Genomic DNA, 126,071 nt, shown 5'->3' with positions numbered 1-126,071 from the left:
CAATCCAGTGAGTCTCTTTCTCCAAAACAAGGCACCTTACTAAAGAAAACATTAGAAGCAGTTATAAATCATAAATTATGTTTTAAGTTGCAACACATATCAAATACATCATAATTATTCTGGTGTTTCGACTGAACAGTAAAAATGAATGTGTTTATTTTCAATAAAGCCCAGAGTATTATTATACAATACATTGGTCAATGTTTAATTACTGCAAGTTGCACACTGAAAATTAAACCATAAATTGTAGGTCCTTATTTACACCAATCCTATCTGAAAAGCCAGTGTGTTCACTTGCCTTAAGCAGAAAGGAGGAAAATGCAGATTCCATCATATTCAACAGGAGATAATGAGGGGGGGGGGGGGGGGGCAGTACAATCCAGGTGATCCAGTAACATATGGAGCAGCTACTGCTAGTCCCCAGAAATGGCCTGCACTAACCATGCTGACCAGGGTGAAGTCCTGAACCAATCAGTGCTGAGCAGCTGCATTGTTTGTCCTGGTTGGCTAAACACCTGCGCTCCCCAACAGACTCTCTACGCTGAGGCTATTTATTGCTGTTTAAGTTCCTGCTGCAAATTGATTTTTGCAGTTACAAAATTTTTAAATATCATATTTAGACTCCCTCCAATCCTGCTCTCTGCAAATCTGTGTAAATGCATACATGATAAAAATTAAATTTATAATTTCAAGTAATGGAACTTGTTACTTTTTTTTCCAGAGCAGGCTGTAAATGAAATCCTGTGTGCAGATAAGAAAAAAAAGACATGCATTTCTCCAGCATCCTTCACACTCTTTCCTGTATGCTCAAAGACGTTTCCAGCTTAAAAATTTTTTTTTTTAAGTGGAGTCACTGTTGGAGGAAACACAGCAGCTGACAGGAACCCAGGTGCCCTCATCCAGCAATGAATAAGAACTGCTTTCAGGGAAATAGGTTCTATTCTTCTGTAAGAAGCTCCAATTGTTATATATGGTAACCTGATGCAACCAGGTTCCCCTTTCTCCACCTAATGCTCGTTCTCTCCCTCTTCACTCACTTCCACCCATCTCCTACTTTACCCCTGATGAAGGGCTCAAGCCCAAAACATTGATTATGCATCTTTGCAATATAAATTACACCATTTGAGCAGCTGAGTTTCTCCAGCTTTGTGCTTTTACTTCAACTGCAGACTTCAGTATTTTACTTTTCCTACTTTACACCTCCGTTTCACCTCTTTATACTGGCCATCTCCCCTCACCACCTGAATCAACATCTAGCCCGTTGCCTCCACAGATCCTGCTTGACCTCAAGTGATTGGACTTTAAAAAGTCACTGTAAATGTGTGGAAAAGAAAAAGTGTATATCATGACTATTGTGATTTATGGTGTGAAAAATAAAAAATTTAAAAAAAAAGTGATTGGACTTTTATTCCAGATTCCAGCATTTGCAGTCTCTTATGCCTCCACAAACTCTGGAATGGTTTCCCTAAACCAGTGGTTCCCAACCTTTTTTATGTCCTGCACCCCTAAAAAAAATTATATGTTCTCACACCCCTTAAAGTAATAATTTATTTAAGAATAAAGGTGAAAGTGACCAAAACAAATTTGTATAATCAATTTTTAAAAATATAAACAAAAATGAAACATATGGAAAAGAAAAAATATTACAACAAATTAAAATTTGCATAAACCCTACAAAAAAATTAAATTTTCATCCATGCATAAAATTTCTTTAAAAAAAATCAAAGAATTAAATGTTCAAATGTTCATAAGCCAATTTAAATTTAATGACTCCTTTGTTCCTGTTTATTGCTTAAGAGTTTTTCAAAACGTGGCATTTTGTGGCTGCTAGCGACCCGTATGTCTGTCTGCCTGTGCACCCAAGCGACTTCTAGATTTTGTCTTGATTGACAAAAGGGCACTAAATCCAGACTCGCACAAGTTTGTCGTCGAGAATGTTTGGGCTTTTTCACAAAGTCTTGGAAACATGTCCATTGCCGAACACCAATATTGTTCCAAAATTTGCTTTCAAACTGCATGATTTGTGCGCAGTTCAATAAGATCTTCCTTCAGCTCTTCATCATCCGACATATTATCCAAGTTGAAGGAGTATGGATTTATTAAAAAAACTGAAATGTTATCTCACACCCCCAAGAGGTGCGAGCACCCCTGGTTGGGAAACCCTGCCCTAAACATTTATTTATTTCGACCTTTAAGGAAACCATTAAACTCGAACTCTTTGGTGAAGGTGAGCTTCCTCAATACCTTTTGATGTGGTTGGGGGTAAACAATAAAATCTGCAGATGCTGGTGTATTGTAGAATACACAAAAGTGCTGGAGAACTCAGCAGGTCATGCAGCATCCATATAAAAAAAAAGGCAGCCAACGTTTTGGGCCTGAGGCCTTCATTGAGAATGTGGAGAAACAGAGAGAAACAAATAAAAAGATGTGGGGAGGAGGAGAGGAAATGGGGAGAGGCATGGGCTAACAGGAAAGAGGGTTGAAGAGAAGCCCAGAAGGCCAGGAAGGGTAGTTGATGGGAGAAAGAAGGGGTGGGGAACTGGAGGAAAAGCAGCAGAGGGTTAGGTAAAGAGACTCGGAGAGGGAGTTAATGGAAATTGGGGGGTTGATGTTAATGGTGTCTGGTTGGAGACTGCTGAAGCAGAATACAAGGTGTTGCTTATGTAGGAGTTGGCCAGTATTTTTTATTTTTTCTTTCTTTATGGCTCTCCTTAGAAGAGTTGGCTGAAGGGGGGGGGGGGCACTCTTTTCTTTCGATTTGTAAAAAAATAACATTCATGTTTATGGTTAATTGTTGTATATGTCATATATTATTTGTTTTTTGAACGAATAAATAAAGTTTTTTAAAAAAATGTAGGAGTTGGCTTTGGCTTCCCAATTAATCATAAGATTCAGTCGTGCATTGCAGGAAGAAGATATCAATTTTGGTGACTTATTTTTGTTTATACACAAAATATAGGAGCACAGAGATTTGTGTTGAAGGTGAATTAATTCATCATCTTGAAGGAGCACTGGGGATTCACAAAGCAAACAAGATCTGGTGCAGGTGAACAGCAGCAAGAGCTCTATGAAAGCAGTTCTGCTGCGGCAAAAGTCAACAAATAAGTTACCACTGAGCATCTAGCTGTCTAAAGAAAGATGGTATTCATGACACAAGTAATTGCTGAACGCACTGGGCTACTTGGCAAACAGCTTCAAAAATATTTCAGATATTATGGTTGTATCTTTCACCTGGCAGTATGAAGCACATGATTGCTTTTACAGCTAAGCATTTTCCAAAGACAAGTGTTGATTTTGAAGATCAAAACCTCAGACCTGGAACAGCAGACAGCAGTGATAACTGCCCTATGTGCTGCTCAGACTCAAAGGATGTGAAGTGGGGAACACAAGGCACTGGAACAATACCATCCATGCTGCCTCCACGAAAATCTCCAAATTAGCTGAATGGATAAGAGACTAATGTTAATGCAACCCCCCCACCCCCACCCCCCCAAGCCACTGAGGCCCTAGCTACACCCAATTACATTTGTTGGTCAGCCCATGCTATTGTATGCATGCCCCTCGCCAGACTTTAAATTTTTAGACATACAACACAGTAACAGGCCCTTCTGGCCCACAATCCCATGCTGCCCAAATACCCCAATTAACTCATAATTTGAAACAAAGACTCTATTCTGACTTTGTCACAGGCAGATTACCAAACAGATGGAACAAAGGATTCAAGGTGTGCTCTAGGGGAACAAAAATGCTATGTCCCCATTGATTCTTGGAAATCTCTGGCCCTTGATTACTTGATTGAAGGAGGAATGTTCAAGATAATCTTGTAGCAGCTCTTCGGAGGCTTAATCGGACTGGCTTTGGAGGTTCCGAGTGACGTCATTTGGAATGCGCAGAGTTTTAAAAGGCTGCGCATGAATGTTTGAGTAAAAGTCTTTTTTCTGAACTTTGACTCGACTATATCTGATCATTTTCTCGTTCTTCATTTCACACTGCAACAGTTGCGATATTGGTGACCACAATGGGACACAAACGGATTATGGATCCATCATGGTCAACATAGCAGTTTCACTCAAACTGCCTGTCTTTTGAGCCACTCCATCTGTGTTCAGGCAGGCTGAGGCACAGTTCCATATTCACAAGATAGAAGTGGACGCCACTAAGTACCATCATGTGGTAAGCGCCCTCAGCCAGGACACGGCCAGTGAAGTAGTGGATTTCCTTCGGGATCCACCACCTCGCGGCAAGTACAAAGCCCTAATGCCCTCCTTCTCTGGATTTACAGTCTCTTATGGTGGACTCCTCCATATCGATGGCCTGGGGGACCGTGCCCCTTCAGAGTTAATGAACGACATGTTGGCACTGGCAGACGGCCATAAGCCTTGCTTGGTCTTTGAGCAGTTGTTTTTAAGAGCACATGCCAGAAGACACACAACCTCATGTTGACTGATGAGAACTTTGATAAAACCTCGAACAGTGGCCGCCTGTGCAGACATTCTGTGGTGTGCAAAACTGCAAGATGCAAGACCCACAGAAATTAATGCTGCATTACCTCCAAAGGCCCAGGCTCCACAAGTACTAATGATGAAGGCACACTTTGCCAAGGACACGCTGGGGTTCTGCAGCTTGCCGCTGTCGACCCCCTTTCACTTTTCTGGAAAAACGCCATGGCCAGTTTTCACTAATGGCTACAGTGGCTGGCCACCATAACAGCCAAACTCTCCCAGCACAAATTTCTTGTCGGCAAGTGTGCTGAGATTAGTGTCCTTCCTCCTTTGGGCTTTGACATCCATACCAGGTCTGGCACTTACTGCAATGAATAATAGTTCGATTTGTGCATACAACATGGACTATACCCCTGAAATTCAGCATCATTAAGTTCACATGGAAGTTCATTCTTGTTGCTGTGTCCCAGCTGTTACTGTGTGCCAACTTCCTCAGAGCCCACTCACTAATGATGGGCTGAAAAGGGTGCTGATAGTGAACACTGCAATGTTCCTGACTCTGTCTTGGAAAAACCAAACTACCCACACCACACCTAGATGCCATGGAGTACTCAAACAATGAATTTGCCAAACTTCTTGTGGAGTTTTCAGACTGTCACTCCCAGTTCTCCACTGCCACACCCAAACATGGTGCCACACACATCCTCACCCTAGAACCTCCTCTACACACCAGAGCCCAAAGCCTGCTGCCTGACAAGTTGAGGCTTGCAAAATAAGAGTTCCAAAAAATATGGAGGAACTTGGAATCATACGCAGGTCTGATATAGCTCATGGGCTTCCCCAGTACATATGGTGTCCAAAGCCACAAGAGGCTGGGGACCTTGTGGGGATTACAGGCATTTCAATAATGCTACCACTGCAGACCGCTACCCTGTACTGGACTTTACAACTAATCTTCATGGGGCCAGGATATTTTCTAAAATTCACTTGGTGCACGAGTACCACCAAATACCTGTAAACCCTGAGGATGTGCCAATTATAACACCATTCGGCCTCTTCGAATTTTTGAGAATGCCTTTTGGGCTCAAATATTTCAGTGACTAATGGACACTGTGGGGTGTGATATGGACTTCCTTTTTGCATATGTGGACGACATATTCATCACTGGCCACTCCGTCAAAGAGCACCTGCAGCATCGGCATTTACTCTGCCGCCACCTACAGGAGTTCGGGCTAACTGCAAACTCTGCCAAGTGCAAATTCGGGCAGTCCTCTATCGAGTTCTTGGGACATCTGATCAGTAGCCAGGGTATCGTTCCATCGCCTAGCAAGGTGGAAGCCATCCTCAAATTCATGAGGCCCGATACCATCAAAGGACTCCAGGAATTTGTGGGGATGGTCAATTTCTATCGTTGCTTTCTACTCTCTGCAACTCATATTATGAAACCCCTCCGACCTCAAGTCCAGTGGTGCTAAAGAACTCAAGTGGACAAATGAGATGATAGTAGGATTCCAGCAGACCAAAGACGCCCCAGCGAAGGCAATATTACAGCCCCACTCACAAATGGATGCCTTGACAATCGTCGTTTCCGATGCGGCAGTAGGTGGGGACTGGGAACAGTATACCAACGGATAATGGAAGGCTCTAGTGTTTTTTAGTAGATGCCTCTAGCATTTTTTAGTAGGCACCTCCACCCTCCAGAAACATAATACAGCACATTCGATAGGGAACTGCTGGCACTGTACCTAGCGGTCAGACACGCACTTTTTTTTGGAAGGCAGGGACTTCAGTTTTTAATGACTACAAAATATTAATGTTCACCTTCGCGAAGGCATCAGATCCCTGGTCAATGCACCAGTAACACTACCTATCTCACTGCAATGGAGGATTTAGACCAGCTTATGCAAGAATGTATACATGTGAATCCAAAGATAATCTAAATTCCACCATGGGGCCCAGAGATGCATATGAATCAGAAGACATATCCAATTTACACCATGTGGCCCAGAGATGCAGTTATCCTTTGTTGGTCGCAGACTGACAGGAGACCTTGAAGATAAGTAAACCATTTATGCAGGGTGATGGGCTATGAATAAGCAGTTTTTGGGTAATATAAGCCATGGTCCCACTGCTGAAGTTTGAGACTCTGAGGGGTGGAAACGTCTCTCAGCAAGAAGAACTTCTAGAGTCCAACCAACATCCCGGTCAGGGGAGGTGGAGAAGCTGCAACCGGCACCCAGACAACTGACTACAAGCGTGCGGTCGTTGCCTCTCTTCGGCAGTTGAGACCAGTCCAGGCATTGATAAGTAGAATTGGGAAGGGCTTGCATATTGTAGTTTGAAATCAGCTTTAGATTAGTAATAAAGATTTGTATAAACTGAAGTGCTCTCGGTATGTGTCTCTGTTTTCTTTCGGTAGCTCAAATACTGTGACCAATCTAAAACGAACAAAGTGAGAGGTACAAGTTTACCCAGGACAATTGGCGTAGTCGGCAGGATTGGTTTCACCGAAAGAAAGAGGTGAGCCCTGAGCAATTCTTGATTCCGGGATGGACTTCCAAAGACAATGGTTTGGCATGTTGGCCAATACCCTGTCTTTGTTGGGACCACCCATTAGTTGGGATGAGAAGTTAGATCCATCAAGTGAACTTCTGGGAGAGCGGGTTGCCACTCTACTTTGAGAAAGTAAATTTCCTGTTAAAAAGGGGACGCTGACGGTCAGTTTTTGGCTGTTGGCCGCAGTTTTACGCCATGCCGTTCAGCGTGAAGCAGAATTTGTTCAGCAAGAAGTAGAATCCCAGCACGAGAGAGAGCAAATAGAGGAGACAGAAGCCATGCGACAACGCTGTTCCATGATGAGCGAGATTGTTCGCACCAGTCAGGACTGAGCCAAAGAATGGGACGATAAGCATGTCCAAACGATCTGCCGTAATATTAAACTCCGACAGCAGCTCTGTGCAGATAAGGAAAGGCAAGGGGTAGAACCCGATCCACATCGTATTGGTGCCATGATAAGGAATGGCGACGATTCTGATGTAATTGATGATTGGGACGGGAATATCTGGAATGATGACCATGGTAATAATGCAGATACTCCTCAGCATGTGCCTGACATACTCCCCTCTCCACCCACTGTTCACGCCCGCCCCGTAAGGCAGTGGACCTTCCAAACAGATGAAGACGGAAAGGGGGATGATGTAATTGAAGAGATTGAAGAGATAGATGCCCCGGCCTCCCAAGCGGACTCAGGGGAAGGTACCTGAATCCCTGCTTATTCTCAATGGCCCCTCCCCTCTACGGGATGGCCTGGGCATCCTCCTGTCCACTGGGTAGAGAACCCTGTGAGCCAAAGTTGGGACAGGGGTCGGGAGCAGTCAACGATACGTGACTTCTCTATAAAAGAGCTGGCCGCCATTGGAGATCGATTTAGACAAAAGATGGGAGAAACTCTGGTGGCCTGGCTCCTGCTTGTTTGGGAACAAGGAGTGGGTAATGTATATTTTACCCCTGAGGAATTGTTGGGATTAGGAACATTGACTACTGATATCCAGGTCACTGCTGAGCTACATGGTAGAAAGAGAGAGGTGGATTACCTACTTGCCACTCTAGGGGATGCCCTATTACGAGTATACCTATCACCAGTAGATTGGGATTTACATTTTCAGAACAACTGGGGCACCCCAGAGGAGGGTATAGCAGTAATTCGTCAACAGGCCCTGGTCTCTGCCTGTATGCAGGGCGTTTGAGGCTGTGGGTACGTGGGGGGAGTCCTGACAAAGAGATGTTCCCGATTGGTTCGTTCTGCCCAACGCACTGTACGGGGACTGGTCCTCTCCGTAACTAGTCCGCTCATTGGGCAGCCTGTGTCTGAGGCAGTGCACGCCTTATCTGGGCTTTGAGAATTAGAGTTGGGAGGTAAAATCCACTCACGTACAACCCAGGTTACATCAGACAAGCAGGATGAAGGGAGAGGGCCTGCTGCTAATAACGGACCGACAAGAAAGGACCTTTTTCTGACCTTGTTAAAGTTAGGCGTACCTAAAAGTGATATTGATGGGAAACCTACTGCGGTCCTTTATAAGAGGAATGCAGGGAACATCATCTCCAGCTGCCGAGTCCTCCTAGCCCAGCTGTGCCTTCTGCTCCCACTGCTGCTCCTATCGAGCCAGCATCTCTTGCTCCAGTTATCCATGATGAGATACAACAATTGGTTAAAAAGGCTCTTATGGATAATAGTAGCATGTAGTCCTAGAAGCCGCCAAACCCTACTAAGGCATGAGGGTACGGGCGGGATTCCCATGTCTACTCCATTGAGATATGGCGGATACACGGGGACCCATGGCTCTACATACTGTTAACAATCCATTGGGGTGGGGGTAATGACCGCCAATATTTGGCCTTGGTCGATACCGGTGCGGACACTCGGTGATTCCTGGTAAGCCCGACCTCTGGACTGGACCGACATTTCAAATAGAGGGGATGGGAGGAGCGATCACCCTGGCGAAGGAAATAAAAGCCCACGCCACAATGGGTGATGGCCCTTCCCCTGTATGGTTACATGCCCTGGTGGCTTCCGCTGATGAGTATATCCTGGGTATCAATATTTTGCCAGTATGGCCCTTAATACTAGCCAAGGGGGATTTGCATTTAGAATTCGGACTATTACTAAAAAACTAGTGGTGGGTCAGGCTAAGTGGGATCCTGTGATGGTGCCTCCCCCCCTGAAACCAGTATGCATTCCACAATATCACCTCCCTGGAGGGCAGGAAGAGATTACTGCCACCATCGATGCTTTGCAAGAAGAAGGGGTAGTGAGGTCCGCAACGTCACCCTTTAATAGCCCTGTTTGGCCGGTCCAGAAGCTGGATGGCTCCTGGAGAATGACAGTTGATTATCGTTTTTTGAACAAACATGCCCCACCACTTGCTTTGGCAGTTCCGGATGAAAATATTGCTACTGGGAACTCAGGAACATGGTATGCTGTCATTGATCTCACTAATACCTTCTTCAGTATTCTTATAGCTGAGGTCTCACATGATCAGCTCGCCTTTACCTGGAAGGGGTGCCAGTATACCTTCACCTGCCTTCCTCAGGGCTATGTACACTCTCCCACTATTTGTCACTAACAGCCGGGCCGATACTGTCCCCTTGGCTCAATGGGCACATGAACAGAGTGGCCATTTGGGGGAGAAGGGATCAGCTATGTGAGCCCAGTTAGATTACTAATATTGTGTTACAATTAACGGGGTGGGGGGGGGTTATTTTATGTAGTTTTCCGATGTAATATTGTAATCATACCATTTTAATTTTTAAAAATTTTTCTTTAAATGTAATTCTCTATTGTATTCATGTTATAAAATTTTAAATAAAGTCTTCAAAAAAAAAGCTATGTGAGCCCGTACACATGCCTTACCTCTCCATCAGGATGGTGTCCGCATGGAGGTACATGCCCAGCATGCCAGCTTGTGAAGTCCCGCACCATTCCTCCTGGTCCACATGGTCGAATAAGACGGGGAGCTCGCTCGGCTGTGGTCTGGCAAATTGATTACATGGGCCCCATGCCAGACTGTATGGGTAAAAGTTATGTCCTAGTAATGGTTGACACCTTTTCGGGCCTAGTTTTTGCTCTTCCCACCAAGACGGCTGACCAAGCTAGCACTATCCAAGGACTAAACCATTTAGTTTCTCGTTATGATGTACCAGAGGAAATTCAGTCTGATAATGGCTCGCACTTCTCCGGGAAGGCAATCTGTGATTGGGCAACTGACAACAGTATTTTATGGGTCCACCATATTCCTTATTACCCGCAGGCTGCCATGTTAGTTGAATGAATGAACGGCTTACTGAAGGAACAAATTTGTTTATTAACACCACTGGGGACCTTGAAGGGGTGATGCCATGTGCTGCAGCAGGCAGTCGACAATTTGAATCATCACTCTTTGAAGGGAGGAACACTTTTCCACCGACCTCTTCGTGCTTCTGAACTACAGCCTATTCCAGAGGAAAAACAGGCATTGTCCCCCATTCCCGAGCTAGAGAATGCTGGACAAAAAGTATGGATGGCATCATCAGGTAGTGGCCCTCCTGTAAAAGGGGAAATAGTGACACCTGCCCAGGGTAACACTCAGTGGGTAGCTATTGAGGGACAGGATGATTTAGTTTGTTTAAATACTGAACGCTTACAGTATCGTGAGTGACATATGTCAGGCTTTCCTATTCCATCTTGCGCTCCTGCCAATCTGGCTTAACAGCTGCTTTGGTGCCAGAAATTGGATTTGTAATGTCAATGACATTCCGAGGGAGTTGCCAGTGGGGGACACGGCCCGATGCTTTACACCAAGGAAGTCCTCGGTCACCCGCCTCGAGTGCAGCTTATATAAATATGTTATTGCCGGTCTCGGTTCTTATATTTTGTTTGTGGATGGACCAACTGATGAAGTCGGCCCCTTCTTCTGTGATGGTCATTTTTGTACCCGCTTTTTATCTTGTGATAACTCTGCAGCGCCTGTCGCTAAGTAGTGGGAGGATTCTGGTTCTGTGGAGGGTTGGTTACCTACTTCACCATCAAACATTCCTTCAGATTTATCCGACAATTCCTTTCTCCATGTTTCCTATGCGTACGCTCACCGAATTAATGTTTCTGATTGTTGGATTTGTACCATAGGCCTTTTGCATAGGCATTCCCATGATCCCCATTCCTGTCACCCGAAAGGAGGTGGCTGCCTGGAAATATTTGGATCCCTCCAAAGGCAGGCTTCACATTGATGTTAATAAGCCTGTGCTTGAGGAGGCCCAGTTCTTTAGTCTACATGATATTTTGGGTATTTTTCGAGGATGGCATATTCCTACCCCCCCTTATAATATAACACCCCCATATTTTATTGTTTCTCAACACGTGAAGGGCTCTGTCTGCTTTTGTAAGTTACCCGACAGGCCTGCCGATGCACTGGGATACAGTGATGTTCCGGCATAGCCCCCTTTTATTTCCAAGCGCCCCCTTTTATTTCCAAGCGCCCCCTTTTATTTCCAAGCGCCCCCTTTTATTTCCAAGCGCCCCCTTTTATTTCCAAGCGCCCCCTTTTATTTCCAAGCGCCCCCTTTTATTTCCAAGCGCCCCCTTTTATTTCCAAGCGCCCCCTTTTATTTCCAAGCGCCCCCTTTTATTTCCAAGCGCCCCCTTTTATTTCCAAGCGCCCCCTTTTATTTCCAAGCGCCCCCTTTTATTTCCAAGCGCCCCCTTTTATTTCCAAGCGCCCCCTTTTATTTCCAAGCGCCCCCTTTTATTTCCAAGCGCCCCCTTTTATTTCCAAGCGCCCCCTTTTATTTCCAAGCGCCCCCTTTTATTTCCAAGCGCCCCCTTTTATTTCCAAGCGCCCCCTTTTATTTCCAAGCGCCCCCTTTTATTTCCAAGCGCCCCCTTTTATTTCCAAGCGCCCCCTTTTATTTCCAAGCGCCCCCTTTTATTTCCAAGCGCCCCCTTTTATTTCCAAGCGCCCCCTTTTATTTCCAAGCGCCCCCTTTTATTTCCAAGCGCCCCCTTTTATTTCCAAGCGCCCCCTTTTATTTCCAAGCGCCCCCTTTTATTTCCAAGCGCCCCCTTTTATTTCCAAGCGCCCCCTTTTATTTCCAAGCGCCCCCTTTTATTTCCAAGCGCCCCCTTTTATTTCCAAGCGCCCCCTTTTATTTCCAAGCGCCCCCTTTTATTTCCAAGCGCCCCCTTTTATTTCCAAGCGCCCCCTTTTATTTCCAAGCGCCCCCTTTTATTTCCAAGCGCCCCCTTTTATTTCCAAGCGCCCCCTTTTATTTCCAAGCGCCCCCTTTTATTTCCAAGCGCCCCCTTTTATTTCCAAGCGCCCCCTTTTATTTCCAAGCGCCCCCTTTTATTTCCAAGCGCCCCCTTTTATTTCCAAGCGCACCCTATCAATGGGACCTATTGGGTTTGTGGGTCTCGTGCCTTTGCATGGCTATCCCTTACCTGGGGTGGTTGCTGCTATTTGGCATACACTGTTCCCTACCTGCATCATATTTCCCGTTTACAGGATCATCCCTCGCTTATGCACATGTCCCCTGTCCTTTAACATAGACATGCCCTCTCAGGTGCCGAGAATTTCTTTGGTGCCTTGATCCCAGGTTATGGCGTTATTCACATTTCCCAAGAGGTTCACAAATTATATGATCTAATGAGCTCTATTGCCAATGAGACATCCTTCACCCTTTTGTCTGTCAGTCAGGGCCTTAATGACCTTAATCATGAACTCTCTGCTGTCAGGACAGTGGCTTTACAGAATCGTATGGCCCTGGATTTTCTTCTAGCAAAACAGGGTGGCAAATGTGCCATTGTCAGTTCTGAATGTTGCTCGTATGTTCCCGATGTATCCACTAATATATGTGATATTGTTCAGCATGTTTCAAAATCTGTTCATGAGCTTCAGCATCTGGGTATTGTGGCCAGATAATGGAAGGCTCTGGCGTTTTTTAGTAGATGCCCCTAACATTTTTTAGTAGGCACCTCCACCCTCCAGAAACATAATACAGCACATTCGATAGGGAACTGCTGGCACTGTACCTAACGGTCAGACATGCACTTTATTTTGGAAGGCAGGGACGTCACAGTTTTTAATGACTACAAAACATTAATGTTCACCTTCGCGTAGGCATCAGATCCCTGGTCAATACACCAGTAACACTACCTATCTCATATATCCCAGTTTTCAACCAGGATTAAACACATCTCCAGTAAGAGTAATGTGATGGCTAATGGCCTGACCCGCTCCTTCGATCAAGCAGTATGTGCCCTCTTTCCAGGTGTAGACTACATGGTGCTCACCAAAGCTCAGCGCCAGGACGATGAATTCCCAGCTTATAGAACTGCTGTCATGAGCCTGCAACTCGAGGGTGTGGCTACAAGGTATCACTCTCCTGTGCGATGTTTCTGCAGGTCAGCTTCACCCGATTGTCCCTGCTGTGTGGAGATTTTCGATGCCATTCACAGACTGTCCGCCTGATAGCTGACAAGTTTATATGGCATGGACTCAAAAAGCAGGTCACAAACAGGGCAAAGACGTGCATGGATGGCCAATATGCAAAAGTACAAAGGCACCCGAAGGCGCCACTTCAGCCTTTCCAGCCTCTGCAACGCAGATTTGACCACTTGCATGTCGACATTGTCAGCCCGTTTCTGGTGGCACGAGGGTCTAGGTACTTGTTAATGGTCATCGATAGATTCACCAGGCAGCCAGAGGCAGTTCCTGTGACAGACTCATTGACTGATTCATGCGCCAGAGCTTTTATTTCTGCCTGGGTATCTCAGTTTGGCCTACCCACACACATCACCTCCGCCAGAAGCCCACAGTTAACCTCCACACTCTGGGACATTTTGTCATGACTGCTGGGAATGCAGCTCCACCACAGTCTAATGGCCTGGTGGAGCGGTTCCATTGGCATATGAAGGCTGTGCTGATGGACTGTCTCCAGGGACCTGATTGGGTGGATGAGCTGCCCTGGATCCTCCTGGGAATAAGAACAGCACCTAAAGAGGATCTCAACTTGTCATCGGCTGAATTGGTTTATGGAGCCCTGCTCATTGTACCTATGGAGTTTGTGACCTTAGCACGCAGACAGGAGATGCCGCCAACTGAAGTCTTCAGCAGACTGCAGGAGCAGTTTGGAAAACTGGTCCAAGTTCCCACATCAAGGCATGGAACGACACCCTTCATGCCCAAGGAACTCTGGGATTGTGAGTATGTGTTTGTGCATAGAAGTACACACAGGCCACCCTTACAGAGGCCATATGAGGGCCCCTTCAGAGAGTTATGAAACAATCATACAGCATGTGTACTGAACATTGGGGGGCATCCAGAGACATTTACAATTGACCAATTAAAGCCCACTCATCTTGACCTTGATCGGCCCTTGCCATGACTCCCAATGCAAAGGCATGGACGATTGCCCAGGAGCGGTGGACAGTAATGGGGAAATGAGTAGATCACCTCACAAACTATCCACAGAAACCACCTACCACTGCTGTGGAAGAGCTTGCAGTTGTCATGTTGGCCTCAGCAGTCACTTCAAAACCTCAACGCTGAGGATCCGCTTAAGGAAAGAACAGTTGCCAAAGCCAGCACAACTGCTCATTCATATAACAACGCCTCACATACATATTGAATATGCTGATTTTCGCAGCTATTGCTTCTGTTTTGGATCGACTGGGAAAGCAAAGGGAAGGGGGCTTCAACAAAATCAATGATTCGCCAGAGTTTGGTAGAAAAGTTGCACTGATGCAAGCTGTGCAAAAGGTGACACCATCCTTCTGGGTAACCAAGCCGCTGACCAAGGTATCCCAGCAGCTCACAAGTGAGCTGTGGAGCCAAGCTCTCAATTCTGTGACCACACAAAATAAAAACTTGCATCTTTCCATTTCTTTCTCCTGGAGCAAAACACAGAATGCAGGAGGAACCCAGCATCAGTGGGAGAGAAAGAATGGTGCATGGTTCGGGCTGGAACCCCTTTCCTTTCCTTCGCTCTGAGGATACCAGAATCTTTAGACATTTGCTTCCTCCACAATAACAGTGACAGAATTGGTTTGCTCCGACCTATTAATCCCATTCAAGATGTTATGCACATTTGTTTACAATTTTGTGATGGCAATCTTTACATTTAAAATTTCTTATCATTTTGTATGTGGGATGCAATTAGAAAAAAAAGAAACATTCATTCAGGAAACACTCGGTTTATCGACAGGATTTCGGTTCGCCTGGAAGTAACATTCACAGCAGCAACTCGTCGATTGGAGAATTCCGACCCAAGTAACCACATCGGCAACCTGCCTGGTTCCAGGAAATGTTAGCGGCCACTTATTCCGACCATGGACTGCGCCGCCTCTCAACGTCGAGGTGCACCGTTCAAAAACAAGGAAGTTAGATCCCGGAGTTTCCATGTATTTCTTTAGATAGGTGTAGGCAGAGGCCGTCAAAACATGACAGGTTTTTATACTTGTGACTAGGGGGATCAGGGGGTATGGAGAGAGGGGGGGGGGAGAGAGGGAGAGGAGAGAGAGGAGAGAGAGAGAGAGAGAGAGAGAGAGGAGAGAGAGGAGAGAGAGGAGAGAGAGAGGAGAGAGAGAGGAGAGAGAGGAGAGAGAGGAGAGAGAGGAGAGAGAGGAGAGAGAGAGGAGAGAGAGAGGAGAGAGAGAGGAGAGAGAGGAGAGAGAGAGGAGAGAGAGAGGAGAGAGAGGAAAGAGAGGAGAGAGAGGAAAGAGAGAGAAGAGAGAGAAGAGAGAGAAGAGAGAGAAGAGAGAGAAGAGAGAGAAGAGAGAGAAGAGAGAGAAGAGAGAGAAGAGAGAGAAGAGAGAGAAGAGAGAGAAGAGAGAGAAGAGAGAGAAAGAGAGAGAGAGGAGAGAGAGAGGAGAGAGAGAGGAAGAGAGAGAGGAGAGAGAGAGGAGAGAGAGAGAGGAGAGAGGGAAGAGAGAGAGAAGAGAGAGAGAAGAGAGGGAAGAGAGGGAAGAGAGGGAAGAGAGGGAAGAGAGGGAAAGAGGGAAGAGAGAGAGAAGAGAGAGAGAAGAGAGAGAGAAGAGAGAGAGAAGAGAGAGAGAGAGAGAGAGAGAGAGAAGAGAGAGAAGAGAGAGAGAAGAGAGAGAGAAGAGAGAGAGAAGAGAGAGAGGAGAGAGAGAGAGAGAGAGAGAGAGAGAGAGAGAGAGAAGAGAGAGAGAAGAGAGAGAGAAGAGAGAGAGAAGAGAGAGAGAAGAGAGAGAGAAGAGAGAGAGAAGAGAGAGAGAAGAGAGAGAGAAGAGAGAGAGAAGAGAGAGAGGAGAGAGAGAGAAGAGAGAGAGAAGAGAGAGAGAAGAGAGAGAGAAGAGAGAGAGGAGAGAGAGAGGAGAGAGAGAGGAGAGAGAGGAGAGAGAGAGGAGAGAGAGAGGAGAGAGGTGTAAGCTTGAAGGGCCAAATGGCCTACTCCTATACCTATTTTCTATATTTTAAAAACCCGCAACGTCGCGAAATACCAGAGATTCTGTATTTGGTGGGCAAATTCGTTCCCGAGTGACCGACCCCGACACTCGCCCCATCCAAGACCAAGCGAGTCCGTCAATGACTCTTGTCTGAATGTTGGGCGAAAGCCATGAACAAAGAAGAAACTGACGCACCTCGGTCACTGGCGAAGCGCACCACTGCTTGCTTGGAGGCAGGGTCGTCGTAGTCCACGGTGCACTCACCGCCCTGAGATTGCTTCTTGCTTTGGAAATAAATCTGCAGTTTGTTCTTCCAAACTCTAGCGCTGCTCAGATCCCACTCTCCTCAACGATGAGAGGGTACGGGTAACGATCCTCTGTCCCCATCTTCCACAAGCGACTGGAAACTTAGCCCCGCACACTTTCGTTTTCGTTTTCTGTGGGAGAGGGTTTGACGCTGTTGTTTCCTTCGTTCGCTTTTGAACCTCTCCCCCAAAAAGTGTCCCCCCGGTGCCTTGGACTCACTTTCAAATGCGTGTGCAACAAATGATCTTCTTGGGGAAACTGATTTCACTTTAGGGTTTAAAACAACATGTGACCCTGTAAATACATTGAATTAATTCGGACCAATCAATGTGCAGAGAATAAATAATTTTAGCAACAAACGGCACGAGGCGAGGTGATTGCCTGTATCCAACAAGAACAATCGACTTGCCTGTAAATAGCTCCACATCCCTGTCAGCAATTCCACCCCCAACCTGGGCACTTGCCCTCCGAACCCCAGGCCAGGGAAAACTTAATGGCCACTGTTTAAATTGAAACTAACTTTGTCATAACCTAACCAGTGGGGAAATGCTGGGAGGACTCGAAACTGAAGCTCAAAACAAAACGATACTGCTTTGCCACTACGCATTACTGCTTGCTTCGAGTGAAAAACTGCGTTTGACCATTGCAGAAAGAGGGGTTTCAATAGGCTTCATAAATGACACCATTATTGTATTCCCTGTGCTGGGGAGAAGCATGTCCACTGAACAGAGTTAAACGTTCATAACTTCAGAAATGCATCTGCTGCAGTGCCCTTCTGCCTTTCCAGGATTCATTATTCAGGAAGTTTTGAAATATTAGTCTTCAATTTCTCTCTTTTGAAGCAGACCCAAGGCTGAAATGTTCTCTTTTTCCTTCTCTCCACTTTTGAGTTAATGAAACAAATGTATCCTAATTGGGCTTCAGAGTGAAATGTCTTAGAACATTACAATCCAGTCCAGGCCCTGCAGCCAGGGGTGTAGCCAGGTTCTAAAGTTAAGGAGAGCGAGCACATGAAAAAAAAAGGCACCTCAACTCATACCAGATGGCGAGTCAGTGGTTAAATGGCTTGGATGCTCTGATTTTTCAGTGGTGTTGGGCTGGGGCACGTTAATCCAGAGCAGGGAGAAAGGGAAAGTGCCTCTTTTGTGCTCAGTTGGAGTGGTTGCTCCCCCTGCAACCTCCAACCCCACCCCAGTTATGCCACTGCCTACAGCCCACGATGTGGAGCCAACCTATATAAATCTATTCAACCTCTTATATTAGTTAGGATCATGTGAACTATTTTGTAATCGCATAAGAATACACCCTTCTCACTGTAGTAACTGTAGTGTTCCACTGTGGTGGATGTATATGTATAGAGTGCGTGTGAACAGCTTCCTGAGATGGTGGAAGATATCAGTAACTAAGATCTCTTCAGTTATTTGAATCATGCAATTTAAGCAGCCTCCCAAGTATGTAGCAGTTCTCAGGTGGAATTGCCTGAAGAATGTGGCTCCAGAGCAGCTGCAGATGTCTGCGAAGGGACAATAGACAATAGGAGCTGGAGTAGGCCCTTCGGCCCGTCGAGCCAGCACCGCCATTTTTCAGATCATGGCTGATCACTACCATCAGTACCCCTTTCCAGCCTTATCCCCATAACCCTTAACTCCTTTGCCCACTAGAGTCTTATCTAACTCTCTTTTGAACATAATCAGCGAATCTGCCTCTACCACCCTCTGTGGCAGAGCATTCCACAGATTCACACTTCTCTGGGTAAAAAAATGTTTTCTCATCTCCGTCCTAATGGGTCTACCCTGTATTCTTAAATTATGCCCTCTAGTCCTCGTCTCTCCCATCATTGGGAACAAGTAATCCGACTTCACCCTGTCTATCCCCCTGATGATTTTGTATACCTCAATCATGTCCCCCCTCATCCTTCTAAACTTCAGCGGATACAAGTCCAGTTTTTCTAGCCTTTCAGCATATGTCAACCCCGCCATCCCTGGAACTAACCTTGTAAATCTGCGCTGCACACCCTCTATAGCTAGTATGTCCTTCCTCAAAACTGGAGACCAGAACTGGACGCAATACTCCAGGTGGGGTCTCACCAGGGCCCTGTACAACTGCAGAAGGGCGTCTCTGTTCCTATACTCCAATCCCCTCTTTATGAAAGCCAACATGCTATTAGCCTTCTTCACAGCTTTCTGAACCTGCATGCTAGTCTTCAGTGACCGGTGAACAAGTACTCCCAGATCCATTTGCTCCTCCCCACTCCCTAGCTTGTCTCCATTTAAATAATACTCAGCTTTCCTATTATTGCCCCCAAAATGGATAACCTCACATTTGCTCACATTGAACGTCATCTTCCATTCAGCAGCCCACACCCCCAACCTGTCCAAGTCCCTCTGCATTTTCCTGACATCCTCCTCACACCCCACACCGCCACCCAGTTTCGTGTCATCTGCAAATTTGCTCAAATTATTAATAATCCCCTCATCCAAATCATTTACATAAATTACAAACAACTGGGGACCCAATACCGATCCCTGCGGCATTCCACTCGTCACATCCTGCCATCCTGAAAAAGACCCGCTTACCCCAACCCTTTGTTTCCTATTTCTTAACCAATTTCCTATCCATGTCAGCACCTTACCTCCAATACCATGCTCCCTGATCTTGCCCACTAGTCTCCCGTGCGGTACCTTATCAAAGGCCTTCTGGAAGTCCAAATACACCACATCCACTGGCTCTCCCGAGTCCACCCTCTTTGTCACGTTCAGGTGGCAGCACTAAAGGCAGTGTTCTGCCACCTGAAAGGTCTGAAGCGAAGAGGGGCCACAGAGCAAACGCCGGCTCCTGAGTCCGGGCAGGGGCAGCCGTCTGACAGCTTGTCTCCCGCTGCCCGAAAACCCCCTCCTCGCTGCCTGACAGCCCCTCCCCAGCGCAGGACTACGGGGCTGGATTGGCTAGCATGGGACTACGGGGCTGGACAGCCGCTCCACTCCTGTAGTCCCCCACTGGCCGCCCAGCCCCGTAGTCCCGCACCAGTCCCTCCAGCCAGTGGTCCCGCGCCGGGGGACTGTCAGGCAGTAGGGAGTTGGGTTGCCAGCTGACTGTCATCAACCTGCCCCCTACTTGGCACCTGAAAGCTACTGGCAGTTTTGCCTGGTGTTGCTTTCAGGTGCAACGGGGGATTCTCCAAGCAGAATGCTGAGTTGAAGGCGGTCACTTTACCACTAGACCCCCATGATCACCCTCTTCACTTGTTTACTGATTCCTGGGCTGTGGTTAATGAATTAGTGGTATGGATGCCTGACTGGCAAAAGAATGACTGGCTGGTACATGACCTCCCAGTATGGGGCAAACAGTTGTGGTAGCTGTTGTGGGATGCTTCCCATCATCATGAGATAACTGTATATCAAGTTGACACCCATACCAATGCAATGACGAACATGACACAACATAATGCAGTAGCAGATCAGCTTGCCACTATCAGCCGCGACGATACCGTCCCCCTGGCTCGATGGGCACATGAACAGAGTGGCCATTTGGGGAAGAAGGGATCAGCTATGTGGGCCCATACACATGCCTTACCCATCCATCAGGACGATGTCCGCATGGTCGTGCGTACATGCCCAGCATGCCAGCTTGTGAAGTCCCGCACCGTTCCTCCTGGTCCGCATGGACGAATAAGACGGGGAGCTCTTCTGGCAAATTGATTACATAGGCCCTATGCCAGACTGTATGGGTAAGTGTTACGTCCTAGTAAAGGTTGACACATTTTTGGGCCTGGCTTTTGCTTTTCCCACCAAGACGGCTGACCAAGCTAGCACTATCCAAGGACTAGACCATTTAATTTCTCGTTATGATGTACCAGAGGAAATTCAGTCTGATAATGGCTCACACTTCTCTGGGAAGGCAATCTGTGATTGGGCAGCTGACAACAGTATTTTATGGGTTGTCGGACTCTGGCTTTACCCTCCCCTCAATTTGGTCTATGTGTCGTCTGAGTCCAGCGTGCTCGTTGAATGAAGTGATAGGAGAAGGTATTCGGTTTCACAATCAGTTTATTACATAGTACAAGAATAAAGCTTAACAGAGCTCTGGTTCAGTCGTTAGTTCATAGGTCACCTGCTCAGTGAGCTATTCCCCAAGACTGACTCCTACTGTCCAGTCTCTTCTGTTTATATAGATCAACATTGTTACATTGACCACGAGTTGGTTTTCTTTGATAAACTCCTTGCATAAAGTTTATCTCCAGCAACTTCCTGCTCTGCAATTATCGATGGTGTAGACCTCCTATCTTAATCCCCAAGGCCAGAACATCCTGTTGTTTTGATCAGAAGTCAATTCATACCCCAGATATTTCTAATTATTTCTTTGTTCTCATCTGGCCATAGTCTTCTGTTCTACTCAACACCTCCCGTGTATCCTTATGACTTAATTATTTCTACTAAATTGGTTTATCCATTTTGTTTGTCTCTGACATTCTCAGTCATGGTACCCTTGTCACTTATCTTCCTGTCATTGGCCTGTTTCAGAATAAATCACTGTCCCTATGGTTCCTCCAACCTCATCCTGTCTGGTTTATTCATTTTGTTTTTGGAGGCAGCAAATTCTACACATACTATAATCAGCCAACTTTTCTACATACTGTGGCTGTTACTTAATTGCATTAATATTTCCCTTAAACAGTATAATTGAAGTAAATAGTAAATTGTTACATAGTAATGGGTTAATGAATACATAATGAATAGTACATAGGCATATTTTCCATGATTACTTAACCCACACATGTCAAACTCTGGCCCGCGGGCCAAATTTGGCCCACGATATAATTATATTTGGCCCGCAAGATCATTTCAAAAATGTATTAGAGGTGGCCCGCCCTGCAGCGAGAGCCGATGCTGTTTTTTGGTAATGTCACCCCCACCATCCTCCCCCTTCATTGCACATCCTTCCCCATTGTAACACGAGAAATTGTAACACGAGAAGTCTGTCGATGTCATCAGCCGGCAAGCCAGTTGGAAGGCTCCTCGCACAACCAGTCACTTCTCCCACCTGTCGAGCGGTGTGGCGGATGGGCGAGCGCCTGTGATTGCCTGTCGGCACGACGGACATGGCAGGCTGCGCACGGCCCTTCCACAGCGCGAGCGCACTTCTCCCGGTCGCCACGGCCTTCAGCGCTTGCACCCGCGCGGACCCCAGGGACGGCTGGTTCGGCCCTGCACGTGAAGAGAGAGATGGTGGCTGTCCGCAAAGGTTGATCGGCAGCGCGCTGGGCCTGAGTGGGTGGGTAAGCAGGGGTGGGCAGAGGGTGTAGGTGAGGAGTAATGGGCAGGGGAAGTTATGGAGGTGCGAGGGGCAGTTAGAGGGAGGGGTGGATAGGGAAGAGGTAAAAGGGGAGGGGCGCGAGTAGGGGAGGGGTGATTAGAGGGTGAGAGACGGGTAGAGGGAGGAACAGGTTGAGGGGAGAGGCAGTAGAGGGGCGTGTATAGGATGGGGTGGGTAGAGGCAGAGCGAGTGGAGTGAGGGGTGAGGAGAGGTTGGGTAAAGGACTGGTAGAGGGATGATGGGTCGAGGGTGAATAGAGGCCTAGAGCCTGAGGAGTGAGCAGGAAATGCTGAGTCCTGATGCAGGCCAAAATGGACACAGCCTGTGAATGCTGACTACATCTCCACAGGGACCAAATAGGTTTCCCTCAGGTCAAGCAAAGGGTGAACTTGAGCTACCTACTCCTGACCTGTAACATTATCCTCCTAAAGTTATATCCTAAAGTTTAACATTACATATGTTGAAAGAAGAGAAAACATGCAGATGTTGTTGAAAACTTTCAATAAATATTTAGTTCGGCCCTCGACTTAGTCCAAGTTTTTAATTTTGGCCCTCCGTGAATATGAGTTTGACACCCCTGACTTAACCCCTTGGTTCCAACAGGGTCCATCATATTCCTTATTACCTGCAGGCTGGCGGGTTAGTTGAACGAATGAATGGCTGACTGAAGGAACAAATTCGTTTGTTAACACCACTGGGGATCCTGAAAGGGTGGTGCCATGTGCTGCAGCAGGCAATCAACAATTTGAATCATCACCCTTTAAAGGGAGGTACACCTTTCCACCGACTTCTTCACGCTTCTGAACTACAGCCTTTTCCAGAGGAAAAACAGTCATTGCTCCCCATTCCCGAGCTGGAGAATGCCGGACAAAAGGTATGGGTGGTACCATCAGGTAGTGGCCCTCCTGTAAAAGGGGAAATAGTGACACCTGCCCAGGTTAACACTCGATGTGTAGCTATTGAGGGATAGGATGATTTAGTTTGTTTAAATACTGAATGCTTACGACATCGTGAGTGACATATGTCAGGCTTCCTTGTTCCAGGTCCTCGTCTTGCACTCCTGATGATCTGGCTTAACAGCTGCTTTGATGCCAGCAATTGAATTTGTAATGTCGAGGACGTTCCCAGGGAGTTGCCTGTGGGGGACATGGCCCGATTTATCCACTAATATATCTGATATTGTTAAGCATGTTTCAAAATCTGTTCGTGAGCTTCAGTGTCTGGGTATTGTGGCCCACAATTATAGTTTGAACCTTGATTGGAATCCTTTTTCATGGTTAGCTGGTACATTTGGGGGTTTGGGCCACAATATTCTCCGTTGGTTGCTCGCATTATTGCTTATTTTTGTGATTATTATAGTTTTAGTTTCTCTTTTTCGTTCCTTCTGTACTCAAATGCTTGTAAGGTCTCGTAAGTGACAGGCTGCGACCAAGGGGTGGAATGTAATGGAAGATTTAAACCGTGTTTCTTACTTTTGCACCCTTTGCTTCTGCAAGGTGAGAACCTGCTTGTTTTTTAGAATCAACAGACATAATCTAATTTACACTATGGGGCCCAGGGATGGATATGAATTAGTAGATACACCTAAATTCCATCATGGGGCCCAGGATGCAGTTGAATCAGAAGACATAATCTAATTTACACTAAGAGGCCCAGGGAGTGCATATGACACATCCAACTTCCACCATGAGGCCCAGAGATGCAGTTGTCTTTTGTTGGTCGCAGACTGTCAGGAGACCTTGAAGATAATTAAATCATTTGTTCAAAGAGATAAGCTATGAAGTAAACAACTTTTGGGTAATATAAGCCATGGTCCCACTGCTGAAGTTAGAGACTCTCTGAGAGGTGGCAACATCTCTCAGCAAGAAGAAGAACTTCAAGATTCCAACCAACGTCCCGGTCGGGGGAGGTGGAGAAGCTGCTACCGGCGCCCAGACTACCTACTACAAATGTGCAGTCGTTGCCTTGCTTTGGCAGTTGGGACCAGTCCAGGCATTGATACTATAATGGGGAAGGGCTTGCATATTGTAGTTTGAATTCAGCTTTAGATTTAGTAATAAAGACTTGTATAAATTGAACTGCTCTTGGTGTGTGTGTCTATTTTCTTTCAGTAGCTCAAACACTGTGACCAATCTAAAACAAACAAAATGAGAGGTACAAGTTTACCCAGGACATAACCCAACTTAACCCCCTTCTAATTCTAAGCGGACATGTATGTAATGTGTGGGTAAGTTCAGAAAAGTTCCTTGATTCACAGTCCAATCTCACTTTTCACTCCTCCAAGTTCACTGGAGGAAATTCATATACTGTGTACAGAATTTAACATTTATGAATTTCACCAGGCTTTGGTTACTGCTCAGGAAGGTTCTCGTCGGCTTTCAGAGAGAGATTTGTTGCTCGTTGGACACCCACAACTGATTCCATCTGATCAGCCACTTCAGTTTCTTGCCAAAGAAATGTGCCCCCTCAGCGTTTTCCAGATAATAAACCCTTTCTTTCAGGTCATCACAGAGTTCCATTTTGTTTCCCTTATTTCTAAATGTTATGCAGCCAGTCCTCTCCTCTGTGTGCACCACAGGGGCTTTCTTTAACCAGGCTGAACTAACAACTCACAACCTGTCTTCAAAATGGGGTTTTTCCACAAGCCTGCCAGCTTGTCCTGTTCCTGTCCCAGCTGCTGCTGCTGAACTGTAGAACTGAATTCTCTCTCTCTCTCACTTACTCAGAAAAAAAAACCACATGACCCTCTTAGAACAGCACTCTGCGCTCAGACAAACTGCGGCACTGGACCTAATCTTCTCAGTTCGTTTCTCTGTTACTTTCCAAAACAATAATCCATTACTCCACAGCCTGTCCAATTAACACCTACTTGTGAAGTCCTTATAGGCATCCTTCAAAGTTTTGCAAAAGCTTGGACTGTTTGGCTTGAGCAGAGCTCTGACATTTTAAATGAGACCTATGTTGAAGTGTTTGTATCTGTGTGTGACCTAACTAAAAACCTGACACAATTTATCTCCTTTATAACATATCTATATATAATATAAAATATAACATTATCTGTCACACTACATACCATAAACCTTCTTAACCATCCTATCAACCTGTGTGGGTAACTTTGAGAGATCCATGGATTTGGATATCAAGGTCCCTCTGTTCTTCCACATTGTTAAGAATCCTGCCATGCGTTCCACCTTCAAGTATGACCTTTCAAAATGCATCACTTCATTCTTATCTGGATTGATCTCCATCTGCCACTTTTCCATTCCAACTCTGCATCCTATCTATATCCTGATGTAACCTACAACAACCTTCTACACTATCCACAGCACTTCCTACTTAAGGCTGATCTGCAAACTTACTGACCCATTCACTATTTCGACCAGGTTATTTATAAAATCACAACGAGCAGGGGTCCTTGAACAGAACCGTGCAGAACTCCACGAAGGAAGCAGACCTCTTGAGAAGTCGCCTGAGGTCCGACTCGAATGGCTGGTGCTGGCTGCAGATAGCTCGGTATAGCCTGGTGGTCACGGATGAACCCTCTATGTCGGGTGCGGCGGTGTAGTGAGTGGAGTCAGTGGTGAAGACTGGAGTTGGCAGTACCTCAAGGCTGAAGTAATCAGGGCAGGAGCTGACAGCCTCAAGGTGGGGTGCAGTTGTGAGGGCCTTCTATGTTGCTGGTGGCAGTACTGTGTCGGGCTGGAAGAATGGCGAAGAGTCGAGGAGGTAGGCTGTGGGTCTGGAGTGGTGAGCTGTGTGCTGACTTGGGCACCCACAGCGGGTGTGTTGGCTGGGAGGAACTGTAGACTGAAAAATAGGCTGGAGGTCTCTTGCTACCATCTGTGGCCTTGTAGTGGTCAGAAACCTCAGACATCAATGAGGTGCAAGGCTGCAGCAGCCTTTGGATGGGGGAACGGCAGCTGCTGAGCCAGGAATGACTTTATGCTGAAAGGGACATTGGTGTCCTGTCTTAGTGAGCCTACGGACTGTTCTTGGTCTATAACCATGTTCCATTCACTGTTATTTTGTACATTCTGCTGAGTTGTTTGATTTAAAGTTAAATGTAATGTAATGCTGTTAATTTGTAAGGGATAAAATTGTAATTTGGAGGTAGGTATAAAGATGGCGGCCGTGGTTTGAGATGGCTGCGCGGCAGTTGCTCGCAGCGGCCTCTTGCTACGGTGTCATTTTGCCCGCTTTTATGCTTGGTCTTATGTATAGTATTTTGTTATTAAATAACACCTTGTCCTGGAGAAATGCAATCTCTTTTTTTATGGCTGTTTTACGGTTTTAAAAATGACAATAAATTCTGACTGACTGACTGGCCTCCAGGCAGAATATTTTCCATCTACTACTCTCCTTTTGTTTCTGCAGGCAAGCGAATTCTGAATTCATATAGCCAAGTTCCATGGATCCCACACCTCATGACTTTCTCAATGAGTCTACCATGGTGGGGGGGGGGGGGGGCCTTGTCAAATGCTTTACAAAAAAAAAAATCCATATACACCACATCTACTGTCCTACCTTCATTAATTTCTTTTGACACTTACTCAAAACATTCCATTAGGCTCATGAGACATACAATTGCACCTCACAAAACCTTGCTGACCATAAATCCTGTCCCGACGAATCCTTTTGAATAGTTTGCCCAGCCCTGACATAAAACTCACTGACCCAGGATTCTCCCTATGATACATTTGCCAACATCCTGGTGAATCTTCGCTGCACCCTCACCATTACAATCACGTCCTTCCTTTTGTCTGGCCAATGTGACCACACACAATGCTCCTGGTGTGACCTATTCATCAAGCTGCAAATTGTACTACTGGCCTATTTTCTATGTCTAATGCTATTGCTCCAAACTATCCCCAGAGTGGATTTGACTTTGGGCAAACCCAACATCCTGAGAAATGTTTCAGAAAGAAGTGGCCAGTTTTCCTATCTGACTTGCTCTGGCAGAAGATAATGATGGAATTAATTTGATTCCATGGGATTTTTTTCTCCTTCCATTGGAGAGAAAGACTTTGTGAGTGAGAACAGGATGCAGTTTGTTGGTATTTGTGCTTCTTCAGCAGGAAAACCGGCCAAGTTTTGATGATGTTGCTGGCTCCCTGAACCACAGCCTTTTCATCCCAGGCACTGAAGCATGAGGAATTTGCTTCACTTTCCCCACGTAATAATCGCACGCTGTTGGCGTGTGATTCAGTAAACAGACACGTGTGTCGGGTGTTTCTGTCGACAGGAGCAGACCCGCAATCGCAGCAGCAACCAGCCATCCAAGGTAACGGTAGCGCTCTGCGTGTGGGGCAATGACCATCTCGCCTCGCCACTGTTGCCAGTTGCAATGGAGTGACTGAGACAGGGAGCAGCAGTGCTCATTCTCATTACATAATGTCCTGCACCCTCGCTTAAACTGGTGATCACTGTAAATCTGAAATAAAATGAGAAATGCTGCCAGAAGATTTCTGAAAATACAGCATAAAGATCAGATCTTGAAGGAGGGAGGGGGTAACGGGGAGAAAATGACACTGTATATTCAAGAGGGAAATGTTTGTGTGTATTTTGGTCAGTATGGTTCATAGTGTGAAAAATAAAATAATTTTTTAAAAAAAGATCAGATCTAAAGTCATAGAAGCTTATATCTAAAATAATTGGGGGTTGTGGATTTCGGGTTTACAGATTTCACACAGCACCCTGGTCCTTTGACCTGGCTCTCCCAGAATCTGGCAGATGCTTTTTTTGCTCCAGATTCCAGAATCTGCAGTCTTTTGTGTATCTAAATAAATCTTTTTTGAAATTAAAAAAATATATATTTTATTTATAATAAGCACATGCATACAGTTTTCATATATCAAGATATTATATAAAAGAAATGATTAAATACATGTTAAATTTATATATAGAAAGAAATAAAAAAAACTAGAAAAGAAAAAAAAGATGAACTAAAACACCCTCCCACCTCCCAACCCCCACAATCCCTCTCTGTTTTTTTTTAGAATTTGGATTCTTTATATATGACAGGGATTTACGAGATTAATTTTTTTCTCTCGTTCCATTACTTTTTTATAATTAAATTAACCTATCTGCAATGGAATGAAATATTCAAACAAAATAAATAGCTTTTTCTGGTGATCATATATTAACAAAACAGTAAAGGATTTATTACAGTTGTTGCAAGTCATAACCCAGAAAGAGAGCATCTGGTTTTGCTGACAATTTTGTAAAAAAAATTAATACTAATTTCATATTATAATGAATTTTATCCTCTGTTTAGTGTTAAGAATTATCACTGTGAACAAAAGTATTCCATACAAAAATGAAGAAATTAAACTTCATTTCAAAATCCCATCTGAAGATTCAAAGAGTTTGGTTGAAAAAACAAGAAAGATAATACCTATTATGGAACAAAATTATTTTATAATTTTGAAACATTTTTATTGAAAAAAATTGCTTGAAGTTAAATCAGTCAGGTCAATGAGAGGTGTTCAGAGCCTATGGAGAGTTGAAGGAAAGTATGCACCCACTGACCCTAAAAGAGGTGTAGCATTCTAAATGTAGTCACCCTTTCCCAACAACCATTGTCTGTTGACAAGTGTTCAGCAGCAAAATCATTTCAAAAAGGGAAAATTATGTCAGCTAATCAGACTTAAATATTGTAGAAACAAAGAGAAATGAAGAACTTGACAATTGAAAGGAAATTAGGAAAAGATAGGTCATGACAAAAAATATTGACATGTAAAATCAGAGAATTCCCATAACATTTAATAAGAACATAAAAGACAAGCAGATAACAAAAGAAAAAAAAAGCCCTTTCGAGCACAAAGGGGTATCCTGTTTGTGGAGCTGGAAAGCAAGAACATTTTCCTAAATTGACACTTGGTACAGATCTTGTCAAAAGAGTTAAAACTTGATGGTGGATAAATATTAATTTTGACAAAGGAGAAGAGGATATACAGTAGTAAGAAAATGGCCATGCGTAGCTCATGTTCTCAGAGTTGTGTGGAGAAATGGCAGATGTACTTTAAAGGTCAAACTTGAAGGTGGAGTATGTGATTAATGGCAGGATTTTTACCAGCATAGAGGAACAGAAGGATCTTGTGGTCAAGGGTGGCACGCAAGTTGATAGGCTGTTCAAGAAGGCTGGCTTTCATTAATCAGGGGAATTGAATTCAAGACCCATGAGGTAATGTTGCAGCTCTATAAAAGTCTGGTTAGATCACACTTAAAGTATTTTGTTCAGTTCTCGTTGTTTTATTATAGGAAGCATGTGGAGGTTTTGAGAAAGCGCAGAGGAGATTTATCAGGATGTTGCCTGCACTGAGGAATGTATCTCATGAAGATAGGAATGCTAAGCTAGGACTTTACTTTTTAGAGCAACAGAAAATTAGAGACAACCTAATAGAGGTGTATATTAGCTGTGGATGAGTGTGACTCCACCAAATTGTTCAGTGTTTTCCCCAACCCGAAGCCCTGGATGAACAATTAAATCCAAAACCTGCTGAGAGCCAGATCACAAACAATTAAGTCTGGAGATTCAGATCAATGCAGAAAGAGCATGTATGACCTGCGAAGAGCTATCTCTGACAATAAATCTGAAATCTAACATTGAGAGGCACAGATAGGGTAGACGGACAACATCTTCCCAGGGTGGCAATACCAATACCGAAGGACAGTGAAAGGTGAGTGGAGGAACATTTAGGGAGATGCCAGAGTTAATTTATTTGTGTTTTGTTTTTACATGGTGGGTGCCTGCAATTCATTGCTAGGGTGGTGAAGGAACTTGATACAAGGAATATTTAGATGAATTAATTATTTTTTAAAAACGTAACTTTGAGCAATATTTGTACCTTTAATGCTGCCGCAAAGCTACGAATTTCGTAACGTTCATGACAATAAAGTCTGATTTTGGTTCATGTAGATGTCCTGGGTAAACTTGTACCTCTCACTTTGTTCGTTTTAGATTGGTCACAGTGTTTGAGCTACCGAAAGAAAATAGACACACACGCCGAGAGCACCTCAGTTTATACAAATCTTTATTATAAGTTCTAAAGCTGATATCAAACTACAATATGCAAGCCCTTCCCAATTATACTTATCAACACCTGGACTGGTCCCAACTGCCGAAGCGGGGCAACAACCGCACACTTGTAGTAGGTTGTTGGGGCGCCGGTAGCAGGATCTCCACCTCCCCCGACTGAGACGTTGGCTGGACTCTAGAAGTTCTTCTTCTTGCTGAGAGATGTTTCCACCTCTTGGAGAGTCTCAGACTTCAGCAGCGGGACCATGGCTTATATTACCCAAAAACTGCTTACCCAAGCACCTATTCCCAGCACAGTAAGAAAGATAAGCGAGCAAGCTAGCATGCCTAGGTTTCTATCGAATAACGTTATTTTCAGCTTATCACTTTGAATACAATGGTTTATTTTGCATCAAGGCTAGGCCTCTGACAGTCTGTGACCAAAGCAAGCAGGAAGATTAAATGTTCTTGGTACACAGATGTCCTTTTGTCAGATAACTGCATCTCTGGCCCCTCAGTGGAACTTAGCTTATGTCTGCTGATTCTAAAAAAACAAGCAGGTTCTCAGCCTTGCAGAAGCAAAGGCTGCAAAAGTAAAAAAACACGGTTAGAATCTTCCATTACAGTAGATATGATCCCCAACTTGGTAAAAATATATTTGGAATGGATATAGGGTAAGCATTCAATGTCTCTGCTAGTGACTGCTTCATTATCAAGATCTAAATAGAGAATATTGATAACTATCCTTAGTAATTTTTGTTGAAATTATTATATTTTATTGGTATTTATTACTCATAATGTTTCTTATTCTAATTTTTATTGTCAGGTTCCTGTTAATCATGACGGAGAGAATACTTGTAAGTAATTCCCTGCTTCAAGAGAATTTAGAAATACTCTTTTGCCTTCTAATTCTGAAGGTCCTACCACGAAGTGGAATGGTGGGTTAAAATGATAGGCACACGACGTTCAGGGTCACCTTTGTGGTCTGAAAGTGAGTGTGATGCAAAGCAATCTTCCAATCTGAGTTGGGGTTCTCCAAGGTAGAGGAGACCATGTTCTGTTCATCAAATTTCTCATGATGAGGGTAGAGAAGGGGTGAAAATGGTGCCACTTTGCATACTTTTATTTCAGGAGATAAATAGACTCCAAAAGCAGCCAGGATTTTCGGAAATTATAGCAGTGCCCTTCTTCATATTTGTTGGGGGCCTCTCTCAGTGGCCAAGATTCCAGCAGCAGAGTTAAATCTGGAATCTTTAAAGATAGTCTCAATGCCAATCTCAATGACATGAGTCATCTTTCAAGTTGGTTCTCTTTCCTTCCTGGTGAGAGTGGAAGAGGGTGAAGATGATAATCCCTGGCCAGGATGCTCAGTTGATGATCACAATTGGTTAGTGCCTGCCCCAATCATGTAATTAACTCTTTAGGGATATAGAGTCCCACTACTTGACACAATGGTATTCATCCTGATCTGACCTTTTAGAGCTTCATTTATGGCTGGACATTGCACAGGGTATGGTGTTTTCTTTCCTGACTATGGACAACCATGCATTTTCTGTGTGATCACTGTGGAAGACCTGGCATTCACAATTCTCATGCTTAAGTTATTTTGCTCATTTGCGAGTTACGATATGGCTTCCTGTGGACTATAAGAACATTGGTGCATAGCTATGGGGCCACAGTTCTCGGGAACTCCATTTTTTTTCAAGAGTTTCTCTTCAAATATTCAAATACTCTTTTGGTAAGAGATCAAGATATTATTGTTCAATTAAAGACATGCATTTTATTTTTTCATGCCTCCAGAAGAATGAAGCTTTTTCAAGTGCATAAGTCTGGATAAGTTTAAAGATGTAGAGGATGGAGAGGCCCTTCAGCCCACCAAAAGAGATATATAGTATGGAAAGAGGCCCTTCAGCCCACCAAGTCCATACTATCAACCACTCATTACACTCATCTTGCATAAATACCATTAAAAAAATCCCTACATTCTCAGCAACTTTCCTTTGATTCCATCCTCATTCTCCCATGATGGGGTAATTAATCCATCTGCATGTCTTTGGGATGTGAGGGGAACCCAAAGGAAACTTACGTGGCTACAAGCAGAGGATGTAAACTCCACACTGATGCCACTCAAGTCAGGATTGAACTTGAGGCTCTGCACTGTGAGGCAGTGACTCTGCAAGCTGTGCCACTGTGCTGCCTGGTAAATTCTCTAGAGATGCAAACAAAGTTACCTCCCAAAATATTTGAAGAATAATTAATGATAAATTGTTGATTCCATTTGTTGGATATTTAATCCTGCATATTAACATAAATACTAATATATTTCCTCATTGGGATGGCATGATTGGTATGGCGGTTAGCGCAACACCTTCACAGCGATCGGGACTGGACTGTGGTTCGAATCCTGCATTGTCTGTAAGGAGCTTGCATGTTCTCCCAATGTCTGCATGGGTTTTCTCTGGAGGGTCCGGTTACCACCAAAAGCATACCAGGGGTGTAGGTTAATTGGGCACTACAGAATTGTGGGCTGAAATGGGCTGTTACAATGCTGTATGTCTAAATTTACATTTAAAAAAAAATTTGTAGTAATTTTTATGATCATTTCTGCATTGGATGATCATTGTAAATTAAGTTCACCGTGCTTTGAGAGGTTGGTTATGAAGCAAATCAACTCCTGCTTTAGGAAAGATCTAGACACACTTCATTTTCTCGAGCATCCCGACAATTCTGACAGCAAATGCCATCTTGCTGGCCCTCCGCTTTGCATTTGATCACCTGGACCACAAGAACACCAATATCAGGCCGCTGTTCGTTGACTACTGGTCAGCATTTAACACCATCATAGCAACAAAACAAAGTGTCAAACTCAAGGATCTGGAACTCTGTTCCTCCCTTTGCAACTGGATCCTTAACTTCCTCATCAGAGATCCCCAATCAGTGCAGGTTGGCAACATAAGCTCCTCCTCACTGACCATCAACACAGAGGCACTTCAAGGCAGCATCTTTGTTCCCTGCTTTGGTTCTTCTATACCCACAAGTGTGCAGCCGCATTCATTTCCAATGTAATCTATAAATTTACTGATGACATCATTATTGTTGTCTGAACAATGGATAATGACGAGTCCGAGTATTGATGGGGATCAGGAATCTGGGCTACATGACATCAGACAAGGTGCTAATTATGGACTTTAGGAAGGGCAGATCGCGGGACCAGCAACTGTCTTCATTTGTGGGATGGTGGTGGAGAGAGCTTTTTGGAGTCTACATATAGGAGAACCTCTCCTGGAGCTAATACATCGAGCCAACTGTGAAGATCAAACACTAATGCCTCTACAGGGAATTTGAGGAGATCCAGCTCAATACTTTATCGAACTTCCATAAGTGTACCGTAGAAGGTATATTCAAAGCCTGGTTTGGAAACTTGAGTAGCAGGAACACAGGAGGCTGTGCAGAAAATAACTAATGTAGTGAAGTTCTTCACTGGCATTCTCCAATTCATCAAAGATATATATGTGAGATGCTGCCTCAAGAAAGAACCAACATCGTGAAGAATCCCCATCAGCCTGGCCACGTTCTCTTTTCACCACTATCTTTAGGCAGAAGGTACGGAAGTCCAGAACCTCTCGATTCAAGAACAGTTTTTTTCCCCTCCAACAGCTATCAAGCTCTTGAACCTCTCCATTCTACAACTAACCATAACATCAATCCAGGTCCATCAAAGATCTGTCTTCACTTTTGTAACATCATATTTGCTGCATTAACTGCATCTGTGAATATTTATCTATCATTGTATATGTATTTTTTCTCTTGTGTGGTGATATAATTTATACTTATATACTAGTGTATTTTATATACCTGTATAGCCGTAGCATGCTAGAATTTCAGTGGATTTGTATGTTGCACTTGTGTGTACGACACTAACTCTTGTCTCATCGTTATTTTTTTTAATATTTTTTTCTCATGAGGTGATGACAATGAATGTGATAAGTTCTTGGAAGTGGAGCAGAGATTAGACAATGAGGAAATGGATGAATTAGGAACTCAGCACTCAAAATATGAAGGTAAGGTTACTATTTCAGCTCAACTGGCTCTTGCTTTGAATCCAAAAAACTGTTTTGTAATATTATTAAATATTTTGCACACTTCCCTATAAATTAAGAAATGTTATAACTAATTGTTGATCTCAATTATTTTATTCTGGAATAAAGAATTCAATTTGGAACCCGTATGTTAGTGTAGTGTAGTGATACTTATAGTAATAAAACAAAATGAACAGTGTCATTCCTGTGGTCACTCACTGGATAAAAAAGTGGGAAGAAAGATTAATAATTTTCACTTTCTATTAACCTTTAAATGTTGATGGCAAAGAAAATCAATAATATCAAAGTTAAAAAAAATGTTAAAAAGTTCTAAACCTTAAAATAGATTGGGCTCTGATCACAACTGTCTGAGGAATCTTGAAAAATTGGGACGTGTCTGAATGAACATGCCAGGGTCAGCGCCAGAATGAAATGTTAGCGTATTAGAGGGGGGCTCATTCAGCGGGGTTGGGGCTGCTATTGGATGCTGAGACCTACTTGATGGGGTGGGGGGTGCTCTTGGGTGTCAGGACCTAGCTGTCATTAACATCATCCGCCCCTCTGACATAGGATACGAGGACGCTCCTTTTATTGCGTTAGGCGTCACTACATCACTGGACACTACTGAAGCTTGATGCACACTAGTAACACGGCCGGGGATGGGTGGAGAGTTGCTAGCGTGCATCAAGCTAGACACTAGTGACGTGGGAGGGACCCAGCCAGTGATGGCTGCTACTATGAGGGGGGCGGCACAGTACCTTGTTTGTGGGGGCAATGCCCGCGGATGCCCCACCTTGGCGCCAACCCTGCATCTTGCTTTCATGACTAATCCTTCAGATGGAAAGATGGTCACATGGTTCCAATGTTCACAGTACAGGGACTTAGTTTGCTTTTAGATGTAGAAAAGAACTCAAATTGGTCAGAAAGTTAAAGAAGGATAGGACATGTTCATCATGTTCAGTGATTATGTTCATCAGAGAGCGCTTGGGGTATGAGTACTTAGTTCCCTGAAAATGGGAACATAGGTAGACAGAGTGATTGAGAAGGTATATAGCATACACACCTTTTTGGCCAAGGTATTAACTATATGAGATACATGAGCGACTGCCACAGCTAGTATCTGGAGCCGGGCCTAAATTAACCGTTAAGCAAAATAAGCACATGCTTAGGACACCTTGGACAGCAAGACCCTGCAGAGAATAGTGAAGTCAGTGGAAAAGACCATTGGGAAGGACATCTACTATACTAGATGGAGGCAGAAGGCAATTAACATTGTGAAAGACTCCACACAACCCGCATGTAAACTGTTCTCCCTTCTAGCATTAGGCAGGAGGTACCATAGCACTTGGGCCCTTAAGACTAGAGTGGGAAACAGCTTTTTCCCCCAAGCCATCAGGCTCTTAAACTCCCAGTACAGATGTGGATAGTGTACCATGGACTTTCAGTGTATACATCTTAGTACCCTAATATTTGAATGTGTTTACTACTTTCCTAACTTACATCTATGTAAATATGCTCCGTGGTCCTGGAGAAATATTATCTCTTCCTACCTTGCAAAGATAAAGAAAGTTGACTTGACTGTTTGTTTACTTGGTTTAATTGAAAGGTATCTTCTGTAATTTGTATTAAAAAAGGAGGGATGATTCTAAGCAAAAGCAAAACAGTTGCTTTCTGTGAATGAATTGCACTTGATTTCTTTAGGTAACGTCTGATAAAATGATATATGGTACCTTTGCCTTCCTTTTGAACAAATTTTTTAAAACAAAAATAGCTTTTAACAGTTGGTTGCCCTGAACATTGAAAATTAATGAGAAAGGGTGGGTTTCCTTTTGATAATTTTAATATGTCAAATACATAACAAAATAATTTAAAATACATTGAATTGAAATTAATTGGAAGAAAATAATCTTTTCTGTAAATAACCCTATGAAAATAAAACAAAGCAGAAGACGTCATCTAAGTTAATTCTATGATTGTTTATAATTATTGTTTTCTAAGTTGGTAAATACAGGATTGAAGACCTGCACCAGGAAGAAATGTGTATAGAGATTCCACTTGAAAATCATTTTGCCAAATCTGTTGAGGATAATCGTACCCTGTTGCATAAAATCATTCAAATGAAATTTGACTGTGATGCTACAATCTGCATAAATGAAAATCTACAGCCAGTTGCTGCAAATCAATCAGTTGCTACTCTTTCACTTCCTGTTCATGAATCATTGTCTGCAATGACTGCTCTGCCGACTGGAGTCAGATATGTGAAGGCCCTACCAGAAGGGTTTTGTATTTTTGTCTGTTTTGATGATCTGACAAAACATGAAGCAAATGTAATTGTGAATAGTGCCAATGAATATTTGAAACATGATCATGGACTTGCTCGCGCTTTAGCAAGGCAAGCTGGCCATGAATTTGAAGTTGAAAGTAACAACATTGTACAAATTCATGGTGCAGTTCTAGTTGGTACCGCAGTTGTCACAGGAGTTGGACACCTTCCATGTAAAATGGTCATTCATGCCGTTGGACCTATATGGGATAAATATCCAAATTCTGAAAGTGATCATCTACTTATTTATTCCATCAGAAATAGCCTTGTGTTAGCAAATGAGTTAGAAATGACTTCAATTGCCATTCCTGCCGTGAGTTATGAAAATGGTTTCCCATTACAAAGATGTATTGATTTAATAGTAAATGCAGTTAAATCTTTTTATTCAATGAGGCAGAGTACAGATTCTTTGAAACAGATCTATTTTGTCAACTCCAGTGAGACAGTGACTCTTGCAATAGAAAATACATGCAACAATATTTTTGGACCAACAGACCAAAAAAGTATGAATTTTGTACCAAATTGCATACGTGACATACTTGAATTCCAGTCTTGCAAATGGTAAATCTTGCACATTAGACCAGCTTGATAGAAATGGGCTTATTAAACAATTCCTGTCATGTTCAGATTTGAACGAATGAATGAATTAATTAATTAGCCCTACCAAAACTTGCAGTGGGGAAAACTTACACTGGTAACTGATTTCATTAGCTCACTGGTCTCTGAAAATGGAGGAAGAGAAAGAATGAAATCTCAAGCATTTAGCTTCCCGACCATCTAAAGAAGGGGAGATGTTTCAGTGGAAAGTGTCAGATGTAATGGCACTAAACTTTCCTGCTAAGTGGAATGCTTGTCCAATTTTAGAGTTTTCTAAGGCAAATTTAATTCAGAATCAAAGCTTCTTTTCTGCAAAGAACAGAATATAGATCTGAATTCAGTGAAATATAGCAGTCTGCAGATGCTGTGGGAAAAACCCAGAAATGCTAGAGGAATTCAGCAGGTCTCACAGTTTAGATAGGAGGTAAAGATATATAACCAATGTTTCAAGCCTGAGCTCTTCTTCAAGGTATGTGTAAGAAGCAGGCAGGCACCTGAATCAAAAGGCTGGGGAGAAGGACATCAAGGCCATGGGGAGGATCACAGACGAAGGGTAATAATTGGACATGGACAGGAGAGGAAAGGTGAGAGTTGATCAGGGGAAGAAGTAGCTGCAGAGAATGCAGAGCTGGAGGAAAGGAGAAATAAGGCTACATGGTGGGGGTTGGGGTGGGCCAACAGAAACTGGAGAAATCAATGTTAATGCCATCTGGTTGGAGGGTGCCCAGTTGGAAATTGAGGTGCTGTTAAACATTCTCCGAATCAAAGTGGTAGGCCTGGGCCCCAGTGATAACCTTTTTTGTTGGCTATGTGGAGCACTCCGTGCTACATGTCTACACAGGCAATACTACACATTTCCCCCTCTCCTCCACACAACCCCCTTTACTTGGAGAAAATGTGGATGGTACATTTAAGTTTCTTGTCAAATAATAATGCCACAGATGTTGGTGTGAAGCAGCTTAACCATGGTGATGCCACTGTGCATCAAGGAGGGGCAGCACGGTTAGCGCAGTGCCAGCAATTGGGGGTTCTGTAAGGAGTTTGTTTGTTCTCCCCGTGTCTGTGTGGGTTTTATCCTGGTTCTCCTGTTTCCCCCCACCATTCAAAATGAACCGGGGCTGTAGGTCAGTTGGGTATAATTGGGTGGCACGGGCTCATGGGCTGAGGTGGCCTGTTGCCATGCTGTATGCAGGAAAACATTTATTTTAAGAGTGGTCAAATTGTCTCCTATTGGACATTGTCAATGTCAGACATTGAGTGGCACAAATGATCATTGTAATCTTATAGCCAAAGTCTGAATGTTGCACAGGTGTTTGTTGTATAAGATCATGCACTATTTTGTTTTCAAAAGAAGTGTGAATGGAATTAAGCATTCCAATTGGTGATGGTTGTGTGAGCATGAATGGCAAACGACTGCATCTCACAATATTGAGCATAATTGTCTGAGGAACAACTGCGGTGATATGATGGGTTTGAAATGTGTGCACCCAAACAGCTACAGCCATCTTTTTCTATTATTGATATAATACCAGCTAATGGACAATTTTTCATCATTCTATTATATAAATTATTGAACTCAGACCTGATCAAATGATACTTTGATGGCAACGGCAGTCACTCTTACCATACCACTTTTGTTTATTTTGGGTCAAAGCTGTTATAAAGTTTAAAATGAAGTAGGCCTGCTGTATTCAAAACTGTGCATTCAGATACAGGTTATTAATGAATAGGACCATCGCCTTCCCAAGATCGTGTTATATGGCGAGCTCTCCACTGGCCACCGAGACAGAGGTGCACCAAAGAAGAGGGTCAAGGACTGCCTAAAGAAAGCTCTTGGTGCCTGCCACATTGACCACCGTCAGTGGGCTGATATCGCCTCCAACCGTGCATCTTAGCGCCTCACAGTTCGGCGGGCAGCAACCTCCTTTGAAGAAGACCGCAGAGCCCACCTCACTGACAAAAGACAAAGGAGGAAAAACCCATCACCCAACCCCAACCAACCAATTTTCCCTTGCAACCGCTGCAACTGTATCTGCCTGTCCCGCATCGGACTTGTCAGCCACAAACGAGCCTGCAGCTGATGTGGACATTACTCCTCCATAAACCTTCGTCCGCGAAGCCAAGCCAAAGAAAGATTAGTGAATAGGTGCCAGATTGATTGCTGATAATTAGCTGGATTGGAGCCTCACAGGAATGTGCTCAACACAGGGAATGATGAAGGCATGCCTCACTCACAATAAGGATGAGGGTAGAACAACAACTGCGTGATGCTTGAGTTAATTACACACTGATTCTGGTCTCAGACCCTTAGCAGGAAGTCCAAGTGCAACTGAATTTGGGTAATAATAAGTTTCACTTTTTATTAGAATATTTATGGGAATTTAATCTGGTTTGTTTCTGCCTTACAATAGACTGATGTGATTGTGAATACAATATCAAGAAATCTAAATCTGGATGTGACCGGAATTTCAAAAGCTATTGGAGAAAAAGCGGGCCCAGAGCTTCAAAAGGAGCTTTGCAGAATTAAAAAGACTGAATTATTGCCTTCAAGAGAAGTATTAAAAACATCGGGATTTCTTTTGCATTGCAAATATGTGTACCATGTAGTGTTTTCTCTATATTCAGCCATTGAGTCAGAAAAGGTAAGCATGCTTTCATAACATATTTATCCATAAATTTATTGTGTTATTTAGTATATTTGTATTGAACTTTTTTGTTCCTTTTAAGTTTTTAAAGATGATTATTTATAAGTGCTTGGAGCCTGTTAAAGAAGATGATGTTTGTTCATTGGCAATTCTGGCAACAACAGAGACAAAATTATCACTCCACCCAAGCAAGATGGAAAAGCTTTTCATGGAAGAAATTATGAATTTCATTGAACTGAACAAACAAAGCAAACTCATTACTGTTTATTTTGTGCTTTATCCAGAAGAAACTGAAATTTATGAGGTAATGTGTAATATTAAACAATCTGGTAATATGTTTCACATGGTTAATTTTTAAAATTAATAAGCTCTCATATTACATGGCTCAAGGTAAGTTTATTTAATGCCTTATAATTACACATTTATTCTGATGGCAAGTGGAATGGAGACTGTTCTCTGCAACGGTGCACCCCAAAGGCTATACTGCCTACCCATGCTGAGTTTAAAGATGTGTCCTTAAGCCTGGAGAGGAACTTGGAATTGTAAAGAGAGGACTAGGGTGTAATATTTAGAACTACAAAAGGTCCTGCAGAGGACATATCAGGAACAGAGCCCTAAATTAAGAAGCAGAATCACAAACAAAGAGACACGTAGGGTTAGCAGATCACAGCTGAACACATGGCTGCAAGTGCCATAGGAGGAAGGAGTACTGGGGTAAGAGAGAGCTGTCCTGTGTGGGTGGACTACCTGTGAATTGGGCTGGGGCCAGTATTTAGATAAATCAGGTTAACGTTAGATAAGACGATAATATAGTGGTTATTAAGGTGAGGTGTCCAGGGTGATCAAAGCTGGTTAATATTCAAGAGTACTTGATTTTTCAGAAAGATAGACTGAATGGAAGAGTAGGAGTTAGGTCTAATAATACCAGCTAATGGACAAGAGATGAGAGGAGTGAGAAAGCAACTTGGCTCCAAAGGTCCGGAAACATTAATGATATATTGTCATCCCATTGGCATTTACAGCATTGTGAAGACGCCATTTCTGTTACTATGCCCTGATTCATTCCTCTGTCCTCAGCAATCACCCCCCACCCCCCAGAACTGCTCACAGGATGTTCCCATGCAAACACAAAACATGCATCACCTACCTTATTACCTCTTCCCATCACCAGCACCAAACACAAATCTGAGTGAAACAGTCATTCATTCACTTGTACTTCTTCCATTTGATATGGTGCAGTTGATGTTCATGGTGTCTTTAGATTGGGAAACCCAAATGCAGATTGTGTTTTGTTTGCTTAACACCTGATCAGTACCTGTGTTGACCAACTTACCAATGTAGTCACGGATATCTTCAACATTTCTTTCTGGCATGGCGTGGTACCTACATGTTTCAAACAGGCATCATTCATACTGGTGCCAAAAAAGAGTTTAGTAACCTGCCTTAATGACTATTGACCAGCCTCACTTACATCAACAGTGATGAAGTGTTTTGAAAGACTGGTGTTGAAGCAGATCAGCTCCTGTCTGAGTAGCAACATGGAGACATTCCATTTTGCCTATCAAAGCAATAGATAGCCGATGCCATCTCACTGGCTCTACACAAAGCCCTGGAACATCTGGATGGTAAAGATGCATTCATCAGGATACTCTTTACCGACTACAGTTCAGCATTTAACACCATCATCCCCTCAAAACTGACCAGTACACTAAAAGACCTAGGACTCAACACCAGTCATCAAAAAAATTAAAAGTCATTGAGAATTTTGGTAAATGGAGAGGGCTGCTAGTTTGGAAGAGAGATAATATTTGATTGAATTATTATTTAAGTGCTGAAAGATTGCAGCACAAACTGTCTGTGCAGCGGGACTTGGGAGTGCTTGTGTATGAATCGCAGAAGGTGGGCTTCCAGGTGCAATAGGAAGGCAAAAGGGATGTTGTTCTTCTTTACTAGAGGGATTGGATTTAAGAGCAAGGATGTTCTGCTGAGTCTATACCTAGAATACTATGTGCCTTTACTTCCAGAAAGATGTATTATAACTTTGGAGACAGAATTATCTGGTTAATTCCAAAGATAAGGTTGGTGAAGAGAAATTAAGTCCCCTGGGATACAGAAAATTGAGTGGCTACCTTATAAAAACATAATATTATGAAAGGAACAGATAAGATAGCAGGAAAGTTGTTTCTACAGGTAAGTGACAGGGGAACTAGGGGGTATAGCCTCAAGATTTGGGGGAGTAGATTTAAGTCAGGCATGAGGATGAACTGCTTTTCCCAGAGAGGAGTGAATCTATGGAGTTCTCTGCCAAGGAAGCAGTAGAAACATATTGAAGACACAGGTAGGAGAATTAGGAGTTTGGGGAAAAGCCAGGTAGGTGGTGTTGAGTCCACAGCCAGATCAACCATGATCTTGTTTTTTTTTATGCAATATTTTATCTATCATTTTAAATATATTTAACAATCAAGAATACCAAACACAAAACATCAAGAGAACCCCTCTCCTCTATATGTCCTATTAAACAGAGACAGAACAAAGAAAAAGAAACACAAAAAAGCATCCCATTGTCAGTGTATACAGTAAAACATATGGAAACTCGATAATATCACTGTGTTAAAATCCTTACAGAGGCCTACTGGCTGGCTAATAGCGAATGGTGCCAGTGAGGTACCTACATGCTCGAAATAAGGCTACCAGATTTTTAGGAAGGTGTTATATCACTTCCTGAGATTGTATGTGACCTTTCATGTGAGATGCAGCTATTCATCTCTGAAGACCACCTCTCCATGAGTAGATGGGAGCCATACTTTCATGTTACTGTGTAACGAACTAACAACCCTCTCAATTTTGTTTGGGATTAAAGAGACTTTGTTATCACTAACAAAGGAGCAACAATGGTAAAACTTCACCAGGTTATGGTAAAGTCAAAATAACAGTTTTTATTAAACCAATAATAACACATTTCATACTTGTGTCTAACTTAAACACCTATGAGCAAATGTAAATATGCATGTGTGTGTGTGTTAAAGTTCCAAACTCTGAAAAGTCAATTTTAAAATTTCAGCATCATTTTCAGTTCAGAAATAATTATGAAGCACTTTTAAACATCATATCTTCAGGCCTCTTTAACTCACAATTCTTTTGATGATTTGTCTTTCAGAGAGATTTTCTTCACATGAGTGTTTTCTTCTCTTGAATGAAGTCTTTGGAATCTGTGTTCCACATGATGAAACTGCCCTCTTTATCTTAAAGAGACAGCCAGAAGTGGGCTTACTTATTTTACAGCCATTTATTCTGTGTTCCCCTTTATCAGGAGTAACATAGGTAGATTTTTTTTTTCCCTCCTGAAGGAAATTTTGCTGCTTTCAATCCTGTCTGGACAGGATGGCAAGTTCCCTTAAACTGTCCTCTTTGTCTCTCATTTTGATAATATATTTCTTGCAAATCTCTCTGGTCACATGGTACATGACATCATTTCTGTCTTTGAAGTTCATAATGTCTCTTGACACATGTGCTAAAAGCATCTCTGTCTACTTACAGAATCAAAGTTATTAACTTTTTTGGGCTGTCTGGAATTTACTAACAAAATTTACTATCCTCAAGCAAACAATACATTGTTCCACTTATCTCAAGAACCATCATAAAAATCTTTCATCTTTCTCCTTGCAATGCAACAGCAGACTCTTCAGCTTTCAAACTAGCTTCTGTGGACAATGGTGTTTAAAATGCAAATGAATTTGTTGATGCTGAAGCCAGCTACCAGCTGCAAAGAACCATGTGTGTCTGAAGAATGTAAATGCACCCTGTCCACCCAAAACTAACTTTTACTAAGATATATATACATATGTGAAATATAGTTTTAACATTAGACTAAAGATTAATATTAACACAGATTCATTAAAACTGCTATGCACTTCCTAACAACACAGAAGGCAATTTCTGTGAATTTACTTTGAGAATTAGTGAAGTGATCTACCAACCGTGATAAAGTTCCCCAGAAGACAAAACTCTGAGTCCACTGGGAAGGTGACTCCTGTGATCTTGGTTAGGGTGTCACAGAGGTCATAACAGAAAGACATCACTTTCATGCAAAGCCAGGTAGAATGTAAAAAGGAACCAACCTGTTCACCACATTCAAAACACATCTCTGATAATTCAGGTTTATATTGGTGTAATTTCTGTGGGATAGGTACGGTTGATGGAGAAAATTATAATGGACCAAGCTAGACAATATATTTCCCTGACATAGATCTGACCAGAGTTGTTTGTCAATTGTGTGTCTCAAGTCTGACTCCCATCTCACCCTAGATTTATGCAAACCTGGCTTCGGGCCCTCACTCATTAATAAAAAATACATTCTAGATATAAACATATACATTTCCTTCATGGAGTAGTTTCTCCTTTTCAGTGAGTCCCAGTAGAGACATTTCAAGACCCAAATTGGCCAAAAAGAAGGATCGTAAATGAAGGTAACAAAAAAGGTCTTATTGGACAAGTCGCTATTCAAATGACATGAAAAGTCCTTTTTCATACAATTTTCCAGATGTTAAACCATGATCGTATTGAATGTTGGAGCAGGCTCGCCAAGCTAGATAGCTTCCTCCTGCACCTAGTTCTTATGCTCTTGGGTCCTTATGTGGGTTTTTCTTCCTGAAGCAGATCACCTGATGCATTACTACATAATGTTAACTTCACTGTTGTCTCCCAGTTTGGTAATGGCTTGGGTAGATCAGCATTGCAACACTATTGATGTCACAAGCTGCCAGTTTGCATGCTTCTGGCATGTGCAGTTAACAACTGCGTTAGCCAATTTGCCAGTCAGTGAAGATAACAATAAGACTATATGGGTGCAATATGTACAGTTTTAAAACAATTGATGATACAAAGCCAACATTCACTGCCCTGATTTTTAAAAAAAGTTTGTAAAGGGACATATAAATTCTTGCTAAGTAATTATGTTGATCCAAATGAAAATTTGAGTAAAAAACTTTGGAATAATAAATGTCATTATGTTTCGTCCAGGCATTTCTGCATGTATTCACCCTTCAAAAGCAGCAAAGATATAAAAGGCCAAAGTTTCTATCAATAACTGGTAAGTTTCTTTAAGAAGATAAAATGAGAATGATAGGATTTGGATACAGTTTGCATTTAAAATTAAACCAAATAATAAATCGATCTAAGGGAAAGTGAAACACGGGGAAATGCAAGTTCTTATTCCTATTGATATCCAATAAGAAAGGGAGTCTAACGTGAATGAAAGTGGTTGAAGGAAAAGGCAGTGTAATCCAAATTAATTTAGCAACATGACTAATCCTTCACAAAGGGAGAGTTATAAACAGTGTGGTAACAGGCCTGTCGGCCCAACTCGTCCTTGTCAACCAAGTTTTCTACCTGAGCTAGTCACATTGGCTTGTGTTGGTCCATATCCCACGGAAACATTACTTCTCACGTTCCTGTCCACATATCTTTAAACACTGTTCTTGTATCCACCTCTACTGCTTCCTCTGAGATTTCATTCTATATATCCACCACCTTCAACATGAAAAAGGTACCCCACCAGATCCTTTTAAAATGTTTTCCCTCCACCCTTAAATCTACGGCGTCTAACTTAGACTCCTTTACTTGGGAAGTAGACAGTGACCATTCACCTTATCTATGCCGCTCTTTACTTTATGTACCTTCATAAGGTCTCCTCTCAGCCTCCTACCCACCAGGGGAAAAAATTCCCAGTCTATATATTGTGTTGTGAAAATATGAAACAATAATATTGCAATATTAAAATATGAAACTATTTTGAAAGCTGCGGCACTGCTGTAGATGTGGCAATGTCGGCTGCTGCTGGTATGGACCCAAGAGGTGCAAAGAGCGGAGACTCACCACCCAGTATTCTTCAACAGGGTCCTACTGTCCAGTCATTATGCTGATGACCCAATGCAGATTTCAACCAACCCCCGTAGTACAGGACTGACAATGTTTTTTTTCAACATTGGAGACTCCACATCGGTCCGTTATCAAGATGGCAGTGCTTGGCAGCCAAGTCCAAGAGGGTGGCAGAATCTTGGGGAGCAGTGGACTGGCACCAGGTACCAGAATGGGAGAACACCATTCCAATGAGCAGGAGAAGCCTGGGAGAAGACCACAGGGGTGGATCAGTGAAAGTCTCTGCAGTTGAAAGACTTGGACCATTCTGCAGGCTGCCTGCAGACTGCTGGAGACTGCCTCGTGGGAACAAAGATTCATGAGGATGTAGATGGTGAGCAGGGATCCTGAAAGGCCTCGGGCATTAATAGCTTCCACATTGTATTGGGGGTTCGGAACCAGTGGCCAAGAATGGTTTGACAGAGTATATAGATATGTTTTTTGGAGATAAATTGGGAAAGGTTTGTTAGAGTAGGTCACATACAAACACTTTAAAACAGATCTTATTTGAAATACTGGAGCTCTGCCCAATGCTAGACATATTGGGGCCTCTCACCTTTTGCAAGAGCTTTGAAGAGTGCTGAAGAGACTTCGCTAATGGACTGTTGTTTACAAAAGGTATCAGATGAAAGAGTATGTCGGAGCTGCTGCTGTCTGGAAGAGAGCTTGCTGTTGTAAGAGGGTCATGTGGTTTGCAAGCAGATAGTCAAACAGATTTTCTCTCAGAGAGTGAGAGAGACAACTGGCATGCTTATGGAAAGCCTAGTTGTAAGATGGCCTGGTCAAAGCCCTTGTAGTTTATACAAGAGGAGAGGACTAGCTGTCTAATGCTTCATTTGGAATAAGTGAAACAAAAAGGAACTCTGTGGTGAACTGAAAGGAAGAGGTTATCATCTGGAGAACCCTGATGGGGCAAGTTTCGTCAGCAAGACACTGGAGTGGCTGATGGAAGTACATCAGTTGTTGATGTCCTGGAACACAAAATCTCTCTCTGAAAACTGACAAGAACCTTCCTGAGCAGTAAGCATTTACCTTTCAAGAACCAAAGCCTGGTGAACTTTATAAATGTTAAATTCTGTGCACAGTATAAAAATTGCCTGCAACCAGTGAACTTGGAGCAATGAGAAGTGAGATTGGACTGTGAACCAAAGAACTTTTCTGAACTTACACACACATTACATACATGTACACTTAGAATTTGAAGGGGGTTAAGTTAGATTAAGTAAGTTAATAGAGATAAGTTAAAATTTGATTCATGTTTCATGTTTAAAGATAATTAAAAGCAACTTTTGTTTAAGTAACCATTTGTCTTAGTGAATATCTATTGCTGCTGGGGCTTAGGGTCCTCTGGGCTGGTAACAAGGGTAACTGATACCTGGAGCTCGAGAAGATTGGTAAGAACTTTTCCACAAGTGGAGAAGTGCAGGAGGCAGTGGCATTGGAGAAAATAGTGGGATCCACTAACACTCGATGAGTCCAAATGGATTTTCTTTTGCTTCTTTTTCTCTTCTTTGTGAGGGTGCTGGACTAGTGGCACCTCTTTGGGTGCATTTGCAAGCAAACAAAAGTCAAAGTTTGTGTATTTCTACACATGCCAATACACTAAGGAACTATGAATCTTGTAATTCAAACCCTGCAGCCTAGAAAAGAACCTTGTCAATATTTTCTACATCTTTTCCAGCCTAAAAACATTTTACCTACAGTTGGGTGATGAAAAATGTAGATGATACTTTCCAAATGACTTGTACAGTTGTAACATGATGTCCTAACTCCTGTGCTCAATGCCCTGACTGATGAAGGCAACCATGCCAAACACTTCTTCACCACCTTATCGCAACTTTCAGAGAACTATGTACATGTACCCTGAGTCTCTCTGTTGCTTCATTACTGAGTAACATCTTCCCTAGTTTAATTCTCAGAATGTCCAAGTTGAATTCTGCCTGCTATTCTTCAGCCCATATCTCCAGTCGATCCTGATCTAGTTGTATTCTTAATTAACGATCTTCACTGTCCACTCAACCACAATTATGGTCTCATCTACAAACGTACTTGCCATTATCTGTACTGTCACCCAAATTGATAATGTGGATGACAAATAGTGGACCCAATTCTAATCCATGCAGGGCATCACTGGACACAGACTTCCAATCTGAAAAACAACGCTCCACTACCATCCTCTCTCTCCTTTATTCAATTGGCTAGATCACTCTAGATCTTTTCACTAGCCTCCAAAGTCCATTTAGATGATGCTTACCATTCTGCCCTAATCAGTCTTCTTGGTCTATCCCTAATCTGTCCTTTTCAAAGGCTGGTACATCCTGTCATTCAGAAGTCCCTTTAGTAACTTACCCAGTGCTGGTGTTAGGCTCACGGGCCTATAATTATTCCCTGGCTGCATCTGGTGCTCTACATCAGAGAGACTGGGTGCAAATTGGGAGATTGCTTCACTGAGCACCTTTGCTCTGTCTGCTACAGTGACAGAGACCTTTCAGTTCTGTGTCACACTCCGACACTCACATGTCTGTCAATGGACTTATGCACTGTCCCATCAAGACCCCCGACAAATTGGAGGAACAACACCTGATTTTCCAACTGGGCACTCTCCAGGCAGATGGCATTAATTCCAACTTTTCCATTTTCTGCTAACCTGCTCCCCTCTTCCCCCTCCCCCCTTCCATTCCCCTTTCCAGTTCTCCCACCTCCCCTCCCTTCAACTAGCCATCCCATCTCCAGAGCAGAGACTGGAATTGGAGCAAACAACAACCTGCCGGAGAAACTCTGCTGTAAAGTCTTGATGAAGCCTCAAACATGACTAATCTTCTTCTCCCTTTGATGCTGCTTGACCTCAGAGTTCCACCAGCAGATTTTCTTTTGCTCAAGTCTTCCAGGATATGGTAAAAGCCAACTAAAAGTGACCTTCCCTATGCTAAAATATATATCCTGTTGATTATCTGAAGGGATGACTTGCTTGTTACAACAATGAAATGTTCTTGTGTAAGTGTTAGGATCACCATTGAATCATATTCATTGATCCATTCATCTGAGATAATTACCATCCTCCCTCCAATCCCAATATATAATGTTCTACAAGCCCATTTTGCTGGCACATCTGACTTCTATCTGTCATGCGTCTTCCCACTCTATCTAGGGGTGGAGCTCAATGGTATTGAGAAGAGACCCTGGATGCACTTTGCATTCAGCCCCTTGTCTTTATGCCAGCCTGTTCAGTTGAATAAGAATAGGAAAAATAAGAGGAGGTAAATTGTTTCATTAATTTTTTAAAATATCTTTTTTTTAAATAAATGTCAAGGTGTATAGCATTTTAATCAGATTGTTTTCTTTTAAAATATGTGTTTATTGCCTTTAAATATCCATGATTATAGATATTTAAACAATCCAATGGTCTAGGAGTAGTTTGGGATTGGGGGTCACAGGATGTGCTACATGAGGCCCATTTGCTGCTTGTGACCCATTGTACTTAATGCATAATTTCCTGATCGGGGTTAATAAAGTTGGATGTTAGATGGGTGGACAATGAAGCTAATATGATCCACCAGAATATTTCATGACCTTTTATTAGGATTGATTAACATGTGCACTTAAGCACTTGTAAGTAAATATGGAGGTAGAGAAATGAGAGAGGCAAGTAGAATAGAGTCTGTGAAGAGTTAATGTCAAGAGGCCAAAAGGAAATGACAGTTGGTTAACTAAAGGAACATAAAATGGGTCCACAGAAGTATGAAAGTGAATTGAAGAATTATTACCAGTAGCCATTATCTGGAACAAAATAGAGGCAATTGAAATTTTCAGCTTATGTCTAGCAGACTGTAATGTGTCCACATGAATATCAATGTTCTTCAAGCCTGTGCCAAGCCTCATTCGAACTGTGTCAGCAACAGGATATCGAGGTAGAAGTGGACGTTTTATTAGCCCAAAGGAATTGGATTTGAATTTCCTAAGTACATTAAGAAGCCTTAGAGCAAAAATGTTTTTCAGTTTCATTCTATTAAATTTTTTGTGGTGTTTTTTTTTATTTAGATTCAATGTCTTTCAACCTTGAACAGGAAGAAAGAACTGAACGACTCATTAAGCTTTGTGGTAAAGATTACACTATTCTGGAATGCGCACATTTTTGGATCTATAACTCATATCAAGAGTATTTTATCATAGAAAATAAAAACATCATTTACTTCTCTGAGTCTGAATTCCAAATCTTATCAGCCCTTCAAAACAAAAAAGAGATAACTATGGAAGAAACAATAAATGAAAAGAATGCATTCATTGAACTCAATGGACCCCATTTTGAGATTGTGCATGTGGTACTTCATATAGAACTTTTTCTTAGCAAATTACAGGAGAAAATGGTACATTTGGAAGAAATTGAACCCCTGCAGTCTGTGGTACAAACTGGGAGATTGCTTCACTGAGCACCTTTGCTCTGTCTGCTACAGTGACAGAGACCTTCTAGTAGTCAACCATTTCAGTTCTGTGTCACACTCCGACACTCACATGTCTGTCAATGGCCTTATGCACTGTCCCATCAAGACCCCCGACAAATTGGAGGAACAACACCTGATTTTCCAACTGGGCTCTCTCCAGGCAGATGGCATTAATTCCAACTTTTCCATTTTCCATCTTCAACAGAAGATCAAACAAATTCATACAATGCAATGAAGATCAGACAAATCAATACAATGAAAACTTCCTTATAAAAAAAGCTTTCATAGATAATAAAAAAATGTTGATTATTGAAGTGAATGCTATTGAGCAGATAGTGTATTTACATAGATTTTTGGCATTGAATGATCAAAGGGATGAATTTAAAATTAAAAGACTTGGTGAGTAAATTAAGTTCTTTATTGAAACCTTGTTTTGCAACCTGGTTAAATGTATTACATAGAATCAAATAATATCATCAATATTTTAGATTGTGTTGGTTTAATGCATAATTATGCAAGCCTTTGAGTAATCCAGAAGCTAGATCTGATGCAGAATTATTCAACTTCCTTGTACTTTATACAATGCCTGACATAATTTTTCCCTTCAAGCTGTATGAGCTTTTGATATCGACCTCAAATTAATTTAATCCATGCCAAGCAATACGTGTGAATGAATCATTATTATTTATTTTCAGAATAAGTCTCTGTAACTCTGGTACAAAAATATTTTTGCTTTTTTTTCCAAATAATTACCATTAACATTCGAAAGTATATTTAAAAGCATGGACATTCTTCACCTCAGGAACCTGCAGATTTAAGGTTCTTTCCAGAGTTTTGGTCACTATTACTTACACACCAAAATGTAATCATATTTTGTTCCCTGCTCACAGGATTGGAAATCCCACTGATTCCACTCTGAAAGAGGCTAATTCAGATTCTGTTTTCATATTCTGAAACATATTATTCACTTTAGAGAGGTCTAGTAATGTATACGTTATTTTAATAAAAAAGGATCTAGATTCTCATTTATGCTCATATTTTGTGTTTATTACTACATCTGTGAAGAAGTAAATCAATTCACATCTGCATCAGTAAATAAAAATCAAATGCATTTCAGATGCTCAAAATCAGAAATAAAACCAGAAAATGCAAGAAACACTCACTGATCCTTTTTCTGAATCTTTGACCTGAAACATCCTATTTTTTTTTCCCCACTGATGCTGCCAAATCAGTTGAATGGTTCCAGCATTTTTTTCTAGCTTTATTTTTTTACTTCTCTGGCAGATGTTCAATATACCTTCCTTTATTTTTCTAATCTCTGTGATTTTTTTTGGGTAATGCATTGTTTCACGCAACTTTTCTTCTGCACTGGCTTAATTTTGCATGCTCTTTCCTACTTCCACTGTCAAGAAGACTACCCTAGCTGCTGCATTCTCCGTGTAAGTGCAGATTCCTTGGCTTGATATCTCCTCATGCGACTATCAGTTCATTGTTCGATAATGGCCCTGGATGGTGGCTTGAGGAGATTTTTTTTCTGTATCAAAAATGTTTTTGGTTCTGTCATCTATCTCAATAGAACACTAAATGTCTACCTCGAACAAATCCAGAAATGCTGAAAGAATTCAGCCAGTGACAAGAGAAAGCAGGTAACATTTCGGTCAAATAATCCTGCTTGATTTTGTTTCAAATTCCAGCATCTCAACTTTTAAGTGTTTCTACCTTGTGTTTAAATGAAACTTAAACTTTAGATTTGCTTTTTGTTCCTGATATTATTTTGTGTTGCAGCACTTTTGAGATGATTCTTTTCCAATGGTTAACTTTAATCAATATAGTTTACCTTTATAAAGAAATAAAGGGGTTTATAATGAAAAATAAATATGTTCAGACTGTGTCTGTGAACTTATTGAGCTGAAATTTTCTGCCTGTGGCCAGCAGATCTGAGGGATCTGACACAGACAGGCACACACAGTTTGGTATTTGTGGAATTGACAGGTAACATTGCTAGTCTCCATTGCTAGTTTGGATGGGATTTTTATTACTAAACAACAGTCTATTGGCAATTAAACTAAGATTTACTGCAGCTGAAATTGGCCCAAGACATACTGAGGAAATTGTATTTCAAAATTTAATGAACTAAAATTCAATTGATCAGATATTCTCCTTGAAATAGCCAATAAGCCTTCTATACATATGCAAAGAAATTGCATTTGGAGCCTACTTTTCCCAAGTTTTCTAATAGTTGCCTGGTTTTTATGTTACCATCAAGTGGAATAAGTAGATAGGCGAAATTTAAATTTGTTTTGGATCAACTACGACTTAGAGCACAGAAATATAGTTATAATAAGTCTTTATTGGGTCAGTGGAAGATTATGGGAGAAGCTGTGATGACAGTCTCCCTGATGGACAGAACACACCAAACATAATACACAACTAGAAACAGAGACAATGACTGATAATTTACAAATACTCCTCTGCTTTTATTAAGGACAAATGCTTTGGCTCATCCCATTTGTACCAATGGATGTGTTTTTAAACAACCTGTACAGACTAAGTTCAGAGATATATTTAACCTTTAATTAATTTTAATTTAATTTAGAGGCACAGCATAATGACAGGGTCTTCCTGTGCAGTCTGAATACATCAATTAATCTACGAACCCTGTACATTTTTGGGGAGTGGGAGGAAACCCACAGGGAGAATGTGCAAACTCATTACACACAACACCGGATTTGAACCCAGGTCACTGGCCCTGTAATAGCATTCCACTAACTGCTATGCTAGTTGTGCCACACTGCACGGTAACTATTAAACTTTTGGACAAGTATCCAATTATACCTAATAGTTACACACCATAATATTATAGAGTACATAATTAAAGCTTCAACCCATACAATTAGCAGTTTCAAACACACAATATAGTCAAAGCAAATCTCTTTTTTTTTCTTTGGCTTGGCTTCGCGGACGAAGATTTATGGAGGGGGTAAATGTCCACGTCAGCTGCAGGCTCGTTTGTGGCTGACAATTCCGATGCGGGACAGGCAGACACGGTTGCAGCGGTTGCAGGGGAAAATTGGTTGGTTGGGGTTGGGTGTTGGGTTTTTCCTCCTTTGTCTTTTGTCAGTGAGGTGGGCTCTGCGGTCTTCTTCAAAGGAGGTTGCTGCCCGCCGAACTGTGAGGTGCCAAGATGCACGGTTTGAGGCGATATCAGCCCACTGGCGGTGGTCAATGTGGCAGGCAGCAAGAGATTTCTTTAGGCAATCCTTGTACCTCTTCTTTGGTGCACCTCTGACACGATGGCCAGTGGAGAGCTCGCCATATAACACGATCTTGGGAAGGCGATGGACCTCCATTCTGGAGACGTGACCTACCCAGCGCAGTTGGATCTTCAACAGCATGGATTCGATGCTGTCGGCCTCTGCCATCTCGAGTACATCGATATTAGGGATGAAGTCGCTCCAATGAATGTTGAGGATGGAGCGGAGACAACGCTGGTGGAAGCGTTCTTGGAGCCGTAGGTGATGCCGGTAGAGGACCCATGATTCGGAGCCGAACAGGAGTGTGGATATGACAACGGCTCTGTATACGCTTATCTTTGTGAGGTTTTTCAGTTGGTTGTTTTTCCAGACTCTTTTGTGTAGTCTTCCAAAGGCACTATTTGCCTTGGCGAGTCTGTTGTCTATCTCGTTGTCGATCCTTGCATCTGATGAAATGGTGCAGCCGAGATAGGTAAACTGGTTGACCGTTTTGAGTTTTGTGTGCCCGATGGAGATGTGGGGGGACTGGTAGTCATGGTGGGGAGCTGGCTGATGGAGGACCTCTGTTTTCTTCAGGCTGACTTCCAGGCCAAACATTTTGGCAGTTTCCGCAAAACAGGACGTCAAGCACTGAAGAGCTGGCTCTGAATGTGCAACTAAAGCGGCATCGTCTGCAAAGAGTAGTTCACGGACAAGTTGTTCTTGTGTCTTGGTGTGAGCTTGCAGGCGCCTCAGATTGAAGAGACTGCCATCCGTGCGGTACCGGATGTAAACAGAATTACATTGAGATCAGTGCTTGCACATTCTGAAGGGTTAACTTCCTTAGTGCCTCCCACACTGAACTAAGAACTAAAGACAATACCCAACAATAATAAGCTTAAAGGTTTATTTGACCATTGGCATTATTCTTTGGTTTATTGATCCCCACTTAGTTATAGTATTTGATAGAGCACTTTAATTGTCAGGCAATTTTCATTAAAGAGCCACACAATTCATGCCCTCTTATGCCACTCTCCTCTGCCTCTTCCCCATATGAAGAATGTCAAAGTATGTGTGATTCTGTGTGTAAATATATCAAACCCATGGCATAAAAATATGAGAAAGTTAATGTTTTCATCAAATATATAGAGACATATATCAAGATAGATGTTTATTAATCTTTTTAATCTTTTTTCTTAGTTCAGGGAAGTCGTGATTACTTGAAAGAAATACCAAGTTATTGGGGCCCAATTGATAGTTCAGTTTTTAAGAAAATACCAATGGAAATTACCAGAGAAGAATTTAAAAAACGAATCAAGACATTTGAAGACGCAGGTCTAACAATTTTGAAGGTAAATATAGTTGGGTTTCAGAAATATTTTTAAACTTTGAATACTTTGATCAACAAGACCTTCAGTTTAACTGTGCTATCTCAAATATTAACTTTATTGTCTTTCCATTTAACATCAAACTATTTCTTAAATGCCGCTTTAGTTGCCCATTCAGAGCCAGCTCTTCAGCGCTTGACGTCCTGCTTTGCGGAAACTGCCAAAATGTTTGGCCTGGAAGTCAGCCTGAAGAAAACTGAGGTCCTCCATCAGCCAGCTCCCCACCATGACTACCAGCCCCCCCCACATCTCCATCGGGCACACAAAACTCAAAACGGTCAACCAGTTTACCTATCTCGGCTGCACCATTTCATCAGATGCAAGGATCGACAATGAGATAGACAACAGACTCGCCAAGGCAAATAGTGCCTTTGGAAGACTACACAAAAGAGTCTGGAAAAACAACCAACTGAAAAACCTCACAAAGATAAGCGTATACAGAGCCGTTGTCATACCCACACTCCTGTTCGGCTCCGAATCATGGGTCCTCTACCGGCACCACCTACGGCTCCTAGAACGCTTCCACCAGCGTTGTCTCCACTCCATCCTCAACATCCATTGGAGCGCTTTCATCCCTAACGTCGAAGTACTCGAGATGGCAGAGGTCAACAGCATCGAGTCCACGCTGCTGAAGATCCAGCTGCGCTGGATGGGTCACGTCTCCAGAATGGAGGACCATCGCCTTCCCAAGATCGTGTTATATGGCGAGCTCTCCACTGGCCACCGTGACAGAGGTGCACGAAAGAAAAGGTACAAGGACTGCCTAAAGAAATCTCTTGGTGCCTGCCACATTGACCACCACCAGTGGGCTGATATCGCCTCAAACCGTGCATCTTGGCGCCTCACAGTTTGGCGGGCAGCAACCTCCTTTGAAGAAGACCGCAGAGCCCACCTCACTGACACAAGGCAAAGGAGGAAAAACCCAACACCCAACCCCAACCAACCAATTTTCCCCTGTAGCCGCTGCAACCGTGTCTGCCTGTCCCGCATCGGACTTGTCAGCCACAAACGAGCCTGCAGCTGACGTGGACTTTTACCCCCTCCATAAATCTTCGTCCGCGAAGCCAAGCCTAAGAAAATTTCTTAAATTTAGTATTCTGACTCAGTCATCCTCATGACCACTCTCCACTGAATACCTACCGTAAAAAAAAACCCTCTTTATAGGCTTGGAATTCTGCACTTTCACTTTTTTATTTGAAATGTGCAACTGGTGCATGACATCTTCTTACCAGAAATAGTGATGTATTCATGACTTATTTTCTGAGTTGTTTAACCGGAAACTGTCAGGCTGGGAAGTTGGGGTTGGCTCTACAGCAAGCTTTTAAATGTATTTTGCCCCCTCCATCTGCTGCCCCCTCCATCGTTGTCAGACATAATCAATGCAGTACCTACAAACTGAAGAAGGCACTGCAGCTCCTTTTATCTGCTTGTTAGAAACCTTCAGTGATCATTCAGGAGACCCTAACTACTATTATTAACATATCTCTTTGCCATTCCATTATTTGGCAAACTCCAATAAATCAATATCATTGAAGCACAGAAATGCTGGAGGAACTTAAATGGTCTCATAGTTTCTGTACCTCCTATGGATGCTGCGAGACCGGCTACATTCCTCCAGCATTTCTGCCTTTTCATTACAATCACGGTGCCTGCAGACTTTGGTGTTTCACTCCAATAAATCATTATACATGTTTCATTGCAGAACCCATGACCTATTTTCTACTGCCCATCTGAGTGCTTGTATTTCACCAGCACAATTGTAATTATGGAGTCTAAAATGGCCCTAACTCCTTTAACATTTATTTTTCAGATGGAATGGGGGAAAGAGTGGTTTGAATAAATTTGATCATTTTGTTCCAAGGAGTTTAGACATTTAATTAACCAGAGAATTCTGTATTAGTCTAAACTGCCAGTTTAGATTAATTATATACTCAATTAGATATTGAGATATTTGCAGTATGATTAGGATTATACAGCACTGAAACAGGCCATTCAGCCCAATGCCTATGCTGTCCAGTAGTAGCCCTTTCATATAACTCCATCTTCCAGCACTTGATCCATAACCCTCTATTCTTAAGAGGGTGAAGTGCTCAACTGGACACTTCTCAAATGCCGTCAGCAGCCCAAGTTCAACTATTCTTTTAGGCAGTGAATTCAGTACTTACCATTCTCTGGGTGAAGAAGGTCCTCCTTGTTTCCCTTACAAATCTCTTACCTTAAATCTATGTCCTTTAGTTTTATCCATTTCCCTCATTCCATCTGAAAAATAAATGTTAAAGGAGTTAGGGCCATTTTAGACTCCATAATTACAATTGTGCTGGTGAGATGGGCAGAAGTAGAAAATAGGTCATGGGTTCTGCAATGAAACATGTATAATGATTTATTGGAGTGAAACACCAAAGTCTGCAGGCACTGTGATTGTAATGAAAAGGCAGAAATGCTGGAGGAACGTAGCCGGTCTCGCAGCATCCATAGGAGGTACAGACACTATGAGACCATTTAAGTTCCTCCAGCATTTCTGTGCTTCAATGATATTGATTTATTGGAGTTTGCCAAATAATGGAATGGCAAAGAGATATGTTAATAATAGTAGTTAGGGTCTCCTGAATGATCACTGAAGGTTTCTAACAAGCAGATAAAAGGAGCTGCAGTGCATTCTTCAGTTTCTGATATTGAGAAATGTTTCCTGCTGTCTACCCGATATTTATCAGAGTTAACTAATATAAAGATTGAGCAGATGAGGGAAATGGCAAATAAAGTCATGGATTCATAGAATTTCAGCATTTAGACTTTATGGACAGACAAAAGAAAATAATTAAAAGCTAACAGAATGCTAAATCTATAATTCTGGAATACAGAGAAGTAATGACATTGCTATACAAAGTCATTTTTTGACCATATCTAAAGTAATGTTAGCAGTAAGTGTGAGGAAGATTTTTGAAGTAGTAGATCTTGTAAAATTATACCCTACTCCCTAAATTACTAAGGGAGATTTTGACAACCAAAGTCACAGCCCCTTGAATGTAAATATTAAATTGTGATCTGATAGAAATTTTCCAAGATATTATGTGAAAATGATTGGGTCAATGGAACAATTTTGCTGGTTGTGGAATCTGGGATGGGGGGATATAGTCTAAAATTTAAAGCAAGTCTCTGAGGTGTGATTAAGGAACAAATGTAGATGCGGAGCACCAAACCAATGGGAAATGACACAAGGCCAATTGTTCATTTTAAATCTGAGATTTATGACTTTTGTTAAGCAAACTTATTAAAGAGATGGTGAAAAAGCAGATACAGTGAATTATTCTTCACATCTGCCCTTAAATCAAAATTATGCAGTGCACCCCACCTGAAATTAGTGAAATGGAACAAATGGTCTGGATAGGGAAAACACCCAAATTTATAACAAAAATGTACTATGCTCTCCAGAGTGAAAGTGCAAAACCAGGGTTACAGAGGTCAAGGGAAAGATGGGAGTTGGACTTGGGTGTGGTGATTTCAGAAAGAAGCTGGTCAGACTGGTGTAAGGACAGCAAATCTAAATTATAAATGCAAGGTATGGATTGGTTCAGTATAATTCTTTTACACTAATTTTATCTTACCACATAGAAGTTACACAGATCAAAAACAGAAATATCAGAGATGTGTTTCAGATGTAGGTCTGAGACAGAAACTTTTCCACATGCTACATGGTCATGCGTGAAGGAGAGGCCATTTTGTCAAGACATTACAAAAAGATTAACCAGGATTACAGGAGTAGTTTTCATGGGTGAACCAGAGCTATACCTGCTCGATAATTTTATGGAAATAAGCAACATATTGAATAAATATCAAATTTCATTTATTAAAAATAGCACTGGCTGGAGCAAAAAAAATGTATCGCGATCACTTGGAAGTCTGACCACCCACAACTTATAGTACGAAGGACTGCAGAAATGAACAGCTGTCTACCTATGGAAAAAAATATCACATATAACTTAAAGAATACATATGACACTTTTCCAAAGATCTGGGAGCCAATCCTGGACCACATAGGGGGCCAAATACAGTAATAAAACAGAAAAAGGACTATATATTTTACTATTATGCATTATCTAAACATGGTTTCCCCGATTGTATTCTATATATTTAAAAGATATGTAAACTCTGATGGCGTGCGGATCTGTATGTATGGAAAAGGGGAGGGAGGGAGGGACTGTTTTGTTTTTGTTGTTTTTAAGAAAATGTTTAATATATTGTGATATTGAAGATTTTATTAAGTATATTTTTGAAAAAAGTAAAATAAAATATTCATAAAGATATATGCAGTTGCTTGAAATCGAAAAACAGAAAATGCTGAAACCCCCTATTACTCAGGCAGTATCTGTGAAAAGCTGCATTGTACTTTATGCCCACTGTGCACTCTCCTCTATATCTGAGAGACCCAATAGAGACTGGGAGGCTTTGTGGAGAACTGTGTACAGATTTCAGGGTCAATTATGGGCTTCGCGCTATTTGTCCATGAAATTCTCATTGCTCTTCAGGTCTATCTGTCTGTGACCTCCTGCATTGTAAAAATGAGAACTTGAGGAGCAGATATGGACACATTCCAGATTCAATATTAAACAACAGCATATACAGTATATTGGCTGAGATAGGAATCATACCAGCCACTGCTTACAATGGTAGTTTTAGTGGGCGTGGCTTGCGTTCATGTGATTGTTGCAGCTCTCATACTTTTGAAATTCATCATATTTGGCCAAAACTCTGGACAACTCTGTTTAAAACGACCCCAGAATTTCTACCTAAAATGTTGGTTTTGAGGAATACCCTTTGAACAAGATGACCCACTAACCTGGCACACTCACAAGATTATCATTTAAAAGTTTAAGTTTTATTTGGATGTTTTAAAGTTAACCACTGTTGGTTCCTGTAACAGACCATTTAAAGCTTATACAGAACCAACAGCGTTCGAACCTGGCAATTGGACCCCGCAGATGAGCATTGAGACTTCGCTGATAACTAAAAGGATGTCGGAGCTGGCAGGAAGATGGTGGTGGTGTTGTGACTTCATCGGTCAAGGTAGGAATTTTAGACTCTTTGTATGGGACAATGGTCCCATAGGTGAAAATTTTAAGTTTTGGATCATCCGATGCAATGGCATATATGGTAACTTAATATCCATATTGATACTCCAATCAAAACGAATTTGCATACTTCCTTGGAATTATAGAAAGAGTAAGCCATGTGATTAACATGATATTGCTCAATCACAACAGTGATTGCTCATTTAAATTTCTATTTTAATATGGATCCATACTTGGAGAATGTAAAATCCCAATATTAATAAGAATGTTGCTCTAATACAGATTGAACAAATCCAAAATCCTGTCTTGTGGGCTTATTACTTAAATACTAAAGAAAAGAATAAAGAGATTCTGCAAACATCTGGAGAGGTAACCACCTTGTATCATGCCATTCCAAGCTATTTCTGCAACTTCGTCTGCAGAATTGGATTTCAGGAAACGTATTCAGCTGAACATGGTAATTATATTTCATTCTATCGTGAAACTTAATAATATCCTCAAATAGAGTAGCCAATTATTGCAATTGCTTGTTACTTTATACTTGCTCTCATACTTTGAGATTGAGACAACACTTTGCTGTGGAAGGGGTGTGAGAACAGGCAATCCTGCCCTGTAACCAGCATACTTTAAAATGAAGAGCAAGGTGAGTCAAAATTGTGCTTACAGACCTTTCCTACTCAGTCCACTGCTGGTTGAAAATAATATATTGTGCGATAGGACTAAAGATTGTCCACAATTAATTTATATATGTTTTAAATTTATAGATAAGAAATATGGTGATGGTATCTACTTCAAAAGCAACTTGAAAAATCTCATGAAAGGTATCAATATCTTTGGGAAAATAATTCACATCTTTGAAGCTGAAGTGTTCATTGGCAGTTGTCACAGAGGATCCACACCACATAATTCACAACTTTGAAAAGATTATGATTGTTTTGAGTATGAAGAGAGTATTGCAAAAAGTATGGATTCATCCAAAACCTTTGTTATTCTTAACAATGCTCGAGCTTATCCTCATTATCTGATTGTACGCTGATTAAGCACTTGATTTAACTACTACATATTGTGACAATCATTTTCAGCTCCTACTCGATAAACTTTTTAACACACTAATATCTATGGTTGTCAGACTGCTCAAAATTCCTTCATCACTAAATACAGGTCATTCTGAGCAAACATAAGGCAATGCTGGCTATTGCTCTATTTGAATAAGTCAAAACACCCTGAAATGCTGGATGGAACTCAGCCAGTCTTTTCAGCAATCACAAAAAGCCAAGATATATCGCTGACGTTTCGTGCGTGAGCCTTTCTTCAAAGAATAAGCAGAATGAGCCAGAAGCAGGAAATCTCAGAATTCAGACAATGCCGGCTGGGGGAAGGATTCCAGACAACAAAAGGTGTTAATTGGATATAATAAAGAACGAGGACAAAATTGATCATGTTTGTGAGAAAAGAAGGGAGAGCTAGGGCAAGGTGGCGGGAAAGAATTTTGGGGGTGGGGTGGGGGTGGTTTAATGAAAGTCAGAGAAGTCAATATTAATCCCGTCTGGTTGCACAGGACCCAGTTGGAAGATGATCCTCCAATTTACGGGTGGTCTCAGCCTGGCAGTGCACGAGACCATGGAAATGTCAGCAAAGGAATGGGATGGGGAACACTGGAGATCCACGCTATTGTGGCGACTCAACAATGCGATCTCCCAGCCTGCGTCTGATGTAGAGGAGACCACAACAGGAGCACCGGATGCAGATTCACAAATGAAATGTTGCTTGTCTGTTTGGGGCCCCGAATGGTAGTGAGGGAGGAAATGTGGGCACAAGTGGAGCATTTCTGCAGTCACAGGGGTAGGTCTCAAGGGGATGATTGGTGGGGAGGGAGGAGTGGACATGGGAGTCATGGAGGCAGTAGTCCTTGCGGAAGGCAAAGGGGGAGGAGAGGAGAATATGTGTCGTGTCGGGATCATGTAATAGATGGCAGAAATGGCAGAGGAGGATGTATTGTTGGATGTGGAGGCTAGTGGGGTGGTAGGTGAGAAGAGGAATCGTGTCCTTGTTGTACATGGGGGTGGAGGGGGCCAGGGCAGATGTGTGGGTAATGGAGGTTAAGTGGATGAATGCTGAGTTGGTGGTAGAGGGAAAGCCACATTGTTTGAAGGAGGACATCTCTGATAATCTGGCATGGAGGTTCTTGTCTTAGGTGCAGATATGACAGAGATGGAGGAATTGAGAGAATGGGGCTGAGTGGGAGAATGGATAAGGTCATGTTTAAATGGTGGGACTGGCCTGATGGGCTGAATACCCTATTTCTGTTCCTATGTCTTGTTGTCTTTTAGTTTATTTTTTTTAGGAAAAGCTAGAATTTGTTGCCCATTTCCAATTTCTGGAGAAGGTGCCAGCTTCTTGAAACATATTGGTCCTTTTGGTGAAGATGATAATGAAATGTTGTTCTGTTGTGAGAACTAGAATTAAAGACCCAGCAAGATTGAATGGATGGGGTAATGTTTCCAAGTCTGGATAATGGTGCAACTTGGAGAGAAAAGAGATGATACTGATTTGATACATCTTCTCCAAGAGGTCATGGACTTTGGTGGTTCTATTGGTGTATCACAGGCATATAACTGCAAAGAAATTTATGGGAAGTACCTATTGGAGTCATGGTGTTCGGGTGATGTAATTAATGTTTAGGGTCCTAGATAATGGCAAGCTTGAGTGTTTTTTGGAGCTGGACTCATTTAGTCAAGTGTTCTATCACAGTCCTGTTTTGAGTCTTGCAAACAATGGAAATGCTTTGGGTATCAGGAAGATGATGTTGGGGAATTCAGTGATGGTAATGCTATTGAATTTCAAGGATACAATTAGAGCCAGAAAGCAGTGAACATCTGGAATTTGCTACCACTGGCACTATGGAGGCTAAGTCATTGGGTATACTAAAAGCAGAGATGGGTAGGTATCTGAATAGTCAGTGTATCTAAGGTGGGGAGAAGGCAGGGGTGTGGGGTTGAGTGGGAAAATGGATCAGGACAGGATTGAAGGGTGGAGCAGATCTGATGGGCTGAATGGCCTACTTTTGCTTCGATATCTTATGTTTTTTTTCCCACTGGTAGGTAAAACTAGAATAAGAGAACATAGATTCATGATTTGGGGAATAGATTTACTGCTTCCAGAAAGTAATGAATCTGCAGAATTCTCTGCCCAAAGAATTTAAGTTTGGACATACAGCACACTAACACCCTTCTGGTCCACAAGCCTGTGCTGCCAAAATCCACCAATTAACCTACATCTCCCATTTGACCGACAACCTCCGTACATATTGAAAGGTGGGAAGAAACTGGAGCACCTGGGGGAGACCCACTCAGACACCAGGAGAATATCCAAACTCCCTGTAGTGCGTGTCGAAAGAACCAAAGACTTGTTGATCCAAATGAAGGCTTTTATTAACTAGAAGACTGGAGCCGTATCACAAGTAGGTTGACCAGTCCAGAATGACCTGGTCTGGCTAGGAGCAATCCTTTAAGTCCTGCTAGTAGGTGTGGCTACACTCTCAGCCCATCACAGTCATCCTACACTACCATCTGTACATAGGTACATAGACACATTGGTGATAAATCTGTACTATCACATTCCCTACAGTCCCGGATTTGAATCTGGCACTGTAATAGTGTAGTTGAAACCAACATACTAATCGTGCTGCCCTAGACACAAAGAGATTTTTGAAATAAGGGTGGGTAAGTGGAGCTGTGTCCACAGCCAGATCACTCATTAAAGGAAACTTGATGGGCCAGGTGGCCTGCTTCTAGTTTTTATGCGATTAGCTTCTTTGATGATGGGAATCTCAGCACCATAGACTTTTGATCTGATCAGTTGTTGTTGGATTTGCTAAGTTTGGGTGTGAGCAATAATGTCCTCCTATGTTTCAAACTGCAAACTTGGGATTTAATTTTCCTCCAGTGCTGTTTTTGACGTGACCTTCTGCACTTTGTTGGGCAGAGATGAGGTCCTGGAATGATTGGACTGGTAAAGTGAAGAATTTGCGAGGTCATGTTTTGTGCCTTATCCTTCTGATGATCATGGATCTTCAGTTTTGAGTTTTCAAACCTTTATTTCGTCTATCCCACTTTACACAATTGTAGTGCCGAACAGCAATGTGAAATGTTCTCAGTGTGAAGATGTGAATTGTTTTCACGAGAATTATGCATTAGTATTTTCAAGGACAGTTGGATCTAGAAAAGGATAGACTGGGGACGAAGTCAAGGAAGCTTTTCCCTCGGGTCGGTTTATCACTGCTAAATGCAATCTTAACAACATACTATTTTAGGTCTTTGCAAACTTAGTCTGTGGTGGTGCTATGACAGTCTGATCCCACTGTCCAGATAGGAGAAGAAGCACAAGAATACACACAGAACCATAGAGCATACAAAACACATTTAAGACACACTAGTGAGGGATATTGATATCAGATAGACCACATCACCTTTGTCAATATCCAATATCATTTGAAGAACAGAGAAACAGTGCAGTATTTAAGGCATTTTCTGGCAGCATATCTCTATGAATTTGTTTGAGGTTCATTGTTACAAGTTCTGGTTTAACACGTGTCATTGTGTGTAAGAAGTGGAAATGATTGACGGCAGTCATTCACATGTTCAAGTTAATTTGAATAGATTTCATTTCTTAAATACAAACGAGTTAATGCCTAGGAGGTCTGGGTCCAATAAACTTAACAACTGTGTTTTGTACACCTGAGATTTAGACTTTAATTTATCACGCGGATATTTATCAGTCTGGGGAAATAACTGAATCTTTAAGAAATTCAAAGGTGGGGGGGGGGGGGGCATGGCAAGATGGTGCAAGGAACAGACGTGCCTTCCAGTCCTCTCCTGACTCTAACTTATTGTTTTGTCTTTAAGTGCCCGTTAAAACTTTTTTAAAAAGTTTATAAATAGTATGAGGTGTTGAATTAACATCTAATGGTACATTTGTTAAAAAAAAAGTAAAAGGAAACATCAACAGATTGTTAAAAAATTATATTTTCCAAAATTATCTGAGCCTGCTTGTTTACAAAAATCCACGACTCAGCGTGAAATGGATCCAGGAAAACAAGCGAAGAATTCGGCCTTGGAGCTCCGTTCTGATTCCGTACGTCTTTCTGAAGGTCGTTTTCAGCTGCCTTTAGAACAAAGGGCTGGCCAGATGGCAGTATTTCAAACAACGTCTACTGAGACTTTGACTGCTGAATTAGCTGGGGCGCCACCAGCTGGAGAGTTAAAGAGTTGTTATTTGACTGCTATACCACCAGTTATAACAGCTCTTCCAGATACTGATGTAACGAAGCTTTTAAAGGAGGTTTGGATCAAAGATAACCCAGATCATCAGCCTCCTGATACTTCTGGGGGGTCTGTGGCAGGGGCTCTTACACGGAGTCAAACTGCAAGAAAAGCTACTAAATTAAAAGAAGGGATAGAAGGTCCTCTGATTCCACAAGAACAGCAGAATCCCACCATGTCTGGATCTACTGATGTTGATATACTTTTCAAGAGTCTTGAACATAAGATATTTTCTTCAATGATGCATTTAGGTGATTCTATGAATAATTTTACTTCTAAGATTAATGCATTGGTGGATGTCAATACTCAACAGATGGCTGATTATGGAGTTTTTAAAGTTGAAACTATTGAAAGACTTGCGATGTGTGATCAAGGATTATCTGATGTACAAGAACAATTGCAAGATGTGAATAAAACAATTGAAACGTTACAGATTCAGAATAAAAATTTAGCAAAAAAGGTTGATTTTTTGGAGAACCAATCCAGACGGAATAATGTGAAAATTGTCGGCTTGCCAGAAGGCATAGAAGGGCCAGATCCAAGAAAATTTTTCACTGAATGGATTCCACAAGTGTTGGGACAAGATAAGTTTTCTGAAGGTTTAATATTGGAACGGGCTCATAGAGCTTTGAGAAGGAGACCTTTTTCAGGACAGAATCCAAGACCTGTTCTGGTTCGCTGTTTAAATGACTGTGATAGAGACTATTTTACGTATGGCTATTAGAAATGCACAGCAAAACAAATCTCCTTTGATGGTTCAGAGTAATCGTGTTTTCTTCTATCCGGATTTGAGTCAGGAAATTATGTTTCAACGACGTGAATTTAATTCTGTGAAAGAATTATTGTGGAAAAAAGGATATAAGGCAACATTTAGATACCCTGCGGTACTGAAGATTTTTCAGGATGGATATCAACCAAAGTTCTTTGATAATCCTAAAGAAGCTATGGATTTTGATCAGTCTTTACCAATTATGCAATTCCAGGAACAGCATAGTCCTCCACGGTCTCCAAAGAGGGCAGAACTGCAAGAAGGGAATTTGATTTCTGGAAGAAATGGAAGAAACGGTGGTCACAATGGCAAAGGAAACTCATTTAATAGATAAGGAACATTTGAAACTCAAACGTGAATGGGTTGGGCACGTTTTTTATTCTTTGTTTAATTCTAAGGCAAAAGGTGTGGCAATTTTGGTACATAAGAATCTACCATTTTAGTTACAACGTGAAGAGAAAAATGGTGGAAGATTATTAAAATTAAATTGTACAATCTTTAATGAGGCATGGACTTTGCTTAATGTTTATGCTCCTAATGTTGAGGATACAGCTTCAACATTCAGGTATTCTGCGGTACTGAAGATTTTTTAGGATGGAAATTAGCCAAAATTCTTTGACAATCCTAAAGAGGTTATGGACTTTGCTCATTCTCTACCAATCATGTAGTTTCAGGAACGATGTAGTCCTTCAAGGTCTCCAAAGAGAGTAGAGATGTAAGGTGGTATCCAGATTTTTAAAAGAAATGGAAGCAATGGTGATCGAAGTGGTAACATTGATTTAAAAAAATAAATCTTTTTTTTTTTTTGAAAAGAGTTTAAATAGTTTAAATAATGATGATAGTTTAAAGAAATGGGAGTTGGGAGAGGGAACTGGGTGGGCACTAGTTTCCAGAAGTCACAGCTACCTGTGAGTTATCTCACACCCAATATTTTGGGGGAGTTACCACTTTGGGCGGTTTAAACAGGAGGAGGTAGTTGTGACCTCCGACCTGTTTTTTTTTCTTTTTAATTTTTGGGTTAAGAAGTGAAGGTTTTTTAAAATTATTTTTAAAAAAATAAATAATAATAATTTTTTTTTAACTCTTTTTGTTTTGATTGTAATTAAGAGGGAATTAGGAGGTTTTTTTTCTCTCCTTTTTTCTCTTTTTTGGGTTTTTTTTTCTTTTTTCTTTCTTTTTTAAGAGGATGATGTCACAGAAGATAAGTCAAAAATTGAGGATGTTGAATTAGATGAAGAGGAAGATGAGGGGAAAGGTGATAAGAAGAAGAAGAAAATTAAGTACAAATACATTGAGGGAGAAGAGTTTAATAAAATTAAGTTAATTTTGATAGAGAATTTTGAAGATGTTATAAATGAAGAATATGGAGAATTTTATAAGAGTTTGAAGTTTTTTTTTCTTTTTTTTATATAAGGGGAGGGGAAGGTAATAAAAAGTTTATCAGACTGTTTTTCTAAGGGATGTTTTTGTTCTCTCGATGAATTATAAAGGAAACTTGGTATTAATGGAAATTCTGTATTTATGTATTATTATGATTTTTTGTATAACAGATATGTGGTTGATATATGATTTTAATATTTGAATTTAGTTTTAAAGTGGATTTCATTTGTTAAATACATGAATTATGTTTGATTTAAATATATGTTTAAGGGTATTATTTTAGTATTGATATTTTTTTGTTAGTAATTTTTTATTTATTTATTTTTTGTTGTTAAGTTTTATCCTTTTTTTGAAAGTGGGTTTTTTTCTATTTTATTTGCAACATTGTTAATTAATTCTTCACTCTTTATTTTGGGGGGAGGGTTGGATTAATTTTAAATTAGATGATTAATGTTGTGTTATAATTATTGGGGGGGGGGTTAATTTGTGTAGCTTAATGATGTAGTATTCTAATTTTTATTATCTTATTTTTTATTATTTCTTTAAATGTAATTTTTATTTTATTCATGTCATAAAATTTTAAATAAAGTTTAAAAAAAAAGAAATTCAAAGGAAATATTTGCTGAAGTTCAAAGGGAGAGATATAGTTTATTACAGAGGGAAGTCTTTAGGCCATTTCATGTCAGGCCTCTGCCTGGAGGCTGGCTACAAGAGCAGATCGAAAACTTAAAACTTGCCTTTCAGACAGCAGGCCTAAAAGGCAGCTTCAGTGTCACATTCATATCGAGAAGCCCCTCATAGCACCCTCCGGAGCCAAGGCAACTGGTGCAGTAGCCCCACCTGTCACAAATATGCAACAGAGAAATGGCTGTCTTCCCTACCTATAATCCCCCACGCAGCTGGAACCGCTCTGTGGTCCCTGGAACAGTTCCAGCTGCGTGGGGAATTATGGGTAGGGAAGACGGCCATTGCTCTGCTGCATTTTGAGCCGCAGAGAACAGCCCATAAGGCAAAAATGGCCCGGTGAGGCTATCACAGCCTACACCGGCTGCCCCTGATGGCTCCCCAATGGCCCCTGCTGGCTCCCACCTGGTCGTGGCCCCTACATTGAGGGGATCATGGAGGGAGAGGGGTGAGTGGGGAGATGGCATCATCAGCCCGCCTCAAACCAGCTGCTTGCAGCAGCTGTACTTTCAGGTCAGGCAGCAGAGCGCAGCACTCCGCCGATTATCCTTCCCCGAGAAGGGCTGGAATTGCCTCCTTGGAGCCAGCTATGGCGAATTCAGAATGGTATGTCTTTAGCCGTAAGGGCGAAGAACCTCTGCCTTAACATGGGTGTTTTCCCTGCTTGAAAGTGCCTTTTTCCTTCTGTAGTGATCTTGACAGATCGATCAGTCAGTTGTTAAATCAATTGGGAACAGGTTCTGTCAGATCGCTCTAAACTCCCGTAAACTTGTTGAACAATTCATTTAGAAAGTGGCTTTGAATAATTATTTTAAATTCTAATTTAGCTTTTCTGTAGAAAACCCAGTGTCTGCTTTCAGTGAAAATGTGGTTTTTCCTAACACAGCTAGGCAATTCTGTATTTTACTTAATAATTGTCATTTTTGGATGGCTCAAAATACAAACTTTCACAGTGCAATCGTGGCTGTAGAAGGAGGGATTCTGGACAAAACATGATTTTGAAATGAATTATCAAAGAATATTTAGTGACTATTTCCTCTAGCTGAAGATTTTACCACAAGGGCAGATGGACCTGCTGTGTTGTTCTTGGATTAAAATAAATGTCCTCAGTCATTCTGTTGTACATTTTTAGAATTCCCTAACCTAGATAAGTGTGTATGCTCAGTCATTTGAGCATATTCATGATTGAGATGAATAGATACTCAGGAATTCAAAGGATGAGATGAAACAGGAATGTGGCTTTGAGGAGCAAGATTAGCCATAATTTTAATGAATGATGGTCCAGTTCTATTCTAGTTTCTGCTTCTAATATTCTTAATACTTATTAATCTAGCAATTCAATTTAGTTACAGGGTCAAATTCTCCAACAAAAACTCAATTATCTGTATCCTTGGCTCATAACTGTGGGTGATTAAATTTCTCCTAACCTGTGATGCTTTATTAAATATTTATAATGCAATTAGTATGGGTTGAAACATGCCACTGTGTGAATTATCCTGAGACAGAAGTTACCTGTGAACAGTGAGTAGAACCTACAATGGATCCCACAGTTCTGCTCCTGGGCAGCACTGGTGATCTTTGGACTATTTAAGCCGTTAAAGGTCTTGAATGCTTTTAAATGCGTCTCATGTTCAGAAGAAAATCTACCCCATTCAAATCAGTGGCAGGGTGGTCTTGGTTGGTATAAAGCTGATAGGTGACTGCATTCGCCCTCCAGTTCAACATATCTGAGCTATGCTCCTGGACTCAGCCAAGTTCAGTGACAGAACAGGACACTTGCCCTACATTTCCAAATGCTTCCAGTTTGGAATTTAAATGCAAGAAATTTTAAAATTCTAAACATTATCAAAAGCAGTTAATGTTGGCACAATTTAGTATGAACTTGTAAGATTAATCTCTTATTTTTAACTCGAAAAATGGTTTTTGATAGACAAACTATACTTTGGTATTGCTATACAAGAAGGATGGAAACCCTCAAACCCACATGATCAGTGGCTACATTCCTCAGGCCATTAAATGTGCTCGATTCAGAAGTTAAACATTCTAGGTAAACAAAAATTGGCTGAATAAGAATTTACAGTTGACATTATTCAAGGGAATAATTGGAACGTGGAAATGAATAACTGGGGTGTATGACATGGAAATGAGAAAAATATACATTCAAATTAATCACTATTTGCCTCTGTAATGTAATATTTCCAAGTTTGCTGATAAGCTGAAATATGAGAAGTGAGGTTCAAATGGATGTAGACAATCTAAGCAAGTAGGCAACACCATGTCAGACGAAGCACAATGTGGGAATAAAAGATTATTCAATTTGTTAGAGAAAACATGAAAATTGCAAGTGCAGGGAACAGTTAATAAGGTACATAGTGCATTGAAGTTTTTTGGATCGAGGATTGGAATTACATGACTAAAGATATCCCACTATGGTTACATAGTGTTTTGATGACACCTCACTTTTAGTCTCCTTTGGTCTTCATTGCAATAAAAAGGGCAATGAAAAAATTTACTTGACTGGACTGACCTGTGAAAAGAGAATGAGAAAGTTAAACCTTTATTCTTTACTTTGAAAGAATGTGAGGTGAACCTTTTTGAATAACACAAAATTCTTACATGGCTAGATAGAGGAAGAATATTTTCCCTGGCTAAGGAGACATGAATTGGCACATTGTCGTGGGAGTTGATTGCCAATTAGGTTTCATCATTCAAAATGCACAATATTTACAATTCTTTACCCTGGAAGGGTGTGGAGACTTGTGTGCATTCAGAACTGGTTGGTCAATCTCTGGATATAAAAGGATCAAGGAATATGGCAGTTATACAGGAACAGGTTTGTGGGATGGAATGGCCCACTCCCCCAATTTATGTTTTTAATGTGGGGAGTAAAAAAGAAAGAAATTGCAAAATGTGTAAGGATCAAACCACAAAACAGGGGAGATTGAATAAATAAGTTATAAAGTTATGGCTTGGCAGGTAATGAGTGTGGGGTAGATGGAAGATGATTAGTACTGATGTGGGGTTGGGGTAGAGGAAGAAAGTATTGATCAATTAGAAGTTCAGGGTCCAAAGGGATGGCTTGAGGTGAAGGAATACATGAGCTAAATGTCAACACAAGAATACTGCCCATGAAATATAATCAAGTTCATGGCAAAACAGGTTTCAATTTCTTTTAAATTTATAGAATATCTTGCAACTTTGAGATTTACAGGAAAATAAAAATATCAGGATAGAAATCACAAACTCAGATGAATTTTGTTTTAATGTTTGGACAAAATCAGACAACTACAATGCAAAATTATTTATTTGTATTAAAGACTATATAAAAAAAATCAATATCAAAGTCTTCTGTAAAAATGTCTGTAGCAATATATTATGCATACCTTAGACAATTTAGCTCAGTGTAAAATAGTAAAGAAAATTCTAACCTAAAATCCTGAAACATACAATTCCTCTTTAGATAGTCCAATGGCCTACCCATTGTTGTACCAATACATTTGATTGCAACCTGGACATGAATCAACTCAACCACCATTTATTATGCTTAAAATTTGCTTATGCCTTGCAATTCAAACCCAAGTACAGAATCTTACCTAATTTTACATATGTGTAATATATAGTGTGGTACATAAAATTAGTGCTATTTTATTTGGTCTCCTGTAATTTTTAAAATTCGGATGCACAGTGCCTACTTGCACAAAATAGTAAGATTTCATGCAGTTACTGGATGAAAAGTCAATAAAATAGAAATTTCAAAATAAAACATGACAGTTTAAAAAGTGGGTTGGTCAGTGAAAATTTTTATACACAAATCACAGACAATTCTACTTAGTCCAGCATAAATCATACTAGAGCTTATTTCCTGATAGGAATTGGATCGCACATTTCTGTGCATTACCTAAACATGCATTCCAGACCTTTTTCCCAGTGCCAGAATCAGAACAATACTATGCATGCAAAACCCATTTCCGCAAGTCCCACAGTCATCCAACAATTAGATGATCTTGCATGCATTGGTACAAGGAAATCCTGCCATATGTGGCACCCAGGAACAGATTCTTCACTGTGGCATGTTGCATAACTTAGCGAACCAAAGACGAGAACCAGTGCTGGAGAATAAGCAGCAGGGAACTGGATTCCAAGCCTGATCCCGAAGAATGGCGAGACATCTTGGTTCATCAAAATATGGAAGAGAGGTGACATTGTCCACATAGCATGAGAGTCTTTCTTGTACAAAGCATACAAAATCGTAGTCCTCAAAGCAAATTAGTGACCCCCTCCATGTATCAGTGGATACCAACAACATAACCAGGCAGGGGAGCCCAGATGAAACTTAATAATCCCACATATGCTATTTTGTAGGGTAATTTTTACTTATTACAAGACATCAAATAGAAACTGTCAAATTTGGAAATCTAAAAAACCCAGAAAATACTGGAAACATGAAGAATTTAGATAGCATCTGTGGAAAGAGAGACAGAATAAAAGCTTCATGTCAAAGACCATTTGCCAGACAAATATGGTCTGAAATGCTAACCCTCATCTCTTTCATCAATAAATCAATCAACACCAGATTCAGGCACACACATATATGCCCACTACAACTATTTTCAGTGGAATGCAGTTCATTCTGATATACATTTGTTGTCCTAATTTAAAAAAAAAATTTGTGTATAGTTCAACTGGGTGGAGATTCTCACGCCTGGAGAAGAGAAATGGTACTACTTTCTGCCAGGCTCTTCTTACGTTGTCTCCTCAATCAGGTCTCCTGACATTTCTCACGGAATATAGCATTCTTTTTCCTTCTTCAAGGCAGCCGTGATTTATGATGCTGCTGTGATGAAAGTGTCCACAGAGCGATTCCGTGCTCAGATTGGCGTGCAGCAAATTGTCAGAAGTTGTGATCAACTGACTGTGTCCCACCAGAAATTGTTCATGTTCGTTTCAGTGCACGTTCCTCGGTGTAAAAGAAGATTTCCAAAAGTCTAAGTCCAATGTCACCATTTTTTTGTGGGGACCCAAACACAGTGACAGTTTAGCAAGCTAAAAATGAATCCCAATGGGCTTTTTTAAAAAAAAAACCTCATATTTTATACCTGTTACTTATTATTCATCTTACATCCATAGCAGAAGCATATAGATATCTTGCTCATCTCTCAATGTACAAAAATTGTACATTGTTTCAAATGCTTTGAAAGCAAGAATAGGTTAAAATTAACTATTCATTATTATAACTAGCATGTGATTATGGACTGAAACATGAATTTTCTTAACAGATCAGAAATAGTATTCTTTCATCACCAACATGTACTCAATGTTATGACAATATGTTCCTATGCACAGCTGTCACTCAGGAAGTTACTCAACAATTTCTGGAATTTCTTGGTCGTCCATGATAAGAGTGTGGATGATTCCTTCTTTTCGTTTCCCACTGCTAACAGCTTTAATGCAGCAGTCATGATTACCAATAGAAAAGTGTGTTTCAGTGCCATCTTCAACAAATTCTCCCTACATTAAAGGAAAGACAAAGGAGAGGAATTGTATTTTACCCTGTTCTCAAAAACAGCTAAAATTTGGATAATTATGACATTTGGTTTGAGGATAGATTGTAATTATTTAATAATCATAAAAATAAATGACATGCAAATGAGCTTTCAATGTGATAAAGAGAAGAGCTCAGGCATAACATCAGAAGAGTACACTGCTCTTGAAGTACAAGTCAAGAGTTTGACATTTCAGCTGAAATCTTTCATTAATAATAAGTGCAATAATACCAAGCATTAAGTGCACATCCTGGAAGTTAGAAACACACTGTTTCAGCACGGTTAGCCCAGAGGTTAGTGCAATGCCTTTACTGCACCAGCATTTGAGATTGGGGTTCAAATCCCAAGCTGCAAGGAGTTTGTATGTTATTCGCGTGTCTGTGTGGGATTTCCCCCGGGGCTCCGGTTTCCTCCCACCATCGGGGTGTATTGGGTGTTAATTGGGTGTCAATTGGGCAGGATGGACTCATGAGCTCAAATGGCCTTGCTGTATATCTAAATTTAAAATAAAAATTATTTAATCTGAGTAAAAGGTGAAACTATTACAATTAAAATCAGATGTCAAATTAATTTTGTAGCAGAATGAGCAAGTAAAAAAACCCATGATATTTAAAGAATACTTAATTCAACAAATTAATTATTTAAAAAGTCTACAACTCCAGCACAAATGGCAAAAAAATTTTGGATCACAAGTTAGAGGAGATACGTTAAGATACATGTGGTAAATGAGCATAGAAACAGAAGCAAATACATTTATCAAGATCGCTGCATATTATAGCTTCAATATATATTTATCCACAAATATTATGCAAGGGTTAAAATTATTGAAAATGACTTAAAAACCATAAACTGCCAATTTTTAGCAGCTTGCAGATGTTTGTTGACATTCTTTTGAGTGTTTCTATTGCTACCGCCTGAAGCCAAGGTCTTTTTCTGCATGTAAAATATAAATAATTTTAGTTTTTGAATTTGCTTTAGTTCTGTTAGAACGAAGAACATGGAACTGGTCTAGGTAATTTCTTTGACCGTGCAATTTTGAAAATATTAACAAATTAATAGTTTATTGTCCATTTATTAATTATTTTAAGTATAGATTACTGTGGTAAAAGTGCAAATAAACAGAGAAAAACTCAATGCCTCTTTGGAATGGACTTTTTCGTTAATAAATCAAAAACAACTGCCTATATGTTCTCAAGCAATTATAAAGGGAAATGATCAAATCATATTATACATATACAATATATATTACAGAGAAGAAAATTGATCAAGTATAGAGGCGGATAAAAAAAGAGTGGGAAACCATTTGGTATGCAGCTTTCAATTTTTTAAGATCATGGCAGCAATCAGTGCTTTGGTATTTCTTTGGGTTTTCTTGAAGGGTGACCCAGAATTGCAGAGGTTGTACAATTGTCTAATAGATATTTGATTCAAATGATCTCCTTGCTCAATATCCACACATGAATACCGTGCAAAGTTGATGAGAAATGGGAAATTAAATTAGTGTTTGGCTTCATTGATTCCGAGAGATTTGGAGCAATTTATGTTCCAGGCACTACCAGATGCAAGAGTTGGTTTAAAAAGAAATAAACTTGTACAACATAACATGTTGAAATTAAATGTAATAATATAGATCCTGCAAGTTTGTTTTTTTCTGATGAAAGATAATAGACCAAAATTTTAATTTTCTATCTTACTTTGCAAATGCTGTCTCACCTGCTGAATATTTCCCAATATTTATATTATATGAAGCAAAATGTATCCAGATGCTTGACTGCAGCACTATCAAACAAGATTTTGCACTGAGGCACACTGGGAGAAATTAGGACAAAATTCTCAAAAGGAGGTAGAGAGGCAGTGAGGTCTTGGGAAGAGGGAAAGAATTAATCGTCTGGCACCTGAAGGCTGGGCCACCACAGGTAGAGCATTTATAATCTAGAATGCTCCAAGGACCAGTTTTGGATGAGGGAGGACATCTGAAAAGAAATGTGTTAGAGATCATAACTAGGGAGGAGAGAAATCACAGAGGGATACAAAAACCAAGGATGATAATTAAAATTAAAGCTTTATTTTACTGGGAGTCAGTGTAGGTCAACAAGCAAAGGATTGGGGGCCAAACATAATTTTTTGTAACTTAGGACAAAGGGAGTACAGTTTTGGATGACCTCAAAATCTTGCTGGGCTTTCTGGCCCAGTTAATTATTATCCTAATTAGTTGAGCCATTTAATTTGTTTGAATATGAAGCAGAAACTCAACAGGTACAATTTCACATTTTCTAAACTAAAGTGGAGTAATAAAGCATCAACTTTCAAATACAAAGTACAGTAGAATCCCCATTACCGGGTACCTATGGGGATGGCGGAAGTCGGATATGCAAATTTTCCTGCTGACTGAGACTCACTCTTCCAAGGCCTAAGTAATACACCTGCATTAAGAATACACAGTTTGTGAAATCCGCATTATTCATGGGCATCGCTTCACTTTTATTTGCGTTGATCTTGTACCCTGATACTTCTCCATATTCCTTCAATTTCTTATGTAATTCTTTTATTGATATTTCTGGTTCTGTTAAGTATACTATGACATCATCTGCAAATAGACTGATTTTATATTCTTTCTCTTTTATTTTTATCCCTCTCATTTTATTTTCTGTTCTTATCAGTTCTGCCAGTGGTTCTATAGCTAACGCGAACAGTGAGGGAGATAGTGGACATCCCTGCCTAGTTGACCTGCTTAATTTAAATTGGTTTGATATATATCCATTTACTGTCACCTTCGCCAATAGTCCCTTATATAATGCTTTAATCCAATTAATATATTTCTCTGGTAGGTTGAACCTCTGTAGTACTTTGAATAAATAATTCCATTCTACTCTGTCAAAGGCTTTCTCTGCGACTAAGGCAACCGCCACTGTTGGCATCTTGTTTCCTTGTACTGCATGGATTAAATTAATAAACTTACAGATATTGTCCGTTGTTAGTCTTTTCTTAATAAATCCAGTTTGATCTAGTTTTACTTTTTTGGTACACAGTTGGCCAATCTGTTTGCTAATAGTTTAGCTATTATCTTATAATCTGTGTGAATAGAGATATTGGTCTATAAGATGCTGGTGTTAGTGGATCTTTCCCCGTCTTTGGTATTACTGTAATTATTGCTGTTTTGCATGAATCTGGCATGTTTTGTGTTTCTTCAATCTGGTTCATTACTTCCAGGAGAGGAGGAATTAATAAGTCTTTAAATGTTTTATAAAATTCTATTGGAAATTCATCCTCTCCTTGTGTTTTATCGTTCGGTAGTTTAAGAAAGAATCACCATTTAGATGGCAAACACAAGCAATCCGATACCTAGGTATTCAACTAGATAATAATCTAGGCCATCTATACAAACTAAATTATCAGCCATTAATGAAGAAATTACAAAATGACTTAGAACATTGGAAAGATTGACCACTAACACTGATAGGAAGGGTAAATTGCATTCAAATGAATATCTTCCCAAGGATACAATACCTAATCCAATCGTTACCAATTCACCTAACAGAGAAATTCTTCAAGGAGCTAAAGAAAATAATAAGGAAATTCTTATGGAAAGGGGGGAAACCGAGAATAGCGCTAGATAAATTAACAGAATGGTACAAACAAGGGGGCTTACAGTTACCAAACTTTAAGAATGATTATAGAGCAGCACAATTAAGAACCCTATCAGATTTTTATCAAACAAGGGAAAAACCAGATTGGACCAGATTAGAGCTAGATAAAATAGGGGAGAAGGTACCTGAACATATATTATATAAGTGGGATGAAAAGCTGGTGCAACATGGGAATTCACCAGTACTGCACCATCTGCTCAACATTTGGAAGAAGATTCACGTAGAAAGGAAAAAAAACAAATGATCAACCACCAAAATTAATATTGACGCAAAATCAACTAATCCCCTTCACAATGGATAACCTTTCCTTTAGAGAATGGGAGAGAAAATGGATCAAAAGAATAGAAAATGGTTTTTTGGGACATAAATTATTATCTTTTGAACAAATGATGTGCAAATATGGTATAACTCACGGTACAAGGTTTGCATACCACCAACTGAAAACCTACTTAAAGGACAAATTGGGAAGCAGACTGAGGTTACCAGAAGGAAGAAATTTTGAATATGTGATTACAGACAGAATGATAATTAAAAAATTTATAACAAACATGTACATCAAACTGCAAGAGAAAGAAAACGAGGAAACAAGCTGTAAACCCAAACAAAAATGGGAACAAGATCTAAACATAAAAATAAAGAATGAAACATGGGAAAAGCTATGCTCCGGAACTATGAGAAATACAATAAACACGAGTTTACACATGATACAATATAATTGGTTACACAAGCTATACACCACGCCCCAAAAGGTAAATAATTGGGACCCAACAGTATCAGACAGATGTTTTCACTGTAAGAAGGAAACGGGAACAACAGTACATGCAATTTGGGCATGTGAGAAAGTGGAAAAGTTTTGGGAAGATCTAAATCAGGTATTAAATAAAATCACAAAAAGCAACATACCAAAAAATCCAGAGGTCTTTCTTCTAAGTAATACAAGAAGTAAAGAACTTGGACTCGACTTGGATGGAGCACAAAAAAGATTTATTATGATAGTCTTAGCTGTAGCAAAAAAATGTATTATGTCAATCTGGAAATTAGAAGATAACCTGAGAATATAGCCATGGTACATAGAAATGAATAAATGTATTCCACTGGAAAAAATAACATATAATTTAAGAAATAACATAACAGTATTCGAACAAATTTGGGAACCATACATGGAACACAACAGAGAAGTCCTACCGCGGACCTCCACCACCTAAAATGACAGAAGGAGAAGACGAAATGAACTGACCCAGTATGTAAAAGTAGAAAACACAAATTTCTTGTTTATTTTCATTGTGTGATGACATTGTTTAATGCATCATATATGTTGAACCTTGAGTGGGTGGGGAGGGGGGGTGAAGGAGGGAGGGGGAAAAGGGGAGAAAATGACACTATATTCAAGAGGAAAATGTTTGTGTGCATTTTGGTCAGTATGGTTCATAGAGTGAAAAAAAAATACACAGTTTAAAAAGACAAGACAGTGCAAAATGCATAGTAATTTGAAGAAAATCAGTACTGTAGTCTTGAATTATGTAAAGTTCACTTTAACCAGGTAATTCCCGTAACTTACAAAAATTAAATTTGAAGGCAGCTACCCACTACGCTAAAAACATGCCACTGTAATAATTAACCCAATTCCCCAAGGTTACAAGCCTTACTAATAGACCAAAAACTAATAAACTCTTACTAGGCGGGGATATGGAGACCCTTTGGAAGAGTTGACCCAGTGGTGAGCATTTGCTGGCTCTTCATCCTGGGTGCTGCCATTTTATTCCAATGTAGCTTTATTCAACCAGATCTGTGGCCGGGGTATAACCAGGGCTGTCCACTGACTGAATGTTTCAAAATCTGGGGACATCTTCTACGCCGGGTCTAAAATTTGCACCTTGACTGCAAAGTCTCAACATCGCTGCCATCATTCCCCCTCCATATTCAATCTGCAGCCAGCCAGCTCCGATTCAAGTGCCCAGTCAGGCCCTCAGCACACCTTCCTCATGCCGACAACCAGACTCCTCTCCATGAGAGTGTCCCGGTCAGGCCCTTGGCGCACGTTCCTCACACTGACAACCCAACTTACCTCCATACAAGTGGTGACAGTGAAAGAAATGTGCACACATTGCTTGTTCAGCAGGGGAAACCTGTGTGTTTCCAACAAAGTCCTAGCATTCCCACCTGCCCAGACTTATTTATTTCCATTTATCCATCCATTTACTCACTTATTACTCACTTAATTTTTTTTGGCCAGTTGTGTGAGTTTCTGGTTGATTGAATTCTGGATAATGGGGATTTTACTGCAAATGTTAAAGTTCTATATTTATTAATATATGGATTCACTCAAATTTCACCTTGTTTAAGATACCATGAAAGGAAAATTTAAATCGAGAAACATGCAAGTTTTGTGAGTATGCCAACCTCACGATACAAAGAGAATGAATCGAGTAATTTCAAAATCTTACCGCTGTCTCTACCTTCTTCCCATTGCACCAAACATCCATTGTGTCTTTCTCTATAATAAGTAAGACAAAATGACCAAATTATCAAAGAAATAAACTGAATGTTAATGATTAGATTTGATTTCAATTTCTCTCTTCTTGCATTTCTGAACAAAAATCCTCCATCATTACATATATTTTTTTTACTTCAAACAACATCTGATTCTATTTATTTACAAAAAAATGTAATTTAAGTTAAATTCAAGGAATACAGAAGAATCAGAACATTGTCATGAACAGGTCACAAAATTTGTTGCTTTATGCAGCATTACAGGTGAAAATATCACTAAAAATCATATTTTAAAATAAAAAAATAAGTGCAAATAGAAGAGAAAGTGAGGTAGGGTTTGTGGTTCATTGTCCATTCAGAAATCTGATGGTAGAGGGGAAGAAGTGATTTTTGTGTTGCTAGGTGTCCGTATTCAGGCTTCTGTATCTCCTTCCTGATGGCAGCAGTGTGAAGAGGCATGCTCTGACTGGTGAGGATCATTCAGGATAGAGGCTAGTTTCTGATGACACTGTCTCTTCTGGGTGTAGTAAATGGAGTGAATACTGAAGCCTATGATGGCACTGGCTGAGTCCACAACTCTCTGTAGTTTTTCCTGCCCTGTGCATCAGTATCTCCCTATCAGAAAATGATTCAACTAATCAGAATGCTCTAAACCACACATGTCAAACTCTGGCCCTCGATATAATTATATTTGGCCCGCAAGATCATATTAAATATATATTAGAGTTGGCCCGCTGGCCGCCGCGCAAGTATAGCACATGCACAACAGCAGGCACCACCATCGTAGTTTTTAGCACTTCCACAGCAGGCACAGCAGTACACCGATATAGTTAACGGGAAAGTTAATTAAATATTCACAGCGGCGCCGATACAACGGACCCGCCGCCTAGCTCCAGCGGACCCGCCGCCTAGCTCCAGCGGACCCGCCGCCTAGCTCCAGCGGACCCGCCGCCTAGCTCCAGCGGACCCGCCGCCTAGCTCCAGCGGACCCGCCGCCTAGCTCCAGCGGACCCGCCGCCTAGCTCCATGTGGCTGGACGTGGTGGGTCACCTCTGCGTCTCATTGAGCTTCATCTGTGGGTGGGTGCTGCTGGGCATCGGACTTTCCGCTGGGGTGGAGATCGCGGACGAGTTCCACCGCTCTCACGGTATTCCCGGTGAGATGGCAAGACCAGCAGGGACTCCTTGGGTTGTTGGCGACGGTTGCGGCAGGCGGAGGAGGGAGAGGGGGCGGGGGGGGGATGCTGCTCAGGTTTTCTGGCTGGGCTGGGGAGGGCTCCCTGCAGACCTCCGCTCCCTGGCATGCTTCTCAGCAACGTGCGATCCTTGGCTTAAAGGCTAGAGAGAAATATTATTTATTGAATATTTTATTTCTTATTTGTTAATGATTCTTATGGAAAGAATTTAACCAAAACTATTATTAAACATTTATTTTAATAAGAAAAAGTTTAAGATTACATATGTTGAGAGAAAACATGCAGATGTTGTTGAAAATTTTCAATAAATATTTAGTTCGGCCCTCGACTTAGTCCAAGTTTTTAATTTTGGCCCTCGGTGAATTTGAGTTTGACACCCCTGCTCTAAACAGTACACCTGTAGAAATTTGCAAGAGTCTTTGGTGACATGCTAAATCTCCTCACAAAGTATAGCCATTGGTAAGCCTTCTTCATGATTACATCAGGAATGTGAAGTTCTTTACCTTTCCACTGCTAACCCCTCAATGAGGACTGGTTAGCGTTCTCCCCATTTCTCCCTCCTAAAGTCCACAATCAACTCTTGGATTTTGCTAATATTTGGTGCAAGGTTATTGTTGTGACATCACTCAACTAGCTGATCTATCTTCCTTATTGTTGTCTGTGATGCTGCTGACGACCATGGTGTCATCAGCTAATTTGTAGATGACATTTGAATTGTGCCTACCCACACAGTCATGGATGTAGGACAGTAGGCTAAAGCATACATCCTAGAGTCCCACTAAGTGGAAAGGAAGGCATATATTCCACACTAGCTTTGCAGATCATTGGAACACAGACACCAGGGCTTTTCACAAAGGCACTATCCTTAGGTGATGAGAGACTTAGAGATAATGGATATATGAAAGAATTGATGACAGAGAAATAAAGGGTAGATTGGATTTCTCCAAAAGCCTGCATGTAATTGATGGGCGAAATGGACTCCTTCTATGTTGGAAGGAAAAAATTGAATGGAACGGCACATGGAACAAAACTTTGCAATGCTTTCGCAGGGCTAGTTTGAGATCACGGAAAATATTGGAATTATGTGTAATATAAAAAAAAAACTGAATCCACAGAAAAAAAGGCATGGAAATCATGGAATAGAATTGACAGTGATTGTCAAGGTAAGCGCATGGATGACAACGTAGGAATGGTTTATTGTTACTGAGAACAATATCATTTGCAAGTTTGACCAGGGCAATCTTGGTGTAGGTGCAAGTAACAAAGCAATTTAAAATATTTGGCAAAGAAATGACGGGTCAGCTGTATATTTGGACATTCAAGTGGAAATATATTCAAGGATCACAGAAAGCGTGTGGACTTGAGCGTGTGGACTTGAGCGTGTGGACTTGAGCGTGTGGACTTGAGCGTGTGGACTTGAGCGTGTGGACTTGAGCGTGTGGACTTGAGCGTGTGGACTTGAGCGTGTGGACTTGAGCGTGTGGACTTGAGCGTGTGGACTTGAGCGTGTGGACTTGAGCGTGTGGACTTGAGCGTGTGGACTTGAGCGTGTGGACTTGAGCGTGTGGACTTGAGCGTGTGGACTTGAGCGTGTGGACTTGAGCGTGTGGACTTGAGCGTGTGGACTTGAGCGTGTGGACTTGAGCGTGTGGACTTGAGCGTGTGGACTTGAGCGTGTGGACTTGAGCGTGTGGACTTGAGCGTGTGGACTTGAGCGTGTGGACTTGAGCGTGTGGACTTGAGCGTGTGGACTTGAGCGTGTGGACTTGAGCGTGTGGACTTGAGCGTGTGGACTTGAGCGTGTGGACTTGAGCGTGTGGACTTGAGCGTGTGGACTTGAGCGTGTGGACTTGAGCGTGTGGACTTGAGCGTGTGGACTTGAGCGTGTGGACTTGAGCGTGTGGACTTGAGCGTGTGGACTTGAGCGTGTGGACTTGAGCGTGTGGACTTGAGCGTGTGGACTTGAGCGTGTGGACTTGAGCGTGTGGACTTGAGCGTGTGGACTTGAGCGTGTGGACTTGAGCGTGTGGACTTGAGCGTGTGGACTTGAGCGTGTGGACTTGAGCGTGTGGACTTGAGCGTGTGGACTTGAGCGTGTGGACTTGAGCGTGTGGACTTGAGCGTGTGGACTTGAGCGTGTGGACTTGAGCGTGTGGACTTGAGCGTGTGGACTTGAGCGTGTGGACTTGAGCGTGTGGACTTGAGCGTGTGGACTTGAGCGTGTGCAGATGCTGCAAACTAGAATTAAATTAAATTAAATTAAAAATGCTAGAGACACTCAGGAGGTCAAGTAGCACATGTAGAAATAGAAATAGAGACCTTTTGCCAGAAATAGTTTTCAGTTGCAAAGGGAATATCTGAAAAATGAGATCAAATTGATTAGAAAGCAATTATGCTTCTTCGTTTGAATTACGTGCCAAAAGGAGGGTCATGAGACAAGAGAGAGAAAAACGGAACCAAAATCACAAGTGGATGACTGGCAGAAATGTTTAGTTCTGATAAAAATGCATTGGAGGAGCCAGTTATCCAAGACTGGAGAATTTAATATAGAGTCCACAAGGCTGAAAAAATGTCCAGAAAGGAGTATTTGTTCACAGACAGCTGCAGGATTGGCAACACCTGTTCTTTCACCTCTTGCACTATCCAAAAACCCTGATAGTCTTTGCAGGAAAGGCTATGGTCCACACAATCTTCCAATCTAGGGTACTACATTTTGTATTTACAATCTGACCTCTTCTATGCAGGAAAAAGCAAATGCACTTTGTGAAGCAACATGTTCAGTTTGCAGAAGTGACCTTGAACTTCTCAGTTGGCTTTAAAGGGAGAGCAGTGAAAAAAATTTTCACAGAACTCCATTTAATTCTCCTGCCCACTCCAACCCTGACCCTCACCTGTGACCTTCTTTTGTTGTGATGAGGCCCAACACAAACCTTATGGAGCAAGACTTCATCCTCTGAATTTTCCCACATACAGTTAAACTCCAATTATCAGAATTTGGATTCTCTGAAATCTTCATAGCCAAAATAATTTAAAAATTTTGGATAAATGAGGATATCCAAAACAAATCAGAAATCACCATTTATCCAAAATTTTTCGGAGCCAAACTGATCAGGGACCTTGGGTTGCCAGTGGCAGGAGTGGTGCCTTGTTGGGGAAGTGTCAGTGATTGGTGGCGGCCAGCACTTATTTTGGTGAGAATCAATCATTATTTTAATGCTTAAAAAGCCTTCCCTTCTTGTTGGTTGTTGTTTAAACACCGTTGCAAGTAATTTGCAGTTGTTACTGGGCTTTTTTTAAAAAAAAGTGACCACTTCTCCTTAAAAATGTTTATCCGACATAGGCCAGGTCTCAACCATTTCAGATAATCGGAGTTGCACGTTACCTCACTATTTCTTTCAACCTGTATCAGAAGTGGTCACTTTGGCCAGTCATCCATTTGTGATAACATCTCAGTTCCCCCCCACCACCATGCATTAGTACAGACCAGTCCATAGCCCTGCTATTAGCAATACATAACAAAGTTAAAGAAGCATGCTAGGCTTCTAATTGTGACTTCAATCTATTTCGTTCCCACCGTATCAGAGACTTTACCTTTTATTCTTCTTATTTCCCACTTCCCACCTTCTTTGCACTTCAATCTAATTCAGGGTTTGGACCCAAAATCTTTGGTGTTTCTGTCTCCACAGATGCTGCCTGACACGCTGAATGTTTTATGTATTTTCTACTTTCCTTTCAGTGGTTTTATAGTATGGATAATTCTAGAATGGCTTATTAAGAGGCGATGGTAACAAATTACAGGCCCCATATAGATAACCATGAGTAACTAATAGATTGTATAGAACATAACAATTCAGCAAGGTGTTGGATTGTTAATCAATTCAAACAACAGGTACTATTTTCATTAAAGTAAGAACTGCAATTACTAGGAGATACAAGTTAGAATAATTGGTCGACGCTATCTTTATTAGGTCAATTTAAATATACAACTGCTTTTAGAAGAAAAAAGTAAAAATTCCCACATGTACACTTACCGAGCACAATCCGAGAATCGACTCCATCTACATTTAAGAGCCATGTATTTGTAATCTTAGACCTATTCTCCAGATACTTCTTCAGGCTTTTGCCATTGATCTCCAATGTGTATTCATATGCAAAACCACTAATTGCATCAATGTTGATGGTTGCTTTTGTTTTAGTTGCCCCAACTGTGAAGGTTTCCTTCCCAACAAGTTTGAACATCCAGTCCCTTCTTATGATTTCCTGATAACAAAATGCCGTTTGTTACACACAAAATATTTTTAAATTTTATTTAGACATATATATTACAGCACAGAAACAGACCATTTCAGCCAACAAACTTGTGCCACCCAATTAACTTAGAAACCCTGGTACATTTTGAAGGGTGGGAGGAAACCAGAGCCCCCAGGGAAAACTGACATGGACACGTCTAAACTCCTTTCAGAGAGTGCAGGATTCAAACCCTTGTCCAGATTACTGCACTGTCATAATGTTGTGCTAACCACGCCGCCTAAATTATTACACAAAACTGTGCTACGATACCCCTTTCAGATAGGGCAAAGTCCAAATGTAAAGGCAGAGAATCTCCGCCAAAATGCATCACCAATTACCTCTATGAATGTATGACAGCTGTTTCTGAGCCGCATATTTGAACCCCTCTCAGAGAGGGATAATTGGTGGAGTGCTGCGCTCTGTCGATCGATCTGCATGTACAGGTGCGCTAGGTGGCTGGCTAATGATTCCATCAGCCCGTGACCCAACTCCCCGCTGCCTGACAGCCCCACCCCACTGGGTAGGGGTAGTCGGTGGAGACTGCTGGGGCAGGGGCTGTGGCCGCTCCAGTCTTCAGGCCACTCTCTGCGGCTCAAAAAACGGCAGAGCAACAGTGGTCTTCCCTCCCCATAATCCCCACGCAGCTGGAACTGTTCTGGAAAACACAGTGGTTGCAGCTGTGTGGGGGATTATGGGGAGGGAAGACTGCCATTGCCACGTCACATATTTATGACAGGTGGCGCTGCGGCCTTCATCGGATCTAGATGGTGCTATGAAGTGCCTTTTGATAGGAATAGAGCAGCCTTTTAGGGCTGCTGTTTAAAAGTAAATTTTTTAGTTATCCATCCTCTCCTGTAGCCGGCCTCAAGGCAGAACCCTGACATAAAATCGCCTAATGATTAAAGTACATTGCACACAGAAACAATTAAATATTTTTTGAAGTTAAAAATGCAGCAGTTTCACACAGCAAGTTCCAACAAACAGCAATGTGGTAATGTCAAAAAAGTCAATCATAACTGAGCAATGAATAATAGGCTATATCCTTATTCTTCTTTAAAGACAGTAAACAGAATCTTCTATAATCAATGAGGAAAGTGGAAAGGGGCCCAGTTTAGCATTTCATCTTAAAGATAACATTTCTAACCATGTGGCTTTCCCTCAGTACATCGGTGGAATGGGAGCCAACACACAACTTTAGTTTGCAGATTGGGACTTGAAAGCACAAACTTCTGACCCCAACGCAAAAGGACTAGCATCCGTACTACACTCAAGGCTTCTTGAAAATAAGATGATTCATCACTTCACAAGTGTCAGCCACAGGTGTGGGTTTTTTTTAAACCCCTCAAATTATTGAACAGTCACCAGGAATAGTTTTTTTTCTAATTTTGCACTCTGCCTACTGGCAAAGCTAAATGACACCTTAATCAAGGTCCATTGCCAAAACATTCTAGTTTGTGAGGGTTAGTATTCCACTATTTATTAATCCATCAGGGAAACAGATTTACATCAAGACTAGTATGACAAATTAAATGTTATAACTGAGATATATAGTTTAAAAATTTTAAAGATCATACCTTTCCATCGACATACACCACTCGCTTTCCTGAGGTGGTGCCGTGTTCAAATTCTATTTTGTGAATACCATCACTCAGAGCTACTTCCCACAATGCCACCAGGTCAGCCATCCTTTCCAGGGTGGCTCTATCTAAATAAAACAAAATAGAGCTTCATGCCTCCTGTTTGTTTTTAAACTAGCTACAAACTTTGTCATGGGTTGTCTGACAGCAGTTTAATTACATGTGTCGTTACTGCAACCTGATGTTAAAACTGCAGGCTGTCCCCAACTTCTGAGCGCAATTGGAACCGAAGAATTGGCCGCCGCATCTCGGAATGGACACAAGTTCGAATTGTGCCTGCACCCCCCATGGGGTACCGAAGTCTTAAAGCAAACTTTTTAATGATTTTTTTTTCCCAATGCAAATTTGACAATAACAACTTAAAGTTTCCTGAATTTGTCAATTAATCTTGGTAAATCTGGCCATATTCTGGTCCATGGTTATCTCGTTAGTCGGCATTCCAGGGTTGGGCGCAGCCTCTTGATTCCTGTGTGCATGTGCAAGCCTTCGGTCAGTTCGCAGACGGGCGCTCGGTTGGTGCATGTGCGAAAGTTGAGCACCTTGACAGTATTGAAATCACATCCTGAACTCTCGTGCATGCGCCAACTGAACGCCAGTCTGCGCCATATATGCGCCTACCTTGAGCATTCGCACATGAATCAAGATGGCTATGCCCAGTCTCGGGACTCCAGACGCTGACTAACAAGGTAAGTGCTTACATTCTGGCTCTTACAGGCCCTGTATCCCTTTCGTAGTTGGATCCCTATCAACTTACATTCTGGCTCTTACATGCCCTGTATCCCTGTCATAGTTGGATCCTTATCAACTGCATAATTTTTTTTTAAACATTTGGTCATATGTGCAGATGGGGACCTCCTGTAGGGGGATGCTAGACAGGGTAAATAAAGTGAAACAGTTAAATTTCCACAGGGTCCTGTGCTTTAAATCATCAAGATTATTTATAGTACCTAATACAATGTAAATGCTAAGTAAATAGTTGTTATAGTCTTGTTCAGGGAATAATGACAGTCTGGTCTGTGGGTTTGACCTAAGTTTGGACAGTCTGAAGACCACAGCAGTAGATTTTCTCATGGTCTTTTATACATTGCGCACGCATATCTTATGAAATTGTACACATTTTTTCCCCCACGGTCTTTTATACATCGTAATGTATGTCTTATTAAATCGTGTGTGCTTCCCCCCGCCCGCTCTTATAAATTGTGTGCATATGTGCTTTATTCCTGCTACGATTTCACTGACCTGTGAATACATAATATGTCACTCGGGACATCACCACTGGAGGTTGCCCCCCCCCCTCCCCTCCCCCCAGATCCACGATATCCACATGAACGAGGGAATTCATGGTCCAGTGTGAACAGCTCACCTGGTACAGCAAAATGGGTCATTTACTTGCCTATTTAGTGGGTTGCCAGTGTGAAAGGGGCTTTTACGACCTATAGATGCTACGAGACCTGCTGAGCTCCTCCAGTGTTTCTGAAATTTTTAATACAATCATAGCATCTGCAGACTTTCATGTTTCACTCCACAAATATTACAATCTTCAATAATGGCAGAGACCAGCAAAAAATTGCTACCAGGAATTAGTAATTTGCTTGCTTTTAATTGTTTTGATATAGCCAAGATCTCTGAGATTCACCTGCCATTAAAGTCTCTCCACATTTGATCGAATAACTTGAAATCCAGAGGCAAGACAAGATGATAACCCTTGAAATAAAGACAATAATTAATTTGCTGTGGTATACTGGTAAAACTGGACTGTGAAAATCATTGTACTCCATCTCTTTGCATTTTCTACTTGTCTTCTAATTATTGAGTGTTTGCCTCAGGAGCAAAGTTTTGGTTAGACTGGTCTTATGATTACTGGAGTTTTGACCATTTTCCTCTCAAAGTCTTTCTTGAAGTGTGTTGGAAGTAGGAGTCTTTGAATACTTTTAAGAAAGAGGTAGAGAGATTCTTGATGACAAAGGGGTTGGGGTGAAAGATTACTTAGGAATGCAAAATTGAGTTAATCAAATCTCATTTGAATATTAAAGTATATCTGAGGACCTAGTGGTCCACACATATTCTTATTTCACTCTAATTTCCTGTTTTCTTTTAGAAGGATATCCAGATCCCCCAACACCAACATTTAATAATCACCACACTTAAATTACATTTTCCTGTTCTTCCCCACAGGTTCCATCTGCAATTTCATCCCTTAACATTCAATTTCTCCATATCCTTTTGTCTGATCTTCACAATTTCCATTTTTAACTTTCAACAAACTTGGAAGCATTAACACTTTATCCTGTAATCTCACTCTAATTCAGGAGGCATCCTGCTGGTTAAATCTTGTCAATGTAAAGATAACACATTTATACCTCTACTTGTTTTTTTTTTTGTCTTGAATTCCTCCATCTTTGCTAAATACAGAATCCACAACCTCATAAGACTTTACTTGAAGAGGCATTTACATGGCATCTTAGTTCATGCATTCTGGAACTTCAAATATGATCTCCACTCGGTGTCAGAAGGGGTACCCACTTACAGATTTATGTCCTGGATTCCATCCCTCCTGAAGGTCAACATTCATGGCTTTCAGCAGGCAACAACTCCAAAAAGAAAATACACGGGGCAATATTAATGACTACGTGGGGTTTTCTGAACTTGCAAAAGGTTTTTAACACTTTAAACTAAAGTGGACTACAAAGAAAATGCATACCCATGTTGGCTGCCTCCAGACATTTACCTCCATTCTGCTGCTGCCTTGATTCTATCCCATCAATGTGTCCACCCAAGAATTAATTACAGTGTAAACTGGTACAGAATCCTTTATCCAAAACCCTTTGGACCAGACACTTTTTGGATAATAGAAATGGCGCTACATTAAGTAATTGCGCTGATTTCAGATTTGAGCAAAACAAAGACAAACTAACGAGGAGAACTCTGGATGGGGAAGGGGTGGGGTTTGTGGTGGAGCGTTGGACCGGGGTGGCGTGTGGCAGCTTTGGACGGAGGGCGTTTACAGCAAGCATCCCAGCTCCCGACACCCCAACAATGGTCCCTCACCCCAGCTCCTGACAACCTACTGGAGCTCCCGGCACCCCTTCAAAAGACCCTCACCCCAGACATCCACCCCCTGGATCATGCAAAGTAGTGTTATCAACTCTACTTTTTTTTTGTGGCCTCATTTCCAACAAATGTCACCTTATAGTGGAATTGAGGTTCAGGATGAAAGGGGAAACTGTTAAACCCATCTCAGACAAAGTCTTGTCAATTTCATTCATCATTACGTGAATCTCCCACAAGCTACAACATGGCCATGACCAAACAAAAACCTAAACATTAAGATAATATTGCAATTAAATCATAATGAAATCTTGCAATCAAACCGAAAGCAACTGGCTGAAGGATATAAATAGGGGGAGGGGAGGCTTCATCTCAATGCATTAAATGGTTCTTACCTTGGCGCACCACTGGGTCAACTAGTAACTATGGCAACGATCAACCACCCCGACAAAACACCTATTCTTTACATCAACGTAAAATGGAGAGCCACGGCATCCGACGCTGACCGGCATCTCCCTTCAACCTTGCGCCAGACACACACAACCCGGCATCGGTGGCCTTTCCGCCACCGGGTTGACGGGAGACGCTGAGCGCGCGCGCGCGAGAGAAGCAGCCAGCGACTGAAACCTCGCGAGAGTGCGCGTCCTCACGCTCCGCTGCGTGATTGGCTGATCTGCCATGACGGAAGGCGGCCGCTGGCTCGCTCCGTGAGAGAAACCGCGGCCCCTCCCCCCCCACAATGCGACTGCGCAGTTGGCTGTGGGCCCCTCACAATGCGACTGCGCAGTTGGCTGTGGGCCCCTCACAATGCGACTGCGCAGTTGGCTGTGGGCCCCTCACAATGCGACTGCGCAGTTGGCTGTGGGCCCCTCACAATGCGACTGCGCAGTTGGCTGTGGGCCCGTCGGACGTCGGATGAGGGGGAGCAGTGACACAACTCTCTTCGGTATTTGTGGCAGCCGTTCGGTGATCCGAGAACGGACAGCCCCGTGGGAGCGGTGTCGCTGAGGCCCTGACCGGGTAAGCCCAGCGTTATCCCAAATACATCGAGCCGCTGGTTGAACACCGACCTCGCCTGATAATCATTGAGGACTGGCAATGTCAGGAGCCCAGAGGACTCCAAATCCCAGCAGCAATAGAAGTTCACCCAGACGATGGTTCTTTCAGCAAAAGTTGCTTTTAATTTTCCTTAAACCTAATAACAAGATCAAACTATTAACAACCCCCATTTGCTTTCTGAGCGCATATGTATGTAACGTGTATGAATTCAGAAAAGTTATTTTATTCACAGCCCAAACTTACTTTCCACTCCTCCAAGTTCACCGGTATCAGGCAATTCTTCTACTGTGCACAGAATTTAACATTTATGAAGTTCACCAGGCTCTGGTGCTTGAACCTTCCTCAGGTTTTAGAGAGCTATTTGTTGCTCGTTGGACACACACGCACACAAACTGATTTAACTCCATTCAGTCACGTTGGTGTCTTGCCGAAGAAACTTGTCCCATCGTGTGGTTTCCAACTTCTTCCGGCTCACCACAGAGTTCCTCTTGTTTTCCTTATTTCAGGAGAAACACTCTAGCCAGCCACTTTCTCTTGTAAGGACTACGAGGGTTTTGAACCGGCTGAACTCTGTTGTGTCTGCACTCACACAATTAAGACTCAGATGTGATTCTTTCTCATCCTTTAATTCTATTAGACTAATCTGGCTTCTGACACACATGGTTGTATATATGTGGAAGGGTGACATCATGACTTTGGCGGGGTTATACCCAACATTTCCCCCCCCGCCACAGTGCAGTAAATGCTGACTGGGCCCCTTCAAACTAATAAGATTACATCGGGCCCAGGACTACAACTGAGAATTAGAATACATTTCCTGAGTAATTATAAAAGGGAAAGTATTTATTAATAATCAGGGCACACAGTCCTTGAAGCGTTAAGGTGGTCTTCTTTCTCTTTTGGATGCTTCGGCGTGCTTTGCTGTGCCGGTCTTTGCTCGGGACCTGTAGATAGTTAGAGTCGGCAGCGACTGCCCACCTTCACTGACCTCCTGGATGCATGTCTCAGTTACTGGACTGCTCGGCTCCACGAACGTCTCTGCCCCCCCCCCCCCCGCCCCCAGTCTAAGGGGTGGGGTAGTCGGGGCAGGCCATGGGAGGTCTGGTTCCACTTCCTCAAGCTCATGAGGCAGTTCATGGACCTTAGTGTTAGTCAATGCTCGTAATTGGTCAAAGTGTCGCTTCCACAATCAGCCCCCCACTAGAACAGAGAATGAGCAGGGGCTCAATTTTGGTAAGATTACTCCTACCACCCACGGGTCTTTATATTATCTATAATCGTGTACAAGAACTCTCTCGCCCACTTCCAATGTTCTAGGTGAGGTCTGTGGCAATGCTGTTTTTTGCAATCAGAGACTCAGATCTGGATGAACTGTGGACAGCCTGGTCCGCAGGTTGCGGCCAAACATTAGTTCTACTGGGGAGCGTTTTGTGGTAGAATGTGGCATGTTTCTGTACCCCAATAGGAAATCTGTGATTTTGTGTGTCCTGGAGGCATTGTTTTCATTTTTGAATTTTTGTACAAAACGTTTGGCCTCCCCATTAGTACTTGGGTGATAGGGTGCGGACAAAATATGTCTGATATTTGTTGTTGAGCATAAAATTTTTTAAATGTTCTGATGTAAATCAAGGCCGATAATCCGTAACTAATTCATGAGGAAATCCCTAAGTGGCAAAGATAGCTTGTAGACAGTCAGTCATAGGATCTGCTTTGGTGTTTTTCAGCTGTGAAACTACTGGCCATTTGGAGTGTGCTATTAGGAAAGTCTCACCCAGGAATGGTCCAGCGAAGTCTACATAAATCTGATGGCAGGGTTTGGATGGCCATTTCCATGGGTTAGCTTTGGCTTGTGGCATTTTTGGCTGCATTGACTGATAAACTTTGCTTTCTCTTACTGTGGTTTCAATGTCTTTGTCTATGGAAGGCCACCAGACATGCATCTGGGCCAGTGCCTTCATTCGTATCATTCCCAGATGGTTGTGCTATAGTTCTGATAACATGGTAGTTTGCCATTTGGCTGGAATAATTGTACGGGTACCCCATTATAAACATCCTTCTTTGACTGATAGTTCATGGCGGCGTGTGTGGTAAGGTTTTAGATCTTCTGGAATGACTTCAGATTCAGGCCACCCATTAAAGTGAAGTATAGGATCTTGTTTAATGTTGCCTCTTTTCGGGTTTCTTTTGTAATCATCTGCAATGGGCAGTTGTTGAAGTTGTTCTTGGTTGATCTCTGCTATCTATTTAATAATTACTCATTGTTCTGTCTAGGGTAGCGGCATGCGTGATAAGGCATCTACATGGCTGTTGAGTGTTCCTGGTTTATGTTTTATATCATAGTTATACACAGCTAATAGCATGGCCCATCTTTGAATTCTGGACTCAGCTAATACTGGTCTACCTTTGTGTAGCCTCAGGATTAAACTAAGAGGCTTGTTGTCTGTGATCAGGGTGAATTTTTTTTCTGTGATGATATTGGTGGAATTTTTTTTTACACAAAAATTTATTGCCATCCCATCTTTTTCTAGTTGGGTGTAATTGTGTTCGCTTGTGGTTAATGTTCATGAAGTATACATTATTGGTTGCTCACCTTTTTCTGTGATTTGGGATAGTACCACTCCTAGTCCCACTGGTGAAGCATCCATGGCTAGTGTAACTTCTTTACTAGGGTCATAGTGGATCAGCACCTTATTTGTTGACATTAGTATTTCCTTTAGTTGATCGGCGGTGTTCTTAGTTTCTGTGTTCCAATACCTTGTTTAATCTTTCTTAAGTAATTGGTACAGCGGGCTGCATAGTGTAGACATATTAGGGATATGTTTTCAGTAGTGATTAACAAGTCCTAAGAAAGACTGTAATTTTGATTTGTTGGTTGGGTATTGGGCCTTATGAACGGCTTCTGTTCCTGTTGGATTCATTTGCACCCCCTCGTTGTCGATTGCAAACCCAAGATATATTACTGAGGGGCGCATGAAGACGCATTTGTCCTTTCGTAATCATATATTAGCCTGTTTTAGTCTGGTTAAAAATTTTATTTTCCAGGTGGGTGAGGGCTAGATGGAGGATGGTGGTGATTGCATCGTCCATGGAGTGGTTGGATCTATATGTGAACTGCAGGGGGTCCAATAATGGTGGCAGCAGATGCTTGATGTGCCCCATGATGAGCCTCTTGAGAAACCTTATGATGATGGACGTGAGTGCGACAGGGTGGTAGTCATTAAGGCAGGACACAGACTACTTCTTTGGCATAGGGTCAATGGTGGGGGCTTTGAAGCACATTGGGCCCATAGTTCTACTCTGGGAGATGTTAAAGATGTTGGTGAGAATATTCGCTAGCTGAGCTGCACATCCCCCGAGCACTCTACCAGGAATGTTATCCGTTCCAGCGGCTTTCTTTGGGTTGACTTAGCCTAGCCTAAAAATGATTGGGTTTAGGACAATATTCTTTCATATCAATCTTGCTCCTTAAATCTACTTTACAAAAGGTTCAATGATAGTAGAACAGAAAAAAATTGTTTGTTCAATTGTTTATTTTGTTAATCTGTGTTCTATGATACCATATTTCTATTTATTAGCCGTGCTAATATCATTGCACATCACTCATTCCTGACTTAATATCCTGTTAGCTTATTAAAATATTTACAGAAAGAATTGAAGAATTTTTTTTCTTGGGAGAAAAGATTGCAAAATATAATTGAAGTATGTTTCGTAAAATGTTTTCTGGCTATGCATTAAAGAAGCATGCAAGGCCATTCTGATCCTTCACCTTGTCTGCCAAAGCGATCTCGTATCTTTTTGCCTTCCTGATTTACTTCTCGAGTTTTTTCCCCTCAAGTACCTCATTTTTATACTCGGGTACCTCATTTGCACCTTGTTGCCTCTATCTTCTAAACACCTCTCGCTTCTTAACCAAATCCTCAATATCCCTCGAAAATCGAGGCAGCTTATGCTTGTTAACTTTGCCTTTAATCCTTGCAGGAACAGATACGCTCTGTACTCAAAAAATTACACTTTTGAAGGCCTTCCACTTACTGAGCACATCCTTGCCAGAAAACAATCTAACCCAATCTATGTTTTATCTCATTTCCTCAAAATCAGCCTTTCTCCAATTTAGAATCTCAACCCGAGGACCAGACATATCCTGATCCATACATTAATTATCTTACAACTAATGGCATTATGATCACTGGACCCAAAGTCTTCCCCTACACATATTTCTGTCTCCTGTCTTGTCTCGTTCTAATAGGAGATCAACTATTGATAGAGTGATTTAGAAAATTTTCATGAACAGATTTGAAAAACTAAACCATCCAGCCCTTCTACAGTATGGGAGTCTCAGTCAATATGTGGAAAGTTAAAATCACCTTTGTTTCCTGCATCTGCCTGCTATCTCTCTACAGATTTGCTCCTCCAATTCTCGTTGACTATTGGATGGTCTACAATACATCCCTATGAATGTGTTCATATCTTTCCCATTCCTCAGTGCCAACCATATACTGTAGCCTCAGTGGAAAGTCTGTCCTGTCTGAGAGAAGCTGTGATATTTTCCCTGACAAGCAATGCTACTCCTCCCCCTTTTATCCCTCTGCCAGTCGTTCCCCGCCTGTAAACAAATTTCACTAATGACCACAATGTCATAATTCCATGTACCAGTCCATGGTCTAAGATCGTCTGCCTTTCCTACAATATTCCATGCTTTGAAATATTTGCACTTGAGAAGATTATTGTCACCACTCACAAGTTTTTGATTTCTATCTCTCTATATGGTCTTATCATTATCTTTTTCCTCCTCCATTCCACTTTCTACTCTGGTTCCCATCCCCCTTCAAGTCTAGTTTAAACCCCCTGGAGCAGCACAAGCAAACCTGATAGATGACGGATGCAAAAGTTTATATGGTATGCGACTTAGAGGAAAATTTTGATGGAGTGCATTCTCGTCTCATTCTTTTGCATCCGTTCAAAGGTCGTGTCTGGAAGTGATTTCAGGTCTAAGCAATAACAAATCTCATGATAGAAGTGTAAATGAGGTTGCCTTTAACTTTGAAAAAAACAATGAAATATCAGAGGAGGATTGGGTTAAAGGAGAGAATAGGATGTTGGAATCTTGTCACTGTTAGGAAAACTTAACATTGTATCTGTTACATGTTACGGACAAATGTTTGACGCTGTGCTCTGGCAAAGGTGATGAATGGTGTGTCATCTGCTGACTTCAGCTTAACATAAAGAATGTATATTAATTTGATTCCTTCAAAAATGTGTCCAATACATTTAGTAAAAGAGCAAAATCTTTCTTTTATGATTTCACTAAACTGGGAGAGATTTTCATGGCAAATTTTTTGACAGCTACTTGATGGTTTTAAAACGTTACAAGAAGAGCAATTTAAAATCGTATCGTAAAACATGTGACTCCGCAGACATCGTGGTTGAAGTAAAAACAGTGTTGGAGAAACTCAGCAAGTCAGGCAGTGCCCTTTATATTTCCCATACCCTCAAGCACGAAACATTAGTTATGTATTTTTACCTTTGCTCTATAAAGGACCCTGCTTGACCTGTTGAATTTCCCCAGCACTGTGTTTTTACTTAAAATCATTTAATTTATTTTAGTAATTGAAAAATATATGAATCATTTGTGGATCCCTTAACTTGTGGAATAAAATCAAGCAGGTGCCTTGAGCAATTTATATTCTTAGCATTTTGTTTTGCATCAGGGACATTTCTAATGTAAAAACATTGATATTTTGAATGTATAAAATTATGACCCAAACAATTAAGCTTCAGATGGTATTTCATGCTGATCATTTTCAAGGAATATTGGAAACTTGGTTCGAAGAAAAAGGGAGGCGTACATTAGATATAAGAAGCATGGAGTTAAGGAGATGTTTGAAAGATACATTGAATGTAAGAGGAATCTTAAGAGAGGAATTAGGAAAGCTAAAAGAAGGTACGAAGAAACTATGGCAAGCAGGGTGAAAACTAATCCAAAAGAGTTCTACAAATATGTTAATGGTAAAAGGAAAGCTAGAGACAAAATTGGTCCCTTAGAAAATCAGAGCGGAAAACTGTGTGTGGAGCCTAGAGAAATGGGGGAGATATTCAACAGTTTCTTTTCTTCGGTATTCACTAAGGAGAAGGATATTGGGAGATGTGAGATAAAAAAAAAAGCAAATTGGGTAAATATGGGGAATATAGAGATTACAAAAGATGTAGTTTTAGGGCTTTTGAAGAATATAAAGGTGGATAAGTCTCCGGGACCAGACGGGATCTTCCCCAGGACATTGAGAGAAGTGAAGGAGGAAATAGCAGAGGCTCTGGCGGTAATTTTCCAAATGTCATTAGATATGGGGATAGTGCCGGAGGATTGGCGCATTGCGCATGTGGTTCCGTTATTTAAAAAGGGTTCAAGGAGGAAGCCTGGCAACTATTGGCCTGTAAGTTTGACATCTGTGGTACGTAAATTAATGGAGAAAATTCTTAGAGATAGTACTTATAAACATCTGGATAGACAGGGTCTGATCAGGAGCACTCAACATGGATTTGTGGGAGGAAGGTCATGTTTGACCAATCTGATTGAATTTTTTGAAGAGGTGACTAGGAATGTGGATGAGGGTAGCGCAGTATAGGACTTCAGTAAGGCCTTCGATAAGGTACCACATGGAAGGTTAGTTAGGAAGGTGCAGTCTTTAGGTATAAATTTTGAGATAGTCGAATGGATTGAACATTGGCTGAAGGGGAGAGGCCAGAGAGTGTTAGTGGATAATTGTCTGTCAGGTTAGAGGCCGGTGACCAATGGTGTGCCTCAAGGATCTGTATTGGGCCCATTGTTGTTCGTTATATACATTAATGATCTAGATGATGGGGTGGTGAATTGGATTAGTAAATATGCAGACGATACTAAGATAGGTGGCATAGTGGATAATGAAGAAGGTTTTCAAGGATTGCAGAGGGATTTGGGCTGCTTAGAAAAGTGGGCTGAAAAATGGCAGATGGAATTTAATGCTGATAAGTGTGAGGTGCTTCATTTTGGTAAGAAGAATCAGAACAGAACATATGTGGTAAATGGGAGAGCATTGATGAATACAGAAGAGCAGAAAGATTTAGGAGTAACGGTACATCGTTCCCTGAAGGTAGAAACTCACGTGAATAGGGTGGTGAAGAAGGCTTTTAGTATGCTGGCCTTTATCAATCATTGCATGGAATATAGGAGTTGGGAGGTGATGTTGAGATTGTATAAGACGTTGGTGCGGCCTAATTTGGAGTGCTGTGTGCAGTTCTGGTCGCCTAATTATAGGAAGGATATAAACAGAGTGGAGAGAGTGCAGAGAAGGTTTACCAGAATGTTACCTGGGTTTAAGCATCTAGAGTATAGGGAGAGATTGGACAGATTAGGTCTTTATTCTTTGAACCGTAGAAGGTTGAGAGGGGATTTGATAGAAGAATTTAAGATTATGAAAGGGATAGACAGAGTGGATGTGGATAGACTATTTCCGTTAAGAGGAGGAAAGATTAAATCAAGAGGACATGAGTTAAGAATTAAGGGGCAGAGGTTTAGAGGTAACATGAGGGGGAACTTCTTTACTCGGAGAGTGGTAGCTGTGTGGAATGAGCTTCCGGGAGAAATAGTGGCGGCGGAGTCAATTGTATTATTTAAGAAAAGGTTGGACAGGTATATGGATGAGAAGAAGATGGAGGGTTATGGGCATTGTGCAGGGAGGTGGGACTAGAGGGGGGTGTTTGGTTCGGTGCGGACTAGAAGGGCCTAATGGCCTGTTTCCGTGCTGTAATTGTTATGTTATTATTGCTCCCCCAACTGAATATTTGCAAGGAAATGGGAACCACTGTCATGAATGATCTTTTATTAGGATTCCATGTGGGGATTGGGGATTCCACCAGCATTCAGTGAGACTCCAGATTACGGAAGGTAAATCTCAAAATATCCTTTCCTTTTTTTTCTCTGGTAGACTAATTACTATATTTTAAAAATGCCATGATCGAATCATTCACAACTGTACATGATTGTATTTGTTGCATGTTGTTAAGTCAAGGACGATATATTTTTGTCAAAACATTTTTTTTAGGTCATTGTTTATTGAAGAGGAAAATATTAAATCATCAAATGTCATTCAATGCATCATCTCTTTAGTGAATATTTGCTGCAACATCTCCATTTACTTGAATGTGAAGTATGTCGTGTAGAATTTGATATAAAACATTGTTTACCATATATACGTGTGTAATAGTCCATTCTGTGTAAAAGTTGACCCCCTAATTTTTGGCCCCCACAGTATTTTTGGCATGGCTGCCTGCCCATCGGAGCTCCCGACCCCTCATCTGTCATCTCTTGCCTAAGCCCCAGCCGCTCACCCATTCGAGCACCTGATGGCCTGACTGTGGATCCTTCGCCCATCTGAGCTGTGGACACCCTGACCGCGGATCCTCACCTCGGCCGACTGCCTAGTGGAACTCTCAGTCCTTGGGTTTGAACTCTTGCCCAGGCCTCAGCCATCCGAATTCCTGATGCTCCAAATGCAGACTTACACCACTCAATCCCAATGCTCTGAATGATGCAGGTACTTACCGCAGTCAAAAGTAGTATGCATGTAATAATCAACCAACAAGCTTTTACCCTAAAAATTAGTTACCAAAACTCCATTATTATGGAACAGTACAAATTTAAACCCAATCCAGAAATTACAAATCTAGTCTGATATTTCAATTGTGTTGCACTGTTTAAGCAGATAATAAAGGATGTCCTCCTTTACCCCTCAGATGAATGCAAAAAAAACCATATAGCAATATTTAATCCTTAAACTCCTCAAAAGAATAATTTGGTCATTGCTATTCACGTGAGATAGGAATGAATAAATGACTCCTGTTTCACTGAGATCCCAGTAAATCGGTGGGTCATCAACCTATGTTTAAAGATGGGTCTGATCGTTCACACTGAACCAAGAAATGCTGGTTCAGTGCGGCCTTTTACATAGGGACACAACATCAGGGTGCAAAAGGAGGGGGGGACCTTCAGCATTACAGTGTTGGTGTCCCAGGAAGGCGGCTAAGCCTTTTACACTAGAGGCGATGCGTTTTGTATCGGCTCTGATACTACCTACCTTGGTGGGTAAGTACTGGAAATAAAATGACCCTCCATCCCATTTTGGTCACATTCACATAGGTAAGTAAAACAGTAAAATAGGTGATAATTACTGTATTTCATGGGTAGTGTAAAAGGGCTTTTAGTCATCAACATCCTGAGCAACTGCAGAATGAGGGATGCTCAAACCTAAACTGATCCTCCATTTACTAACCTGTCACCTCAATCCACTACAGTTGCAATTTCTCATTCCAAAGTAAAACTTATAACCTTGGTATTAACAACCAACACTTTGATAAATATTAGAAATGAATCAAAAGAAATTTGGCATGTAAACTTGATGAGGAATGCTGAGAATTAAAGGAAAGGCAGGGGTTATAGAAATGGGGGCAAGCTCTTGAAGGATGTGAACAAAATGAAAGATTATGATGCCCTCTCAGAATATTAAGGGAAAGCATTTTTCTTTGAATTAGTTTTGTGATATTTGATTTCTATTATTGCTTAAATTAAGTCACAATTAACATAGTTAATTTTCAACAATTGGTTGGGATTTTAATTGCTTATTAGTTTGGATGATAAAGTGCTTTAGAGCCTTGTATAAAATATGGGCTGTACTGTTCACAGAGTGATTAGCGCAACACTATTCTAGCACCATTGACCCAGATTCTATGCCTTCAGTGCCTGTAAGGAGTTTGTACATTCTCCCTGTGTCTGTGTGGAGTTTCTCCAGGTACTCTGGTTTCATCCCACCTTTCAAAAAGTACAAGGGTTGTAGAATTTGAGCAGCATGGGCTGGAAGGGCCTGTCTAAATTTAAAATATCAGATAATAAAATCAAGAAAAATTTAAACTTTTAAAGGCTTTTTAAGGCTTGCTTATTTTGTCAGTATATGTTACCAAAATTATTTCTGAAGGTTTTGATATTGCCATTGTAAATGGGTCCTGATTGATCGCTTTCCCTAATCACTTACATGGCCGGGCCTCATGTATTTTACACATTTGAGGAAAATTTGCAACTTCTGGTTGAGGTCAGTTTAGAAAATTTTATTGCAGCAAACTGAGATCTTCATTATTCTCTCTCCTGAAAGACCTGCTTCTACTGTGCAACAAGTAAAATATCAGGCCTACTAGGCATTTTTAACAGTAAATTGTTTCAAAGCAGACAAATCACAATAGCTGGGAGTGGGGTGGCAGGGGTTTAATTAAAATTGACATTTTTCAGTATGGAGCAAAAGTTTTCTTGATGTGGATTTTTTTTAACTGAGTATGTGATCATGCCTTTGACTGTAAGTATTCTAATTTTTGAAAGACTCAAATTATACAATTGGTACAAAGGTATTAGCAGTTATGAAACTACAATTCTTTCAACACATTTTAGTGATTTTTAAGGTTTGTACCAATCTTTAAGAAAGCTATCAAGAATGTATAGAAATAAATGTGACTCAGATATTGGTTATTCTTTGACAGTTTGTCGTGTACATTTGGAAAATATTGAAAATGTGTAACATAATTATCTCCATATCTAAAATGAGATTTATCATAGCTTTTGTACCATTACCACAGAAGGGGGTAGGTAGGTAGATGTCCTATAATTATTGAAAATGATAAGTATCATGGCTCAGTCCATCAACTTTTGACCAAGGGACGATTAGGTTAAATTGTATTCTAAACTTGATTCATTCCCCTGGGCTCTCTTTGTGGCCATAACTTTGGATGGATGGGTGGGTTCAATAGTGCTGCAGCTAGTTGGTAAAATAGAGGGCAACTGTGATTCTACTGAGCTCTGTGCCTGGAAATTCCTACAATCTTTGATGGAGACAAACGTTTTACATCCTGTCGAATCCTGTTATGATTTGAATTGGTAGCTAAGTGATATTCAAGATTGATATTTAGAATTAAAATTGATTTAATTAATTAAAACCATGAAGTAACTTGCTTTTTCCATCTAATCACTGCATCACAAATCTCCATTCAAATACTGTATATACTTGTGTAATAGTCACCCCACTTTGCCCCCAATCACATATTTTCCATTTAATGTGTGTAAAAGTTGACCCTCCCCCCATTTTTGTGAAGTAGAGTCCATAGTGTAGCGTGCTGGATGCGAGCAAGTGAACAGACTGGAGACATAGACTGAGTTCTGAAGTCACAGCAAGAATGTTTATTTAAACTTGCTTTTCATGTGCACTTGCTTTTCAGCGGAGTGGTCTGACCGCGCATATGCTCTGCCGCTTGTGTCATGCCGACACAAGTACACACACCAACTTGCGTCGTGGAGCAGAAGAGATGGAAGAGCGTCGCCATCTCTCCCACGACTGCCCCGCCAACCGCGCAGAACAAACAGGGCCGGTTAGTCATGGCAGATTTGTGCATAGGCTGTCTAGGCTTGCCATGAGGTAAGCCTAGAAGTGGCGATGGAACCTCTCGACCAGGACATTGGATTGGGGGTGGTGTGGTGCAAGTCAGTGCCCAGGAGTTTGGCAAGGTTGGACCACAGGGACTATGTGAATTGGGCCCCCCGGTCTATGGTGATGTGTGAAATGGGTGATCCAGGAGGAGAGGAATGCCCTGGCACAAGTATCTGTGGCTATGTTGGGGAGGTGAACCGCCTCAGGCCACCTGATGTGCCTTTGGACCATGATGAGGAGGTACCTCTGTCCTCGAGATGGGAAGGGGACCAATGATATCCACGTAGGCATATTGGAAACGGTGTGTGGCGGGCTTAAAGTTCTGCACTGGCAGGTGGGTGTGGGTCTGGATTTTAGCCATTTGGCAGTCAGGGTATGCCTGTGCCCATTCTTGACACATTTGGTGAATTTGGAGGTGTACGATAGGTGTCTCTGTTGATGAGTCGACCAGGGGTCTGAGACTCCGGTTTGTGGTCAGTGAAGTCTCTGCCCTCGAGGAAATGGCGTACGGCCAGGTACAGGGCCAAGAGTTCTCTGTCAAAAGCGCTGTATTTGTGCTCTGGCAGGCACAAATGGCATCCGAAAAAAGCAAGTGGCTTCCATGTACCGTTCATGAACTGCTGGAAGACTGCTCCTATTGCTGTTGTGAATGCATCGATAGTTACGGCAGTTTTGGTTCCATCTGCGGGTGCATGAGCATGGTTGAGCTGATGAGGGCATCCTCTGTCTTCTCAAAAGCTGCCGTAGAGTTGGTGGTTCAATGGAGTTCTTTTGTGGAGGCAGAGTTGAGGTTGAAGAGGGGTTGTATAATGGCAACAGCCTGGGGAATGAATCTAATGTAGAAATTGACCATTCCTACAAATTCCTATAGGCCTTTCAGTATGGTAGGCTGTGAGAACTGGTGAGTGGCATCTGTTTTGTCCAGGAGGAGCACTGCACTGTCTTTGTTATGCTGAGACCCAGGCAATTAATCTGGCTGCTGAATTCCCATTTGGTGAGGAAGAACTGGCGCAGGCGGGAAAAAAAGTTGGTGGAGGTGGGCAACGTGTTCCTCTGGCACCAAGATATTGACCAGATAGGTAAAGAGATAGGGCATGTCGCTGGAACGTTTGGGTGGTATTTTTAAGGCCAAAGGGCATTCGCAGAAATTCAAAAAGGCCAAAAGGGGTGATAATGGCTAGCTTTTGTACATCGTCAGGGTGAACCAGTATTTGGTAGTAACCCCGGATGAGGTCGACCTTGGAGAAAATGTGGGTGCCATTGAGGTTGGTGGTGAAGTCTTGTATGTGTGGAACCGAGTAGTGGTCGGGAATGGTGGTGTCATTTAATCTCCTGTAGTTGCCGCAGGGTCTCCAACTGCCATTGATCTTCGGTACCATGTGCAGAGGTGAGGACCATGGGCTATCTGACCCATGGATAATGCCCAGCTCCTCTATGAGTGCAAACTCAGTGAATACGTGGACTCCTGATGGTTGAGTAGCTGTGAACTGTGGGCGCAGGATGGCTGGAAACTCAGCAAGGAGGCGTGAGTAGTGGTTTGTAGCTGTCTGCCCTGTGGCAAGGTGAGTGGCCTGCTTGTTTGAAATTCCAAGGGGGATGGTTTGAAATGTCTCTGTGTGTACCAGCCATCTGCCCTGTAGTTCAACGAGGAGAGAGTACACCCAGAGAAAGTCTGCTCCCAACAAGGGCTTGTCGACTGCAGCCAGGGTGAAATGCCAGTGGAAATTCGTATCGCCAAACCTCAGAGGAATGCATTTGCACTTGAAAGTGGAGGTAGCGGAGTTGTTGGCGGCACGAAAGGTAGGGCCGTGCAATCTTGTGCACGTCGCGAGGGAAGTGGGAGGAATGACACTTATGTCGGCTCCTGTGTTGACAAGGAACCAGCGGACTGAGATGTTGTTCCACACAAGGAGCAGGCTGTTCCTCTGGCCAGCCTTCGCGACCATTAACGGTGGCTGGCCCGCTTGTTTCCCTGAAACAAGCAGGGCTGATGGCATTTTCGTACATCCGACACCCCTCCACCTCCCCCAGTGTTGGTGTTAGAGGATAGGCGTGGCTCCGTTGAACTCTGAGGCTGGCGGGAGGGGCGCTTCTCTGCTGGTGGGCTTGGTTTGCGGGGCGGTTGCTGTGGCAGTTTGATTATTCGGTGAAGGGCCTCCGGATTCTCACGTTTCGTGTGATAGAGGATGACGGCCCTAGCAGCCACCTTCCAAGGGTCACTGAAATCGGCATCAGCGAGCAGGAGCCGAATGTCCTCAGGCATTTGCTCCAGGAAGGCCTGTTCGAACACAAGACAGGGCTATGTCCTTCCACTAGTGCAAGCATCTTGTCCATTAAGGCAGACGGAATAGAGTCCCCTAAACTGTCAAGGTGCAAGAGCTTGGCTGTCCTTTTGCGGTGCGAGAGACCATAGGTGGCTATGAAGAGGTTTTTCAAGGCCAGGTATTTACATTCCTCTAGTGGTGCCTGTATGAGGTCATCCACACAGGCAATGGCCTCCTGGTCAAGGGAACTGACAATGTAGAAGTACTTGGTAGAGTCTGAGGAGATTTGCTTGATCTGGATCTGGGCCTCCGCCTGGCCAAACCAGATGCGGGACTGGTTGGTCCAGAATGTGAGTAGCTTGAACGCTATAGCACCGACTGCTGCAGGGTCCATCTAGCAAGAGTCTGAAGAACGTGGAGACTCGTCGGAGTCACCAAATGTAGAGTGCTGGATGCGAGCGAGTGAACGTACTGGAGACACAAACTATGAGCTCTGAAGTTGCAGCAGGAATGTTTAAACTTCACATGCTTGCTGACACAAGCACGCATGCCAACCTCTGTCGTGGAGTGGAAAAGATGGAAGAGCATCGCCATCTCTGCCATGACTGTCCCGCCGACCGCGCGGAACAAGCGGGGCTGGTTCACCGCGGCAGATTTGTGTGTCGCCACACCATCTCCATTTCTTTCACAATTTCATGCAAATATTTATTCACTCTTTTATTTTCCTGTTTTGTCTATAGCAATTGATCTTGGGGGGGGGGGGGGGGGTTCAACATTTTCATTATACAACTCTGTAAGCTTCATTCCAGACTTCACAATCTGGGCCACAGCTGCTGCAGTGGACAACATAACTGCCAGTTCCTCTTCTGATAGTATTGTGGCTCCTTTAAGCTGAGTCTCTAAATGTCTCAAATGTTCTTCGATGCTGCCGTGCCCCTCTTCAGCCTTTGTCAGAGCTGCAATTCGCTGGGCAAGTTTCAGCCATTCCTTGTAACTTTCTATTTTTGTCTTCCAGCTGGCGTAAGAAGGTATTTTATTTTACCAACTCATTTTCCAGTTGGTCATTCATGTTGTGTAATGAGGTTGATTCTCTGTACATTAAGGTCTTGCTTCTCCATTGTAGTTATCCTTTCTTCCCTGAATGTGTGCTTATCTTTGGTCTGTGAAGCCACTGTGAGAACTCTCTTCACATGCATGTAGACCTAATATTGGCTGTACTCTCTCGCTGTGACCTTAGATGCTGCCCTTTTTACTGGAACATTCTCTCCAGTATAGCCTGTCACTTTGAATTTCACAAGATAAATCTTGTTCTTTACGGTGAGGGTCTTGTAATTGTCCATAGATAACAGATTCTCCTGGACTCCAGTGTCGAGCTTAAATGGAACTACTGTTTCATCCATAGTCAACAGAACAACCATTCTGTTTTGCCAACAGCAATCTGTAGTGAATCCACAAATAATTCCTCCACTTCTTTGTCCACTGTATATTACCTTTCTCTTGGTATCACCTGCTTTGCAGCACTTTGCAAAATGATTCTTCTTCCCACATTTATAGCAGGACTTTCCATAGGCAGGTTACATCTTTTGAATATGTCTACTTCCGTACCTGCTATATTTGCTGTTGGAGCTTTGCTTTGTTGTTGCTTTGGGAAACTTCTGGTGCTCTTCTTATCTATTTTCATTCCATGCACTGTTGTATCCATCTCGTGCAGCTCCTTAGCTTGTGTTCATGTGGTCTCTGCTGCCCTACACATATTCAAGCCTTTTCCAGAGTCAAATCTTGTTTCAAGTCTGTGATTCTGCAAACTATTCTGTCTTTAATGACTGAATTTTTCAAATCTCCAAAATCACAGGACTTTCTCAGTGTGTGAAGCTTGGCTAAGCATTGGTCAATGCTCATACTTTGTTTCAGGCCACAGGAGAAAAACTTGAATAAAATGTGACGTTATTGCTTGGAACAAAATACTCTCCAAATTTTGAGCGTCCAATGTGAAAGCTGCCTCATCAATTTGAAAACTTATAGATGTCCAAGGCACCTTCACCCATCACATGCAGAAACAGAGACGCTTTCTGTTTTTCATCAGTCTTTCCCATTCCATTAGCTTTTAATTAAATGTTGAATCGTGGTATGAAACTTTTCCATTGATCAGCTACAGTAGATTGTCGGTAAACTGTATCGGTGTGGGACTACTTAACTTGTCCATGTTGGCAAACTATTGCCTTCTCTTACTCACTCAGACACTTCTGACACCATGTTATGCTTATTCTTTCAAGAAGAACGTTTTACATGGGTTTAACACTTAATCGACTTTATTTTCCTTGAGCTGCTTCAACTGACTTCCAAAGAAAATCCCCATCATATGACACTTCTGGTTACTGTGTGCACTGCATGCTGGGAAATGTTTTTATTTACACATGTAATAGGATTGCTTTTTCAAATAAATTTCCACTTACAGGATTATTTTAATAGTTTAATTCCTTTCAAATGAGTCAACTCCTGTTAATGTGTGGTGAATACTACAGCTCGTCACTGGTGACACCTATGGACAAGTGCAGCAACTCCTCGGCATTGAGGACATTGACAGGTAAATACAGGAAAATCTCTGAGTATAAATTAGGGAAATGTTTTAAGTTAGACTTAAATTACAACAATTCAGAAAATCCAGACCACCTGAGAATCCAGATGTCTTGAACTCTTGGCTTGTGCATAGTGGCAACAAGTCATGGAAATGCAAGAAAAAATAATTTTTTAATAAACTATTAAAATTTATACATTTATTCTCCTTAAATTTGAATTTTAAAAGTACTGCCCAAAAATCCAGACTGACACAATCCAAAGCAGTCTGGATTTTAGGACTTTTACTGTAATTGTGAAAAAGGTTAATTTTTGTTTTTTATGCAGTCGGTATATGCAGCTGGATGGGTCACGTCTCCAGAATGGAGGACCATCGCCTTCCCAAGATCGTGTTATATGGCGAGCTCTCCACTGGCCACCGTGACAGAGGTGCACCAAAGAAAAGGTACAAGGACTGCCTAAAGAAATCTCTTGGTGCCTGCCACATTGACCACCGCCAGTGGGCTGATATCGCCTCAACCGTGCATCTTGGCGCCTCACAGTTTGGCGGGCAGCAACCTCCTTTGAAGAAGACCGCAGAGCCCACCTCACTGACAAAAGGCAAAGGAGTAAAAACCCAACACCCAACCCCAACCAACCAATTTTCCCCTGCAGCCGCTGCAACCGTGTCTGCCTGTCCCGCATCGGACTTGTCAGCCACAAACGAACCTGCAGCTGACGTGGACTTTTACCCCCTCCATAAATCTTCGTCCGCGAAGCCAAGCCAAAGAAGAAGAAAGAAAGTATGGAAGAAACCACATAAACTGAGGGGGGCTTAGCCAAAAAAATGGTTGAGAACAGCTGATCTAATCTACTACTGTTCTATTTAAAAGTAGAAATCATTCAGCTGGAAGCTTCAATGATTACGAAGAGAAAGTTGGGTAACTCCAACGGAATAGAAAGATGTGTAGAAATGTGTGGCAAATATAATCAGCATTAATTGCACTGAAACTCCTTTTTGTTACATATTGGATTTAGTTGTTCACAATGTGGAAAATGTAAAAGTGTAATTGATTCTAAATATCAAGTGAACTTCTATATTTAAGCATGTACAGGTATCTGATTAACTGTTTCAGACTTCTTTTTAGCCCCAAGCAAAGCAAGATAATTAACTGAGGAAATTTGTAGAGGTTGTCAAATTCAGTTTAGTAGTGCAAAGTATAATGATCTAAAATAGGATTTGGAAAATAATTTCTTCCAGTCCACAAAATGTCATTGTGCAACTAAACTGCAAATAATTTGTGGGATGTACAATTGCTCAAGTTGAAGGAAGTTTTAAAATAATTTTTCATTTTTAATTTTTTTTAGCATAATCAATATATTAGAAGAATATGCAAAATTCTGTCCAGCGTTCTACACTCTTTTTCACGACTTACTGGAGATATTGGGTAAGAATTCCAGCTAATCAGTTCCTTCTATCCTGTACTGATGGATTCAAATCTAAACAAGTAAACCTGATCATCTACTATTCTACCCTGCTCTGGCTCATTCATTAATCTGGAATGCACAGCGTTTGGCTATGGCCCACTTCTCTGTGAAGCAGTTAAGTTTTGGTTTCTTCCGCAATTCTCTCCTACCAACTCCGCTAAATAAACAAAAAAATATTTGATCGTGAGGTGAAAACAAGAAAGCTACATGTTCTGTGGCCCCGTTTGAGATGTCTGGTCCATGGGCCAAGTATGCAGTTGGACCCATGGTGCTAAACTTAAGGGGTCAGGAACTAGGCTAGGTATGTATCCAGAGCCAGGATAGAGAGTGCTTGTTTATTTCCTGCTCCCTTTAAACTTACACAATTTATTGCAAAAAAAAATGCTCATGTGCCACATGTAAAGATGAGTTAAATACATGCTATCCAATAGTCTAGAAAATCTGTCTGCACCACTAATGGCCTTATGGTGACTTTTAATTGTTTCCCTGTGGCTACCTGATGTTTTAGCTTGTATTTAAGAATAAAGTTGGTATAAAGATTAGTGTTTATTAATAGAGTTTTTTTTAAAAACAGAGGTAGACAGTATAGATCATATTTTACCAGCAAATCTCCAAACTAGAAAACAGACTTAAATTCAAACATTGTTAATGATTATTTGTACAATTCTCAATCTGAGTTTATTTCTATTTTTGGATGTTTAATTAAATTTGTTTTAACTAAAACAGTTGCACAGAATTCTTAATATTATTTCACCTTCCTTCCAGTAGCAGTTAATTACATTCAAAGAGACTAATCTTCAGCAAATTAAAAATATGCATTCCACATTTTTGGAATAATTCAATCAGCATCATACAAGTTAAAACTGATGCTCACTTAGATGCATTTATCAAGGAGAAAACTAACTGAACTCTGCAGCTATTTTCTTAAGAAATTTAGTGATTGATTGATATTTAATATGGCAGTTTTGTCACTGAAGAAGATATCATGCAAGTTTAAGTACATAATTTTGACATTGGACAAAATAACAAAATGTGGTTCATTCATATCAAATCATTTTATTTACAACTGCTAATAAATAGCAATTAATATTTCAATAGCCCTGTTCCTGAGCATTTTCCACTCAGGAACTAATTATATTTACAATTGTTGACCACTGATAAATCAATAAAGAAAACAAATATATTGCCAACAATGTGTTGGCAGCTGTTAGAAACAATTTTCTAAGACCTTATTCCATTTGAAGCACCTCACATTGATAGTAAAGTGGATTTAAACAACTGGTACAAAACCAGTATTTTACCCAAAAAGCTGAATGCAGAGAAAATACATGTTAAAAAGCAGGAGCTTAATTTAAACAGCACATGTAGATATCAGATAACAGCAGGAGTGACATTTTCTGTTCATCAACCGATGGGAGAACAGAATGTAAAGGGAATGTGTAGAAATATGGTTTCTTTAATGAAATTTTAATGTAAAATCCAACATGTGAGCTTCCCTTCTCCCACTAATTGGGATTAACAGGTGCAAATCCTCAGGCTGCCAGTTTTGACAGCTCTCAGTAAATATGGACACAAATTTTAGGCATATATGTAGTACTTTGCCATTGAACACCAAAGTGAAAGCCAGCTTACAAAGCCATTAAACAGAAAAATATCCAAGATCTTCCTTCAGCAAGGTAGAAAAATCAAATGAGACTCTTGGCTAATAGTATATCAAACATTTTCTCTTTTATTGCTTGGCAATCCATCAGTTAGTTTATACCTGAGGAAAGTAAGGAAAATGTCACTATCATACATCAAAGGGAGAAGTTATTAGATTTATAGAGCAGGGAAACTGGCCCTTCAGCCCACCTTTCCATGCCACCCAAATTGTCACACTTCTCTGATTTTGGTCCATATCTCTCCAGACCTATCCTATCCAACCATTCTCTTCTTAAACATTTCACTAGTACTTGCCTCATCAGCCACCTCCAGCAACCCTTTCCATATACTAACTACCTCTGCACTAAAAAACTTTCATCTTCTTGCCCCAACTAAAGATAACACTAACATTTTAGAAAATAAATTAACCAGCAAAAGATATTTGTGTATATCTGTCTCTAAATCTGCCTTGGGGAAAATCTGGCATTCCTCTCTTCTCTCTTAGAGCGTTTACATGAAACCTGGAAATTTTTGCATTTGATTAGATTTAACTGTTTTCCAATTATTTATTTTAAGAACCATGTGTATAGTAAAGATTTTTTTAAAAATCCTCAATATTTAGACACAAGTAATATACTTTACCATTCTGTAAAACCTGAAGTTAAATGATCCTCTGGAATGTTGATCAATACCTTCAATAAAGAAAAAGGTGAAAACTTTTAATGAATTTAGAATTGCTCCACAATTCTTCACAATGTTCTTGTTGAGCAACAAGATTTACCTTAGAGAAATAATAAAATTCATATTTCTCCAATAAATTTGATATGCTATTTAACTTAACTGGGATCATGTTGAACATAAGAGTTGCAGTGATTCTTTGATCTTGAGCTGGGGATAGGAAAAATCTCAGGTTGCAATTCCTATTCACTGACTCCATCAATAAATAAAGGCTGGATCACAATCACTGAGCAGGGTAGATATTGTCAGCACATCACTCCGTGTTATCAACAGTTTTCTGACATTTGTAAAACGACTTAATTAATACACATCCAATCCTCCACCTGTAGTACAGGTTATCCAAGTGCTACTTAAAAGGAGTTCAGTGTTTCTGCCTCCTTTCAGACAACAAGTTCCAGACTTTTTCTTCTGCATACCGTCTGGCTAAATATTTTATTTCTCATCTTTAGGATTTAATTAGGTGAAAACTCTGTTTTTAAAAAAAATCCAACTGAGATGTATAATATTGAGAAATATAGATGAAGTTTCTCCTAATCCATCATTGTTACAAGGTAAATGCCCCAACTTGTCCACTGATGGTTACAGTTTTCTAAACTTGGTAACCTCCTCAGATCTTTCTCTACCCTTTCCAGTACAATTCCATTGGTTCTTTAATGTGGTAACCAATACTCAAACTGTAGTCTAACCAAAGTTGGGAGACTAGCACTACAGTACTAATAAAAACTTTATACTAATCTTTTATTTCAAATGTACTTTATGCATTAATTCAAAGGTACACAACATTTAGGTCAACATTTTGATAACATCATGTCTTCCTGTGTGTTAACATTAGTACATTATTAATTACCATTCACATACAACCCAGAGTAGATGGAGAAAGGTTGTTTCTGATGGTGGGAGAATCTAGGATAAAAAAGCAAAACTTCAGGATTGAAGGGCATCTGCTTAGAACAGAGATGTGGAGGAAATATGTTGGCACAGGTGGTTGTGAAGGCCAGGTCATTAGGTGTATTTAAGGCATAGGTTCTTGATTAGCCAGGCAGTGGGGCTGAGTGGAGAAAATTGATCAGGCCTTGATTAAATGGTGGGGCAGCCTATTTCTGCTCCTATGTCTTATGGTCTTAAAAGCAAATAGTTCATGGTGTTCACAGATTTAAATGCATTAGTGAGAGTGAAACAGCAGTTTTGCATAATGGGAATATTCAAGTCTGCAGTGTCTACTCTGAACACCTTACTCTGTGTTTTCAGTGAGTTTCAGGTATTCCAGAGGGTATTGATTTTTCAGTACCAGTTATCATTGTGTTCCAAGCAACAGCCTGTACAGTTCAGAGGGCTATGTTATATACCAACAACATTCTCTATGTCTTAAAGCTGCACTAAGGTGATGGTTTCCACATATTGACTACACTCAGTGTGTTCAATGTGCTGATCACATAGGAAAGATTTGATGGGAGGTGCCCTTGTCATCATCAATTATGCAAAGTTCTGGTGTTTGTTTTAAGGCTGCAGTGATGAACAAGTCATAAAAATTATCACTCAGCCAGCCCTTTCACAGAATGCAGATCACTACCTAATTGATGTGATCCAAGGTATTCTTTTGGATAAACTGTTTGATGTGTAGATGTTGTGGAATGGTCCAAATAAAAGGAATGTTCCAGGACAAAATAGCCAGACATCCTAGGGACATAGAATTTCAACATGTAGTGAAAATTTGTATTTGCTTTACCCAACATCTACACATGGCAAAAGGTAGCCATGAGAAAGAGGGACACATTTTCCCCTAAATGGAGGTTCTGCAAATTCCCTCCAGAAGCAGAAAAAGTCTTGGGTGATTGCTCCCGTGCAATTGTGGGCTATGGGCCTGACCTGTACCAGACACTGATCATCTTTCACTAATGACCAGTAAGTAATTTGTACTGTTGCTTGTCCAAGAAAAGCATCTTGTCTGTTCTTTTTTTGACTACCTTCAAACTGCATGGATCTGTGAACATATACTCGAAAATCCCTCTATTTTATTTTATCTTTACATAGCTTCCACTGGGAGATGATGGCGGTACTGCAGGTGATAAAAATCCTCGGGGAGCAGAGGCACAGCACTCCTCCACTGGATTCTACTGCCCAGTCCAACCATTGAAGGCTCCATTCAGGCTTTAAACAACCTGCTAAGTGATCCAACAGTGATTTATTTTAAATTCCTGTGTCTGCGGTGTCTGGGCCCAAGATGGCAGTGCCTATGTTCAGCAGCGGCCTCTGGATTCAACCCAACAGGACAGGGACCAGTGAGGGGCTCTGTGGCTAAAGCGTCCACAGGCAGTGGACAAAGAACCCATGCAGGCTGCGGATGACTCTGGTCAAAGGACTTGCAACAGGCTGCTGGAGACTGGCTAAAGCAGTACCAGATATTGGATGTGCCAGGGTGCCAGTTTCCTGATTGCGTTAGAAGTTTGGATCTGGAGCTCAGGTCACTGATGGTTTGGACTGCAGTCTATGTGGCTCAGAGGCTTGCAGGGTGTTGGAGACAAATTCACAAATGACTCTCTTTTGACTAAGAGGCGCCGGACAATTTCTGCTGATGGCCAATTTTTGACTGTCTTACGGCAAACTAATGACAAATTTGGGGTAATATTGCATCTATTTTATTATATGACAATAAAAGAATCTTGAAATTATTTTCCCTCACTTGTAAAATCAGATTTACATACTTTTCATAATAAACCTAATTCAATTTCAATCAACTTGTTGCTTTTGCTGTGTATGCTAAGGTCTTGAGCTCGGTGCATTTAATTCCCTTTTTCCAAATTCTTTGTGAATAGAAGTCATTCTCACCTTTCCAAGTTCCTTCCTCTCATGCGATCTGAATGACCGATTGTTTTTTACAGCCACATCTAATTTTCTCTTTGGAATTTCCTCCAATGAAATTGGGAATTCAAATCTGAAAGAGATAAAGTGATATTTTAATGTTGATACTCTCAAAAGGTAGATTTAACAAACATTTTCTAGAATATCATCATATCGTGTGTGCTTGTAACAAACGATACATGTATGCACATTGGTTGGATGGGTTGAAAAGGACTCGTATCATTGATGTTTATATTAACATCTTTCTTTGTGTAGTCTTGCATGCCACATCGTTGAGTACAAAATAAATTCAAAGTAACAAAGTTGGTTGCTGAGCAACCAGAATAAAACCTCAGACCACAGATCCATGTAGACCCTACTAAATTCTAGAGTTTTGTAACCAGGAGCAAAATGTCTTTATGCCAGCATGTAATTCAACACACTTACCTTTCATCATATTGTGGATCTACAGTCTTCTTCTTGACATGTGTTCTCCTCCGGCCCGACCATCTTTTGTCAGGAAGAAGATAAAGTCGGACATATGGATCAGGTCCATCATTTGAACAGGGTATTAGGCTTCTGTGATAAAAGCAGAGATATTAAATATACAATTCTGACTGTCGTCTTGGGTACCTTGGAAAAAAAAACTGAATTTTTTAATCATAAAAGCTACTCTTTTGCCCATAATATTATACTGGATAAACCTTCACTTCATTGCTAGAGGGATTGAATTTAAGAGCAGGGATGTTTTGCTGCCACGATTCAGGGTGCTGGTGAAGTTGCATGTAGAGTTCTCTACAGTTCTGGTTCTCTGAGGAAAAATGTATTGTGTTTGGATGTGGAGCAGAGGTTTGCCAGGTTGATTCTAGAAATGATGAGTTTAGCCTATGAGAAGAGATTGAGTCACCTGGGACTACGCTTGCTGGAATTCAGGATAATGCAAAATTATGAAAGGCATAGATAATTAATATAGAGGCAGGAAAGTTGTTTCCACTGAAAGTGAGACTGAAACCAGAGGACACAGCTTCAAGATTTGGAAGAATAAACTTAGGATTAAGCTAAGGAGGAACTTTTTTCTAGAGAGTAGTGAATCTGGAATTCTCTACCCAAGGAAACAGTGAATGTTGCATCATTAAATACATGCAAGACACACATAGTAGGGGAATTATATGGGGAAAATGTAGGTAAGTGGAGCTGAGGCCACAGCCAGATTAGCCATGACCTTGTTGAATGGTGGAGCAGATTTGACGGGCCAGTTTGCCAACTCCTGCTTCTATTTCTTACATTCACCTGTGTAATATCACTCAAGTAAAAAGAGGTAATCCAGTTATTGGAATCTACTCTGAAACTATTAGCTGATAACATGTAATCTTACTTTGATCTATGATATGAAGATCTTATTCATTTCAAGTTATGAACATTTTGCTTTAGATCTTTACTAATCATTATGAAAACAGTGCTTTTTGATTTAAATATTTTCCTTGGTAGTAAATACTTCACTGAAGGGGACAGTTTCTCCTGTTTAAAATCACTTTAATGGGTTGTTTAGCTCCTAGTTCCCCAGGCTCTTCTTTGTTCTAATCTTTCCCATTTTTTACTATCTATTGCAAATCAAACATGTCTGTGTATTTGGTTAAATTATTCCTAAATTCTAAATACCATTTCATTGGATGAGTCACAGTCAAGAGTTTCTACAGCATGGAAACAGGTCTTTTCCTTTCCACTCACATACCTCTTTAAGTAATCCTTATGCCATCGGTGCTCTGTGATTAGTAAGGGATTGCTTAAGGTGGTATGTGGGTGTTAAGAATCACTGCTCTCGACTCCCATTGTTACTGAAATATTTTGCTTGAGAAAATTCGTCATTGGCCCATTTCCTTTGGAGTTAGGAAACTGAGTCAATTAAGAATGATTAAAATTGATTTTCAATCTTTTTCTTTCCACCAACATACCACCTTAAGCAGTCCCTTACTAATCACAGCACCGATGGCATAGGGAATACTTAAAGTGGTATGTGACTTATCTAGTCCATTTTGGCAACAACTTGATTTTGGGCTGCATGAGACTGAGAAGAAAATGAAATATCCAGAAAAATTTAATCTTTCCAAAATATTTATATTTAAAATTGTATCTTTATATATGTGATTACTATGTACTGTGCATTGTTTGTTCACGTGTGCACACAATGGTTCAGAAAAACTATTTCGTTGGTTGTATATTTACAGTCAGGTAATGATAAACATGAACTTGAAAAACTATTGCATGAATAAAAATTAAGCAAGAGGTGAAAATCACCTGAACCGGTTTAAAATCATGTTTTTTTAATATAAACAAAATTTATTTTTAATAGATTTAAAAACCAGGTGGGTCCTGGGCCATATTTCATGAGAAAGGTTTGTATTGCGGCAAGTTCTGCCCAATATGAGATATGATGTTGGTTCTTTAAACAACAAACTTGAACATTTGCTGAACAGTAAATGATAATCTAATGTGACTCTCCCACTTCAATACAAGCTGCCTGAAAATCAAGCTTTAAGCAAAAGTTGGTCATTATTTCACTGACTCGTTTACAATTTTTGGACATCCACATTTTCTGCTGATCTTGTTATGAACATGGCAGTGCAACAAGCATTATTTCATGAAACATTACTGCCCACAAAGAAATTACCTGCAACAGTGGACAATCACAATCAGGGAGCGTCGTGGAGTGGAATAACGAAAAGTCAGCTGAATTTTGCTCAGAGAATCCTCTAACAGGGCTGTGCCACTGGAAGAAATTAAACATGTTTCCTTTATTCCTTATCTTTTTGTAGATGGATTTCAAAGTGTGAACTTGTATCATAACTTGAAATATTATAATACAAAGAAATACATCAACCCACCTCTTGGACATTTTCTGGCTCACATCTACTCAAAGGAAAAGAAGAACATATGCAATGTTCTTGAGAACGAAGTGCACACACCAGGACCACACTGAAGTGTTAGTAATGGAAGGTGCTTGAATTGTCACAATCTACCCACCTACCCATGCCAGGCATCACTCACTACATCAGTGGAAGTGACCAGTTTCATATTGATCAGATGCTTTGGAACCCACAAAATCTGATAGGAAGACCATAATCTTCAATCCTGAGAGAACACCTAACGAGAAGAGTATGCTTTAATTGAGAAATGAGGAGCAAAATAAGCTCCTTATTTATGATCAGAGGAGATCACAGTAAAAGCTTTTAGCCTCGGTAACCCATAATCCACTAAGAATTTTTTTATGGTCTTGCAGTAACAATTCCAGAAAAGTCATTTCTTCTGTTGAATTACCAATTAAATGCTTATGTAACAAATTTTATTGAGCTTTATGAATCAAAATATATACAAATGTTAATTATATAGAGTAAGGCCTTACTTTTGTAGTTGAAGATTACCAACAGAATTGGAAGATTGAAGAGGAGACTCATCTCCTTTTGTGTCCTCTGAGGCAGTGGATTGTGTTGAATTTGATCGTTGTTCTGGAATAATTTCATCAGTGTAATTAGACTGTTTATTATTTTCCATCCTCTCCACCTGGTTACATGTTACATTGTCTTCACATTTCTCTGGAACATTTGATAATTTTGGTGTCGAAGGAGGAGTGTTGGGTTTATTTACACTTTTCCTCTTCTTCACTGAAATGGGACCTTTTTTAAGGGCATTCAGGCCTGTGTAGACACTGTCAGGATCTGGTTCCTCATTAGTCAGTACCTATATTTCAAATAGACCAAACAACAACAAGCAATTTACAATCACAAATTTAGTCATACAGCATGGTAATAGGCCCTTTCGACCCACAAGCCCGTGTCGCCCAATTGACCTACAATCCTGGTACGTTTTGAGCAAGTATTGTCATTTTCAACACTCATTATTTTCCTTAAATACTGCTCAGGGATAAATCCACCATGTTGTCAGATATTACATTAGTTTGGCAAACTCCCCGATTCAGTCTGCAGCACTATATCCAATTTTATTAAACCCGCTTTTTGAGACCATTGTAATGCATCTTACTTAACTACTTCTGTAAGCAAAGAAAGGGAGAAAGTGTCAGACAAGACCTTTACTGCTCCCTCATTATTCCTACTGAAAGTCTTTTGCACAGGAAGTTTGTGAAACTATTTCCATGTACAATTCGATCTCCCTCTCCCTCCTTTCCTCTATCTCTTCATTCAGAGTCACCTTTCCTCTCTTGTCCAATTATCACCCTTTTAATTGCAGCACCTGCCTGCTTTTTACTCATACCTTGAAGAAAGGCACAGGCCCGAAATATCTGTTATATATCTTTACCTCCTATGGATGTGAGGCTTACTGAGTTCTTCCAGCTTTTCTGTGTTTATACAATATTAACTTCTGTGCTTTGTGTGGGGTTTACAGATTGTCCCTGTGATTACAAAGGTTTCCCAAAGGTTGGTAGATTAATTGGCTACTATACATTGCCCCTAGGATAGGCGAGTGGTAGAATCTGGGAAAGGTGAATGGGAATGCAAGGAGAATAGTTTACAGGGAAAATTAGTGGGAATGGGATTGGTCTTGGAGCCAGTATTGATTGGATACGCTGAAACAGCTGATACGTTAACTAATATGGAGCTATTGCATGAAAAGCTCAAAGAAAATTACATTTTAACAGGAGCAATGATTTCATATTCATGACTGTGAATCAGGTTAATTACAATGTATATGCAAGTAACATTAAATATTTACATCAACTTGTACTTGAATAATTTACATCAAATCAGCAAAAATAATTTACAGTGTTAGTAATTAACTGCAGATTTTAAATATTTGTTCAGTGCAGACATGATAGCTGAAGATTTCTGCATGGTATCTATGGGACCCGATTAGAAAATCAACCGTCTTCAAAAGTTTTTTTTTTCATTGGTTTGCAATGTTAAAGATATTCATGAAATCAAACATCCACAGCAGAATGCCTTAAGATAATATTAGTCTCTGTGGCATTTTACTTACCCGAAGGACCAGTTTCAATTTTACAAGGCTGCTGGGACCTGAATGATCTAGTGGAAACCTTTGGTCGAGAGTCATATCAGATGCTTTCAATAAATGATGGAAAGGAACAGTCAAGATCCCAAGGGCACATTCTCGGTCTTTGTCTTTAATCTTCTCAAAAGAAAGTATATTAATTCACAAAGCTAAGGATGCAAAACCAAATAGCTAATTCTGTACTTATATTCCAAATGTAAAAAATAATTTGGTATGCCTGGTCTAGAAATAGCCCAAGCCTAACTCCTGAAGAAAAAAAAAAAAAAATCATATTAAGACATTTGGGGAAAAAAAACAATTCTGAACATTAAAAAATACTGAAGGTGATCAAAGTCAATGCTGCCATCTGGGTTGCTGGAATTAGTGGAAATCTAAAACATGTCAATTATTTAGAAGTTTGTGCAAATCAAGTTAGATAAGGTCTGGAATTTACTCCAAAATGCACCTTGAGTCTACACATGACAAGACATTCATGAACAAGAGAGGATTTCAATTGATTACCTTCTGAGGGAAAATATTAAATGCAACTGGAATTTCATTTAGTATGTTCCCTTAAAATATATTTTTTTGCAGGATACATACAAGTGAAAGTCTGATGGCAATGGCATATCTGTGTTAATGATTTGGATGATTAAATATTGACTAAATTTAAACATTTGTCATCAATTCATTGTTTCACACAAATATTTCTAAGCACATGAATCCTGAAGTACATTAACAAAGACACTCCAGTTTGATGCAGAAAGGTTGCCTGAGGGAGATCATGTGGGGTAGATCAAGGAAAATGGCATTTGGACTATTGCTGGGGACTGACAACAACTGATTCATGAGTTGACAAGCTTCCCATATCCTACAGTCTCTTCTCACCTCTTCCCAGATGTAGAAGCTACTCCCATCTCATCCAACAGATAGCAAACAGATCGACTGTAGGATTAGCAATTATTGCCTCAAACATTTTATTCAAATTTACTTGCTGCAATGCTTCTTTTCCAATATTTTTATTGGTTTTATCAAATAAATGTTACATAGGTACATGACAATAAAATAAAATATTAACAAATCTTATATAGCAATAAAAATGGTACTGAAACCTACATAAGATTGAAAAGTTAAAAAAAAACCCACTATACTAATTATTGATCTCCCTTCTTACTCCAATGGTGCATATTATATTATCTAAGATCCCCACTGTTGTGTGATTAATCTCCAGGCCCACTGGAAACTCTTCAATATCCTTGACCTCTACTCCAGAATGAAACTCATTCCAACTTTACTTGCAAACATTCACAGGCCGATCTCCAAATCATTCTCAGCTCAATCACTGAAGAGAGGTTTGGTCATAAACATTCACCAAACAAGGTTCTCTTTCTACTTGTTCTGATCATACAACACTGTTCTCTGTAAATAAAGATCAATAAAAAATGTCCATCAAAAATTGGGACGACTTCCTGTATCTCAGAAGCTACCTCTCAGCAATTCATATGTACCTTCAGTAGCACTAGCTCAGTGCTCTGTGGAAGGGTTTGAAGGCCAAAACCTGAAACTTACACAAAACTCGTTGACTGCCAGGTGATCTGTTCCTTACTGTATGCCTCTGACTTGGACTACCTACAGCAGTCTCCTCATATCATAAGGGAAATATCACCCATTCTGTCACTGCAAAATCCCCCAAATCTACTGGCAGAACAAGCAGACCACCATCAGCATCCTTCCCAGACCAGCATTGAGGCCTTAATTCCACTCAGTTGGCCACATCATTTGCATTTCTAAGGCTAGCCTTGCAACAGACTCTACGCTGAACTCCTTCACAAGACAATGAGATTTACTTAAAAGGTTCCAGGATCTACTCAAGATCTCACTTAACTCTAGAAGCACAGAACACCAATGTAAAGAGCAGAAGGTGCATGCCACCTCTCAAACCATTCACCCACCTGTGCTGTTGATCACTGCCTCCCCTGCCAGTAGCAAAATTTAAGAGTCTCAAGTTGGTTTCACAAGCCATCTTGGAATTGACAGAAATTAAGTGGAAGCAAGTTGTCTCAATTTATACAGAATGCCTACTATTTATAACAACAATGAAATTGTATGTTTCCTATTCATCACGGTAGGGTCTGAAGGCCAAAATTCATAGAAATATTGCTAGATTTACATATTTCACAATCTATGTTTCATCCATTTTGAAGATGAGCAATGAGCCTTAATATTAAATATGATAAATTTCTCAGTTATTTTCATGTTACATATCAATTACAAATAGCAAATGTCTATGATAATATTACCTCTACGTTGAGCCCCTCAGAGTGAACATTTTTGATTAAGAATGTAAATGCTTGTTCCCAGACTGGCGCACTAGTATTGTAGCATATCTGCAAATCCAAAATTCTGTGTTAGTTTGAACGTAGAACATAACAGCACAGTACAGATCCTTCAGCCCACAATGTGGTGCCAATCCATACATACCCCCAACCAAAAAAAAACTAAACCTTCCCTACCTCCTAATCCTCTGTTTTTCTTTCATCCATGCACCTAAGAGTCTCTTAAATGCCCCTATTGTTCCAGCCTCCACCACCACTCCTGGCAACGTTTTTCAGGCACCGATCACCCTGTGTTGAAAAAAAAAACACCCCTCCTGATGTCTCTCCTGAACTTTCCTCCCTTCAATTTGTACAAATGTTCTCTGGTGTTTGCTATTCCTGTCCTGGGAAAACAGTAGTGAGTCTTATCTTATCTATGCCTCTCATAATCTTGTAGACCTCTGTTAAGTCACCTTTCATCCTTCTTCATTCCAAAGAGAAAAGCCCTAATTCTGCTAAGCTTGCATCATAAGACACGTTTTCCAATCCAGGCAACATCCTGGTAAATCTCCTCTGCACCCTCTCCATAGCTTCCACATCTTTCCTGTAATGAGATGGCCAGAACTAAACACAATATTCTAAGTCTGGTTCTATTTCTGGTCTCACCAGAAATTTATAGAACTGCAACATTATCTCAAGGCTCCTGAACTCAATCCCCAATTAACGAAGCCCAGCATACCACAAGCCTTCTTAACTGCTCTATAAGCCTTTGTGGCAACCCTAAAAGATCTATGAATTTGAACCCCAAGATCCCTCTGCTCATCCACAGTGTTATGTATCCTACCATTAACCATGTACTCTGCCTTCAGGTTTTACCTACCAAAATGCAGCACCTCACACTTATCTGGATTGAACTCCCACCTGTTGCTTTTTCTCCCAACTCTGCAGGCTTCAACATTATCCACAACACCTCCAACCTGCATATCATCTGCAAACCTACGAATCCATCCCCTCTACTACTTTGTCCAGGTCATTTATGAAAATTACAAAAAGCAGGAGGCCCAGAACAGATACCTGCGGAACTCCACTAGTCACCAACCTTCAGGCAGAAAAACATCATCCACTACTACTTTCTGCATTCTACAGGCAAGCCAATTCTGAATTCACACAGCCAAGGTTCCATGGATCCCATGCCTCATGATTTTCTGAATGAGTCTCCCATGAGGGACCTTGTCAAATACCTTACTAAATCCATATACACATCTACCACCCTACCTTCCTCAATTTCTTGTGTTACTTCCTCATAAGGCATGACCTTCCCTTCACAAAGTTATGCTGACTATCCCCAAGAAGATTGTACTTCTGTAGACGCTCGTAAATCTTGTCCTTAAGAATCCTCTCCAGTAGTTTCCCCACCAATGATGGAAGATTCACTGGTCTATAATTCCCTGGATTCTCCCTATTAAGCAAGGGGACCACATTTGCCATTCTCCAATCCTCCAGTACCTATCCTGTGGTCAAAGATAATTGCCAACATCCCAATAATCTCTTCGCTCTTCCCTCAGCAACCTGGGGTATATTTCTGTAGTGAACTGATGCCTGGCCCCACCCCATCTGCTCACCTACAACCCTGGTTTCCTGTCTAAATCCAGAATCCTTCTGAAGACTACTGTGAGACCCTACCCTTAGTTATAAGTTAATAAAAGCGTTTGCTCCCCCTCCAGTCATAGACCTTTTATTTGTGCTACAATTTTATTGACTTATTCCATAACAATGGAAGCGCTGCTCAAGCCAGGGATGCTACTGATAGACCCTCTGTACCCTGACGCAGCTGAGGAGCTCACATACTGGCTAGACTGCTTCCAGGGCTACCTGAATGTGACCAAAGACGTCTTCCACGTCGATGAACTCAGAAGGTCTGCACTCATTTCGAGCATAGGAGCAAAAGGGTATGCAGTCTCAGGGACTGCTCTACAGATAACGCTGTTATCGTGTTGAAGGCTCGGTACCTGAAGTCACAGAACGAGGTCCTAGCGAGGCACAGACTCACTCTACGTCACCAGTGGCCAGGAGAGACCATCAATGACTACCTACTGGATCTGTGGACGCTTGCCAAGAAGTGCAGGTATGAAGCAGCTACAGACTGCATTCATGAGGAAGAACAGATCCGGGAAACATTAGTTGCTCGAGGTACACGAGGCAGTGACGGCTTGAGTCGGGAAAGAAAGACCTGGCTAGCCACGTCGAGCTGGCCAAATCGCTGGAAGCTAAGCTCAGGAATGACGAGCAAAGCCATCGAGTTCGCTCACCAGGTGATCCCTTCCAAGGACCGACTGTTCCCGCTACCCTGCCATAACGGCTGCCACTTCCTGTGCTAGGGAGTGTTTTTTCTGCGGCGAGCCAGCATCCCCGATCTCATTGCCTGGCAGAAGACTCAGTGTGTTCCAGCTGTGGCAAGAAACGGCATGGGGCGAGGGTTTGCCATGCGAGGGGAAGCCTAGGGAAGTCCGTGGCCTGCACTGCTCCCAGATCTGATTCCAGCCCCAAGCTGTCTTCCCCGAATTCACCCGAACCCACTTGCTGTGTGACATGCCAACAGAGGGTGGCAGTGACGAAATGGTGCAAAAGGCTCAGTGGCCATCTTGCCGCGACCCAAATTCAAAATCGGCATCATCATCGTCAAAGGAAGAAAGAGGGCACCCATCTTGCCATGCCACGAGGGTGATGCCATTTTACCCATGCAGAGCAACCCAGGATGATGGGGGCCACTCGAGTGAGGAGCATGAAGTCTCCAGGGACCTAGCCTCAGTGGTCCTAGATCAGGACAGACCTCACCAGTTCAACAACTCCATAGTGTCTGTGAAGGTAAACAGACATTCCACTAAATAACTAATCGACATGGGCTCTACTGAAAGCTTCACAGATTCATGAACTGTACAAATGTAAAACCTAAAGACGTATCCTTCCAATTATCGCATATTCCTCGCATTCTCATTCTACATGTGTTCAACAACAGTGTATAGTACATCTGTTGTTTGAAGGGGGGTAATTCTGTAAATTTAGTCTGTATATATTTGATGAATTGTGCGCTCCGATGCTGTTGGGTCTGGACTTCCTGTGTCACCTTAAAAGCATGACCTTGGAGTATTCTGGTCCCCTCCCCCCATAATGGTTTGGAACAAAGGGCCCCTAAAATCAGAACCCATATGCAGCCACTCCATATGAATATCGACCCCCCCTCCTTCTCTCTTCCTGAATCTGTCCCCAGACTGCAAACCCATTGCTACCAAGAGCAGGAGGTCAGTACAGCAGACCAAGATTTTATAAAGTCTGAGACACAACATCTGCTTGACAAAGGTTTCTTTGAAACTAGCACCAACCCGTGGAGAGTGCAAGTGGTAGTTTTAAAAGGGGAAAACAAGTCCAGGTTAGTAATTGACTAAAGCCAAACTATTAACGGGGACACAATCCTGGACGCATACCCCCTCCCTGTTATTTCAGACATGGTGAATGATATTGTGCAGTAAATGATATTGTGCAGTATCGGGTCTATTCGACCATCGACCTGAAAGCCGTCTATCACCAGCTGCCAATCCGCTCCGAGGACCATCCATATACAATTTGAGGCTAATGGTGGTCTCTATCAATTCCAGAGGGTCCCTTTCAGTATTACTAATGGGGTTTCTATCTTCCAGAGGCAGATGGACAGAATGATATACGAGCATGGATTGAAGGCTACCTTCCCCTATCTCGATAATGTCACTATCTGTGGCCACACCTTGGAAGACCATAACGCCAACCTCCAGAGTTTTCTCCACGTGACGAAAGCTCTGAATCTCTCACAACTCTGACAAGTGTGTGTTCAGGACTAAACGACTGGCTATCCTTGGGTACATGGTAGAGAATGGCATCATAGGCCCCAATCCCGATAGGACACACCCCCTGTTAGAGCTCCCATCCCCAGGACCACAAAGGCTTTGAGGAGATGCATGGGATTTTTCTCACATTACACCCAGTGGATCCCTCAATATGCTGATAAGGTTCGTCACTAATTTCCCCTTCTCGGCTGAAGCCCAAATGGTTTTTAACTACCTCTGAAATTGCATTGTGAAAGCTGCATTGCAAAAGCCGCCTTGCACGTGGTGGATGAGAATGTAACTTTCCATGTGGAAAGTGGAACTTCAGATGTAGCCCTGGCCTCTACCCTCAACCAGACAGGCAGGCCAGTTGTATTTTTCTCGCAGATGTTACAAGGCCACAAGCTCCGGAACCCATCAGTGGAAAAGGTGGCTCAAGCCATTGTAGAAGCCGTAAGGCACTGGAGACACTACCTGGTTGGTAGAAGATTTATGCTTCTCACTGACCAGCGCTTGGTCACATTCATGTTCAATAATATCAAGAGGGGAAAAATCAAGAATGACAAGATTGTTAGGCAGAGGATCGAGCTCTCCATCTACAATTATGATATTGCCTACTGGCCACAAGCCCTTAATGACCCTCCAGATGCCTTATCCAGAGGAAGCTGTGCCTCTGCTCACACCAGCCAACTGCGGTCTCTGCATAACGATCTCTGCCATCCAGGGGTCACCTGCATGACTCATTTTGTCAAGGCGCGCAACCTGCCTTATTCCACGGAGGACATCAGGGAAATGTCCAGGTCTTGCCAGCGCGGAGTGCAAGCCGCACTTCCACCGCCCCACAAAGGCACACCTGATCAAGTCATCTAGACCCTTTGAACAGCTCAGAATCGATTTTAAAGGACCTCTCCCCTCCACGAACAGGAACACCTTCTTCCTCTCTGTCATTGACGAGTACTCCCACTTCCCATTCACCATTCCATGACCAGACATGTCCATTTCATCAGTCACAAAGGCCCTAGATTCCATCTTTCCCCTGTTCAGGTATCCCAGCTATATTCATAGCGACCGGGGCTCAGCCTTTATGAGTGATGAGCCTCGTCAGTAGCT

The 126,071-nt window shown here is 41.3% G+C and overlaps 3 protein-coding genes across 5 annotated transcripts in view; 1 reads left to right on the top strand and 2 right to left on the bottom strand.

The window, feature by feature from the left end:
* The first annotated feature begins 26,127 nt into the window (after positions 1–26,127).
* On the top strand, positions 26,128–60,920 carry parp9 (poly(ADP-ribose) polymerase family member 9). Its single transcript, XM_069936224.1, is given in 23 exon segments — positions 26,128–26,139; positions 27,142–27,286; positions 28,280–28,374; positions 29,266–29,411; positions 30,940–31,013; positions 32,757–32,965; positions 33,215–33,329; positions 33,988–34,083; positions 36,100–36,985; positions 38,011–38,053; positions 39,433–39,663; positions 39,749–39,970; positions 41,240–41,369; positions 44,323–44,375; positions 45,481–45,619; positions 45,857–45,916; positions 48,273–48,365; positions 49,621–49,986; positions 50,238–50,420; positions 54,455–54,606; positions 59,991–60,165; positions 60,473–60,735; positions 60,870–60,920. Coding segments are annotated over 23 exon segments (3,939 nt in total).
* A 10,228-nt stretch (positions 60,921–71,148) lies between these two features.
* Positions 71,149–90,489, bottom strand: faima (Fas apoptotic inhibitory molecule a). Of its 3 annotated transcripts, XM_069935269.1 has the most exons (7): positions 90,108–90,489; positions 88,301–88,368; positions 86,602–86,732; positions 84,769–84,997; positions 79,497–79,546; positions 75,744–75,828; positions 73,314–73,370 (listed from the first exon to the last, which is right to left on the bottom strand). In XM_069935269.1, exons 2-6 carry the CDS (start codon positions 88,305–88,307, stop codon positions 75,751–75,753), a joined length of 495 nt encoding a protein of 164 aa, XP_069791370.1. In that variant the 5' UTR covers positions 88,308–88,368; positions 90,108–90,489; the 3' UTR covers positions 73,314–73,370; positions 75,744–75,750. The 3 variants fall into 3 exon arrangements, with proteins under 3 accessions (XP_069791368.1, XP_069791369.1, XP_069791370.1); XM_069935267.1 differs by lacking the exon at positions 75,744–75,828 and having other exon boundaries at positions 71,149–73,370; positions 90,108–90,480; XM_069935268.1 differs by lacking the exons at positions 75,744–75,828; positions 88,301–88,368 and having other exon boundaries at positions 71,149–73,370; positions 90,108–90,479.
* A 19,118-nt stretch (positions 90,490–109,607) lies between these two features.
* Positions 109,608–126,071, bottom strand: part of LOC138762050 (extended synaptotagmin-3-like) — a 125,590-nt gene continuing 109,126 nt past the window's right edge. The window contains exons 16-23 of the mRNA XM_069935259.1: positions 121,090–121,176; positions 118,778–118,927; positions 117,189–117,523; positions 116,457–116,555; positions 114,236–114,367; positions 113,777–113,882; positions 110,855–110,904; positions 109,608–110,333 (exon numbers count right to left, since the gene is read on the bottom strand). Of these exons, the coding sequence (XP_069791360.1) occupies positions 110,285–110,333; positions 110,855–110,904; positions 113,777–113,882; positions 114,236–114,367; positions 116,457–116,555; positions 117,189–117,523; positions 118,778–118,927; positions 121,090–121,176 (1,008 nt within the window). The 3' untranslated portion in view covers positions 109,608–110,284. The remainder of the gene's footprint in view (positions 110,334–110,854; positions 110,905–113,776; positions 113,883–114,235; positions 114,368–116,456; positions 116,556–117,188; positions 117,524–118,777; positions 118,928–121,089; positions 121,177–126,071) is intronic.

The sequence above is a fragment of the Narcine bancroftii genome, chromosome 4 (genome assembly GCF_036971445.1).
Source record: "Narcine bancroftii isolate sNarBan1 chromosome 4, sNarBan1.hap1, whole genome shotgun sequence".
Taxonomy (NCBI): Eukaryota; Metazoa; Chordata; class Chondrichthyes; order Torpediniformes; family Narcinidae; genus Narcine; species Narcine bancroftii.
This window is presented reverse-complemented; position numbering and strand designations above follow the sequence as displayed.

What these genes read in the sequence shown, in the direction of transcription:
- faima (XM_069935267.1), bottom strand. An exon ending in TGGTGTATGTCGATGGAAAG is followed by an intron (nt 84,998 to 86,601) that starts GTATGATCTTTA and finishes TTTTGTTATCAG; the next exon opens with GAAATCATAAGAAGGGACTG. An exon ending in CGATTCTCGGATTGTGCTCG is followed by an intron (nt 79,547 to 84,768) that starts GTAAGTGTACAT and finishes TACTTATTATAG; the next exon opens with AGAAAGACACAATGGATGTT.